At 44.8% G+C, this 142,725-nt stretch overlaps 5 protein-coding genes, 2 long non-coding RNA genes and 1 other non-coding gene across 8 annotated transcripts; 3 read left to right on the top strand and 5 right to left on the bottom strand.

Annotated features, from left to right (window-relative positions):
• Nucleotides 1–16,165: 16,165 nt before the first annotated feature.
• On the bottom strand, nucleotides 16,166–21,163 carry LOC116631358. The gene is made up of 3 exons (XR_004299168.1): nucleotides 20,984–21,163; nucleotides 16,390–16,752; nucleotides 16,166–16,248 (listed from the first exon to the last, which is right to left on the bottom strand). It is a non-coding gene; the product is annotated as an uncharacterized LOC116631358 (long non-coding RNA).
• A 2,912-nt stretch (nucleotides 21,164–24,075) lies between these two features.
• On the top strand, nucleotides 24,076–31,797 carry LOC116631357 (cryptic protein-like). Its single transcript, XM_032402513.1, has 6 exons — nucleotides 24,076–24,098; nucleotides 24,406–24,458; nucleotides 24,546–24,716; nucleotides 25,476–25,590; nucleotides 25,907–26,016; nucleotides 31,455–31,797. Exons 1-6 carry the CDS (start codon nucleotides 24,076–24,078, stop codon nucleotides 31,574–31,576), a joined length of 594 nt encoding a protein of 197 aa, XP_032258404.1. The 3' UTR covers nucleotides 31,577–31,797.
• Nucleotides 31,798–43,517: 11,720 nt separating this feature from the next.
• LOC116631267 (ral guanine nucleotide dissociation stimulator-like) lies at nucleotides 43,518–46,196 on the bottom strand. Its single transcript, XM_032402453.1, has 4 exons — nucleotides 45,959–46,196; nucleotides 45,296–45,355; nucleotides 44,227–44,420; nucleotides 43,518–43,963 (listed from the first exon to the last, which is right to left on the bottom strand). The coding sequence occupies exons 1-4, from the start codon at nucleotides 46,075–46,077 to the stop codon at nucleotides 43,518–43,520; spliced, it is 819 nt and encodes a 272-aa protein (XP_032258344.1). The 5' UTR covers nucleotides 46,078–46,196.
• An 18,329-nt stretch (nucleotides 46,197–64,525) lies between these two features.
• On the bottom strand, nucleotides 64,526–86,099 carry LOC116631356. The gene is made up of 4 exons (XR_004299167.1): nucleotides 86,038–86,099; nucleotides 84,863–84,978; nucleotides 64,668–64,780; nucleotides 64,526–64,565 (listed from the first exon to the last, which is right to left on the bottom strand). It is a non-coding gene; the product is annotated as an uncharacterized LOC116631356 (long non-coding RNA).
• Nucleotides 85,924–85,995, bottom strand: TRNAE-UUC. The gene has a single exon. It is a non-coding gene; the product is annotated as a tRNA-Glu (tRNA).
• Nucleotides 86,100–87,469: 1,370 nt separating the features above from the next.
• CCDC115 (coiled-coil domain containing 115) lies at nucleotides 87,470–91,196 on the bottom strand. Its single transcript, XM_032403417.1, has 5 exons — nucleotides 90,942–91,196; nucleotides 90,763–90,866; nucleotides 90,593–90,675; nucleotides 89,795–89,926; nucleotides 87,470–88,009 (listed from the first exon to the last, which is right to left on the bottom strand). The coding sequence occupies exons 1-5, from the start codon at nucleotides 91,113–91,115 to the stop codon at nucleotides 87,897–87,899; spliced, it is 606 nt and encodes a 201-aa protein (XP_032259308.1). The 5' UTR covers nucleotides 91,116–91,196; the 3' UTR covers nucleotides 87,470–87,896.
• A 61-nt stretch (nucleotides 91,197–91,257) lies between these two features.
• Nucleotides 91,258–98,864, top strand: IMP4 (IMP U3 small nucleolar ribonucleoprotein 4). Its single transcript, XM_032403416.1, has 9 exons — nucleotides 91,258–91,871; nucleotides 92,023–92,131; nucleotides 94,278–94,361; nucleotides 95,075–95,184; nucleotides 95,259–95,391; nucleotides 95,479–95,633; nucleotides 95,719–95,813; nucleotides 95,934–96,007; nucleotides 96,091–98,864. The coding sequence occupies exons 1-9, from the start codon at nucleotides 91,869–91,871 to the stop codon at nucleotides 96,201–96,203; spliced, it is 876 nt and encodes a 291-aa protein (XP_032259307.1). The 5' UTR covers nucleotides 91,258–91,868; the 3' UTR covers nucleotides 96,204–98,864.
• Nucleotides 98,865–106,926: 8,062 nt separating this feature from the next.
• Nucleotides 106,927–127,565, top strand: PTPN18 (protein tyrosine phosphatase non-receptor type 18). The gene is made up of 15 exons (XM_032403415.1): nucleotides 106,927–107,099; nucleotides 108,468–108,576; nucleotides 108,843–108,919; nucleotides 108,999–109,094; nucleotides 109,208–109,246; nucleotides 119,072–119,140; nucleotides 119,734–119,796; nucleotides 120,007–120,149; nucleotides 120,548–120,614; nucleotides 120,698–120,775; nucleotides 120,860–120,949; nucleotides 121,237–121,325; nucleotides 122,034–122,236; nucleotides 122,722–122,796; nucleotides 122,998–127,565. Exons 1-15 carry the CDS (start codon nucleotides 107,007–107,009, stop codon nucleotides 123,063–123,065), a joined length of 1,359 nt encoding a protein of 452 aa, XP_032259306.1. The 5' UTR covers nucleotides 106,927–107,006; the 3' UTR covers nucleotides 123,066–127,565.
• The last annotated feature ends 15,160 nt before the right edge of the window (nucleotides 127,566–142,725 follow it).

Below are 142,725 nucleotides of genomic sequence, written 5' to 3'. Positions count from 1 at the left end.
GTCTCCCCACATCCCTGTCCAGCACTCCTCCCACTTCCCTTCTTTCCTTCTCTGCACTCTCCGGGGCTGCACAGCCTCTTCATTACAGGAAGTAACCTTCTAAGCGTGGTGCCATCAAGACCAAGGCAGTCACATATTACTCTGTAAATGTTCATCAGATGTCTCCTATGCAAAGCTTATCACCCAAGGCTGAGTGCACAGGAGAAGCCCCCTCTCAAAGAGTTAAATAAGTGGTGAGGGAGCGGGACCCAAAGGCCAGACATTAGAACAGCGACACGGTGATGAGTGCGAAAGCCCTTTATTTTCTATAAAGGACTGAATGTTACGAATAGATTCCTGACCTGACAGGCAGAGGAAAACCAACAGGGAGATACTGAGATACTGGCCAGGAATGTCTGGAAGGATCTGGAAGCTCAGGGACATAAGAAGGACAAACACCAGGTTCTGAGAGACATAGAAGAGGAGAGATTGGAAAACTAGAAGCCAGGGAACTGGAAGGGGAACACAGGATTTTTCTTTTTTTTTTTTTTTTTTAATTTTATTTATTTTTGACAGAGAGAGAGAGAGCACAAGCAGAGGAAGCAGCAGGTAGAGGCAGAGGGAGAAGCAGGCTCCCCGCTGAGCAGGGAACCTGATGCGGGGCTGGATCCCAGGACCCTGAGATCATGACCCGAGCCAAAGGCAGACGCTTAACCGTCTGAGCCACCCAGGCGCCCCGAACACAGGATTTTTCTACTTGGAAGGTGAGGTTTCCCAGATGTCAGGAGAATTTGAGCAAAGACTCCAAGTAAAATGGGGAGTAGAGGACCTTCGAACTTGGGAGAACGGCCGGTGGGGATCTAAGGAGCAGGCCTACTGGAGGGGCCTCACTATAGAGACAGGGGCAGGGTCCAAGCTGCCCCCAGCAGTCTGTCTCAGAGACACAGGACACTGGTGGCTGAAGGCCATGAGCAAGCTAGGTGGCAGTCAGCCTTGGTGTGGACTAGCCCGAAGGGACAGTGGTCTGACTTACCCATGGCCATCCTAATATGCCAGAGACAGAATGTGTAATCTGGGGGCGGGGGTGTCAGGAGGCCTGTGGTCAGGAGTCCAGATCCAGAAATCTCCATGGAAGAGCATCTGGGAGTCCTGGGCTGAGATGGAGGGGAGGAGGACAGGGAAGACGGAGGGAGGGAGGTGTGCAGGAAGAGGCAGCAGGGGGTGTGGCCAGGAAGGGGTTTGGCCCAGGAGCCATCTGCCCTGTGGGAGAGGGAGCCTGACCTCTCTTGCTGGGGGAGCTGCAGGTAAATGGGGTGGAGGGTGTGGGGGGAGGGAGCAGACAGGGCCCTGGAGCCCCGAGGCATGTGGTATTGGGGCAACCCCAACCCCCTCCAGGCTCCAGCCAAGCCTGGAGGCAGCCCTAGAAATGACTAATGGCCAGCAAGTCTAGCCTCCTCACTTAGTGAAGAAAAGGGACATAGCCGATGAATGTAGGGGAAAGGAAGGAAAAATGAAATCAGGTGAAAATGAGAGGGAGGCAAACCATCAGAGAGGCTGACTTCTAGGACACAAACTGAGGGTTGCTGGAGGGGAGATAGGGGGGGAAGGATAACTGGACGATGGGCATTAAGGAGGGCACTTGGTGTCATGAGCACTGGCTGTTACATGCAACTGATCAATGGCTAATTCTTCCCGTGAAACTCAGGGGGAAAAAAAAGAAAAGGAAAGTAAAGGGAGTCCTGGCCAGTAGGATGAATGACTACCCCGAAGGCCACGCAGAGAGTCTGGCAGAGCTAGGGCTGGGACCCAGTTCCTAGCTCCCCCTTCTGCCATGACCTTTCCCCCAGGGTCCCACAGGCGAAAAGAGGCAGGGCCTGAAGAGGTCCCACTGTGTGCCTGGGGTCCCCACCCGTCCTTTACACATCAACTTGGAAGGGGTGAGCTTCCCTGGGGGCCCACAGCAGGACAGCTGCGCAGAGGGGCAGAGACAGCCCCAGTCTTGGTCCTGGGCATGGGGGAAGGAGGACAGGGACAGGACGAGGGCCGCAGGAGCCGCTGTCTGCTCACCTGTTTGCCCATTTGCTTGAACACAGCTAAGGAGACCGCACCCACGTCTCCCAGGGACAACCTCCAGGGATCCTGTGCAGACCAGGAAATCTCCCCAGTTCATTGTAGAGGCCAAGGACAGGCTGCCCCCAAAATGTGCCATTTTGGTATACTGATTATTTATGTATTTCTGATTTTAGTTTTAAGCAATCCCTACACCCTACCTGGGTCTCAAACTCATGACCTCAAGATGCAGAGTCCCACACTCCACTGACTGAGCCAGCCAGGTGCCCCTGGCGTACTGAATATTTTCCGTACAAGTGACTTAGGACTCAGCCTGTGCAAGGACACTTAGACCTTCCCCTGAAAGCAGGAAATACATCTCGCATGGAACAGGTTACCCTCTCTGAAGCAGGACGTAAAGAGACTGCCTTATCCCCAGAGGTGGGGAATTTAGAGCCCAAAAGGCTTTAGAAACAACCCCTGTTACTTTTTACCATGTACTGCTCCAGCCCAAACTCTGTCTAGACTTCCTTACTAATCCAAGCTCCCAAAGCTCAGGGTTCTTTGTCCTGTCAATGCCTCACAGATTTATTGTCACTTTGTCTAAAATGGGTAAAACTGCCTGCCTTGGTCCCTTCTTTGGGTCTCAGTTGCATTAGTGGGCCCCCAATCACTGTCCTATTAATCTGACTCGTGCCATTTTAATTCTGAGTCCTGCTAAGATCTTGAGCGTAGAGAAGAACTTTCCCTCCCTTCATCAAGCTCTAGTAGTAAGCTCTGAGTCTCCGGAAGGAGAAGACCTTACTTCCCACCACCTGCATCCCAACCTCTGGCCTTGGGGAGCATTGAGGAGGTTGGGTGGGTGGCAGCCCCAACTGCGGGAGCCCAGAATAGGCTGCCTGGGTCAGGACCTGCACTGTGCAGCCCGGCCCTCCCTCGAGCCTGGGTGCGCCTGGGATCACGGGGCCCGCTATGGCCTTCTGACCTGCAAGAACCCACAGGCATCACGGGACCCCCCAGTGGGGACTCCCTTGTGTTTCAAAGCCTGTCTAGCCTCTCAGTCCTGCCAACTGCTGATCCTGTTCTCGCTGCCCCCAGGTCACTCTCGTCCTGATTGGACGCTACAGGGTCACAGTCAATAGCTCTGCAGAAGGTCACTGCGCAACAGACCAGCGCTCAGTGCACCCTCGCTCGTTCCTTCATTTATTCATGCACTCCCGCATTTATTCATTCAACATATGCTCCTTTCCTGCAACGCCTACTGAGCCAGTCCCTTGCTCCAACCTCGGACTGCAGAGGTGAGCCTTCCTGCCTGGAGGGGCCACGGCAGAGCAGTGGACACAGACCTGAAGGTCAAGAACTGCAGGGCCGAGCAGAGGTTACACACCGCCTACCTGCAGTCATGCTCTGCTTGGCATGGCTTCACTGTTAAGGCTTTTATTTGTCTCTAAAATTAGTTGACACATTTTAGAAGCAGGTGTTTTCACTGAGAATTCAGATTTCCAGGACCTTCGAGAGGGCCAGCCACAGCTGGTCCATTTTCCCACCGGCTGCCCTTGCCTGAGGCTGAGTCCCGGCCGTCCCCTGCGGCTGGGAACAATGCCAATCAGCAAGGTGTCCACCACTCCCTAGTGTCCCCAACCCCAAAGCCCCCCATCAGTTGCCACCGGTTGCCCACCTGCTGGTGCCATAGCTGTTCTCAGGCCAGCTAGCTTCAGCAGTGGCTCCCAGTCCCTGCCCTGGAAGTTTGTGTGTGGTGTTCCCTGCAGAGTGAGAAGTGCTTCCACAGAGGCAGCAGAGGGTGCAGGGGGAGCTCACAGGAGAAGTGCCCAGGGGCCTGCCCAGATGGCCTGCACCCACAGGAATTCCCTACCCGTGGTGAGGAGGGAGGACACCCAGGACCAGCCGCCTGCTGGGGTCGGCACGTCCTCCATTAATTGGCTCCAACAGTGGAGGGCTGACCCCAGCAGGGCGAGCACCCCAGGTTTCCACTCGTGTTCCTGGGCTGTCCCTGCACTGTTCACTCAGTCATAAGGGATTTACTCATTCGCTCAAGCACGCATTCAGCCAGCAGTTATTAAATACTTGCTGTGTGCTTGGCACTGTGCCCGCCCTGTCCCTACCCCCAAGAGTTCAACAGGTGATTAGGAATTCCGCATACAACATTATGTGGCCCCATGTCTTCTGGCTCACTCACCAAGTTCCCCCAGCATGTGCCATTAGTAGCTGGCACATAGTAGGTGCTCAACTGATACTTGTGGTGTGAATGCATAAAAGATAACCAATTATAATACCTCGTATTGACTGAGCTCTTTCAACTTTACAGGTAGTGTGTTAATGCTCAAGGTAGGTCCTGTAAGTATCCTACTTTACTGATAAAGTGAGGCACAGAGAGGTTAAGTAAATTGCCTAAGGTCACACAGCCAGTCGGAACTCTTAGCCACTACTCCCTGTGCCACCGCAACAGGGCAGGCAGGATGCACTCGGGGCCAAGGTGGAGCACACCAGGGGAGCCTTGAACTTTCGGAGGGCAGAGTGGTCAGGAGGCACCGGGGCAGAGAGGAAAGGCTTCATGAGGACTGGACAGAAGGGCCGGTAGAGGTGGAAGAGGAGGCCATCTTGCCTGATGGAAGGGGAGAGGTTAGAGGAAGCCAGGGGCTCAGGGAAGGTGCCCACAGTAGGTCCTCCATACAGGGTTCCTGGGTCGAGGGGCTGGGGTGCCAGCAAGGACACATCCTTCAGCAAATGTGAGGTCTCGCATATTTCAAGCCCCGGGCCGCGTGCTTGGGAGGACATGAACATGAACAAGAACTCCCCTCCAGGATGGACAGGAAGGCAAAGGCAAAACATGCAAAGGACTCTGCTCCCGGAGAGGAAGTGCTGAGAGGCAGAGTGCTGTGGGGGCAGTTTTCCGGGAGGAAGAGACTGGTTCCAGTTGGGAAGCACAGAGCAGGCCCCTGGATGAGGTGACATTTGAACTGAGCCATGAGCGGTGGTAGGACCGCACCCTGCAGTGGGGAAGGGCACCCTGGGATGAGAGCAGCAGAGACAAAGGCCCAGAGGGGATGGGGCAGGTGGGCCCCATGTGCCCCCGGGTGAGGGGCTGGAGGGGGCTGACAGGGCAGGGTGGGCCCACTCCCAGAGGGCTCTTGTGTGCTGTGCTGAGGGCTCAGCTTTCTCCCCTGGGTGACGGAGAGCCGGGGGAGTTTCGTAGGAGAGTGACAGGTGTTGCCTACCAAGAGGCGACAGAAAAATACTTGTCTTCTGGGGCACCCGGGTGGCTCAGTCAGGTAGGTGTCTGACTCTTTGTGTCAGCTCAGGTCAAGAGCTCATGGGTCCTGAGATCAAGGCCCTCCTAGGGCTCCACGCTCAGCAGGGAGTCGGCTTGAAGATTCCCTCCCTCTACCCCTCCCCCCACGTTCACTCTCTCTCTCAGGCTCTCTCTCGAAAGTAAATACATCAAGCTCTCTCTATCTCTCTCAAATAAATCAGTCTTTTAAAAAAAGTTCGTTGTCTCCTAAGCTCTAAGTTCCTTGGGGACATGGCTCTCACTCCGGGGACAGGGTTAGGAAGAGTAATGCTGAGGACTTGTAGAAAGCCATTCACCCCGAGGATTTCTCCTCAGACTCTGGGAGCTGTTGTGGGAATTGCCCTTAACCAGAAACCAGGAGGTCGGGGCCCAATTCCTGCTCCATCACTAACTCACTGCATAGCCTTGCTCAGGTCTCTCTAGGGGCGTCAAGTTCTTCATCTGTAATACCAGGGGGCTGATCCCCTCCGAGGGACCTTCTAACCTCATCGTCCTAAGAACACGTTGACAGATCCAGGCAGACCTGGGAAGGCTCAGCCATCCTTGCTGGGCTGACCACATGGGGGACAGAGGGGGACAGGTGCCCGTGGAGTCCTCAGCCCCCACCAGCCACTGGCTGACCCAGGTGGGAAGGCCCAACCTCCCGGGCGGGCGACCGGGAGAACCCCGAGGCGTGACGGGTGCCAGAGGAGAGAGGAAGGGCAGGGGGTGGGTGCAGGGGAAGGGAGCTAACCAAACCGCCTCCTCCCCAACCAGCTCCAGGCCCAGGGCTGCGGATTTCACTGAAGGACCAAGGAGCTCTGGGAACATTTCCCGCCCCACTGCAGCCCCCTCCTGCCAGTGACCGCTCAGCTCAGGGTTAACTCACCCTGGGCTCCTCAAGCAGTCTTCTCAGGAGAGCTGTGCGCCCAGGCCAGGGCCTGACTATAAACGCAGGCTCGGCACCACACCGCCAGCGCCCTTATGTGGCTCTCCAGCCTGGGCAAGGGAGCTGCAAGCTTCCCCGGCCAGAAGCCGACCCTCCAACTCTTCTTTCTCCATGCCCCTCCGCCCGCCAAACGTCTTTACAATCTTCCTCCTGGAGGCCCTCCTTGGTTGACTCGCCCACATTAAAACTGCCTTCACAATTCTTAGGTCAGGGTCTGCTACAGCCTCCTGCCTTCAAATGTTCTGCTTTCTGTCATTCTTCAGGGATTTTAAAAAGCATTTCTCCCATGTCTACGACAGGGTCTTCTTCCAGTTCAGTTGGGTCCCATGCTTTCTTTTTATTCTTTGTTGACTCCTTCAATCCTGAGGGCAGCCAGTAGGAGGTGTCAAGGAAGCTGGATGGCACTTTCTTCAAAGCCCCCTAACACCTGCTTCTCCACCATTCGGGGAGCGTCCCTGCTCCTGCAACCAGGGCTCCCAGGTGTTTCTTATTAGATGGCGCCCTGGCCAGCCCTCAGGACTGTCTCCAGCAGGGCCGACGAGTAAACTTGAACCCTACCTTCAGGGGGGGATTCTGCCCATTGGGTAGGCTACTGCTTGTCCCCCAAGAGCCCAGTTCTGGGACCCCTGGCCTGTTCCAGATCGCTGGCTACACTGCACTTCTTGGCCTGCATGTGGGCAGGATGCACCCATTTGGCCAACCAGGGCCTTACGGGGCCTGGCATGCCTGTGGAGCTGGAGCCCAGACCCAACCACTTGCACATTCACCCTGAGGTGGTAGATGCACCTTGGTGACAATCTGTCCCCTTTGGACTTGCCACCTATAGGGTCCCCCGCTTCTCCAACAGCCAGGGCACCGAGTGTCTCTGATTGGAGGTTACAACAGCCAACCCACCGGCCCCACCTTGGCAAGGCAGGTCAGTGTGCTCTCTCTCCGCCTTCAGGAGAAATATGCACATTTCTGTAGCTTAGGGTTTGGGATTATACAGATGCCTGGTTTCCCCAGGATCCTGCTCCTGTGTCCCAGTGTCTCCTGACCTCTGCCCAGTTCTAGGTTGTTGGCTCCCATGACCTTCACGGCCCAGACATGGGCAGCTCACCGTCATCACCAGGCCTTGGGTAGCTGGGAACCCACAGGCCCAAGAGAGGCAAGCCCAGTGCCAATCACTACACAGTCTCCAGCACGGAGGGGCGCACACACTTAAAGCCACCCTGAGGCAGCAGCGACAGACCGATGCCAGTCAGTCCTTATTGGGTCCAGTGCCCGAAGGGCCCCGTGGTTCTCTCTCAGGAAGAGTTCCCAGGTATCTTTTATGAGATGGTACCCCCCTCCCGGCCGTCAGGACCCACACAGGCAGGCAGTCAAGGAACCTCAAGCCCTGCATTCAGGAGAACTCTCCCCACGCTTGCCCTGTTCCACGTCACTGGCTACTCTGCCCCAAGCTGGCGCATGCGCAGCACTCTCCTCTCAGCTCACCCGAGGCACTGAGGGCACTGCAGGCCCCTGGAGCCGGGGCTGGTCCCTGGTCACCAGGGTAGTGGGGCCCACACACCAAAATTAACCATGAGATCGAGGGGGGTACTCGACATATGCCAACTTCCAAGCACTAAGCTACACAAATGCTCATCTTTTCCCCTACAGTAGAACCACGAGTATCTGCACTGCTTTGCCAGGACGGAGCAGGCAACTGACAAAAGCAGCCCCGGCCCCATATGAGAGACCTGGGAATACTGAGTGTGGGAAGCCTTGGACCCCATCAGGCTGACTGTCACCATTTAAAAGCTGCTTCCGAAAAATTTGGGGGGTTGACTCCCTCTACCCTGGAAGGTATGCAGGTGGTTGGGAAGCAGCCTGAGCTACCTAGGCCTGCCCAAGCCTGCCAGATGGGGTTCTTACTGCGCATGCACACGCTGCGCATCAACAGGGCAAGAAACGGGAGAGGCCGGTCACTGGAGCAGGCTTCTGGGGTCACAAGGCCACCTGCCTCATTCCAAACTCTAATTACACAGTTTTCCATTGAGGGCAGAGATGGAGAAACCAATCTTGCCAGGACAGAGCCAGACAGGCTGGGTAGGGCATCTTCCAGCAAGACACACTGGGGAGCCTTTACTGCTGGTCAAGCCCGGGACCCCATCCAGAGTGGGTCCAAACGGGTTCTGACTCTGGCCAGTTGAAAACTGCAGCCTCCATGGAGGTATCACATTGCCTGATTTCAAACTCTACTACGAAACTCTAATAATCAAAACAGTAGGGTACTCAGACATACAGGTGAATGGAATCGAACAGAGAGCCCAGGAGAAGCCATGCATATAAAGGTCCATCAACTGATGACAAAGGAGGCAAGTCCATACAAGGGGGAAAGGACAGTGTCTTCAATAAAGGGTGTTGGAAAGACTGGACATGCGTAAGAATGAAACTGGACTACTGTCTTCCGGCATACACAAAAATAAACTCAAAATCAATTACAAACTTGACTGTTAAGACGGAAACCATAACACTCCTAGAAGAAAACATAGTCAGGAAGCTCTTTGACATTGGTCTTAGCAATATACTTTTTGGACCAGTCCCCTCAGGCAAGGGCCACAGAAGCTAAAATAAACAAGTGCCGTAATAGCAAACTGAACAGCTTTTGCACAACAAAAGAAACCTACAACATAAGGAAAAGGCAACCCAGTGAATGGGAGAAAACATATGCAAAAGGTACATCCAGTGAGAGTTAATACTGAGAATATGTAAAGAATTAACTGAGCTCCTGGTTTCCTCCATCCCTGACTTCGTGGCAGGATCCATCCTTCCTGCAGCATTTCTAGGTGCCTGTTTGGAGACAGCCCTGCTCTGGCTGCAAGGTGAGCAAACCCCAGGTCCTTGCACCATGGAGCCTCCACTGGAGGCCCGAGCACAGTGCGGTGCGGGCACAGCCGGTGAGTTTCTTCCTACCATGGGGCCCAAGCAACCCAATGGAGAGGGACTTGTGGTGAACAAGAATGGATTAACTGAGAATATGTAAAGAATTCTCAGTTAATACTGAGAATTTGGCATGTACAACTTCATGCCAAAACCACAAATAACCTTATTTAAACATGGGTAGAAGACTTCATCGACTCTTTCCCAAAGAAAACACAGGTGGCCAACAGGCTTCCAAAAAGCTGTTCAACATCACTGATCATCAGGGAAATGCGTATCAAAACCACAATGAGATATGACTTCCTACCTGTCAGAGTGGCTATTACCAAAAAGACAAAAAATAACAAGTGTTGGCGAGGATGTGGAGAAAATGGAACCCTCGCACACTGTTGCTGGGAATGTGCATTGGTGCAGCCACTATGGAAGGTCCTCAAAAAATTAAACATAGAAATACTGTATGACCCAGCAATTCCACTTCTGGGTATATACATGAAGAAAACAAAAAAACACCCATCCGGAAAGATATACACATCCTTGTGTTTCTGGCAGCATTATTTACAAGGACCAAGATACTGATGCAACCCTAAGTGTCTGTTGATAAATGTATAAAAAAGATGAGGTATGTATACATAAGGAATATAACTCAGCCGGAAAAATGAATGCAATCTTAACATTTGCAACAACTTGAATGGACCTAAGAGTATTATGCTAAGTAAAATGAATCACAGAAAAACAAATCTACTAGGATTTCACTTATATGTGGAATCTAAAAAACAAAACAATGAAACAAAACAAAACAGAACCAGACTCATAGATGCAGGAAGCAAGCTGTTGGTTACCAGAGGGGGAAGAAGGGGTCAGGGGCAGATGATACAGGTGAGGGGATTAAGCAGTACAAACTTCGAGTTATAAAATAAACAGGTCATGGGGATGGAATATACACATAGGGAATATGGTCAATATAATTCCAGTCACTTTGTAAGATGACGGATGGTAACTAGATTTACCCTAAGGATCATTTCATAATGTATAAAACTACTGGATCACTCTGATGTTGATCCACCTCAAACTAGAAGATAATGTGTATCAATGATACTTCAATTTAGAAATTGATTAAACTGAAAAAATAAAAAATAAAACTGCTACCTCACAAAGATTCTGGGGCTGGGCTCCCCCTACCAAGCATACTGGGCAGTTGCTTGGGGCCAGGCCCCAGCTGCCCAAGACCTGCTGAAGGAGTGTGCCCTGCACATGCAGGGCTGCTCAGTGCAGGGCTCCCAGGGATCTGGAACAGGGCAAGGGTTTGCAGACGCTGGTTCCAGGAGCTGGCGCTCGGGGTACAAGGGGTTGGTACAGTCACATGCCTTCTATGCACAACACAGCCTAGGCTCACCTCAGGCACAGCTGGAGGATACTGGACTAGCCAGGGCAAGGAAGGGCCACTGGCTGGCAATAAGAGACAGCTGGGCTGTCTGGCAAGGGAGACACCTGGTCCCCAATCAGGCAACCGGTCCAGACGTACTGTGCATGGACTGTGCCTGTGGGCCTAGCGGTTCAGGGTTGCCTGGGATCTGGAACAAGGCGAGTGTCCAGGTCATAGGCTCCGTCTCTACAGGGATAAGGGGTATGTCTAACTTCAAGGCATAACCTGCAGAAATGAGCATAAGTTTCCCAAAGGCACAGCTGGAAGAGACTAGAATATATTCCCAGGGCGGCGCTAGTTGGCTGGAAGGTGATTCTTCCAAGGAGAGTCCTCTGGGTTCCCTGGTTCTGGAAGAGCCCTGGACCCGATTAGGCTACAAGTCCAAATAAGGATTTGCAGCTGCCGCCTCAGTGTGATTCTCAGGGAGTGAGCTGGGGACAGTGCTCCCCAAATCTGGGGCCGGAGGCCTTCCCACCTGCTCTGTGCTGCCCTGCAAGCAGGTGAGCTCCAGGGGAAGCTGGTGGCCTCTCAGGCTGAAGTCACACATTTCCCATTCTCGGGGGTCTTCATCCATTCTTGTTCACCACAAGTCCCTCTCCATTGGGTTGCTTGGGCCCCATGGTAGGAAGAAACTCACCGGCTGTGCCCGCACCGCACTGTGCTCGGGCCTCCAGTGGAGGCTCCATGGTGCAAGGACCTGGGGTTTGCTCACCTTGCAGCCAGAGCAGGGCTGTCTCCAAACAGGCACCTAGAAATGCTGCAGGAAGGATGGATCCTGCCACGAAGTCAGGGATGGAGGAAACCAGGAGCTCTACTGGGGTAGAAATCTTGTAGAGTCAAAAACTCCACCTCCCAGCCTGTGGGAGGAGTCTCCCACATGATCCAAGCAGCCTCTATTAGAGAGCACACCCCTGTCCCTCACAGCTACTCCAGCCCCGAGAGACCCTGTGGTATCTAATCCCAAAGCAACCTCAGGGCCCAGCACTGATGTGGGGAACAAACGCAGAAGAAAAATTATTAAATTTCCTTATACCTACAGCCCACTGATAAACCCTTGAAACAGGCAGAGGGACATTCCTCTAGGGACTCAACTGCCTCTATTGATACTTTGCTAAGGGGGAAAGGCAACCCTATCCTGAAAGCACCCCCAACCCCCAGATCCTGTAGGTCCAACTTTAGCATATAAAACTTCCTTCGGAAACTTCCTTTCTCTCTAAACCCCTCAAGATATGTGTTGGTAATCACACCCCAAGCAGATGGCCCACGGATATACATCTGAAGGTTCTCATGACTCAGGTTTTATTAGGTGGTAATAAATGACCTTTTCCCAACAATAGCTAGCCCCCTCAAGGTCCTGGAAACCTTGCTTCCAAAGTTCCTTAGAGACTTACCCTATCCCTAACCCCCTCCCAACTTGAAAGTATATAATGGGCCACTCCTCATGACCCCAGTGCAGTTCTTCCTGAGCTTTCATAAAACCACCTTTTTGCACCAAAGAGGTCTCAAGAATTCTTTCTTGGCCATTGGATTTGACCCCTAACGTTCTTTCCTACATCAGTCCCACCTCCCAGAACTTTCCCATCCTCCCACCTTGAGAGTGGACTTCCACTTTAATTAGGTGTTTGGTGCTTGCTACATCCCTGCTGACTGCCTCGATTCAAGCATGGATCGGATCCCTGCATGAATCTTCTCCTGGAGGATCCAGGAACTGAGACCTCCCTTCACACAATGCAGACTCAGGGGTAACAGCTTCAACTGATGCCTGAGCGCCACCAATTGGCACCTGCTGCCTCAGAATGATTGGGAGTGGGGGGCTCTCCCATCCTCTACACTATGCAAGCATTTGGGGACAAGCACTAACTCCCCAGGCCCAGAGGGCCCCAGTGCCCAAGGTCTGCAGAAGGACTACCTGCTGTGCATGTGCAGCTGTGCAGACCAGTATCGGGAGGGATCTGGAACTGGCAAGGGTCTTGGAGTCCTGATCACAGGATTCAGCTCTTGCAGGACCAAGTTTGTGCCTAACTGGAAGCTCCACTCGGCACAAGTGGGCATGGTCCCCCTGAAGGCCGAGATGGAGGAAATGGTAGTGCCCTGCCTGCATCAGCCCAGCCCCCTGGCTAGGGTCTCCTTCACTGAGAGACTTGCTTACCGGTCAGCCCAGGCCACTATCAGGCAGTCAGTCCAAACGGGGACTGGTAGTCCCCAGTTTAAAGCTGCCCTCAGGAAGATTCAGGGGGCATTGGGCACTGTCCCCTCTGGAGGCTATGCAGCTTTGGGGGACCAGCCTGAGCCTAACAGGTCCCAAGAGCCAAAGGCCAGCTGACAGAGTACATACTGCACATGTGTGGGAGACACAGGTCAGGGGAGCCTGGAATCTGAACCAGGGCATCTGTAGGGACAGGCTGAGTTCTAGTAGTGAGCTACTGGGGGACCAGGACACGGCCTAATTACAAGTGCTAGTCTGCACAGATGCGCCAATTCTTCCCCCTGAAGACACACCTAGAGGAATCTGGACTGCCCTGTCAGGCAAGGCAGTGCAGGATGGGTTGAGATTTCCTCCAGTGAGAGACACCCAAGAGCCTTGATTATGGTAGCCCGGGACCCCATCAGGCAGCCAGTCTAAGTGGGGAGTGACTGAGCCAGGTTGAAGCTGCCACCTCAGAAAGAGTTTTGGGGAGTGAGCTCTGTCCACCCCGGGAATGCTGCAGGTTCAGGGGACCTGACTAAGCCCAGCGGGCCTGGTAAACCGGGGCAGCCCAACACTGCTGGCCGACAGTGCAGACACTCTTGGCACACACTACTTGTCTCTCCTGGTTTAGCACCCCATATCCTCTCCTGTCTTTACCTGCTAGACCCAACCGGCTATCACCTGCATGTCTCCATACTGACTGTCTGCATCATATTATGCATACATCTTGGATTTCTTTCTTGTCCTTTCCTTTCCTTTGCTTCCCCTCCCTCCCTCCCTCTCTTCCTTCTTCTTTCCTTCATTCTTTCCTCCTTTCTTTCTTTCATTCTTTGTTTCTTTCTTCTTTCTTTTCTCTCTTTCTCCCTCTCTTCTCTCTCCTACCTCACACCCACGCCCCTCCCTCTCTTCCTTCCTCTTTCTTTCCTTCGTTCTTCCCTTCTTCCTTCCTTTCTTTCTCTCTCTTTCTCCCTCCCTTCTCTCTCTCCTACCTCCCACCCACGCCCCTTCCTTCCTTCCTTTCTTCCTTCCTTCCATTTGTTTATGCTAACTGGGAGACATTAATTTGTCAAAAGCTTTTATTCCCTTGCTTGGCACAGTATCCAAATAAGCTGTGGCCCTAAGGGTAGTTTTTCTAAGTATGTCACAGCCACACCTTTCAGGTGGTGAAATTCATGCAGCTCAAGACTGAAACCAGTTCCTGACGGTTAGCAGATGCTGTAGGACGTTGCTAACCATGCTGGAGAAGGTTATCCTTTGACATCTGCGCCACTATGGATGAGAGAGAGGGGAAATACTGGCCTTCCTCCTTCTCAAGGATGTGCCTGGAGGCGTGGATTGGATAGGAGAACGGCTGCCTCCCTTCTGTCACCCGCTCAGTGTCCACGTGCCCTGCACCCACCGGAAGTGGGACTGTCTGTTTGCCAGAGTTGCAGTGGCCTGAAAAGAGTCCTTTCATTTTCAGGGGAATGGACCACATTCTGGAGAAAAGGGAGCTTTTAATACGTTCTGCAGTTATGCTTAAGCACTACTCATTGGGGTCTCTCTTTATACGTCAAGTAAAAGGATCCCTCCCTGCAGTATGCAATGAGACAGAGGTCCTGTCTGGACAAGAACTTTGCGTCCTTACACAGAATTACATCCACGTGGGGAGCACGGTGCCTCGGCAGGAAGTCCGGAGCAGCACGGTGACTGCAGTGCAGTCAGACAGTCCTTCCGCTGCCTACCTTTATGGCCTCCCCCTGGCCTCCTGGAAGACAGGGGGCACTGCTGCCCCACCTCTGCCCTGTGCACCAGTTGCCCAGGTGCGAAAGCAAATGCAGCCTCACGAGTCTGGAGCCGCATTGGGCCGGCAGCTCCCTTTCCCCTACTAGTGGTACCCGGCATAGCCGGAGCTCTGCTTGTTGTAGAGCTAAAGACAATCAGCTCAAGGCCATCTGGGTTGGTTAGACTGCCACTGCCCAGTGTGAACGTGGGGCCTTGCGTTTCTGAACACAAAGGCAGTGATTGTGTTCGGTGGGTGCTGACCGGGTTCATGGTATTACAAGGAAGGGAAAGCTGTGTTGTATGATGTGAGACCCAGGGATTTAGAGTATAGGGCATCTTTACACTGTTGGCCCCAAATATAGTGAGCAAGTTCCCTTAGATTCCTTATATACAAGAAAAGTCACCTGCCTTTCTCATGTGGATTATAGCATTATAGTTCTCTTGGTTGAACTACTCAACAAAAGTCCTACTAGTAAGGGGGACTGGTTGGTTCAGTCTGTAGAGCATGTGACTCTTGATCTTGGGGTCCTGAGTTCAGCCCCATGTTAGGTGTAGATTTTCCTTTAAAAAAAAGAAAAGGGAGAGAGAGAGATTTTACTTAATACCTTAGAAAAAGGGTGGTGGACCTGAGTGGCTCAGTTGGTTAAGTGTCTGACTCTTGATCTCACCTCAGGTTTGATCTCAAGGTTGTGAGTTCAAACCCTGCTTTGGGCATGCAGCCTACCAAAAAAATAGTTTACTTAAAAAAAGAATTACTTCTCTTTTTTCACTATATATTCATTTTCTTATGTTTTCAATTTTCCCTGCTGTTATACATGCTTACTGACATAATTTTTATGAGTCTATGATAGTCCATTTAGAGGTTTGCACTATGTGAAATATTCCTCACATCCTATGTGAGAACTTGGTGGACCCAGGTCCTCTGGGGTCCTTGGTCTGCGTTCTCATCTCATTATGTCTTTTTCTCTTGTCTCTACTAAGGAAATCATAGGAAACAGAAATTTGCACCTACCCTAGTGCTATGGTTCTGAGGAGCAGGTGAGAAACCTGTGTTTCTCTCTAGCATGCTCCTCCTCAGGGTAACACATTTGCTGGCCAGCTCTCATCTCTTCTCAGTCTCTCATTTCCTGCCCCTCCCCATGGCCACCTGTGATTGTCAGCCTCTGACCTTTCTTTGCCCGAATGGTGGTTGCTAAGGGCTCCCTCAGAGCACTGTCAGCACGTAAACAAAAAGAGAAGGAAGGTCACCCATGAAATCCAAAAGGCTGGGTGCTTCTTCAGAAGGAAGATGTACAGCCCATCACCTGGCCCATCCCCCAGGGAGGCAGGAGGTATTTGGGGGGATGGGAGAGCAAACCAAGGCTGCCCTTTTCCATGTGGTTTCCCAGGCCTTGGACCACAGAGTTTTCTCTGTGTCCCTCCGTGTTGCTTTGTGCACATATCAGTAGCCTCGGCAATGGTGATGCCCACTGGCTGTGCTTACCAGACCTCGCTCCTCTGGGAGACTTCTGAGCCAAGTGACCTGCCAGTGCAATCTCCTAATGACCATTTTCATCTGCAGAGTGAGCTCTGCTGCAGAAGCTGTGTGGCCAACAGGAGAATGGGTGTCCCGGGGTAGCAGAGAAGTTTTGCTCATGGATCATTGCCATGGGTCTTCTACTTCCTTTCAGTGACCGCTTCCAAATGTCCAATCAAGTTCAGCTCTGTTGGGGTAAGAAAGAGAATTCACTTCAATCTATGAGGCAGGTTATAGTCAAAATAGCGACTGGGGTGCGTGGCTGCCCAGTCACTCGATAATTTAAAACCAACAGGTGATGCAGGCAATTCTCCCCTCAGCCACTCACCAGCTCAGTATGTCTGTGTGTCTGCTGTCTTTTGTGGCTAGGATATTTTTCAGTATATTTACCAAATCTCCTTTCTTAAGAGATGGCCCATCTTGACAGTTGTCTAGCCTGCTTTCATCAGTGATGATTTAATGTGGCTCTAAGCTTGTATTGTTGACTTTGCTGGTCATAGACATTCCTTCAGAAGCAGTACCTCAGGGCAAATGGTTTGTTCCCAGTGGGCTGCAGGGTTCCACCTGGCAGTTTTCCTCCACAGGGCAATCCAGAGACAGAATCACAGATGCAGTTGCGTCTTCATCTCATGAAGTTTGTGAAAGTCAGGGTGAGTCTCCATGACCCATCTGGTATCCACAGTAGACCAGCCTAGTAAAATGAACAATGGTTGGAATAACCCACTCTGCCTCTCTGCAGAGCTTCACAATCTTACTAATCTCTCCCATCCCTCCAAGGATGTTGCATGGCCTCTGATTTAGTCTGAGGAAGGGCATGGTTCCAAGGGCCTCTCTTTGGTCTCCTCTTTCCTAATAAACATCAGACCAAGGTTCAGAAACCAAAGTGGGAATTCCACCAGTGCTAATATGAGTATTTCCATTCCACATTCTTGACCTGGGGAAATGAGCACAGGATGACTCTCTGGTCTCAGTGAACAAACTGTTAAATGTAGGACGAGGCTTCTTCTATTTCCACACCTTCCAAAGCCCCTACTCCAACTGTTGGGCAGGTCATGTAACAGTCCTGGTCTTTGGGCATCAACATATGTTCGGAATCATTCTATAAAAGTTCCCAGAAAAGGTAGTGTTTCCCTTTTTTCCAGAGTTGGTCCCACCAGTGAATATCTGTGTCTTGGGGGACATTTGGGGAAAGTTGGGGGTGGGAGATGAGATGCATGGCACACATGTAGAAGGTTGTAGGGTCATTTCCCAAAGGGCTCCAGTCTCTCCCTCACTCTAGGGGCTCAGAGGCCCACACTGGCTTAGGGCTCATAGCTGGGGAAGAGACCATGATTCTTCACTATAGTAACTACTCAATCTAGATATTTATTTTTTCTGCTACATTGTCCAACAATTTCAATCTGGACAGACCTGATCTCAACTGTCCAACAGCACACACCCTTGAGGTTCCCGTCCTCTGGTTACCATTCTGGCTCCGTGGCTCCTGGGTGACTGCACACACCTTGACTCTGCTGGTTGAAGCATCCTCTCCTGCCACTCCTCACCTCCCATCTCCTCCTGCAGTGTAGGACAGCTCCCCCAGAGCTCCTCAAGGACACTGGTACCTCCCGTACCCATGCCTCTGTAAGTGTGTTGATGAAGGTAGTGCACAGATGGCTGTGTCTTTCAGCAAGCACGATTAGGGATGGCTGAGCACATGGCACATCACAGAACCATTTCAACATGCCTGACTCTTATGCTTCCTGACTTCTTCCTGCCTTCCTCAACGGTATACCCAAGGAAATCCCAACATTTGGCCCTTATTGACCCAATATAGCATCCAGAATATCAACACCATGTGCAAGTGGTCAGGGTCGTCCTTTAAATACCAACTCTTAACTGAGCATATTCCTATCAATGAATTCAGTCCAATCCATATCTTTATTTTGTCCCTTTGGTCTACCACTCTCACAACATATTCCAGCCCTGCCATTCAGGCTTTGGCCAGCACAGAAGGGCTAGGTTCTCTAAGCTGTCAGTGTATCGTCTCTCCTTCAGGAAAGGCCTCGGAACTTTCTAAATGGCTAATTTTCAAAATTTTTTCTTTTCTTTTTCTTTTTTTTTTTTTTTTTTGAGAGAGATAGAGAGTGACCATGAGCGGGGGCATGGGGGAAGGGTGGGGTGGGCGAGAATCCCAAGTCGGCTCCATGCTCAGCATGGAACCCAATGCAAGGCTCAATCTCACAAGCCTAAGTTCGTGATATGAGCCAAAATCAAGAGTCAGACACTCAACCAACTGAGCCACTCAGTCGCCCACAAAATTTATCTTTAGATCAACTTCTATTATGAGCTCCTATCAATACAGAGCAATGAAGTCAAGCAATTCTTTCATCCTATAGAAAAACTTCTCCCTGAGGAAAGAGTGACTCTGTAGGGACCAACAGAAATTACACATCAAGCTAATCGTGGACTATAAAACAAGGGGGAAAATCATTTTAGGGTGATGGATACATGTACATCACCTTCATTACAGTGATTGTTTTACTGGTATGTATATATATCAAGAGTCTTGAAATTATACACTTAGATCTATGGAAGTTTTGGTTACATAATTATACTTCAAAAGGCTATAAAAATATCCAAAGACTCACACACCTAGGAAGGTAAATACTCTGTACTTATTGATCTGAAATAGTTACAGAAATAGACAACTCATCTCAAAAAATCCAACCACATCATAATGAGGAATTCTGGTAGGTCAGAAGAATTGAATGGAATAGAATAAATTCACTAAGGTACTTGAACTATAGGAAGCTAGAAGGTAATATATTGATGTCCTATATGCTCTCCAATTTCCCTCTTGATATACACTTTCCTTCTTAAAAATTTTATCTATTTCTTTGAGAGAAAGAGCGGGAGCACACATAGAGGCAGGGGCGAGAGGGGCAGAGGGAGAGGCAGAAACAGACTCCCTGCTGAGCCCGATGTGGGGTTCCATCCCAGCACCCTGAGGTCATGACCTGACCTGAAGGCAGCCGCCCAACTGACTGAGCCAACCAGGTGCCCTAATATTCTCTTTTTTTGTTAGTTTCTACCTTCTTACCTATTTTATCCACTTCTTGCCCCTCACCTTGGCAAATCATGTATATGTTCTCTGTATCTATGAGTTCGAGTTACTGTGTTTTTTGTTTTCTGGTTTGCTTTAGATTCCACATATATGTGAACTCGTGGTATTTGTCTTTCTCTTTCTGATTTATTTCACTTAGTACGTCCCCTTGGCTGTTATGAATTATGTGGCAATGAATGCAGGTGCACACGTATCTTTATGAGTTAGCGATTTCAGTTTCCTTGATTTTAACACCTAGGAGGGGAATTGTTGGATGATATGGTTATCCTATTTTGAAATTAGTTTCCCTGAAGTAATCTGTATCCCCAAGGTGAGTCTTGAACTCACGACCCGCAATCAAGAGTCACACACTCTTCTGACTGAGCCAGCCAGGAGCCCCTCACATTGAATTTTTTGGGAAAACTTGATACCGTTTTCCATAGTGGCTGCACCCATGGACAATCCCAACAACAGAGCTTTCCTCCACATTTTGGTCGACCCGTGTTATTTCTGGTCTTTTTACTACTAGCATTTCTGACGGGTGTCAAGTGCCATCTCTTTGGGTTTTGATTTGCATTTCCCTGGTGACACATGGTGTTGAACCTCTCTTTATGTATTTGTTCGCCATCTGTGTGTTTTCTTTGGAAAAATGTCTATTCTGAACTCTGCCAATTTTGTAACTTCTATTTGTTTTTGTGTTATTGAGTTGTATGAGTCTCTAATAATTTGGATATTAAGCCTTTATCAGTTAGGCAGTTTGCAAATATTTTCTCCCATTCAGTATGTTGTCTTTTCACTGTGTTGATAATCGGTGACCCTCACAAGTGTCTGCAGTTGGCCCTGTCTGTTCTTCTAGGTCACAGTGCCCTACATGCTGAAAGGAGACCCCAACTACAAAACACATTCTTCTCTAGCCTGACCATACCCCACATCCGGGTCAGAGCACCTCGAAAACCTGTCACCTGCTGCTCTACCTGGCCAAGAATCAGCCCCTCCCCTCACCCCCATGGGCGCGGCTGCAACCCTCTCACGTCCTTCAACACCCCTCAAAAGGCCCAGCCTGACAGAAACTCGGGGCTCACATGTCTCTTGGTGTCTGGCCCCTCTCTTCCCTTGGAGAGTGAACCCACTCTGTCCTGCTTGTGGCTCTACTCTTTGTGCAATTCTTTTTTTTAAATTTATTTTTATTTATTTTTTTTAATTTTTTTAAAAATATTTTAATTTTTATTTGGCAGAGAGTGAGATAGTGAGAGCAGGAACACAAGCAGGGGGAGTGGGAGAGGGGGAAGCAGGCTTCCCGCTGAGCAGGGAGCCCGAAGCGGGGCTCGATCCCAGGACCCTGGGATCATGACCTGAGCCGAAGGCAGACACTTAATGACTGAGCCACCCAGGTGCCCCTCTTTGTGCAATTCTTTGCCGCCCGCGGCACCGGCCACCCTAACCCTAACATCAGAATACATTACATCTTCCAAAATTAGAGAAAAATGATACTGGTCGTTAAATCTGTTTAGAGTTTATTCTTTTCTCTTAATCCCCACTTGATCCCTATCGGGGTCTTCATGACTTCCTGCGTAAGCATCCAAGAGCTTCCCCAGGGTCTGGCCTTTCTATGCTGTAGTTCCTCCTGCATCACCTGGCTCCACCCACGGCTCCTCCTCCTGCCCTTCCACCCCTCCTAAGGACCCTGGGGGTCCTGCTTGTCATTCCCACAAGACCTCCCTCCCTCTAGCAGGCAGTGCTCTCAACACTGCCCCCCAGAGCCCACGTCCTGTAACTGCCCTGTAACTGCCCCGTGGGGGTAAATCAATACTTCCTGCTCTAGAAAGCCCTGCCTTACCTGCAGAACTGGGGCAGTGACTCTCCATCCAGTCTTTTCCACTGTGTCCACGCAGAAGCCCTGAGCCCCCAGCAGGGGTCCGCAGCACACTGTCATGGTTGCGAGGGGTAGCTCAGCTTTCACCGCCTGGGCCAAGGCTGTGAGGCACACTGTCCAAGCCCTCAACTCTTGAAACCTCACTTTTCTCACCTACAAAATGGAGACATTAATGTCTATGTCATAAGAACGGATGCCAATAAAATAGAACAATCTGTGTGACTCAGTGAGAATAGTATGCCTGGTCCACATTAAACAATAAAATAAAGCAACTTGAATCAAACCAGAGTGTAGATCAGATGAGCCTGGGTTCAAGCCTCCACACAGCCAATAGTCACATATCCCCAGGCCAGTTTCTTAACTTCGCACGTCTCAATTTCCTCACTGAGAAATGGGTGTAGGTGTGATAATCCATTTATTCCTTTATTCATAGGAACACCACCAGATTGTGTGGTACCATACATCAGGCCCTGGGCCACAAGGTAGGAATGCAAGGACAAGAAAGGAGCACTCCCAGCACTGGGGGCACAGAGCCACAGAGAACACAGACCGCAGAATCACAGTCCTGGCTAAATACTGGAGTCCCCTGAGCAGGGTAAACAATCCTGATGCTGGGCTCTGCCCAGGGATTCTGAGCAGGAGGCCTTGAGGTGTGGCTTTAGGAGGGATTCAGAGCTTCCCCTCAGACCCCAACAGGCAGTACACATCGAAAACTACTGCTTTCGCACTCTCAGAGAATTCCTTTACACCTGATTTGTTGCAGAACATTTCCCCCAGAGCTTGTTTGAAGTACTGAGGACACAGAGGTGGGGTGGTATTCAGTCCTGGGACAGGGTGTCCCACTTTCCCACACACGTTGTGTCAGCTCAAAGGGAGTCAGAAGCTCCACTGGAGGTCTGGTGGGTGGGTTGGCTCCCATCTTATCTGTTTACAGCTGATAACAAGAAAGAACCTTCCCCAGAGCCAGGGATCCGCTGCCCCTCACCAGGCTTCCAGCCCTTCTCAGGCAGCTGCTTCCAGCTGGGCCTTGCTCACCAAGGGAACCTGTGCTTCTCTGCCCTGAAATGCAAAGCACTCTTTTACAATACCTGTGGGTAAATGAGAGCACGTGACAGCCCTTTCCCTTCCTGGAGCTGCCTTAGGCAAACAGCCAGAGACAGGACTTTCCATCCCTCTTTCTGGCTTCTCAATCTTGTCTTGCTGGCAAGACATTTCCTTTGCTTTTCCTACAGGTTCCTTGTAAAGTGTATATTTTCAGAACCTTATTTGACACAGAAGTTATCATGATTTCTGAGATTTGGTTTCAAAGACTCCAGAAAAAAAAAAGGGGGGTGGGTGCTGAATAAATGAGATTGGCAAAGGTTGATACTTAATCTCTGAACCCCAGTTCAGTGAATCATTATCCTGCTTCTTGGTATATTCAAAAGCGACCACAAACAAAATATAATGAAAGGCAGTATGGGAGGAAATACAACTTTGGATACTACTCTTAGAACGTTAATGTCATAAGAATGGTTTGAATTTGTTCGATATTATCATGTAAACTGAAGTTTTAAAACTTCTTATTCAAAGAAATATAGCCCTTTAGATTATACATGGTTTTATTTTAGCGTACAACCCATTTTGCTCAAAAGAGTTTCTCTTGATTTAGAATCATATAATTTTATATATAACTAAACTATGCAGTGAACAAGTAATAAGCATTAAGTTCAAAGGTATTTGTCATGCCTGCAATCACAGATGCTTGTCCGAAGGTGTGAGGGGTCCTCCTCCAGAGAGTTTGCCCAGCCAGGTCTCCTGGTCCCCCCGGGGTCCTGGCAGCTCACAGAACTAGTCCTTGGGAGGCCCACGGGAGCCAGGCTCACCAATTCCCTTGGCTCTATTGCTGTATTTATTAGCCTCTGGAATAAACCTCACATTTAAAGATTATGAAAATTAAATCAGTATCAAAGACTATTTCATCTTTGGAGGAAGCAGGCTATTTCTAGAAAGCTGTTTTTATATTAAAATCACAGGACAATTTGCCCCAGAGTTGCAAAGCATCCTCTTCAGTGATGATAAAAGGGTCCCAAGGCCTTATTTTGGCAATCACTCCCTTCTTGGATCCAGAGCTTAACATCAGACAATGACTGGGGGAGTGCCCTCCCAACTCCGTGGTCTTCACACACTGAGCACCCTGTAGGCTTCTTCTCATAAAATTACCTATTGTTTGAAGATCTAACTGCCACAGGGACTTAAACTAAGCCTCCGTTGCCTCTCCTTTTACATGGAGGATAATAAAAACACTGCCCCAGAGGCATGCTGTATTAAATGGGTAATGTATATGACACAGTCACCACCGTGCTGGGCAGAGAGAAAAGGCTCAGTCTGTGGAAGGATCGATACATCCTCAGAAATCATTCGTGGGGAAATGTCTCCCTTTATATTCATGCTCCCCAGTCAAGACTTTTGGGACCCATGTCCCACCCAAGGGCTCCCTTCTCTAGCTGGGCCCTCACCACCATACAAGGGTATGCAGTATAAAATTTCCATTTTCCTGTGAAAACTTTTCTTGTTGAGATTTTAATTGTTTTTTGTGTTTTGTTTTGTTTTTTCGGTGAGGGAAAGGCTTGTTGCCTTAGCCACCAATGCTGACATCAGGGATTGACTACTCCTGTTGCTGTCAGCCCTGTTAACACCACTGAGGGGAGAATCAGCCCAAGTCTCCAGCCCTCACCCCACCCCCACCAGGTCTCACTGAGGGGACAGTCCTGGAGGCTCAGCATGGGCCCTGCCTGTCACAGCAGCTCACTGCCTAATGGGCTTCCACAGCAGAACGCAGAGATCTCACTGCTGTTTCTCACGGCCTAGAGAAGAAGAGGAAAGATCTGTTTCTTCTTTTCTTATCCGTCTTATGTCCTAACGCAGTTATTCTACGACCTGGAGTAAAGATCCCTTCAAATACAAAACCCGGTAAGACTCGACTTCCTTGGAAACAGATCTACACTTCCTTGGAAATTGATCTTCAATGTACTGAAGAGAGAAAGAGACGCTTACACCAGACCTGTCAGTGGGAAATGACCCGGAGACACCCTGTTAGGTAAGGACACACATCATCCAGATCTCAGGGCCAAGAGCGGCATCCAAAAGCCTCCAGAATAAACTGCAGTGCATGCACAAATGTTCCTTCTCATTAAGGGACATGCACACTTCCTTGGTCTCAAAATCTAAGTCACGACAACATTAATTAAGTTACATCTACAAGTTACAAAATGATGGCATAATATTTATTATACATTACATATTGAATATACTTACGTTTATATATGATTGCTTTACATTTTAAGCATATGTACATTTCTACTTTTAATATTTTAAACTTCAATAATTTTCTTTAAACATTCTAGGCTTCTGTTTTTTGTCAGTTTGGCATTACACATCATCCACTTGGGAGACAACAGTAAGAAACATTTTATTTATACTCCCTTTTTATTGTATATTTATTGTTTAGTCATCATCAGTCTCATACTTTCAATGTTTTCAAAAGGTTATCAAGGAGAGAAACATAAGGGTAACAGAGAAGAAATCAATGCTCCAGCCCAGAAGCTCCAGCAGAAAACACTCAACTGGACCCTGAATAACTCTGGGGAGGGGAATGGAAGCATGGATGGCTGGCGGCCCCAGGATTCAAGTCCCTACCTCAGGGCTTTCCAAGGTGGTAAGTCGCCTTGTCCCCCAAATAGCTTTGTGGTCATCTCCATCACTGGTCTCCCAGTTTAGGATCTGAGAACAACCTGGAATACATTAAGAATAAAATGAAAACCCCAAGAGAGTTCATTTTATCATCTTCACATGATGATATACTATAAAGCGAAAAATATGTCCGAGTGACGTGCTCCTTTGCTGTGAAAACAAGTTGTGCCCTTTCATTGGTACAATGTTGCATTTGCACAGGTCTAGAGGAGTGTGATAAACATATTCAAAACAACTATCCCACTCCAAGTGAAAAGCGCACCCTTGTTTGGCTTATTGCAGACTCTCTGGCTCCAGACCCCACGTCTCTCGCGGGGGGGGGGGGGGGGGGGGGGGCCCCTCGGGGGGGGACAAGGGGTTGGGAGGGTTTTCTGTAGTCATGAAAACCTGTGGGTGGTCCCCGCCCTGAAGGCCTGGTTTTAATCACTGTCCAGGCAAGTCACAGCCTGACTTTAACATATGAAAGGAAGGAAGAGAGAAAATGCTACTTGCTGGGGCCAGGGTTTCTCCTTGGGTCCTTGAGCCGGTTCCTGACCCTCCAGGACCCCTGGCAGTTAGTTTTGAATCCTTAAATTAACAAGCAGGGTTTACCTGAGCAAACACACATGGGCATGGAGGTAAAGTTTACTGCCTCTCCGGGGAGGCTCATGAGGCGCTCTCTGGGGGAGTCACCGCGAAGGGCCAGGGGGCAGCGGACGCCAACACCCAGGTGTCCCCCCAACAGGCGCGCCCCCTCCGCTGCGCTGCTGCAGGAATGGCGGCACCTGCGTCCTGGGCAGCTTCTGCGTATGCCCCGCCCACTTCACCGGCCGTTACTGCGAGCACGACCAGAGGCAGAGGTGTGTGCCTGCGGGAGCCGGCTGAGAGTTGGGCGGGGGGAGAACCGGGGCTTGACCTTGCGGAGGGGAGCGGGCGCGGGCGGAGGGCGCCGCGGTAGGGGTTGGGGGAGGGGAGTGGGGAGTGGATGGGCGCAGGCGCTGAACACGCGCGGGGTGTGGAGGGGCGTGGAGGGGCGCGGACACGAAGGGCGGGGGGCCGGGCGGGGCGGGGCGGGGCGTAGAGGGGAGCGGACACGAAGGGCGGGGCGTGGAGGGGCGTGGGCGTGGATAGCGCATGCGCGCCGACCCCGCTGATGCTGCCTCCCTGTCCACTCAGGGAATGCGGCGCCCTGATGCACGGAGCCTGGACCTTCCACCGCTGCCGCCTTTGCCGGTGTGTGTTCGCAGCTCTGCACTGTCTCCCCCAGCAGACGCCGGGCAGCTGCGGTAAGAGGATCGCGTCCTATGCACACAGTCCCCGCTCGCAGGGCATTGCTCCTTGGTACCCTCCAATCCGCAGAGCGGTAGCTGTGCCAGGCGACACAGAAACGAGAAACTGGGTTGATTGATCACTTAGGAAAGTCACATTGGTTGTGAATCACATAGCATATTATCATTATTATTTAAAGTGATTCCTAAGTTTACTCTGCCCCGATTGCTGGGTTTAAATGTGTTTTCCAAACAGTGTCCTTTGAGTGCGCAGACTTTGGGGAGCACAGCAGCTGGTAAGCAGAGCCAAGCCTGGCAGAGAGGTTGCCCACTCAATCTCCAGTGACTGCCCTACACCACGCCAACACCGTCTCCTTAACTTTGAAATGAGGAGGGCAGCGGAGCAGGACAGGGACAGGCGTGGATGGCCAGGCGCCGCCCTTTAGAGCCAACCAGGCAGTGCTCCCAGAGAAGGAAGGCACCTTGTAACCACCCTCAGACCTGCCAGGCATATGAAAAGCCAGGAGGGTGTGGAGAACACATGGGGTGAACACTCATTTGTGAGAATTCTGAGCAGGGAGCAAACTCAAGGCACATGTTTCCCTTGTTAAACTCAGGAACATGAATTTCCTGGGTCAGAAAACAGACTTAGGAAAAGGAGGCACAGCATTTCCATCCCACATCCTGCACCCTCTCCCGTCTTCGGCATGCTCTGCCTGGACTCCAGTGAGAAGCACAGTGAATGAAGGCACACCCCTTCAGCCTCTTCATCAGCCCTGAGGGCCTTGGCTGTGCAGTGAGCAGTCAAAGCTCCCAGACCCCCTTTTCTGTTCCTCCGTCCACCTTCTTCGACTCTGGCCAAATCCCACGGTTGAAGGGGATTTACTTCCTGATACCACAGCCCTTCAACAGCACTCCCCACCCCTTTGTCCACTGTCAGGACTGCAGGGGAGGGGCAGCACCACTGGGGGTGGACCCTCCAAACCAGCGTCCTGCCCCTGCCTTCCTGGTGGGCCCAGTAGTGGAGGAGCGCACTTAATGACTGCTCAGCTTCCAGCCCACCTTCCTGCCCCTCCCTCCCTGTGCTGCAACCTTGGGGAGGATGAGCTGTCAAGAGATGCTGAATGAAGGTACAGCCCATCAAGCCCCCTTCCTGCCCCTCCCTTCTCATCCAGCTGTGCATGGTGTGGCCAGTGCCAGTAGGGAGAGAGAGGTGATGGTACAGCATTGCACGATGTTGCGGGTTGTCCTCCCTCTCTCCTGCCCACCGGGTTTCCCAAAGCCCCCCGCCCCCCCCCTTCCATTTGCCGGGCTTATGCCCCTGATTCGCTGGCTGCTCCTTTTGTGGCCCAGAGAAAGAAGGACACAAGTTAGGGAACAGGCATCGGAATGGCAAGTGGCACCTGTGTGGTCCTACAGGTGAAGTCATTTCCTACATGCCCTTGGCGCTCCCAGCAGGAGTGTGGGGACGGGGCTAGCTGCGGGCATTTGCAGTCTCCTATGCAAGGCCAGCTTGGGTTCAGAAGCAACAGGGCAGGGACCAGATTCCAGACCCTCTGCTTACTGTTTTCTATCCTTGGAGACCTCCAAGGCTGGGAATGCTGTCTGCCAAGGACTGGGGCAGTGGCTCCTCCATGTGACTTCTGCTCATCACAGTTAAACAAAATAGCCATGTTTCACAGTAATTTGTCAGGTGCCGAAAGGACAGGAGCACTTTTGTACTGTTGGACCTTCCTCCCTCAGGGCGGATGACCGTGCTGGCTTGCTGACGGAGGTTATGATGACAGGAGGGATGGTGATGAGAATGATGATGGCTCTTAGCATAGTTCAGGCACTGTCTCCACTTTATCCCGTTTGATTCTCTTAAGTCCATGAAATAGGTATTATTGTACTTTTTATATTTGAGGAAGCCGAGGCTTCGAGGAGTTAATTCCTACAGCTAATAAACATGATCTGATATTTCTTTCTTAAGAGATAATCACAAAAGGCTAATTGTCAATTTAGAAAAAATACATTTTATAACATTTAATTATTTAAAAATAGTGCAAAAAAACATACCATAGCATATTGATGTAATTATTATTCTATGAATAGTAAGAATATTACTCTATGAATAAAATGGCTACCCTTTATGGACTACATAAGGACATCCCTGAAGTATGTCAAACACTTTTTTAAATTGTGATATAATTTGCAGTTAAGAGTATATTAGTTTCAGGTGTACAACATAATGATTCGCTATTTCTGTATGTTGTGAAATGATCACCACACTAAGTCTAGTTAACATCCATCGCCTCCCATAGTTATGGTTTTCTTTCTTGTGATGAGAATTTTTAAGATCTACCCTCTTAATAACTTTCAAATGTAGATTTATTAACTTTAGTCAACATGCTGTACATTACATCCCCGTGATTTATTTATTTTAAAACTGCAAATTTGTACCTTTTGATCTTTGGTCGTCACTCACTTTGCCCACCTCCCAGCCCTCACCTTTGGCAGTCACCAAACTTCTTGTATCTATGAGCTGTGTTGTTTTTATTTAAGATTCCACATGTGAGAGTTTATGGTATTTGTCTTTCTCTGTTCCATTTATTTAATTTAGCAGAACACCCTCAAGGTCCATCCGTGTTGTCACAAATGGCAAGATTTCCTTCTTTTATGTGGCTGACAAATACTCCATTGTGTGCGTTTGTGTTATCTATCATATATTTTCTTTTATCCACATTTATGTCACATTCATTTTATTTATATCATATATGTTCTTTGTCCATTCATCCATCAGTGTTCACTTAGGTTGCTTCCATGTTTTGGCTATTGTAAAAAATATGCAGTGAACACAAAGGTGCATATATATTTTTGAGTTAGTGTGTTTGTTTCCTTTGGATAGATGCCCAGAGAGGGAATTGCTGGATCATATGGAGTTCTATTATTAATTTTTTGAAAACCCCCATACCCGTTTCCGTAGTGGCTGCACCAGTTTACATTCCCACCAACGGTGCATAAGCGTTCAGGATGTGAATCTTAACTACTGTGCCATTTCTGTACTCTTCCTATAGGAATAATTATCAATATAAACTAAAGATATTTTTGATAGTGTTATTTTGAATATTGAAAATATAGCCATATTCTAAATCTATAGGTGTTTTAAATCCTTTACTGGGATGTTATGAGGATTTTGAAGAACATATGGAAGATAGAATGGAAAATTATGTTCCTAATATGATGAAAGAGATGTGAATCAAGGATACATCTGAATGGGTGAGTCGCCAGTAGATAACATCATACTACAAAATCATGACCCTCCAGCACCTCCAGGGACCTGAAGGACATAGGACCTCCTAGGGTCCTTCTTGCCCTGATGCTCTGTGGGTCCAAGAATGACAGGCTTTCTTAGTGCCAAATAGAATGTCTTTTCAAGAGCATGGTTTTCCATTCTGATTCAGAAGAACACTATTAGTTTCTCAACTTGCCCTCCACCTTCTCACATAGATGTTGAAGGATAAACTGAAAGTGAAATAATTGTGTTTGTTGCTGTGAGCTATTTTGTCATTTTCCTGTTACATGATGTAAATAGTGTTTTGTGAATAATATTCTCAATAAATATTGAATGGATGGTCTTTGACCAGTTAGTTCCAAATACAGCTCCAAAGAAGAAACACCATATAAGCCCTTACCTGTTATTAGATTGCATTCAAAAGAAACCATTTTGAGTATTCTAAAAACGATATGCTTGAGGCAGGCAACTCTCATTACCTCTACTATTTTCTTCATTTACATTTGTTAATTTTGCATTTAAAGAGACAGTGTAGCATAATAGAAAAAGCATTGGAAAATCCCTCCAAAATACTTGTTCAACTCCCCAAAAATAACTTGTTATAATGCTTACGATCTTTATGAAAGGTTGAATAATTTGCTTGTGTTTCAGTCTCTTCAACTACAAAATTAGAGCTGAATATTTACCCCATGGATTTGTTAAGATGAAAAGGACTTCACCTGTTATATATGATGCACAAAATAAATTATTATTTTATTCTCATCCCCATTAACAGTGTTCAAGTCAATATAGTGAGGTTTCAAAAATTATTTTATAATCTAGCATTTATATGCAAGTTTACTGAAATGTGTTTTTTAGTTTGTGAACAATATCCACTAATTGAGGGGCATTAAGTTAATTATGGTTAAAAAACAACAACAACAACAAAAAAACAGGCTTCCAGCAAACAGGAAGCTTAGTGTTGAGCCAGACCAAAAACTCATTATACCAAGGGGTGGTTCTTCCCCTACGTAGCCCCCAAAACTTAAGTATTTCATTAGCTTCAAGAACCAGTTTCGTGTTCCAAAATTTAGAGTCTTAAGTACTGACACGGTGAAGTAGCAAATTCAAGTGCCTTCAGGGGTAAACAGGGAATGTGAATGTCAGGTTGGGGTCAGGTCAAGCCTCACCTCATGCTTCCAACTCAGTTTTAAAAACGGTATTTCTGACACCAACCAACCCAAACAAGGAAACAACCATCATAGGGCCAGAACCAGCCTATTCGGCCTATGGGTGACATGGCCCTCCAGGGTCGTGGCCCCAGCCAGCAACAACATGCTGTGTGGGAGAGACAGAGACCCTTTGTCCTGCCCTCCGGGGACAGTCTCCCACGCTAGGTGCCATTGTAATGGGTAAGATTCTCTGGGTGTCATGGCAGGAGAGGAAGCCGTCTGGCTCCCAGAGGTATCTGCAAATTGGAGAGTTTTAGGAATGCTGCTTCTGGACCCCACATTGAAATATGACATTCTCCTCATTCAGGGTGGTCTTCAAACTTTTTTCTTTTTAATTTCCCACTCCCCTCCAGTAAAAACACTTGAGTATGTTCCCCATTCAGTGGTGTGAGACAGTGGTCATGCAGAGCAGGTGCAAACTTGATTTTACTTACATCTTCTTTCTCACATTTGCACAGGACTAATACACATGATAAAAATCTGTGCTGTGTCTGACCAAGTCTGAAAATGGCCTTTTGATAAGGATGTGATACGAATCCTAGGTCACAGTAAGTCATCCACTGGAGACAGAATTTCCTTTTTGGTAGGAGGTCAGTTAATGGCTGTAGAACAATTGATTCAGTCGATTCTAAGAAGTACAGTAAATATTGTAAGGCTTAGTTTTACATTTTCTGTAAATGTATAGTGGAAGTTCTAATATTGTCTCTCTGAGCTCAGTGGGTGACCGTGGGCCTCCCGAGAGGGACACCGTATGGTACTCACAGCCCCAATTTGCGTACCCCCATGGGCAGCGCTGACTTGGTCTAACCTCATTCCCAGAGCTGACTAAAGCAGGAGCCTGTGAGTTTGTATCCAAGAAATGACTGCCAACAGGGCCTTTCCTGTGGGCAGCCTGTTTCCTTCCAGCAGGGAGAGTCAACACTGAAGCTCAGTATGGGCTGACCCCGTTCTCACCTGGATTATTTTTTCAGACCTGGAAGATTTTGTCGCCGCGCGCTCCAATGGACTGAGTGCACAACGCATGCTGAGTGTCCTCTTCCTTCTTCCGTGCTTGCTCTTCCAAAGCCTCCTCAGGGAAGGGGGAGACTGCTGACCAGACCCTAGTTGACCGAACCAGACTGCTGACCGAACCCACAGTTCCACACCGGCAGAGCCTTGGCGTCCCCGCGCAGCCTGAGCCAGCATGGTCCTCCGTGGGAAGGCCGGGACTTGGGCAGCCTCTCATTTTCTGTGTTGTAGGGAATAGATCTGTTTCATCTCCTATCAAGTGAAGCATTCGATGAATGTTTTCATTGTTTAATAAATATTTTCATGAACGAGACTGTCTCGCTTCCCTAAGCCTTATTTCAAGGTCTGTGACTTAGACACCATGAGTAAACACTTGTGCTGGGGCCTATTCAACCCTAAATTCTCTCTGATGATTTCAGAGTAAACAGCACGTGGCCCCTCGCAGATGACAGCTCTTCCTCGAGCACCCCTTCATCCCCCCGACACAGATGCACCGTGGCTGTGGCAACACGTCCTGTCACGCATCTGGGCACTGTTCGTCTCCCGCACCGCTCTCTGAGTCCTCGGCCGGTAGACACGGCCCCACACGGGCTGTGCTCCGGGTCAAGCATAGCTGCAGCCTCAGAAAAGCTTCATGGATAAGGAAGGCAAGAGAGGGGAGGGAGGGTGGGAAGGAGGGAGCCAAGACGTGGGTCTGACAGCCAGTCAGCCCACCTCCTTTTCTGCGCTTCCTCTACTAACCAGGGCCCCTGTGACACCCTTTTCAGGGCAATTAGCACTGCCTGGGATTATCACCATCTCCTTAAAAGGGGAAGATCCTACACAGCAGAGCCCATTCTCAAGGCAAGGCAGAGGGAGAATTAGCACAAAGAGGTTACAGCCTCAGGCTCTAGGCTAGCCCTCCACTCTTGGAGTCCAGCCATCTCCTAGCCCGCCAGGCAAGCACAGCTTCCTTGCAGTAGGCCAGTCCCCGAATCTTGTTCCAGACTCAAACCTGTCCATGCACATGATGCGCCTTGCTCTGTGTTCCCAAAGCTGCCTTGCTCTGTTGGATCTGGGAACTGTATATATCTAGTGACTGGGGAAGGAGAGGAATACATGAGCGGAGGCTAATGGGCCTCTTGAAGCCTTGGGTGGGGGGAGCCTTGACACAACCCAAAGGTATGTATTCTTCCAAACACTGCGGTGCCATCCAGGATCTGCTATGCTGGCGTGCGTCGGTTAATTTCGAGACAGGTGTTACCATCTGGTCTCCATCAGGGTTCTATGATCAATGTGCAAACAAGGAGTAGAGAGTGGAAAACACGGGGTTAATGATTAATCATACCTGGGGCTGACAGGAGCATAAACCATAAGTAAGGAACATAACCAACAACAACATGAAGCTGGGTTAATAATGTAACTCATACAACTCTAGTACTGCTTATGCTTTCAAGACAGTCTAGGAAGCAAGCATCCAGCCTCAGTCTGAACCCCAAGGTGAAATCAATCTGAATTTGCAAAACATAAAGGGACTGAAGGCCCATCTTCCTATCAGTTGCACAGTACTCGGGAGTCAGGCGTTCTAAGCTGGATCTACCAACGATACTAGCTCTCTGATAATTTTCACAGCCCTGTTTGAACCATTCCTACAATGAGAAATCGGAGTGAAAACAAGAAGAATATTACCAGTTATTCAGGTAAACAAGAATAAAATGGGAGCAAGGAAAGGACTCGGGAATAGATAATACAGCCTGTGTTAAAATATTAATTGATCAAGATATTGATATTTTATAAGGCTTATGCAATTTCATTTAAAATGTTCCCAGCTGAACTCAATGGAAAGGCCATCCCATGACATCATATTGCCCTTGTGATGATGTAACACCGCACGTACTGGAGTACTTTTGGGGACAGAAAGGTGCCCTGCCCCCAGACAGTTACCACAATGCTCCACTGTCAAATACTGCACTGGAGGGTGGTTTTGACTCCCCCTCGATGAGAGAACACTACACCTCGAGGGGAACAGAGTGATCGATGTGAGCTCTGAAGTGGGAAGTCCCGCTGAGTTCCCTAGGCTGCTACCGAAGTGCTCCACGTAGTATGCACACATGTGGAAGTACACATATCTCCAGTCATCCGCTGACAGATACTTAGGTTGTCTCCGTTTCTTGGCCATTGTGAGTAATGCCACGGTGATCAAGGGATTGCAGGTATCTCTTCAAGACCCTGTTTTTATTTCCTTCACATACATACCCAGAAGAGGAATTGCTAGATCATAAGGCAGTTTCATTCTTCATTTTTTGAGGAACTTCATCCTGTTTTCCACGATGGTTGTACCAACAGTGTACAAGTGTTCCCCTTTGTTCACATCCTCATGAATACTCATTAGCTCTTGTCTTTGGTATAAGAGCCATCCTAACAGGTTGCATATGTCATTGTGGTTTTGATTTATATTTCCCTGATGAGTAGTGACATTGAGTCCCCCTATTCAGATACCCATAGATCATTTCATGTCTTCTTGGGGAGAAAGTCAGGTCAGGTCAGTAAAGGGTTGATTTGGACTATGGTTCCTGAAAAAGCAATTACTAACGTTGGGAGACATAAATATTTCTAGGCAATTGTGATTTTTGACAGCAAAGTTGTCTTTAAATGGTTTCCAGTGCATTCTGAGCTGTACCTTTTATATCAGCTCAATTATTCTAGAAACAAACAAGTGATAAACTTTGAAAACTGCTCCTCAGAACTTGATGAATATGTTTATACTATGTGTAGAATATTTACCAAATGCTTTTTACACTTTTATACCAATAGGAAGTATGCTGAAAAACATAGGCAGACAAAAGGACACATTGTCTTATTTTCGACGGCTGCACTTAGGAAATTGAACTGAGAGGACTGTCCCACATTTGAGAGGCTATAATTGTGGTCAAAAGGAAAAGCAAAATGTGTTCATTATTATTATTATGAATATGTAAGGTATAAACACTCATTTACCTTTTAAGCAGAAAATGTGTTCCTTCTAATAGAATAATTCCTGACTATAAATAAGAAAACCAAATTAACCATTTTTTATATCTATCATCTATCATCTATCTATCTATCTATCATCTATCTATCATCTGTCTATCTATAAATCATCTATCATTATCTATCTATCTATCTGTCATCTATCTATCATCAATCTCCCTCCCTCTCTCTCCCTCTAAGAAACATTTACCTAGGGGCACCTGGGTGGCTCAGTTGTTAAGCGTCTGCCTTCGGCTCAGGTCATGATCCCAGGGTCCTGGGATCGGGCCCCGCATCGGGCTCCCTGCTCCGTGGGAAGCCTGTTTCTCCCTCTTCCACTCCCCCTGCTTGTGTTCCCTCTCTCGCTGTGTCTCTCTGTCAAATAAATAAATAAAATCTTAAAAAAAAGAAAGAAAGAAAGAAAGAAACATTTACCTACCTAACTCAGAAAAGAACATAAATTACCATCCAGGAATTGTGAAAAGTAAGCCATCAGCTTCTTCATGGTGCATGGAGAATTTGAGGATAAAAGGTATTTTCCCTGTAAATAGCTCCCCAGGTGTCCAGAGAGATCATTAAAAAGCAGACACTTCCCAGGACACAAAAGAGGATCCAGGGCTCATGGTTGGAAACGTCACATAAATGTGTCACCTGTCTTATCTCCGTCCTGCCATTGAGGAAAGCACACAGAGACAGCTTCCTAGGCCAGGATCTCAGCGCTGCCCCATCCCAGGGATGAGCCTTCTCACAGCCCTGGTTTTGCTCACCATGACAGCTGATGCGGGGCCCTCCTCTGGAGACAGCACTTACAAGCTCTCTCCACTGTGGACTGTTTATAGAAGCGACTCTCTCCTTGTCACCTTCCCTTCTCACTCAGACTACCCTGGCACAGCTAGAAAAGTAGGATCTGTTCCCACAAGGCCATGTGGGCTCTTGCTAAGGGAGCCCCCTGAGGACACTGAGAGAAGGGACAGGGAGAGCCACAGGGGGTGATACAGTCACGGGGTGTCAATGTCCTGACCTTTCAGAGCCTTTAACCCACTTCTGCATTAGAGTTTACCGCAGAGTCAAAGCGAATGCCTGCCGGGCCAGGAGCCCTCTTGTACCTTCGGCCACATCACAGTCCCTGCACCCCGGCCTGGAAGCAATTGATTTCTTGGCTGGGAGCATTAAGCGGAGCTCTGAATGTATGTCCAATGCTTGAGGTCTGCAAAAGCCACCCTGGCACAAGTCACTTCGTATCACACGGGCAATAGGCCCTGTGACCGACCTTTCCATTGAATTTATCTTTGAATCCTTATCTTTAAGTTCTATAAGCTTTATAGGCACAGGCTTTGTCATTTCACCTGGACCCTCTGCCTTTGGAAAGGAAAACAAGGAGTGGTGTCTCCCCCAGTTAGAACGGCTGGGCCCCCCACTGATCCCCTGACCAGCAACTGGATCCCGACTAGACATTCTGAAAGTCTGTCGCGACAGCGATGGCTGAGTCCCCAGCAGTGAATCCTGGCAAGCTGGAAGGGAGCATGCTTGGAAATGTCTGCAGCACTTCCGCTGGTGTGTAGACACTGGCATGCAAGCAAAGATTCCATAGCCAGCTCTCCAGAACGAAATGGATCTATGAAAAATATGTGTCGTTACTTGTAATACTTGCTGTATATACTTACAAAGACGTTATACATTCGAAGGGGACAGACCTCTCAATTTATTAATAGTAAGGTAGATTCAGTTTGTTATACATAACATATAGATAGCTCAGAATTTATACATAATAATAATAGCAACATATATAATATTCTGTTGTAAATCCCATGTAGCCAATAAGCTGTTGTTGAGTTTTTACCCAATTTTGCATATGAATGCAACCTATGGTTCTGATTCAACCATAATCTGACAAATGGTGCTGCATCGTAATTCACTCTTTCTGCAATGAATGTATTGTCATTACATCTGTATGTGATCTACTGAGAAACGATTTCTAATGCTCATACAAATGAAGTCAATGAACTGAAACCCCTTTGAACTCTGTTACTACATGTGTGAGAACTTCACGGCTTGTTGACATGAGTGACTCCTTTGCTGTTTTAAAATGTACCTGGGATTAGTTTTAGTCGAGTCTGGTGAGACATACAGGCACAGAAAAGATTGTTATGAAGGAAGAAGTTTATACGTGCAGATCCCTAGAAATAGGAGGCATGGAACACCACACAGAGCCACATGGGGAAGCACCAGCCTCCTTCAGGAGACAGGGCTACAAGGGAAGATAGCAAACCTTGGTCGTCATTCTGAGTAGACATAAAATGAGACAAATTGCGGTTTGAGTTTTCCTTTCAGATCATGCATATGTATGAAACACGTTGCATCTGAATGGACTTTGTGTGCCCTGTCAGGGTCAGTATCTTCCTCCACAAAACAAAATCTGAGACTGCTGGATTGAAAAATGTCACTTACTCACCCCAGAAACTCCTAGAAATCCATCATCTCCAGAGTATAGTTTCCATGCCATCTGCAGGGAGGCTCTAAGGATTAAGAGTCACTACCTGGTGGGCTCCATGGGTGAATGCAGCACTCAGAGCCTAGGGCTGGACCTTATGAGGAAAGACTTCTGAGGGCAGAAGGAAGACACTAGGCGCATGAGACCATGGCACAGATGAAGGGGCTAAGGTTTCCAGATCAGAGACTCGGTAGAGTATCACCACCTGAGCCCGACCATGTCTGGCTGACGTCCCTTCCCCATTATTGGTGCTCCTCTGAGCGGGGATGAGGCCAGATATGAGGCTGCGGCTGGCATGAGCACCACCTGGGGGTCTCCCTACAAGACTGCAGTAGGCCTTCCTTCTCCTCTCTTGTCTTCTCCAACTACCCGTGTGCCAGGACAGGTACTTTCTTCCATGACTTCAGCAATTTCACCGACAGAAGCAGGCGAGAGGCAGAGAAGCGAAGTCAGGTCTCCAAAGATTGGCCCAGAAACGCATTCACCCTTTTTCAGTTAGGTAGTTTGCAAATATTTTCTCCCACTCAGTATGTTGTCTTTTCAATGTGTTGATGATCGGTGATTTCCTTTGCTGTGCAGAAGCTTTTTAGTTTGGTGTAGTCCCAGCTGTTAATTTTGCTTTGTAGCTTTTGCTTCTGGTGTTAAATCCAAAAATCAGTATCAAGAACGATATCAAGAAACACTCTTCCAAAAACATTGTGTGTTAAGGTGAACAAATGAATAGAGATATTCTGACACCTCTGTGCTCCATAGTTTTAATAGATTCTTGGCTGGCTCAGCAGGCACAGCATCTGACTCTTGATCTCAGAATCTTTAGTTCAAGCCCCGTTTTGGTCATGGAACCCATTAAAAAAAGGGGGGTTGTTAAGAGCATTCTGCCCCATTTTCATCTAGGCATTTTATGGGTGTAGCTCTTTTGTTGAAGTCTGCTACCTTTTGACGTCCTTTTTGTGGATGGGGTTGGACAGGCATCCAGTTGCATTCCTTTGCTTGCGGCTGCCCAGTGTTTCCAACACCACTTATTGTGCAGACTGTTGCTCCCCTATTTTATATTCTTGGAGTTTTGTTGTAAATTAATTGACGAATTAATTGTTGATTTCTTTCTGGGCTTTGCAGTCTGTTCCATTGATCTGTGTGTCTGTCTGTATGTCAATACCATACCGTTTTGATTTCTACAACTTTGTAATACACTTTGACATCAGAAAGCATGATGCTTCCAGTTTTGTTCTTTCACAAGATGGCTTTGGTTACTCAGGGCTTTCTGAGGTACTATTCACTTTGTAGGATTATTTGTTCTATTTCTGGAAATGCCATTACATGTTGGTAGGGTAAGCACTGAATGTTTAGATTGCTTTACGTAATGTGGACCTTTTGATTACATATATTCTTGGGATCCATTAGCGTGGGAAGCCTTCTGACTTAATTCTGTCTTCCTCAAATTCTTTCACTAATGATTTATGGTTTTCAGTATACAGGTCTTTCACCTCTTGATGAAAATAATTCCTAAGGATTTTATTCTTTTTCACTGATTATAAATTAAAAATGATTTTCATAATTTCTCTCTATGATAGCTTCTTATTGGTGTATAGAGATGAAACTCATTTTTATATGTTGAATCTGTGTCCTTAAGTTTTACTGAATTCATCTGTTAGTTCTATGAGTAATTTTATAGAGTCATTAGGGGTTCAATATATCATATCATGTTCCCCTAATAAGTGAAAAATTAACTGGGAATATAAGTTGATGCCATGTAACTTAGAAGAAAGGATACAGATATGCTCAGTGATAGTTTTCAATTTCTCTAAAATGTTTTGTGATTAATGTAATCAAAGGAATCCATAAATATGGCTTGTTTTAATGTACTGTTTTCTTTAAGCCGGATGTACAGAGCTGTGGCGTGGACCAATTATTCCCAATACTTTCCCAACCTACACCCTGTGCGCTTTGGGAGGCCTACACGGTTCTCTCTACTTTCTGCTCTGGAAACCAGTGTCTGACTCAGCTGCTCAGAAAATACTTCTCGAAATAGTGCACTTGGGAAGAAGCCTATTTCTTCATAGATCGCCTAGAAACGCTGAATTGTACAGAATTGTTTTTGATCTCTCCGGGAATCCTTGAAGATGTCCCAGGTGGAATGTGGCTTGTTTCACAGACAGATCAGGGAGCCCCGCTGCGCTCCTGCAGTGCCTCCTGTGGCCACCAGAGGGGGGTGTGTGCTCTCAACAAGGACCCTGCTCTGAGACTCCACAGAAGACACAAGTGAATCTCCTCTGGGACTTCCTTTACAATCAGGCAATTGCTTCCGGATGATTTATTCTAAAGTCTTTGGGATCTACTGACAACTCCGTACAAGTAACAACCTAAGGTACTACAGTGACTAAATCGTGTCCCTTCTTACACGTGCAGATACAGGAAATTATAAATGAATGAATGAAGGTGGACCTTCACCTCACGTGAGACAGAAAATGAACCCCAAATGGATCACAGACCTAAATTTAAGAGCTAAAGCTATAGACCTCAGAGAAGAAAGCATTAGAAGAACTGTCCCTCACCTTAGATTTGGCATCTGTTTCTCAAGGATGACCCCAGAATCAACAAGTGGAAGAACAGAGACATGGGTAAATTGGTCCCCAACAGGACTGTCTGTCCTCTTGGCTCCCCATGTGCTCCAGGCTCCAGGCAGGACCTGTACCAGTCATTTCTTTCTACAACCCATGTAGCAGTAGCCGTTACGTTCTCCGTTTTAGGGATGGGGTCTGTAGCTTCAGAGCCCCGCCTGGTGTCACCCAGCTACCAAGAGGCTGAACAGGGGCTAGAACTGCTGACTCTCTGCCATTGGACTCTGTGCTCCATCGAAACGGCTCCTCCCTGGAACTCAGGTGTGCAAACTCCACATCCAAACCCCGAGGCCTGGGGACCTCACTGAACTCAGGGGGCAGTGGTGCCCGCTCTGACTGGGGCTGGGCCTGGGCCTGTTGTCTGACGACGGCAGGCCTTGGCCCTGAGGCTCTCCCAGTACCAGCCAGCCTTCATCTGGGCAGGAGGAGGTTTCTCCCTGGCACCAGGCACAAAGGTTCATGTAACCTCAGACCTGAGAAGTCCCTTCTGAAGCATCTGGATGCAGCCTTCTTGTCAGGTGGGGCCCCCAGGGGTGGCAGGAACCTGGAGTCAAATCCTGCCTCGGCCTCACTGTGGAGCACGGAAGTCGGAAGTTCCTTAAAGCCTGGATTCCCTTATTAGTCAAAAGGGGACAGCATTTCTACCTTCCTCGTGGAATTGTTATTGGGATTGACTGACATGATTCATGTTCTCAAAAGACACTCAGTAATCCTTAGCTGTACCTGTTTAAGTTAGCCCACTGTGAGCCCGCTGGGGCCATGGGCTCTGGGCCTCGGCCTCACTCTGTCCCCTCTGCCCGGCAAGCCCAGCTCCCCCGGATTCAATTGTCCTTCCAGAAAGCCTTCATCACTTCCACTATGGGTGACAGGTCCCTCAGTTGGGATCCCACAACACTGGTGCTCACCCATCAGACCCAGGCGAGCCCTGGGACTGGACATCACCCAGAGCTTGTGTCCTGGGCATGGACAATCCCCAGTGTGGACACTGGCAGCCTGGAGCTCCCTGAACTGTCACCTGCTTTGGGAACAAATGTTGGGGTGCCTTGAGATGGGGCTCTGTCCCTCCATAGCAGACAAAATGAGCTGCCCTCAGCTCCATCATGCCTGTCCCCCATCTGCCCCCACCGTGTAATCATTGGTACATGGCAACTCGGGCCTCCTTGGCTGCCAGGATCCCAGAGGCTTTTGGTGGTTGGTATTGAAAGTATTTTCTGGAGGTGAATTTGGTTTTGATGGAAACCTGGCCACCCCCTACAAGCCCACACAGAGCCTGTGCCCCTGACCAATACGGCAGCGCCCCAGCCTGTGGCAGCCCTCCCCCTCGTGCTCAGAGCTCTCCTCTCTCTCCTGCTCCCCATCCAATGGTGTTTTTCTCTCTTCCTGCAGGGAGAGCCCCCAGTGTTCTCTCTCTGAGGATCTGTCTTCTGTGCCTGGGGAGCTCTATCTTGTGGCAGAGAGGACAGGGGTGACTGGCCATGGCCTCCCATACAGGTTCAGGTGAAGTGGACTCCCCCTCACCTGCTGCTGGGGGAGGACAGGGGTCTCCCCCTTCTCCTCACATGGTGTCTTGAGCAGGAAGTGCAGCCCCCTCTCTCGCACAAGCTGAACTTGAGGGACACCACGGTTGGGGCAGGCAGGGGCAGGGGGTCACTGCTGGAGGAGCCTGAGGGCTGTGGAGGGGCTATGCCCAGTGCCAAAGCCCCTGGCTGAGGCTCAGTCCATCCTGCAGCTCCCATAGGCACCCAGTGTGCTTTCTAAAGGTCTCTCGTGCTCACAGAGGTGCCAGTGGTTCTCGCTGTCGCCACTAACCCTACATCCGGATGAACGCATGTCTGTAACTCACAGACCCGCGCTGCCATCCGAGGTTCCTCCCTGAGACGATGGGCTCCAGCCAGGATGGCCAGGGCGCAAGCAGACAGGAGGGGCCTGACATGCAGCCCTCTGCTGCCTGGAGCACGGCCTGGTTGCTCGAGTTAGAAGCTGAGTTATGGCGCAGGAGGGGCTGGAGTGGCTGGGGCGCGTCCCGGGACGGGCCTGCGTGAGGTGTGTCCCAGGACTCGGGGCAGGGATGCTTGTGGGGGAGGACCCCTGAGGGGGGTGTGGGCAGGCTCTTCCCTGCTCTGTGGGTCACTGCCAGGGACCCTGATGGCCTCACTGCTGGCTTGTCCTCCTCATGATTTCAGGGCTCATCTCGAGTCTCCGGGGTCCCTCCTTTCCCAAACAAGGCGCCACCTTAATAAAGAGAGCATAGATAGAGGAGTCTGCGGCCAATACTCCAGAAATGTGGCTCAAGGGGGTTCCATTTGTTCCTCTAGGAATCAGTCCTAAAGAAACAGAGATTTATGGCACGGATGTACTTTTCAGTGTAATTCTGAGAGGCAAATCCGTATAAATGGCTCAACTGTTCAACAGCTGGGGCAGCTGAGGAAATGCTCTGTGGCCACTGAGAATGCCCCAGGGGACAGGAGTGACAGTGTCTGTCCACTGTGGGGACGTCAGGTAGATCAAGAGCCCAGCCCTGGAACCCCCCTGCCCCACCATGTCACACACACACACACACACACACACACACACACAGCACTCAGAGGGAAAGGACTAGAAGATGGACTCATGTGTTAAGGGTGATTATTTCTTGGGAGAAGGAATGTGTCTTCTTTTCTTCATATTCAAATGATTTTTTTTTTTTTTAAAGATTTTATTTATTTATTTGAGAGAGAGAGAATGAGAGACAGAGAGCATGAGAGGGAGGAGGGTCAGAGGGAGAAGCAGACTCCCTGCCGAGCAGGGAGCCCGATGCGGGACTCGATCCAGGGACTCCAGGATCATGACCTGAGCCGAAGGCAGTTGCTTAACCAACTGAGCCACCCAGGCGCCCTCAAATGATTATTTTACTAAATAAACATAATCTGGCTAATACCTAAAGAATTATTTACTTTAGTACCAAATATATTAGTAGTAAATGGGAAGATTTCATGTGAGATTTTAACATTTTTATAATATGCACATTACAATAGGATAAACGTGGTCTATCCAGGAAAATGAAAGAATTTAAAGGTGTCTCAAGGACCCAGACATTTCTCTTGTGGTTTCTGCCTTTCGAGGCATCCTTATAAATGGGAACCTATCCCACATAATGAAAAGACTTCATTTTGCGGCTTCCCAGAATCTTTGCATTGTCAGGAACATTCCTTTGTAATAAAAATGTTATTTTTATAAAAAATGGAAAAACATTATGAATCACTCTTCTGTTCTGTAACCAGACACAAAAGGCCATATTGTAGGATTCCAGGCACAGGAAAATCCCAGAACAGGTAAACAACAGAGACAGGGAGAAGAGCAGTGGTCTCTGTGATGGGAATGTTCTAGAAGTGAATGGTTGAGCAACACTCTGAGTGTACCTCATGGCACCTGGATATACAATTGAAAAGGATCAGAGGGGCACCTGGGTGGCTCCAGTCCTTAAGCTTCTGCCTTCTGCTCAGGTCATGATCCCAGGATCCTGGGACTGAGCCCCCATCAGGCTCCCTGCTCAGCGGGAAGCCTGCTTCTCCTGCTCCCTCTGCCCCTGCTTGTGTTCCCTCTCTCGCTGTGTCTCTCCCTGTCAAATAAATAAATAAAAACTTTATAAAAAAAAAAAAGAAAGAAAGAAAGAAAAGAAAAGGATCAGAGTAGGGGCGCCTGGGTGGCTCAGTTGTTAAGCTTCTGCCTTCGGCTCAGGTCATGATCCCAGGGTCCTGGGATTGAGCCCCGCATCAGGCTCCCTGCTCAGCGGGAAGCCTGCTTCTCCTCTCCCACTCCCCCTGCTTGTGTTCCTGCTGTCGCTCTCTCTCTCTCTCTCTCTGTCAAATCAATAAATAAAATCTTTATTAAAAAAAAGGAAAAGAAAAGGATCAGAGTAAAATTTTATGTAAACTCAGATTCTACTTTATTTAACGAACAAAGTACAGGAAGCCATTATACAGGTGCATACAGACCACAAACACTACAAAGAATGCAATGACAGGGGAGGGGAAGCCGTCCTTCGGGGCTGTAGCCAGCACGAGCTGCTGCTCGGGGGCCGGGGCTGGTTGCTCCACTGAGGCAGGGGGCTGCTCGGGCCCGGCGGCGACCCCAGGACCAGGGCCTGGACCCTGCTCGACCTCCGGGTCGGGCATCGGTGCGGGTGGCTCTTCCAGCGCAGGAGCGTGAACGAGCGCTCTGACTAGCACCTGCGCCGGCGCCCGCGGGGCAGGGGGCGCCCCTGCTCTCCCTAGTGGCTGAGCCCCCGCAGCAGGGACGGGCTCGGCCCGCGGGGGCTCTGAGGCGACAGCAGGGGCCACAGAGCGAGCTGGGCCCAGTTCTTGCGCTCCTTCCGGATCTCGCTCCGGGGCTGGTGCTGTAGCTCCAAGAAGAGAAAGTATCGTCGGCCTGATGGGCTTCCCACGTCCCTCCTAAGTGAAGGAAACTTTTCCCTCCGCTCAGTGCTGTCTGAGTCCAGGATCCGATCCCTGGGAGGTCTCCCCGGACGGCAGGCCATGGGGACAGGGACCTGGGACTACGCACTGCTCCCGGCCCAACCGCACTCTATGGAGGCTTGCTCTGCGTGGCCCGCCCGGTCCCCTCCACGGGCCCTCGCCAGGCACCCCCGGCCCTCCTCACCCCCAGCCTCTGGCTCCGGGGGCTCCAGGGCTTGCAGCTGTGACAGCAGACGCTGGGCACGGCGTTCCAGGTCCGAGCCTGGCATATGGAGGCCCATGTACGTGAGCAGCACGTTCAGGCGGGGAAATTCTGGGGGCTGGAAAAAATCCTGGGGATATTGGTCCAGCCATGTGCCCAGGATGGAGGAGATGGCCCTGGGGACAGACAGGTAGGCAGGGAGTCAGAGGACAAGGCACCCTCCCACACAGATGTCCCAGGGAACCCCTGAATGTCAGAGACCGGGCCTACTCCTTGTCCACCTGTGATCTGGAAGGACTGCCTGACACAGGCCTGGTCACAGAGGACAGGCTGCCAAAAGCCTTTGTGAGGGGGAGCCTTTGATCAATGGTGTGGCCATTTCTGTCCTTGTTGGGGGAGTCCGGGCACACTCCTCAGTCTGTGTCCTTGCCCACTTGCCACTTGGATTCAACTGCATGCGGCCAGGGAGGGGTGGTGTCGGGCCTTGTTCATTGCCCTCACTGCACACATCACTGCTCTGTGAATATCCAGCCAAGGAGGGAGCAAAGGGACTCTGTCTCGTGCCAGGCCTTCCCAGGACCCTCCCAATACCTCCAGCTTTACCTCCTGTGCCTAATGCTGCCTCATTCACTAGGTGCCATGAGTGGGTCTCTTTCCACTGACACTCCTCTCCCACAGGGTGGGGGACGTCTGTCCCTGAGCTCTCACTGGGTCTCCTGAGCACCTGCTGAGCACCCAGTGTCCAGGTTCCACCAGATCGCTGAGTGTGATGGCCCCACACTCCTTGTTCTGGGTCCCGGGATTGGGGTAGAGACAGGGCTGGGAGGGGGCAGGGATGGGCAATGACTCTCTCAGGGGCTGAAGCTGTCCTCCAGCCCCCTCTGCTCTCCCACAGTGCCCACAGCCCACCCACAGCTCCCCTTTTTCCCAGATTCCTAAAATAGGAGTCGCAGATGTGTGGGATGAGGGTCCAGCAGCCGCCCATCTCACAGTCCCCTCGCTGCCCTCATGGGGAGGGAATTCCCTCCCGTAGTAGCCGAAGCTCACTCACATGTTCCGCTGCTCCAGGGCTCCGCCGAGCTCATCAGAAGTAGAGAGAATGCACCCATATCTAGAGGAGGCCAGAGGGGCACCACATGAAATGTCCTGTGGATGCCACCTCTCATCATGTCTAGTGTCACTGTCTGACCCCCGACTAGTCTGGAGCCCTGGGAGGTGCTGTCTGCTCTGTGCAGGGGTCAGTCAGCTCCTAGGGAAGCACCTGCACTGAGTGGGGCTTCCTGAATGCTTGATGAATGGAAGGGCCCCAACCACCCCATCACAGATACCTGAGTGGGCCTGGGCCCCCTGCTCAGCCCCAGGGATCCCTGCTCTGGTTTCACCCAGGACACGGACCCCAGATGGAGTCTCAAATCTCCCTTTCAAATGGCAAAACAGCCCAGCTGGAGACCATAGTGACAGTGAGGGATGAGGCAGAGGATTCCTCGTGAGGAGCAGGACAATGATAAATGAGCACAACCACAGCCCCTCTAGCAGGCCTTTCTGCAGGCCCAGGCCCCCAGGTGTACTTTCCCTAAAACCACTGAGTCCCTATAATAACTCTGCCCCAGTCAGAGGAGCAAACCGAGGCTCGAGGAAGTTTGGTGACATTCCTGAGACTCACAACCAGGCGGTGGCCAGATCTCACTGGGCTGTGGAGGGGCAGGGTGCTCACGTTGTAAAGAAGAGGTCCAGCACCTCGGGGTGGTGGCAAAAGCTGTGTTCGTGCCCAGGAATGTGGAGATGTAGCTGAGGTCTCTGCCTAGGAAGGCGGGCACCAGGTGTTATTCGCATCTCCAGCAGGTCAGCCCGGTTGGTCCAGAGCACGCGGGTCTCATTCCTCTCTGTGGCTGAGCCATTTTTATCCTGAGGTGAAACGGAGGAGACATGCACTCAGCTCTGTAGCCACCAGGAGGGTTGGGGGTGGGAGCGCAGACCAAATCCCCAAGATCTCAATGACTTATGGCAACAGGTGGGACAGGAGGGCCCATGGTAGAAAAAACAATGAGGTGCCTGGGTGGTTCATTGGGTTAATCCTAAGACTCTTGGTTTTGGCTCAGTCACGATCTCAATGTCTTGAGATCGAGCTCCTCGTAGGGCTCCGTACTTAGGGCAGAGTCTGCTTGAGGATTCTGTCTCTCCTTCTGCTTCTCCCCACTCTCCCCCTGCCTCTCTCTCAAATCAATCAATCAATCAACCAATCAGTAAGTCTTTCAGGAAAAAGAAAAAAGGTCCTTGACATCCATACAAGGAATTGAAGTAGATGATGTCGGAACACGTTTTATGTCAGGTCAGGTTGTTAGCTGAGTATGGACACCACCTCCCCGCATGAACGGCACCGATCCCGTGATCTCTGACAACATACCCCATTCTTGAGATGAGAGCACAGACACGTTTTCTTAGGCGAGAGGGCTCAGGATAGTAGGGCATGTAGGATGTTTAGTGCAGCACTGTGAGTTGGCCACAGAGGGGAGTCCCATCAAAGCCCTCCATCAGTCAAGGCCTCAGTGGCTGTGGTAACTGACTGGCCTTCTGGAATGTTGTACAATGAGGCCCCTGCTCCTGACCCTGTAGGGGCCCCAGGGATGTGGACTTTCACAACCCAAGGGCAAAGCAGGAGACACAGTACCATGAGCCCCATGTCCCTTTGGGGAAAACTCTCCCAACTCACCATGATCATGTGCAAGATTGGAGAAGATGGGGAAGGACTGTCAGGCCAAAGGGGACACCTGGAGGACTAGTTAGGAAAATGCATAGCACAGTGCAAGACGATTCTAGATGAATGGGATGAGACATGGTTTAAGGTGTCTTTTCTGATGTTCCTACAAATACGTGGACAATGACGGTGCATCTGGCCCAGGCAGGGGCAGGGCCCCGAGGGCAAGTTTGGGGAGGAGATGGGGATGCAGATTCAGATGGAGCAGGACTGTGGGAGGGAGCCCAGGGCAGTAGCAGGCTGGCTTCTGGGACCTGAGGCCCTTTTGCTGCATCGGGGCCCTGGGGGGTGGGTCACCCCAGCACCTGCACTCACCCTGAGCCAGCGCTGGACTCTGTTGCCAGTGTGGGGCACCTTCCTGTCCTTCACGGAGGGAGCGCGGAGGCCCTCATCGTTCAGCTCCTGCCCCGTCTCCTGTGGGGAGCTCTGTAGAGACAGTGCCAGGCAGCCAGGCACGAGGCCTCAGAGCCCTGTGCGGCTACCTTCGCTGGGCCTCGGACCCAGGGACTCCATTCCACACACATACCACACCACAGGATGCACAGCCCTCCACCGCGGAGAGAAACGTGACACAGCCTCAGGGCCTTGGATTCACTCTGGCACAGGTGAGAGGCCCTCAGGGATCCTCATCTCCCCCCGCCCCCCACCCACCATGACGTCGGTGTGAACATGAAGGCACCGCCAGGGCATCCGCTGCCCTGCGACGTCCTCCAGCCCAGGGGCCCTCCCCACACATCCCTCCTTCCCGGAAACTCAAGAGGAGGGGATGGGGCTGCCCTGGGGTGGCTCAGGGAGGTGGCTTGGCCTGGCCCGGCCTTCTCTGTATTACCTTATGGCCCCTCCTGCCAAATGCCCTGAGGCAGCGGGGGCGAGCCTTGAGCCAATGTCTGCAGCAGGTGAAAAAGCCCTTACCCTGGGGTTTCTGGAAGCCAGAGCCCCGGGAAGTAGGCAAACAACAAGAGAACATCTTTCACGATCGGATGTCTCCAGTCAAGTGACCCTGATACGGGACTACAGTAGAATGTGGGTGCCTGGTCACGGGGGTTCCAAGTTCTGTTGGGGTCTGTGGTCAAGGAAGTGACTTCACTGCCTGGGATCCCCTACCTGAGTCCACTCCTGGATTGACGCCCCCACCAACAGTGCTCTGGGCTGCCGGCTGCTCATCCCCGGTCCGCATGCAAGGCCACATCTGTGCCCAGTGACACCAGCGTACCCCTCACCACAGCCCGCAGGGAAGGTCTGGGTGCAGCCAGGGCCCCAGCTCGGAAACACACCCGGCTTCAGACACAACTCTCCACTCTTACCTGGTCTGACCCTGCCTAAGCCACTGTGCTTGTCAGGGACGGTCTGTGTCTGGTCTGTCCAGTGCACAGTATTCCAGCATGGACTTCCTCCAGACGTCCCAGGCATATGTGGGATGATATCTATGAAACTGGAGGAGTGGTGTCTCATGTAGGAAATACCTCCAACCACATTTTCTTCCTCTTCTCACCTTCTCTGAGTCCGCTACTGGTCAGATTCCACCCCACAGTCCCTACTGGGGGGGGTGTGTGTGTGTGTGTGTGTGTGTGTGTGCGTGTGTGCGTGTGAGCATGTGGACGCTCACCATGTTGTGCACGTGTGTACACCAGGGCTCACACTCTGGAGACCCAGAAGATGGCAGCCCCTCCGACAGAGGGATGGGCAATAGCTTCCCAAGATCTTAGGCTTCCTAATTTCCAGAGCAAACCCTAAAGAAGGCGGTGGAGCCTTGGCCCTTGAAGGTCAGAATCCACCCTTACCCCTAGAGTCTGCCTGTCCTGTGCTGCGAGCCATTACCTCCTTTCCAATGGGTGTGATGTGGATGGGGGGCCACTCAGTGGGTTGCCAGGACCTGGTTCCTCCTCAGACAAGAATGTGCTGGAATGCCTCCTGTAGGATATCAATGCTCACCCTCACCCCCACACCATCTCCATGTCTGTAGCCACTTACTTCAACACGACCTTTTCCAGAGCCCCCACTGAATGGTTAGGTGCATCCAGGGCCCCAACTCTGAGGACATTCAAAGAGCTGGGTTCGTGCCTGGTCCAGCCTTCTTACCAGTCCTTGATTCTGGGCAAGGCACTGACCTGGCAGGGGTCTCCCCCTTCTCCCCTCAGTGGCTCCCGCCGATCCCCACCTCCTGTGTACACATCCTTGTGTAACCCCCTCCCCTGGAGTGTGATCTGGACGTAGTGGTTCACTTCCATTCCACAGAACGTGGCAACATGACCCAAAGCCCCTTCCGAGATTCGGTTATAAAACCTCCATGCCCTGACCCTGATCCGTGTTCTCGCTCAGATCCCCACACTGGGAAACAAGCCCCTATGTGGAACCATGACACAGGCATGTGCACATGGCCTAGCACCGAGGGCCAACAACAGACAGAAGAACTCAGGCCTTCGAGATGGACTGAATCCCGCCAACACCCCTAAGTGAGCTCGGGTTCTAAGTGAAGCAGGTCCTGCTGAGCACTGCTGGGGTCCTGATCCCCGGAGACTGTGACCCAGTGAGTGTTTGTGGGCGAAGCCACCGAATGTGGGGAGATGTGGTGTGACCCAGCACTAGGAGCAGGGCACTGAGACTGTCCACCTGCCCCAGGCCCTGCCCCTCCTCCTCTCCCTCTCTGCTCTCCTCCTCAGCTTCCTCCAGCCACCCTGGCCTCCTTTCTGACCTCCACTCTGGCAACATCAGCTTGGGCCTCCACTCCTCTGCAGCGTGGTGCCCTCTGCTGGCTGCATATACTTGGATTTGTGCTGGGGTGTCTCCTTGGCCTGCCTCAGGAAATCTCAATGTCACCTCAGCACGGCCTTGTCAGACCCCTCACCTGCCGGAGCTCGGGACCCAGTTGTCGCCCCTGCTCTCTTCCTATGGAGCAACTGCTCTTTTCATTCACGTTTTTCATTCATGTTTGTCCATCTTCCCTCTAGACCCTGAGCTCCTAGAGGGGGAACCCGGGTGGCTGAGAAGCACCTGCATCATCTGAGTGCTCAAGGCACAGCGGCTGATGAACAGGCCAGAGGATCCATCCCACCACCAACCAGCTCAATTGTTGGAGCCTAATTGATTTGGGTCCTTTGGAAGTGCTTTTGTTTTCTTTTGTTTTGTGTTTTAAGTAAACTCTGTGTTCAATGTGGGGCTCAAACTCACGACATCAGTAACCACATGCCCTACTAACCGAGGCAGCACGGTGTCACTTTGGTCATTTTTAAAGGTACTAGACTGGGGGAGAAGAGGCAAGATGGCGGAGGAGCAGGGGAGCCCGTTTCAACCAGTCCCTGAATTTAGCTGGATATCTACCAAACCATTCTGAACACCCACGAAATCAGCCTGAGATGTAAGAATATAATCTGGATCTCTACAAACAGAAAAGCCTGTTGCAAGGTAGGACATGTGGAGTCGTGAATCTGCGGGGAGATATTGGAAGATAAACAGAAGCGGGGGAACCTCCACAAGCTGCCTCCTGGAAAGTGATGTAACACCGGAGCGCAAAACCGTAACCCTTAGAAATCTGCTCTAGGGAGCGACATCCCTCTCTGAAAGGGGCTCAGGAAATGAAAAGGCAGAATTCTAGGTGGAACACTGTGGTCCCGGGACAGGAGGAGCCGCAGAGCTAAAGGGGCTTCCTGGCCCGGCCGAGTGCCCGAGCAGTGGAGCCAGGAAGCAGGTCATGGGCAGCGAGCCCAGGAAGGGTCTCTCTGCTCCGATCGCCATAAACCACAAGCCCGGCCAGTGGATAATCGCTATTCTCCCGGGCAGTGTGAAAAAATCTAGAACCTGCGCCGGGGACCAGGCAAAAACTGGCGGAGCGTTAGCGGCGGGGAAAGGGCTTTAGAGCAGCGCCCAGACATGATCCCGGAGCTGCAGGTGGGTGCGCGCACAAGCCCAGGACCGCTCGGGTTTTAGAAGCACAAAGGGCAGGGACAGGCCCCGGGGCCCTGGGCCGACCTCTCGGAGCGGTTTTCAGCGGCGCACACAGAAACGGAGACTGTTTGTCCTGGAAGGTTTAGTGAGGAGAGCAGACTGTGAATTTTCTGCTCTGGGCCAGAGGTTTGGCTGCGGCCATCTTTGCTCCGACCCTCGGGAGAGGCACCGAGAGCCGCCGGGGAGCAAAAGCCACACACACACCTGGTCTCCATGGAGCCCGTCCCCCTGACGGAGGGCGGGGCAACTCCGCGCAGGCGGGGCTGCCCGAGAAACCAGGCGGCAGGCCCCTCCCCCAGAAGCCGGGCTGGAAGAACAAGAGCACAACAAGTCTACGGACCCCATAAGACTGTAAAAGCCCAACACCAGGGGAAAATAGTATATTGAGCTCCAGGCATTGCCTCACGGCTTATTTTTCAGATACAACTCTCTTTTTCTTTTTATTCTTTCGCTTATGCTTCTTCTCTGTTTTTTCTTTTTACCTTTTTCTCATTTCAACTAGATGTTTAATATATCAACTTATATTTCATAGTAGCTTTTTAACTTGTACTTTTTCACACCTATATTTTTTTATAGATATATGCTTTATTGTAGTCCTTTTTTCCCTATTCAATTTTACCTTTATATATATATATATATATATATATATATATATATATATATATATATAAGTTTTACTTTCCCTGTAATTTTGGAAAGTAGTGTTCTCTAACAGACCAAAATACACCCAGGAACAACTGAAATGCCCTCCTTTTTCCACACTGAGAGATTATAGCCCCCCCTTCCCCTCACCCCTTTTAAAAATTTTTTAAATTTTATACATTTTATTCTTGTGTTTCATTCTGGCTTTGTTTTTTCGGTGGTGGCTTCCGACTGCTCCAGACCTTCCTAGAGTGCACCTTGCTTGGTTCGTGGTTGATATTTTGGACTCTGCTCATTCACTTAACCATCCCTCAACAGAATTATTAGGAGGAGGAACTCTCAACAAAGAAAAGAAACAGACAATGTCATCTGCCACAGAACTAATGGATATAAGCAAAATGTCAGAGATAGAATTCAGGATAGCAATCATGAAGTCAATAGCTAGGCTTGAAAGAAGCACTGGTGACAATATACAATCTCTAAGGACAGAAATGAGATCTAATCAGGCCAAACTTAAAAATGCTATGAATGCGATACAGTCTAAACTGGATACTCTAACAGCCAGGGTAAATGAGGCATAAGAACAAATTAGTGATCTAGAAGACAAGCTGATGGAAAAGAAGGAAGTGGAGGAAAACAGAGATAGGCTTCTGGTAACACATAAGAAAAGGATTGCAGAGATTAATGATGCCATGAAACTTTCCAATGTCAGAATTATTGGGATCCTCGAGGGGGTGGAGAGAGAGAGAGGGCTAAAAGGTATATTTGAGCAAATCATAGCTGAGCACTTCCCTAATCTGGGGAAGAAAACAAGCATTCAAGTCCAAGAGGCAGAGAGGACCTCTCCCAAAATCAATAAAAATAGATGAACACCCCAACATATAATAGTGAAGCTTGCAAATTTTACAGCCAAGGAAACAATCCTGACAATAGCCAGGGAGAGGACGTTCCTTACATATGGAGGGAGGAATATCAGAATAACATTAATCCTGTCCACAGAAACCTGGCAAGCCAGAAAGGGCTGGCAAGACATATTCAGAGTACTAAATGAAAAGAACATGCAGCCAAGAATACTTTATCCAGCAAGGATGTCATTCAGAATGGACAGAGAGATAAAAAGCTTTCAGGACAGGCAGAAACAGAAAGAATATGCAACCACCAAGCCAGCCCTGCAAGAAATATTAAGGGGGGATGCTGTAAATGAAGAAAGACCCCAAGAGTCACATAGATCAGAAAGAAACAGAAAATCTATAGAAACAGGGACTTTAAAGGCAATACAATGGCACTAAATTCATATCTTTCAATAGTCACTCTAAATGTACATGGGCTAAATGCTCCCATCAAAAGAAAAACAGCAGCAGATTGGATAAAAAAGCAGGACCCATCCATATGCTGTCTACAAGAGACTCATTTTGAACCTAAAGACACCTCCAGATTGAAAGTGAGGGGATGGAGAACCATCTACCATGCTAATGGACCTCAAAAGAAAGCTGGGGTAGCAATCCTCATATCAGACAAATTAGATTTTAAACCAAACACCATAATAAGAGAAGTAGAGGGACATTATATCATACTTAAAGGGTCTACCCAACAAGAAGATCTAACAATTGTAAATATCTATGCCACCAACGTGGGAGCAGCCAATTATATAAACCAATTAATAACCAAAATAAAGAAACATATTGATAATATATTAATAGTAGGAGACTTCAACACTCCACTTTCAGCAATGAACAGATCATCTAAGCAGAAGATCAACAAAAAAACAAGAGCTTTGAATGACACACTGGACCAGAAGGACCTCATAGATATATACAGAACATTCCACCCTAGAACAACAGAATACTCACTCTTCTCGAGTGCACATGGAAATTTCTCCAGAATAGACCACATACTGGGTCACAAATCAGGTCTCAACCAATACCAATAGATTGAGATTATTCCCTGCATGTTATCAGACCACAATGACTTGAAACTGGAACTCAATCACAAGAAAAAATTTGGAAGGAATTCAAACACTTGGAAGTTAAAGAGCATCCTGCTAAAGAATGATTGTGTCAACCAGGAAATTAAAAAAGAACTTAAACAATTCATGGAAACCAATGAGAATGAAAACACATCGGTCCAAAACCTACGGGATACTGCAAAGGCGGTCCTAAGGGGGAAATACATAGCCATCCAAGCCACTCTCAAAAAAGTAGAAAAATCCCAAATGCACAAGCTAACCTTACACCTAAAGTTGCTGGAGAAAGAACAGCAAATAAAGCCTAAACCAATTAGGAGAAGAGAAATAATGAAGATTAGAGCAGAGATCAAGAAATAGAAATCAGAAAAAACAGTAGAACAGATCAACGAAACTAGAAGCTGGTTCTTTGAAAGAATTAATAAGATCGATAAACCTCTGGTCAGATTTATCCAAAAGAAAAGGGAAAGGACCCAAATCAATAAAATCATGAATGAAAGGGAAGAGATCACAACTAACACCAAGGAAACAGAAACAATTATTAGAAATTATTACCAGCAACTATATGCCAACAATTGAGCAACCTGGAAGTAATAGATGCCTTCCTGGAAGTTTATGAACTACCAAGACTGAAACACAAAGAAATAGACAATCTGACTAGACCAATAATTAGTAATGAAATTGAAGCAGTAATTAAAAACCTCCCAAAAAACAAGAGTCCAGAGCCAGAAGGCTTCCCAGGGGAATTCTACCAAACATTTAAAGAAGAAATCATACCTATTCTACTGAAGCTATCTCAAAAAATAGAAATAGAAGGAAAACTTCCAAACTTGTTCTATGAGGCCAGCATTACCTAGATCCCAAAACCAGACAAAGACCCCATCAAAAAGGAGAATTACAGACCAATATCCCTGATGAACACGGATGCCAAAATACTCAACAAGATCCTAGCTAATAGGATCCAACAGTATATTAAGAGGATTATCTACCATGACCAAGTGACAAGTGGGATTTATTCCTGGGATGCAAGGGTGGTTCAACATTTGGAAATCAATTAACGTGATAGAGCACATTAATAAAAAAAAAAGACAAGAACTATATGATCCTCTCAATTCGACAAAATACAGCATCCTTTCTTGATTAAAACTCTCCACAGTACAGGGATAGAGGGAACATAACTCAATATCATAAAAGCCATCTATGAAAAACCCATAGCACATATCCTTCTCAATGGGGTAAAACTGAGAGCTTTTCCCTTGAGGTCAGCAACACAACAGGGATGCCCACTCTCACCATTATTGTTCAACATAGTACTAGAAGTCCTAGCCTCAGCAATCAGACAACAACAACAACAAAAAAGAAAGGCATTCAAATTGGCAAAGAAGTCAAACTCTCTCTCTTTGCAGATGATATGATACTTTATGTAGAAAACCCAAAAGACTCCACTCCAAAATTGCTAGAACTCATACAGCAATTCAGCAACATGGCAGGATACAAAATCAATGCACAGAAATCAGTTGCATTTCCATACACTAACAACGACTGAAGAAAAAGAAATTAAGGAATTGATCCCATTTACAATAGCACCAAAAACCATAAGATACCTAGGAATAAACCTAACCAAAGAGGTAAAGGATCTGTACTCTAGAAACAGAACACTGATGAAAGAAATTGAGAAAAACACAAAAAGATGGAAAAACATTCCATTCTCATGGATTGGAAGAATAAACATTGTTAAAATGTCTATGCTGCCCAGAGCAATCTACACATTCAATGCAATCCCTATCAAAATGCCATTGACCTTTTTCACAGAGCTGGAACAAATAATCCTAAAATTTGTATGGAACCGGAAAAGACCCCAAATAACCAGGGGAATGTTGAAAATGAAAACCAAGGGTGGGGTGGGGGGGCATCACAATGCCTGACTTCAAGCTATAAAACAAAGCTGTAAACATCAAGACAGCATGATATTGGCACAAAAACAGACACATAGATCAATGGAACAGAATAGAGACCCCAGAAATGGACCCTCAACTCTATGGTCAACTAATCTTTAACAAAGCAGGAAAGAATATCCAATGGAAAAAAGACAGTCTCTTCAATAAATGGTGCTGGGAAAATTGGACAGCCACATGCAGAAGAAACTGGACCATTCTCTTACACCATACCCAAAGATAAACTCAAAATGGATGAAAGACTTAAATGTGAGACAGGAATCCATCAAAATCCTAGTGGAGAACATAGGCAGTAACCTCTTCAACCTCAGCCTCAGTAACTTCTTTCAAGACACGTCTCTAAAGGCAAGGGAAACAAAAGCAAAAATGAACTATTGGGACTTCATCAAGATAAAAAGTTTCTGCACAGCAAAGGAAACAGTCAACAAAACTAAGAGGCAACCCACGGAATGGGAGAATATATTTGCAAATGACATAACAGATACAGGGCTGGTATCCAAGATGTATAAAGAACTTAAACTCAACACCCAGAAAACAAATAATCCAGTCAAGAAATGGGCAGAAGACATGAACAGACACTTCTCTGTAGAAGACATACAAATGGCTAACAGACACATGAAAAAATGTTCATCATCATTAGCCATCAGGGAAATTCAAATCAAAACCACACTGAGATACCACCTTCCACCAGTCAGAATGGCAAAAATTAGAAGACAGGAAACAACAAATGTCGGCAAGGATGTGGAGAAGGGGGAAGGAACCCTCTTACACTGTTGGTGGGAATGCAAGTTGGTACAGCCACTTTGGAAAACAGGGTGGAGGTGCCTCAAAAAACTAAAAATAGAGCTACCATATGACCCTGCAATTGCACTACTGGGTATTTACCCCAAAGATACAGATGTAATGAAAAGAAGGGGCACCTGCACCCCAATGTTCATAGCAACAATAGCCACAATAGCCAAACTGTGGAAGGAGCCGAGATGTCCTTCAACAGATGAATGGATGAAGAAGATGTGGTTCACATATACAATGAAAATTACACAGCCATCAGAAAAGATGAGTACCTTCCATTTGCATTGACATGGATGGAACTGGAGGGTACTACGCTAAGTGAAATAAATCAATCAGAGAAAGACAATTATCATATGGTTTCACTCATATGTGGAACATAAGGAATAGCGCAGAGGACCATACGGGATGGGAGGGAAAACTGAATGGGAAGAAATCAGAGAGGGAGACAAACCATGAGAGATGCTAGACTCTGGGAAACAAACTGAGGGTTACAGTATGGAGGGGGGTGAGGGGATGGGCATTAAGGAGGACACGTGTTGCGATGAGCACTGGGAGTTATATGCAACTAATGAATCATTGAACACTACATCAAAAACTAATGATGAACTATATGTTGGCTATTGAATTTAAATTAGAAAAGAATTTGATATTATAAAATGGAAACAAAACACACAAATAGACTGGACATTAGGATAAGTTTACAGCAATCATCCATATTGCCAATTTCAATTTCCTGTGTTCGTTAAAACTGTTTCATTCTTCTTACTAATTGGTTTAGTGTCACAAATCTGAATTTATAAAAAACTTGTACCAATAAAATGTCCTTTTTACATATATATAGTTAGCTTGAAGAGTACTATTAACCAGAGTTGGAAGAACACTATATTATATAAATTAATAGGAACACACATGAGATAAGTCTGAGTCTTCAAATATAGTAACTTATAAAAGGGATCTCAACCATTGTTTAATTGCTCTTTACAGAGATTTAAGCCATGTTAAAAAAAAAAAACAACCTACATTTCTCAGTTACGTTCACTATAAGAGCTAGCATCTTGTTTTTTATTTTATTAGTGTGTTTATGTATATACATATATATACATGCACACATGCATGTATATCCATATATATACATGCACACATACACCATTTGAAAGGAGAACAATAGCTTTTATCTAGAGTTAAATACATACTGAAAATAGTGTCAAATTTCCTACTACTTACATTCCCTGAGAGTAATCACAAAGTCAGAATGGGAGTTTTCTGTTTCTGAAGCATCTTTTTGGTGGGGGGTAGGGGTGGGGAAGTAATAGTATAAACACTGAAATGTATCATTTTCAGTTATGAGAACTAATATTTTCTCTATAAACCAGTTACCTTACTTCAAGAAATAAACCATTATATGAAAAGCACAATTATTTTAAGTAAAAAGTTCTGTCAAATGATTGATATAAAAAGGAATTTCAGATTTGAAATAGTAGCAAAAGAAACATATATAAAGCTTTAAGTTACATTAAAAATAACTGATTTAAATATTTCTATGCCTTTGCTTATGAAAATCAACCTGCAGGTATTAAAAGGCAGAAAACCAAGGATTCTAGCCTGATTTCGCCTCTTAATTAGCCATAAATTTGGGCAAATTTCTTACTTTCTCAGATCTCCTTTTCCATGTAAACCAGGGACTAGCCAGAAAATAAAGAATTTCATGATTAAAAGGGCCTTCCTGATAACACAGTCCAGCCCTCTCATTTTAAAAATGTAGAAACAGAGGCCTAGAGATTTTAAGGAACTATCCTAAATTCACACAGGCACAAAACCAAACCTAATGTCCAAATCCAGTATTTATGCCATGAAACTGCTGTAAGTTTAAGAAAGTAGTTATTCTTTATATGTAAGGATGGCTACTGATCCATTTCAACAATAGAATGATGAAAATGAAAGCTCTTATCATCTGGCCCTTTTGGGATCAGTAAACAGGCTGTCCAGATTGCTGGCCAGGTTAAATATAAATCTAAGAGTTTCTCTATGCACTGTGTGCTGTAATAACCAAGTTAATTATTATACAGAAATTATATTATTAGCACTCCTGTTAAACTTTGGGGTTTCACAGAAATATTAAATGTGAAAAGATTCATAGACTCCACTCCACACTCATCAGATCTAACTTTATTTAAAATAACTTCTGAAATTTCTACTGGTTCTTCAAGAATTCTAGTTTTAAAAACTAAGATCAATATCATAATACTATGAAAAATGTCAATGAGTACACTTTTAAAGTAATAGTAAGATATGCAAATTTTCATTCTATAGCCTGTTAAAGCAACACATGCAACTGAGACTATTCTAAGAATATAGATAATATATTTCTACCTGCATCAATTACTATACTTATAGTTTGGATATTCTTTTAAAAAGTCCAAATATTTTTGACTTTGAGACAAATAGCCACTTCTGAGAATGACTAAGCTTACTCCCTCCTAACAAGAGATGCTATCAAAGCCAAGCTGACCAGAAATTCTTACTATTCATGGAGAATGTATAATGAAGACCCCAAAGAAAAGGAAATCTAAGAAAATAAAATTTTGATAGTGTTTCCTCCCTTTGCTTTTCTTTTAGTTGTTATGATCAAAGATACCTGATCATAATTTACATATTTAAAAGTTTACATGAAAATATTTAAAAGCACTTTAATATAGCATCAACCTGCCCAGAAAGAAAGCTTAAAATGCTGTAACAACAAATACAAACAAAATACCACCCCATATCATCACCATTTAAAACTTTAAATGGTAAATTAGGGAGGTATCTAAGTCTATATTTCCAAGTAAAGCAACCTGTTAATTGCTCAGACTGATTACTATCAGTAATGCACTGTCATATCTAACTATCTGCTTCTCACTACATCCCTTAGGGTAGAAATTATTATTCCCATGTTACAGGCTCAGAGAGTATATGGTACCCATCCAAGTCTGCATGCTTTGTAACTGTAAGATTTAGAACAAAACCAGATTTCTGCAGAGGGGGATCAGGAGTAAAAGCATAGTAACAATAAGGGAGGACAGTACTTCCTAAGACAGCTGGTAGACTCAATGAAATGGCTACTTTATGTACTGTAGTTTAGATAAAATGTTTGGAAAGATTCAGGGCAGTTCAATTTTATAGGTTCTAAATACTAGCTCAGAAGGCTAAATTTTATTCAACAAATAGTGAGAAACACCCAGGGATTTAATAGGGTTCAATATGAGAAAAAAAGAAACCTGCAGCAGGAGGAAAATAAAACGTTTATTGAGGTCCCACTAGCACAGTTCCATGCAATTTATAATGTAGTATAAAAAGCTGGAGAGATGAGAGGCAAGGTGAGCAAAAAATAAGTTAATAAACATGGAGGAAAAGAAAAATTAATATTGAATACAAACAGAAACAATGGATCAAATTATATTTTATTTTTTTTAAAGATTTATTTATTAATTTATTTATTTGACAGAGAGAGAGAGAGAGAGAGAGATCACAAGTAGGCAGACAGGCAGGCAGAGGGAGAGGGAGAAGCGATGAGGGGCTCGATCTGGGATCGAGTCCCAGGGACGCTGGGATCATGACCTGAGCCAAAGGCAAATGCTTAACCGACTGAACCACCCAGGTGCCCCCAAATTATACTTTAAATGATTAATATAACCACTCTGAAGAAAACTTCTGAATATTTTGACTATATACCATCGGCCTGAGAAAAAAGAAAAAGAAAAAGAAAAAAAAGAATTCCAAAGAAATCTTGGATTCTATTTAATATGTTTGGTTTTTGTAATGGTAGGTGAAGTCTTAATTTTTATTCTGTGTGTATTTTAGGATTCAGCAAATGAGTACATATACTGAAGTTGTTGGGAACTAGGTTCTTAATATGGTAAAACAGAGATGCAATATGGAAAAAGGAAAGGGAAGTAGAAACCTGTGTATCAAATGTGAAGGAAAAGGAACATGATGACTGCATGATTAAAATTATACATAAGGCAACTTCATATTGAAATTGCTTGTTTCCTCCCAGCTCTGGGTACTGAAAAAGCTTAGAAACAATGATACTCCATCAGCAATGAGCATTAACTGGTGCCAAGATCTTGGTTTCTCATCATCATTTCTCACTAAAAGGCATCAAGATGCTTTCAAGAAATCCAGGGAGGGGTAGAAAAAGTACAAGATAAGCCTGGAACATCTGGTAAAGCTATAAAGTAAAAATCCTCAAAGAAATGATTGGGAAAAATCAAAAGGTCACAGGAGCCACTCTAAAGGAACAATTTGAGCAAGTCTGGAACAATTTGAGCATCAATATGAATTACAGTATATATAAGTCATATATACAGTTTATATACTACATATACAAATAAACCATATTTATAAGCCACAAACACACTCTCTCACACATAGAATAAAAATTAATGAGTCTAGTTGATAATAAATAAGTGGAGGAGGTGGGAAAGCTCATTTTTAAAGGAGAATGCCAACTAATTAATGTAAGAAAAATAACAGAGTTAGATAATCACTATTTTACAGCCATTACAGTAGTTACAGGAGAAAGCAAAAACCATCCATGGATACTAGAATTCCTGGGAGGTTTAAAAAGAACTGGGATATTTACAGTTTCCTCACGGATTATTTATTAAATACAAGGAGTAAAAATAGTAACTTTGCAAAGAACACCATCACAACTAAATGATTAAAGTTACCATCACTAATAATGGGGCAAAATGACATCGTGTACCTCCAGGCTGATGTACTGAGGACACAACATCACTTATGCAGGCTCCTGTCTGAAAAAGCAAAACCTGAATCCAATAAAGAGGAAACATTAGGCAAACTCAGATTAAGGGATGGTTTACAAAACAACTGGACTGTACTAATCAAAATTCAGAGTCAACAAATACAAAGAATGTCTGAGAAACTGTCTCAGATTAAAGAATAATGAGATAAAAGAGTTAATTGTAATGGATGAAGCCGTCAGAAGAGAGCTTTCAGTTGCTCCCATCAATATTATCTTACCCACCCCACTTCACTGTGTGTCCTGCCTTCTTTCTTATTACTATGAGTGAACTGTGCATCTCCTCTTTAAGGCTAACCATCCCCTTGCATATTATATCTTGTCCCTCTGACTTGCTTAAGGACATTGCTCTCACAAGTGTCCGTTCTTGCTTCTTGTATCATCAGTATCCCCTCTAGTAACTCATTATCCTAAGTATACAAACATGCTGTAATTTCTATCATTTTAGAAAAAACATTCTCTGGGGGCGCCTGGGTGGCTCAGTCATTAAGTGTCTGCCTTCGGCTCAGGTCGTGATCCCAGGGTTCTGGGATTGAATCCTGCATCTGGCTCCCTGCTCAGCAGGAAGCCTGCTTCTCCCTCTCCCACTCCCCCTGCTTGTGTTCCCTCTCACTGTGTCTCTCCTGTCAAATAAATAAAATCTTTAAAAAAAGAAATTCTCCTGACCCCACAGTTCCCTTCAGATATTGTTCTTTTTCTCTGCCCCCTCAAAAGAAAAAAATCCTCAAAAAAGTTGTCCATATTTTCTCATTCTAATTCCTCTCCTCCCGTTCTCTCTTGAATCCATTCCAAAAAGTCTTTTTTCAAACTTCACCTTGTACCACTAAAAATGATCCTGGTCAGGACCACCAGCAACATTTACATTTTAAGATCCAAAAGTTGGGGCACCTGGCTGGCTCAGTTGGTGGAGCATATGACTCTTGATCTTGGGGTTGTGAGTTTAAGTCCCATGTTGGGTGTAGAGATTACTTAAATGAAATCTTAAAAATAAATAAATAAACTCCAAAAGTCATTCTCAGTCCCCTTCTTGGCCAATCAGTATTATTTGGTAGTTAATTGTTCCTCTACTTTGAAACACATCTTTTTCAAGACATACACTGGGTGTTCTTCCTATGTCAGTAGTCATATGGATCTCCTCTTCCTTCTTCATCCTTATTTTTCTGACCTGGAAGGAAGCACCCGAAGGCTCTGTCCCTCTTACCACTTTTCTATCAATACTTACTCTTTTACAATCTAATTCAGTTTCACAACTTCATTTAAATACTACTTAAACACTGATCTCTCCCAAATTTCCATCCCCAGCCCATACCTTTCCCCTCTACTCCAGATCCATATATCCACTTCCTATGCAAATGTTCCACTTATAGGTCTAATAGACATCTCAATTTTATTATGTCCTAAACTGAACTCTTGGTCTTCTCCATCCAAAAAGCACTCCTCCTGCAGTCTCTTCCATCTCAGATGTAAAAGATCCTCACCATCTGCACCACAACCACTATGGTCCAAGTGATCTCTTCTTGCCTAAATAACTGTTAAACCTCCTAACTGGCCTCCCAGTTTCTGTCCCTAATCTCTCTGTAATCTGATCTTAATAAAGCAATTAAAACTTGAAAAATTTACAGTAGATTATTTTATCCCTCTGCACAAACTCTGACAGTGACACCCCATTTATTTCACTTACAAGAAAAGCCAAAGCCCTTATAATGGTACAATGCCCTGCATAATCTGGCCCAAGGTTTTTGTGTGTGTGTATGTATGTATGTGTTTTTAAAGGAGGAGGCAGGCAAAATAATAGAAAACCTGCTACTGATTTTTAAATAGTTTAATTAGCAAACATCTTAGAGTATTACCTATGTATGTGCTACTGTTCTAAAACACTTCACATAAATTAAGTCATTTAATATACATAACTACCTTGTGAGGAATGGATTATTATTACTATATTTTACAGATTAGTAAATGAAAGAACAAGATTAGGGGATGTGCTCAAGGACACACAGCTAGTAGAGATAGAGCCAGAATTCAAACCCCAGAAGTCTGATTCAGAGTCAAAGCTCTTCACAGCATTCTAAACTGCAGAACACGATAAACTCAATGAATGAAAGTGACCTCTTAAAATATGAAAAAAAGGAAGACTACATACTAAAAGGATCAGTATTACTCAGCTCTCATAACTTCTTAGCCAAACATTTTATGAAATTTCATTCAGTTTAAAAAAATATTTGGAAATGTCCATGACTAGTAATTGTTAGGATGAGAAGAGACAGTCAAAATCCAAGATAGCTTTGGGGTATTTAATTCTGGCTGAAAGTTTCAAGAATCTTTATCTTAGGGGGCGCCTGGGTGGCTCAGTTGGTTAAGCGACTGCCTTCAGCTCAGGTCATGATCCTGGAGTCCTGGGATCCAGTCCCGCATCGGGCTCCCTGCTCGGCAGGGAGTCTGCTTCTCCCTCTGACCCTCCTCCCTCTCATGCTCTCTGTCTCTCATTCTCTCTCTCAAATAAATAAATAAAATCTTTAAAAAATAAAAAAAAATAAAAAAAAAAAGAATCTTTATCTTAGGGCTAAACCACATGTTCCTATAAGGTCTCTTCCTGCATTTGTATATTATGAAATATAATCTCTTATAACAATTCAAAATTGCAGAATAACAAAACCAGGAAACCGTATAAAATAAATTTAATCAAGTAACACAAAAGGTAAATGATCTGGCTGAGAACTAGTAACAGTTGGGTTACTGACTTATTTCAGGCCCAGAGAAATAATTGATTTAAGTCATCTTTATCTAACTCAAAATTAAACTACTAATATCCCTGGTTTTAGCTTATCCTTTACAATTTTCCTGATAACAGGCTAGCCATTTCCCAGCACATCTGCCTCTTACAATTGGTACCTTGTGGAACTCAGTTAGGTATTATCAAAACAAACCAAAGAAAGAAAAGATAATGGTTTTAATCTGAAATATTGTCCAGGCTGAAATTTCTACAACCTCTTTTACTATAATTAGTAAAACACATTTAGGCCAATAGATCTAGACTTAGAAAGTCCAATAATTCTTTATGTAAGAATAATAATAAGCACAGAAAACAACAAGGCCATTGTTATCACCATCTCTCCTAAATGTAAGATTGTCTTTTTTATGTACATGTAACTATATACCATGCTTCATTTATTTGCTTACCTAGACTTTTTTTTTAATGGAAAGGCACCCAGAAGAGTTTTTCACAGAGAATTCATTTTTGTACTAAAACAACATGGAATGTTCCAGTTTTTTGGCAGAACATTTAGTGTTTTGGGCACCTGAGTGGCTCAGTTGGTTAAGTGACTGCCTTCGGCTCAGGTCATGATCCTGGAGTCCCGGAATCGAGTCCCGCATCGGGCTCCCTGCTCAGCGGGGAGTCTGCTTCTCCCTCTGACCCTCCTACCTCTCATGCTCTCTGTCTCTCATTCTTTCTCTCTCAAATAAAATCTAAAAAAAAAAAAAAGAACATTTAGTGTTTTTATACTTTATAGCACTAATACAAAATGAGGATACCAAAGCCTTCAATAAGTGGAGTTATAATTGTCTAACCTGCTTGGTGGGATTCCAGTCTTGAGGAACAAAGAAGGAGGAAAAGTAAACTCAGCTTTTGTAGATGGAAGTGCTGCTTCCTTCTCTGAATTTCCAGTTCTTCCCTGTTGTACCTTAAAAAAAAAGGGTTATTATAGCTTATTTAATAGATAATACACTAAAGGTGTTAAATAAATTTGTAACATCAGATTTGAAATTAAATATGAAGAATGCTTTTGAAGAATATTTAATAAAATTACCCTATTTTAGAACACCATTAGGTGAAAGGCACAAAGATGGATTTGGGGATCAAAATGTTCCCAACCATTAAAAAGTTCAGACTAATGTCCCTTAAAAGTCCAATAAGCTATAACTCTTCAGTCCTTTCAGAAATTCCCTTAAATCTCCACAAATAAGTCCAAGATACTTGGTTATGGCTCCAGGTTTCAGAGTTCAAAGACCTTGAAGAATTTTCCCCTTCTATGTTTACTGTCATTCTAAGAAAACCACCAATGGCCATTTTAGCCATTCTGACCATTTTCTATTCAGATTCAGATTAATAACCTGTTCCTGTACTTCCATACCATTTGTTTCCTCCTCGTCATCAACAGTATCACCATCCTGCCAGTTCAGTACACCTAGAAGCTTGAAGGAGTCATCTGTCTCTTTAATAACCTCTTTTCCCTCTTTATACTCACTTTCAAACCAGTTATCTACTTACTCCATAATTTCTCCCAGATTTAGCCACCCTTTCTGCTCCTAGCAGTTCTTTTAAGTATGGTCCAGTCATACTCCTTTATACTGGTGAAATTCTTCTTTATGTTCTTTTGCCTTTATACTCACCTTCCTATCTTAAATTATCATTAATTTATTAAATTTAAACTAAGTTGCCCTACACTTGAATAACATCACACCATATTTTATGTCCTACTTAAATTCCACTGTTCAGTCTAAATTCAGCATCATTCTCTTTCCCCATGAGGCAAAGGCCAAGAAAATCTCAGACACCTTGACTCTGATACATTCAAAACATTGATTCAATTCCAGAAACCACCTACCTCTCACATAATCATTGTGTGAGAAAAAGAATATATTTGAACCATTAAAGTCAGATCTCTTATTAATACTACTGAACCCAATCCCTAATAGGTGTCTTCATATAATTAGTGTTTAACATTGACAGTTTAGAATTCCACTCCTTGAAAAAATCCATTTAAAGGCCCAGATCCTAGTGAGGGATGACGGAGGATCAGCACTAAGAAAATGAGGATAGAAAGAAAGAAATGGGTTTGACAGACACTTGAAAGGTAAACTGACAGAATGTGGTGACAAGGGAAATATACATGGTTCATCCATCAAACATTAAATATCTATAATCTATTATCTAAAAATCTATTACCAGAGGCTGAGACTAGAAAGAGAAATACAACAAAATCTCAGACCATGGGCCCAGACACATGAACAATCAGAGCAATACAATAAATGCTACGAAAAAAGTATCTGTGTGAGAAAAAATGCTATGTGAACACAGAAAAAGAAATGCAGGGTGGTGGGATGGGTTAGCCCAGTGATGGGTATTAAGGAGGGCACGTATTGCATGGAGCACTGGGTGTTATACGCAAACAATGAATCATGGAACACTACATCAAAAACTAATGATGTACTGTATGGTGACTAACATAACATAATAAAAAATAATAAAATAAAATAAAATTAATTAATTAATGAAATTAAAAAGAGAAAAAAAGAAATGCAATATTCTTTCTGCAGATGTCAGGAATATTGAGAGTTGACAGTATGGTTTCAACTGTTCCCCTGAGCTCCAGTAATTTATATCCGATGTCTTACATATCTAATAAACAACTCAATCTTACCATGGCCAAAACAAAGCTACTGATTTCCCACTATCCCCTGATCTGATCCTCTCCAAGTCTTCCCCATAAGTAAATAGCACCATCATTTACTGAGTTGCTCAAGGAAAAAAAAAAAAGAAATCCTAGCAATTAGCCAATAGATATGACCATCCTATGTCAATTTTACCTTTATGATACATACCGAATTCAATCACTGATTATGTCTACCCCTAAAATCCAGGTTAAACCTACTACCACTTCTCAACTGTTCTGCTAAATTTTCTGTTTTAGTCTTACCTCTGTAAAATCCATCCTCTATATACAGGCAAGCAATCTTATTAAAAAGTGTAAATCAACTCATGTCTCTCCCTTGCTCAGAATTCTCCAATAGCTTCCCAATGCAAACAGAATAAAACCGAAATTTATCATGGTCTACAAGGATTTACACTGCATTTAGGTTTTATTCAAATCTGTATCCCAAATACCTAAAAACAGTGCCTGGCATGCAATAAGTGCTCAGTATATATTTTTACTTGATTGACTTTGGGACTCAGCTTAAATTCAAAGTCTTTCATAGGACATGGAGTTTATAACTACATAATTTTTGGCCCAATTATCTAATTAATCACTATTTTTCCCATTAAGTGAGAAAAACTCTAAGATCACAAAGTCTAGGTCTATAATGCTCCCCTCCCCTCCCTACTCAAGCCTGAAATGCTTCCTGGCATAGTCAACACTCAATTACACGCTGGGAAGGGGAAAGGGAGAAGAGTTGAAGAAGAGAAGTTGAAGAGAGGGAAAAAAAGAGAAAGAAGAGAGCACAGATGAAAGATTATTTACAATAAGGGGAAAAGCAAGAAAGGCATCAGGAAGACTCAGTACATTTTTAAACATGTAAAAATTATTTCTGTTTCCTCACTTAGTTTTCCTTTTCTCCTTAATTTCTTTGTAAAGTACTCATTAATTCTGAAAATCTTTGCCATTTTAGCAACTCCCCTAATCAACCAGCATCAACTTGTTTGTCTTCAGACGTTGCACACAGGATTACACAGCCTCAAAACTTGTTTAACCAGAATGGGACTACTTTTTTTTTTAACATGATCTAATATTTTGAGAAATGACTATAAGATACCATGACAGATTTCCTAAAAACAAAGTCATGTCAGGTCTTACATATCCATACAAAAGTTGAATGAAGCCTATAACCTTGAGAAGCTAAACATTTATCCAAATTATGTTACCAGTGTACCAAAACTTAAATTAGTTTGTGAAATTTCCTTCAGCTGGCCTTCATAACATTATTTATAATATCTAAAAAGACATTAGAAAGCAGAGAAAAAGTAAAAACATAACAGAAGAAAATATCCCAGAAATGAAGGATATACGCTTCCAGAGTAAGACGGTACAAATAAATGCTTGATACAATAAGTGATAATAGACCAAGACACATAGTTGTGAAATTTCAAAGCATGGTGACAAAGCTTATACTTATCCACAGAGGAAAACAAAATCATCTATGCATGTGTGTGCACGTACAGACATAAAAGTATTTTCAGAGAAGATTGTAGTCAATTTTTTCTTACACATATATGTCATCTGTTCCCACAAGTCACTCTTTCTTTGCCCCTCACTCCAAATTAAATAATTACACAATTGTTTTTGCACCCAATTAAGCGATTTTATTTTTTATACCTATTAAACTTTATCTCCTTTCATTTCACTAAAAACAAAAACCAAAAAAAAACAACAAAAATCTTATTTATATCAAAGTATATAAAAGATTGTAAGAATGTCAAAATTTAAGAATCAATGACGCATTATAAAAAACACATAGGGGTTCATTGGTACTACTTTATCTACTTGTTAGTATGTTTGAAAATTTACTTAACAAAAAGGAAAAAACGTTATTTAAAGAGGGGGGTAAGTTGCTTGTCTCTCAGTTGATTAAGGACTTAAAGAAGTGTCTTTGCTGTAGACATGAAAAGAACTTAAATTATGATTCTTAAATCTGTTCCTTTTTCCATTCACTAGTTTAAGATGGTTTCCTCATTCATTTCATCCTTACAGTACAGCAATAGCTCTTTACCTGGTCTCTGATTTCCTTTTCTCCTCCTCCTAAAGTCTACCCTTCTAAAGAACACTTGTCAGTTCTTTTCCTAAAAACTAGATTTGCTCAGGCTATTCTCCCACTCAAGAACTTTCAAATGGCTTCCTATTGCCTACACAAATGTCTGCAGGCTAGTTTAAGATTAAGGTCTTTCCCATCAAGGCCCACATCTACCATTTCCAGGCTTCTCTCCTATAATATCTCTCATCTACCCCAACTCTCCTTTCACACTATCTGGTTTTGCTCATATTGCTCTCTCTGCCTACAACGTTCTATATTCCCCTCTCTTCTACTAATGAAAACTTACTCATCTTTCAGTTATCATGTTTGAATCCTTCTAGACGCTCTGCACCGTAGGATAACCCACTCTATCCTCTGAACTCCCTAATGCACTTTGATAATACCACTAACATAACATTTCTCACAATATATCATGGTTCATATATACACGTCACTCAGATCATGAGCTCCTTGAATACAGAGACCCTGTCTTACTACAGTATCTAGCACAGTGCTGTGCACATTAGAGGTGCTCAGACATAACAGGAAAATTAGGGAAGTGCTTTTCTTTCTGTCTCACCGACCCTAATAATTGTAATTCAAATAGTGGACTAGTAAATAAGAGCTTAGACTTTCTTTTTGCTGTTGTTTAAGATTTTTTATTTATTTATTTGAGAGAGAGAGAGAGAGCACAAGACGGGGGAGGGTCAGAGGGAGAAGCAGACTCCTGGCTGAGCAGGGAACTTGATCCTGGGACTCAATCCTGGAACTCCAGGATCATGACCTGAGACGAAAGCAGTTGCTTAACCGACTGAGCCACCCAGGCACCCTGAGCTTAGACTTTCTTTTTCCAACTACACCTTACACAGCTGCCAGAATTGTTACTTATACATCACTTCCAGAATTATATTACTTATAAGGCACTTTCTTGCTCATAAATAGGCAATAATTCCTCCAACTTGTCCTTGTTTCTAGTCTTTCTAGAACTGAACCACACCCTACAAAGCCACCTCTCTTCTACTCCTTCCCAAAAAGAACTCATCCAAGAAGGCTAATTTCTTAAATAATACTCTCATCAACTATCTACTCAAGCTGAGTTTCTTTCTTTGCCCAAGCCATTTCCTAAACTATAATAATTTCTCTTCTGTTCTCCACACCCACAAGGTTCTGATTAAAATGGCATATACTTCTCTAATACTGCATCTTTAGACTTTAAAAAAATACAGAAATAGAAAGGAACTATATATAGCTTTCAATATTATTTCTAATCCCAGGGTACTTTCTCATCAACTCATTTCTCCAATTTCTATAGCATTTTGTCTAAAATAAACATTTTTGTACCTAATAATGCCTAAGAAATTTACCTCTGCATATTTGGGATACACATTACATTATTATAATATTTTTTTGTATTCTCCAGAGCTTCAGGATAGATAGTAAAAGACAACTCAGGCTTTTTTAAAGAATAATAGTCCTACAGAAATTTGAACAAGGATATTTCTTTATTTAAGGTGATAGAAATTTGTCTGAAATTTAATGTCAAATTGCAGCCTAAAAATGCCAAACATTCCCATACAACCAGTAGTTGAAGATATTGAGCAACATCAATAAAATATGTCCTACAGACCACAATATACATAAAAAGTGTGAGCCACACACATGATTAAAATACACACCCTAGGATGACTCAGTCGGATAAGCCTCATACTCATGATTTCTTCAGCTCAGGTCATGATCTCATGGGTCATGAGGGTGAGCAGCCCATTGGGCTCCCCGCTCAGCAGGAAATCTGCTTGAGATTCTCTCCCTCTGCCCCTCCCCCCACTCGTGCACGCTCTCTCTCTCTCAAATAAATATTTAAAAAATAATAATTAAAAAAATAAAATACATACGCTATTTCTACATCAGCATTTCTAACAGGTTAATAATATTTAATGCACATTATCAAGGCAAGAAAAACCATTAAACTATACCCATCATATTCAAATCTTTACTCATTCAGAACCAAACAAATCAGAATGGAACAATGACCTCCTCTCATATAACCAAAAGAAACATCAAAATAATTTTGGTAGACAGTATGTATATAAAAAAACTCATTCACGGTGACCACTTTTTTTTTTTAGAAGATTTTATTAAGTTATTTGAGAGAGAGCGAGAACACAGAGGGAGAAGCAGACCCCTGGGGAGCAGAAAACCCGTTGTAGGACTCGATTCCAGGACCCTGCGATCATGATCTGAGCCGAAAGCAGACGCTTAATGGACTGAGCCACCCACGCGCCCCACAGTGACCACTTTCAATAAGAGACCAGCACCTAGGAGTGTCTTTTTATTCTTTAGTTTCAGAGGTCTACTGCAAAAAGACAAAGTATACAGAACCGGGCAGTTTACAAAGGCACCTTGTTTTCATTTCTGTTAGAAAAAATAAAAAGGACCACTGCAAACGAACTATTTTATCATCAAGACAACTTTTCTACCTGTTCATTGTAAACAAGTGTAACGATATATTCAATCCTTAAACAAGATAGCACTGAAAAGAACCTGATGACTATTTAAAACAGAATAGACATCATTACACACTTTCAAAAGATTTACAGCAGAACAAGAACCAAATACTTACCCAAAGTAGGATGTAAATTAAAATTAAATTCTCTACCCAGAACTGTGTCCCGCAGAGCGGCTACATCTGCGGCTATAGCACACGTATTACATAAGCCAGTATTGTGGGGGACAGGGCTGCAGGCCCAAAAGGGTCACAGGAAAGTGCCTGCCCGCAGAAGTTCCCTGAGTATATAACTTGATCTAAAAGTCACTCCCAGTCTTCATTCCAGTCTTGTTCAAAACAAGAATTAAGAACTAAGAATTAATAAGGTAAAGGAAAAGGTACACAATCAGGTTTCGAAAAAAGTTTGTAGGTTGCTGTGTATCCTAGAAGAACGAAAATACGACATTATTCTTTGGATTGGGTCTGTGATCATATGGAATGGAGAAGTCAGAAGTCAGACTTGATACCCAAGTGGGAATATCGACCTGCAAGTCACTACCTAAGCCTAATCCTTTTAAGTTATTAATTTTAAAAATCAGTTTTATCCTATTCTGTTGAGTCTTTCTTAGAGACTCTCAAAAATGCCTAAGCTTCAGGATAAATACCCAGTAGTGCAATCGCTGGGTCGTAGGGTAGCTCTATTTTTTATGTCTTGAGGAACCTCCATACTGTTTTCCAGAGTTTCTGTACCAGCTTGCATTCCCACCAACAGTGCAAGAACCACAACCTCGCCAACACTTGTTTCCTGTCTTGTTAATTGTGGCCATTCTAGCTGGTGTAAGGTGGTATCTCTCATATGTGGAACATAAGGAATAGAGCAGAGGACAACAGGGGAAGGGAGGGAAAACTAAATGGGAAGGAATCAGAGAGGGAGACAAACCATGAGAGACTCTGGACTCTGGGAAACAAACTGAGGGTTACAGAAGGGAAAGGTTGGGGGGATGGGGTGACTGGGTGATGGGTAATAAGGAGAGCACCTATTGGGATGAGCACTGGGTGTTATATGCAACTAATGAATTGTTGAACACTACAACAAAAACTTAGGATGGCTGTATGTTGACTAACTGAACATAATGAAAAATTTTTAAAAAATGCCTAAGCTGCTTGAGACATCTTAAACTATGATACATTACACCAATAATTTTATTGTCATACAGATAATAAGCAGTATGCCATCTTTCTTACCATTTTTTAAAAGAAAATTGGGAAAAATAAGTCTCCAAGTCTGATAAAAATTATACCATGATCTAAAATGAGAGCTTAGCTTTTGGTATGAACTTTTATGTCCAACAAACATATGCTATAATGCAAAATAAAATCACAACATATAGCAAGAATAGTTTTACTTGGCATTTGTTAGCATAATAGGCTATAAATTCACATGCTTGCAAAAATGGAGATAAAAAACAACAATCAGCAAATTTGGAAGGAGGCTGAAGGTTTGGGAAAAAGGTAGCTATTTCCACTTTAATCTCATCCTTTGAGTAGTGGTATGGGAGCAGACTCAAGAACAAAAAATGAGAGCAACCAAGGATAATTTACTAAAATTCACCTTAAAAATTGAATCTGCCATCTTGGATCTCTGTACCTGGTATAACTTCCATAGTACAGTCTTCAGCCCAAGTTAAATAACATATTTCCCCATTAAGATACCACGTAATTTTTCATTGAGAGGCCATATAAAGACAGACTAGCTGTGACTAGTCTATGACTTGAAACTAAGAACATCGGATAATCATTAATATGAAACTGAAAGGGAAGGTAGGGAAAAAACAAACATGGTAAAGAGAATGAAAATTTTAAACTATCTTATACATTTAACCACCTTAATGGTGAAAAAGTTATTTATCTGGGGAGTAAGTTTGAGACTGTAGAAAAGGCTGGGGTATTCTGGAATAGTTACTTAATTACTGTAATTTTATTTGTAGTAGAGGTAACTGGTATAACTTCAAGTCCCATTCGTAACCTCTTTTGTTTTTCACAGTAAGCTTTCCAGGTATCTTCATTAAAATCATAATTTAAATAATAAGATCAGCATCTAAAGATATATCACAGTGTTAGTGTACAAATATCTCAATTCTATTTTTATGTAGCATATAAAATCTAATAAACTATAAAAATATAAATCTTGTGTAGGTTTTATCACCCCCTCTAATTTCCCCAATTCTCCCAATTGTGAACATAAAGCAACAGGACTATAAAAATTATTTTTATATAAAAATAAGTATTTTATATATAAATATTATTTATATAAAAAAAGTATTTCCTTTAAGCCAGAGAGTATTATGCTAAGCAATATAAGTCAGTCAGAGAAAGACAAACACTTTATGATTTCACTCATGTGGAATTTAAGAAAAAAATGAACAAAAAAGGGGAAAAAGTATTTCCTTTAGAAATGGCATTAAGGAGGGCATGTGATGTGATGAGCATTGGGTGTTATAATCATTGAACATTATATCAAAAACCAATGATGCACCATACTTTGGCTAATTGCATTTAAATTAAAAAAAAAAAGCACCATTGTAAAGTAAAAAAAAAAGAAATGGCATTATAATAAAAAATATGCGAGTCTACTTTGATATTATGCACGAAAGGGTGGCCTAAAAAAAAAATCCATTTAGGGTGACTGAATCTTAAAGTTCCAGTAGTCCAAGGCTTTGCCCCAGATGGTTGATAAGAGGGACTCTGTTATAAATAAGTTTTAAATCATGTGGCCTTGAGAGAGGGAAACTGAAGAACTCCATAAAAATCTTTTTGCTCCTTCCTGCTTCTATTCTTGCTAGGAACTGCACCCCCCACTTTATACATGCCCCATAGGGCAAATAGTGTATGTCTTCCTTGTAAGGGACAGAGTTAATAATTTCTTTAGAGTCTTCCAGCAAAATAGACAACATCTAAGGAAGGACCAGGTGAGAATGACCAGAAGAAATCATCATACACACATTCCAGACCATTGGTGCTAGACATTTCTATCCCAAAACTCCCTGGCTTGAAGGAATAATTGACTTATGAAGGACACTTGGGAACTTGTCCATGTTCTAACCAGTTCCTGGATGCCTGAGAGGACATATACACTGTACTACAATCCTCAGGAAAAACCCCAGACCCAGAGCAAAGACAAGGCTCTCTCCTTTCCTTTCTAAGTCTCCCAGATACTCTGCCAGTCCCTGCTCTCTCTATATACCTTCAGTAAACTCTGCTCTCATCTCCTGCTGGCTTGCATTTGATTTCTATCCTGTGTGTAGCCAAGGAACTTCTTGGCTGGTCCTGCAAGACACCCTCTCTAGGTCCTTGGACCCAGCCTGCCTGTATCAGCCTGGGAATTTGGGTGTTGTCAATAAGGGCATCAGGTTGTCCTTATTAAATATATGTGGCTGAGGTTGGAGCTCCAGCATTAACCTGTAGGCAGGCCCTCTAATAATGGCCAATTACTATAAGCCCTTTGCCTCAGTTGTTGGCTTGGTTGGTGATGGGCATGTTTCTTTGGCTTGTAGGGTTTACATTAGCCAAACAAATGGCATGCAGGCCTCAGCATTTGCCATGTTTAATTAAAACTATAGCTTCTTTGGGGCTCGTGGGTGACTCAGTTGGTTAAGTGTCTGCCTTCTGCTCAGGTCATGATCCCAGGGTCCTGGGATCGAGCCCCACACTGGGCTCCCTACTCAGCAGGAAGCCTACTTCTCCCTCTTCCTCTCCTACTCCCCCTACTTGTGCTCTCTCGCTCTGTCAAATAAATAAATAAAACCTTTAAAAAGAAAAAAAGAAAAAAAAGAAACATTGCTTATTTGGAGGGTTTGGGCCTATTACAGACCAATGGAAAGCACTTAATAATAATAAGACAACAGTCAAAAGAATGGTGTGCAGCTGCAGTCAACAAGCTTTTGTTGTCTGATACTGGTTTTCCTCTGGAATACATCATCATTACGGGGTATGGTGTTGATTTTATTATTATCTCTGTGATTTTTATTTAATAAGTGGAATTTTCTATCTACCTTTTTTGGTATTCCACATTGTCTATGGGAATGGCCCTGGAGAACTAATTTTAATTTCCTAAAGGGGATCAGAAGGAGAGCCCAGTTTAATTATGTACCTCTTATAACTAAATATTCAGGAAGACTTTTTTGTTGTTGGGGACGCCTGGGTGGCTCAGTCGGTTAAGCGTCTGCCTTCGGCTCAGGTCATGATCCCAGGGTCCTGGGATCGAGTCCTGCATCGGGCTCCCTGCTCTGCAGGGAGCCTGCTTCTCCCTCTGCCTCTGCCTCTCTCTCTTTCTGTCTCTCATGAATAAATATATAAAATCTTAAATAAAAAAAAAAGAAGACTTTGTTGTTGTTTTGGGGATTTAGGGTTTATTGAGTGGTAGAAGTTTAGACTCAAATGGGTCCCATATTAGATGACTACTACCTGGCCCATGGGGCAATCAATGGTTAATGAGTCCCAGGAGAGTATGCACCTTCAATCAGGACTCCAGGTCTTACGGGATGAAGATGAAATTAAAAGTTTAGAGAGATAGGGAGAGCCATATTAAAGGGGTCTTTGTATACATGGAAGTAAAACATAACCCCCTTAAAGTATAAGAAAGAATAATGGTAAAGTTTGGGGGGGCTTTTGTTTTGTTTTTTAATTAATTTTTTAATTAACATATAATGTATTATTTGTTTCAGGGCCACAAGTCTGTGATTCATCAGTCTTACAGAACACACAGCACTCACCACAACATATACCCTCCCCAATGTCCATCACTCAGCCACCTCATCCTCCCACCCCTCTCCCCTCCAGCAAACCTCAGTTTGTTTCCTAAGATTGAGTCTCTTATGGTTTGTCTCCCTCTCTGGTTTCATCTTGTTTCATTTTTCCCTCTCTTCCCCTATGATCCTCTGCCGTGTTTCTTAAATTCCACATATCAGTGAGATCATACGATAATTGTCTTTCTCTGATTCACTTATTTTGCTTAGCATAATACCCTCTAGTTCCATCCACGTCGTTGCAAATGGCAAGATCTTTCTTTCTTTTCTTTCTTTCTTTCTTTCTTTCTTTCTTTCTTTCTTTCTTTCATTCGTTCGTTCGTTCTTTTGATGGCTGCAATTGGAAAGTTTTTAAAGTTGGTTTATCAGTCAGGATTTTTCAGAGATGCAAGCCAGGAAATCCAAAATCTGCCTGATGAGCTAGTAGGATGCAAACCAGGAGAATCATTGCTGCAGTTACAGTCTAAAGGCAGTGTGCTCTATAACCAGGAAGGACTGATATTACAGATGAAATTGGAAAGCAGTCTGCTGGAGAATTTTCTCTTGCTCAAGGGAGGCTAGTCTCTTTGTTCTACTCAGACCTTCAACTGATTTGATGAGGCCCACCCACACAAGAGAGGGCAATCTGCTTTACTCAAAGTCTACTGATTTAATTGTTAATCCCATCCAAAAATGCCCTTACAGAAACATCTAGAATAATGTTTGACCAAATATCTGGGCACTCTATGGCCCAGCCAAGTTGACACATAAAATTAATAATTATGGTTGTGAATTAGGTCTTAAGGCTTGGGGCAAGAAGAGATTCATTAGTCAGACTGGAATCTGAAAAAGTTGTTGTTTGAGGAGACCATATGTCTCTCATTTAAACTATCTGGGAACTATCAAGGACATAAAAGTTTTACTAAATACTTTTTTTTAAGAACCCAGCACTGTGTATTCTGAGAAGTAAAATTTGTACCTTGGGAAATGTCTGTAACTCTGAAGAGAATAAAGAACATCCTGGCAAGGCTTCCTATTGTGGTAGATTTTTATTTATATTTTGGTGTATGTGAGGCAGGAGATTCCAGAGTTCTTTACCCCCCTGAAGGGGACAACTCTCAGCAATGATCCAAAAGTTTGTAATGAATGTGCAGATGGGACCATTTGATGGCCAGAGGATCCAATCTAGTGCTAAGATGACTGCCTTAAGTTTGACCGATTGCACTGATCCCTAGTCCATCTATTATCAGAGATATCTTGGCTACAGGATGAAAGGCAGTAATATTCCACTGAGCTCCATTTGTGACGGTGGCAATGCTGTCCATAGAGTCTATATATTTCCATCTCTGCTCACTCAATTTATTTCAAGGGACTCACTGGGTAGCCAAGTGATCTTGAGGAGAGGTGACCTCCTCTGGCACTGTGGCATCTGACAATGGACTAAGAACAGGGAAGGCCTTCCCATCCTGTAGGTGGAATATGCCAGAGGGCCTAGGATTCCCTCCATCCTGTCTTCAGGAGACCTGTATAGCCATGTTGAGCTTGTGATATACTGTTTCCATGATCCAAAGCATAATGGGCAGCTGGGTATGGATGGTCACAGGTTCAGGGTCTGTGAGAGCCCTTATTTCCAGGACATCCCAGTATGTAGCCAGCAGTTTTCATCTTTTTTTATTTTTTTTATTTTTAAAGATTTTATTTATTTATTCATGAGAGAGAGAGAGAGAGGCAGAGGGAGAAGCAGGCTCCCAAGGAGCAGGGAGCCCGATGCGGGACTCGATCCCAGGACCCTGAGATCATGACCTGAGCCGAAGGCAGATGTTTAACCATCTGAGCCACCCAGGCGCCCAGCAGCAGTTTTCATCTTAATAGATTTTATTCCAGGCCCAAGAGGACCAACTTCTTGCACCAGAGGCTTTGGGGCAACTTATAACATTATATGTGATCCAGAGACCCCAAGGGGCATGAGAAAAGGAATCAAACCTCTCCACTGAAGGAGTCTCTGAGGGCACTAATGGAAGTAACTGTTGATTTTAATTTGGACAGATTCTAAAGTATTTGTTGGAGAAACCCACTTAAAATAGGTTGATTTGTAAGTAGCAGCACCAGTGAGATTAAGAAAAATTTGTAAATGAGGAGTATGTTGCCACCAGAACCCAAAAGAGATTTGTATGTCCTTAATTTTCCTTAATGAATGTGTCCAATGAGTATCCTTGGAGGACGGTCATCACTGTAATGTCATCCTGGCGTTGTGGAGAAAAGCAATGTAGTTAAGATCCTGTCTGTAAAGATTATGGATTATGTGTGATAGTAAAGCTGTGAGGAACCCCATGGGCAGCCTGGAAAGAGTATATTGTGTCCCTTTGGAGGTGAGGCAAACTGCAGCTGAGAAAAATTGGCACTGAACAGAATATATTAGATAAATCTGTAATAGTAAAATATTTACCGGTTGTTGATTGGATGGAGTCAGTAATTTTAATAATACTGGGCACTAGGTATAAAATAATTACTGGATGAGACCACAAAATTAGGGTTGCAGTAATCAATCCTGAGTCACCCATGCTTTTTTTGTTATTTAAAATCAGACAAAATTGAGCTGTTAAAGAATCAGTGGGGATAGTCACTCTTTTATCAATTAGGTCTTTTTTTTTTTTAAGATATTATTTATTTATTCGACAGATAGAGAGCACCAGTAGGCAGAGTGGCAGGCAGAGGAAGAGGGAGAAGCAGGCTCTTCGCTGAGCAGGGAGCCGGATGTGGGGCTCAATCCCAGGACCCCAGGATCATGATCTGAGCCAAAGGCAGCTGCTTAACCAACTGAGCCACCCAGGTGCCCCTATTAATTAGGTCTTTTACAATAGTTTTACTCCATAAAGGCCCTGTTCTAACCTACATTGGGCCATATTAACTGGAGGTCTATGGAGGTCTCACTATTATCCTGCCAGTTTGTAAATGTCAAAAACTTAATTTAATTTTAATTGATTCCTCATTGTGTTAGAGGATCTATGTCCAACCTGGGATATTTTAGAGCAATAAGTACTATGGTTATGGGAAATTTAGGCAAGGCTATGGTTAAAGTGACACATACTTATTTTTCTCTATTTTATATTTTGTGCCTTTCCTAAGATTATAGGGGGTACAATGTTTATACTTAGTGGGACCCCAGGTATAACTGTAATTTGAGCCCAAGCATTGATTAAGACCATGAAGCTTTGTCAGTTGGTGCATTTTAGCAGATGTTGAAGTTAATTTAGAACCTATATTGTTGAGGCACAAAAGCCCTTTTGTTTTTTGTCATATGAAGTCTTTTAGTAAATTTTCCACTTACAATTGAGTCAAATTAAATATATATACTTTATTTACTTTTTATTTTCCACCCTGCATCTACATTTCTTTGGGTGCTTTTTTTTTTTTTTTTTTCCTTTTTCTTTTCCTTTTTTTGGTTAGTTTATTTGTTCGTCTTAGTCTTTTAGTTGCCTGAATCCACAATTTCTAGTTTCTGTCTCTGGCTAATAACACTATGTATGTACCTTCTAAGTGGTTACAGCAAAAGCAGGGGAGAGGGAGGAGCCCCTAATAGGTGGCACTTCCTCCCTCCAAGCCATCCAAATACGCCTCCCAAAGATTGGGGGTTTGTACTTAGAGAGCTATAACAGCCTCTTCTTGGGATAGTGCAGTTAGCTCTTGGTCTGAAGTACCAATTCTTTTTCATTGTCTTTTTGGTAAAATCTTTAAAAATGACTTGTATGTCCAGGCAGGTAAAAATTTTAGTTTTTGTTTTAGTCTCCTGTTTGTCCCAAACTATTTTGACCTTTGAGTATTTACCAAAGGACTTGGTGGTCCCAAATGGTCCTATCTGTAGGGGGTGGCCGCCCTGTCTATGATGTCTAATTTGACCTCGGAGGGGTCCACATCCACTTCCAGGAGAGCAACAGTGGCCTTATCAGTACTTTGAGGATCCAGATTTTGAGCATAAGGCCCTTGGTGTGCTGGTGAGCAGCACTACTCAGAAAGGCCCATGAGTGTTGCCCAGAGTTTTACATTCCTGAAACAATGGCATGACTATCTCAGGGGTCTTAGATAGAGTAGGGATAGTGTCCCCCAAACTTTCCCTTTTCATTAAGCTTTGTGCTATTGGCTTCCATCCATGTGGCCTCTCCTACCCCGCTGAGTCATGCAGTTAGACAAGCAACAGCATAACAACCATTTCCTTTACCACAGGACCTGTGGGTGCCATGGTCACGAGGATACCTCATATTGACCCTATGAATGGCTTGAGAAGAGAGTAGTCTCCTACATAGTGTGGAACAGGCCAAATAAAATGATTCTGTTATAGGATATAATGACTTCACTGGCCCCACCACTTGCTGACCAGTAGGCTAATCAGACCCATCCCCTGCCACTTGGATGGGATCATACCTTACTCCCTTCAGAGGAACCTTTTAACAATCAGAAGTAGCCAATTAATTTGAGCTGCCCCCAGGTGCTCTGTCCTGGACACTTAACACCTTGACTCAGAGAGGACACAAGGGAGGGCTGTTCATAAATTTCACAATTTGTGGAGTAGATTCACAGCAACATCTGGTAGAGGCAACAAAAAGCAGCTATGGCCCACAGCACCAACATGCCAGCTGGTGGCACACCTGCTCAGGTAGCTACTGCTCTCTGAAAGAACCTGTAAGTCAGAAAAGTCTAGTGACATGTCATTTGGTCTGGAAGCAAACCATCCTGCTTTGCTGGGCCAATTGTTTTGGTAGGTTTTATTTATCATGATTATTTATTATTATTATTTAGGTATGGTAAGGCCAATAGATCAGGAGACAACTGACACTGAAAAGATAGTTTATTTTACTCAAAGTTCTCAAGAGAAGAAGTACACATCATGTGGGGGCAAGAGGGTGGCAGTGGGGGACAAAAAATGACCAATGGTGAGGTCAAGAGACAGAAAGGGCGAAGAGGAACGTGTACACAAAAGATTTTATGATGATTTCCTTGGGAATGAATGGATTAGGCAAGGTAACCAGGGTTAGGATTGGCTAGTTTGAATCATTTCAGCAGGCTCGTGGGCATAGGGGCTTCCCCTGTCTCGTATCTGGCCCTGGAGTGATTAGGATAGGTATATAGCAGCCCATAGTGTGAGAGCCTGATAAAGAAAGTGGTTGGGGTGTGGATTTAATTAGCTACTCAAGAAGGGGAATTGACTAGCCTCCAGCCAGAGCTTCAAAACTGAGTCAAGATAGCATTTATAAGAACTATATTACAAGAATCCACTGGTCTTGTAATTTGTTCCAACATGTGCTCAGTGGTGGGGTAAAGAGTGTCTTCCCCCAAATTCATGTCCACCTGCAACCTGTATGTGTATAATCTTATTTGGAAATAGGTTCTTTGAAGATGCAATTAAGTTAAGGTGATGTCATACTGGATTAGAATGGGCCCATATCCAATCACTGTTGGATTGGGCCCATAACTAATCTTCCTTATAGGAAAAGAAGAGGACACAGATAGACACATAGAGGGAAGAAGGCCATATGAAGATGGAGGCAGAAATTGAGCAATGCATCTGCAACCTAAGGAATGCCAAGGATTTCCAGGAGCCACCAGAAGCTAGGAGGAGGCAAAGGAGTTTTCCCTAGAGTCTTCAGAGGACATGTGGCCGTAGAAACAGCTTGATTTTAGACTTCTGGCCTCAGAACTGAGAGATAATAAATTACCAAGTCACTTATAATGGCAGCCCTAGGAAACTAATACAGATTTTGATACCAGGAAGTAGGGTGCTCCTGTAACAAATACTTGAAAATGTTGAATGTGGCTTTGGAATTGGGTAAGGGATAGAGCCAGAAGAATTTTGAGGCACAAGATAGAAAAAGCCTAGAATGCCTTGAAGAGAGGGTTAGTGGAAATACCTATGGACATTAAAGGTTATTCTGGTTAGAGCTAAAAGATAAGCAAGGAGCACTGTAGAGAACACTTCTATCCTCTTTAGAGAATACATATATTGACATGAACAGAATTTTAGTAGAAATATGAAAGTTAAAGGTGCTTCTGGGCAAGAACTTAGAAGGAAATGAGAAACATGTTATTGGACACTAGAAGAAAAGCAATTCTTGTTTTAAAGTGGTAGAGAACTTGGCTGAATTGTATTCTACTGTTTGACAGAAAGTAGAACTTAGAAGCAATGAACTTAGATATTTAGCTGAAGAGATTTCTAAGAAAAGTGTTGTAGGCACAGACTGCTTCTCCCTGATGCTTACAGTAAAAAGCAGAAGGAAAGAAGTAAATTAAGAAAAGGATAGTTAAGCAAAAAGGAGCCAGCTCTTGATGATTTGGGTGGTTCTCAGGCTATCCAGATTACAAAGGATTCAAATATTAAGAAATTCACTGTTGGGGGGGAAAGTGTGCTCTGAAAAAAGGGGCCAAGGGTGTGGCTGGACAATCTTTTGCTGAAGAGATTGGGCTTGTGACTCATGGATCCAACTGGCCATCTCAGCAGAAGCAAGAATAGAGATGGGGTTATCCAGGAAAGATCTATGGAGGACCCTCTTGTCTGAGGACTGAAACCCCATGAAATGCACAGGAAGCTGACAAGGGTTCTGAGAATGTTATACCAGGAAAACTACTGGAACCTGAACTCCAAGGAACAGAGATGGAAGAAAATGAAGGGAGGCTGTGGGACTTCCAAAATCCTAAAGTAGGACATGGGCTGACAGAGGTTCTCAACTATAGACATGCTTTATCCCCCAACTTTTAAGTTTTATTGAAAGGTAAACATGAGGGGTGCCCGGGTGGCTCAGTTGGTTAAGCATCTGCCTTCGGCTCAGGTCATGATCCCAGACAGGGTCCTGGGATTGAGCCCCACATCGGGCTCCCTGCTCAGTGGGAAACCTGCTTCTCCATCTCCCTCTGCTGCTCCCCCTGCTTGTGCTTTCTCTTTCTGTCAAATAAATAAAATCTTAAAAAAAAAAAAAGGTAGATATGATGTATCAGGTAAAAGGAACCAAGTTAAATAGGCTATTAGTGTGAGCTTTTATATTTATCTGGCTAAGAATCACTCTGTGTTTATTGTTTGCTGTGGCTGTAGGTATCAGAGGCTAAAATTTCCTCCAGTGTTCTTATTTTAGTCTCCTCTTCTGTGTTTGGGTTTCCCAGCAGATTTCTTACATAGATTCTGAGCCCTACAGTTCTTTAAGTTGTATTATATATATCATATATATATATGTGGTGTGGTGATAATATGTGGGAGGAGGGGAAGTACTGTATAATCCTATAGTCTTTTATTGAGCTTCCGCCCGAAGACTATAACCTTCAAAAGTGCTTCCCAGCTTTTTTCTCCCTTTATGTGACATAGGAAGGCTAGAGAGGGTTGGGTATTTCTCTTCCCCCAGATTGGGTGGGCTCTAGTAAAACAGTTTCCCTGAGGATAGGCCTTTGTTAAGGAGAACTGGGTGCGCTGGCATATTTCCAAGTGGTTACTTTTCCCTCCTTTTGCCAGAAGCACCAGGGGATTCTTCTCCAGTCTTGACCCTAAGAACCTGGTAGGGTTCCTGGAGGTAAAACCCACAAGAATGTGAGGGTTGTCAATGCAAAATGAATAAAACTTTAAGAAACTCTAAAAGAAAGAAAGTTTTATCCCAGCCCAAGTTAGGACAGCTGCCTGGGAAACACACTCTTCACAGGAAAGATAATGCTCCAGAGAACGAACGCTTTGTACAGGGTTATAGATTTTTTTTACGTCTTGTAAAAAGGTCAAAAGATTACAGATGAACATATAGGCAGATTACTTTGTACAAGGTTATAGATTTTTTTTTCCGTCTTGTAAAAGGTCAAAAGATTACAGATTAACATATAGGCAGGAATCATAAATTTTAATTTAACATTAATGCAATGTTAAATGCAAGGCGTAGGAGTATTCATTGATACCTTAAGGACAAGATGGTTTTCCTTTATGGCTTGGCGGGCCATAAATCAGGCTTTTGGTTTATATGAAGTTTATACAGTCATGCTAACTTAGAAATCTAAAATGGCTTCCCCTTGGGAAAAATTAAAGATGTTACTGCAGACAGAAATCTCTTCTTTTGCCTTTGACCAATGTCATACTCAAGGGCTTTATTCTTTCACAAAATCTGTACATGCTCTGGTTGGGGCCTCTTCATTTCCTTAGTTTATAAATAAGAATGCCCCAGTTCCTCTGGTGAATCTGCCTGTTTCTTTCTGTCGTGGCTGAGGAGTCAGGAGGAGAGGTGAGGTTGTGCTGATCACCCTGCAGCTGAGGTAGAAAACCTTTGATTTTGCCATCTCTAACGAATTTCTTCCAGTTTTCCTGAGGGCTCTGACTCTGAGTCTGATGGCCATTGGATCCATGCCTAGATCCCAAATGGAGTTGGAAACTGTTCTAACTGGCAAAATCTTTTGTTTGTTTTCAGTTTTCATTTGAGGAAAACCGACATTTACCTGACTGGCTATTTCTAGTCAGTTTGTAGATGTGTGAGTTGGGTCTGAACCTGCCCAGGGAGTGTTATGGGCTCCATGTTAAGGAGGGCCACAGTCACAGTGACTTTCTCACATTGAAAAACTTGAAAATTATATCAATAATTGTCTACATCAGAGCCAAGTTATATTTGCTTTATAGCAAACTGTGGAGAACTAAAAGTGCATTGTACAAAATGTTTATACTGTTCTCATATTTCACCTATGTCATATTCATGTAACTAGATCAGTACTTTCTAGAAAATGGTTCTGTTAATAATTTAGTGAGTCGCTGTTAAAATTGCTATGGTAATAAATTGATGCCTCTTAGCTATTTTTGTCTAAATTAAGCCACCATGGTAGCAACTACCTAGGATTCTTGTTCTGCAAAAGAACAATAAATATTAAACATGTCAAAATAAAATAAAATAAAGTAAAATAAAATAAAATAAACTTCCTTTATAGATTAGGCCTTTAGAGAGTTTTTCTCTCAACAGGGTCAATTAGCCTTTAAGTTTTCCTACCAGTTACTGGCTCCAGCAGCAGCTTCTGAGCCTGGTATACTATGACTCTCTGTAGTCAGTCTTCCCCCCAATTTTCAAGGCAGCAATTCAGCCGTGACTTCAATTTTCTCATGGATCTAAGAAGAGTTGTTAAATTTTAGTTTATTCAGCTTTTTTTTCTTGTGAGGACACAGTGATGACTTCCCAGCTCCACTGTATCCTATTTTAACCTATACACTTTAAATTAATATGATTACAGAAATAATTTCTCCCCCCCCCCCCCCCCCCACCAAATGTATGAGTGAATAAATGAGTGTAGTGGTCCACTTCTGAAGGTAGGACCTTAGCCCTGCACATAACCTCCCTGGGTTGACTAAGTGAACCAGACAAAGGGGGTGGAAAATTGACAAAGGCACTTAGTATCTCATGTTTGTATGTTTGGCTCTCCTTTTGACTGGAAGTGTGCAAGTGTTGGGGGTCAAGAGGGATTCTTAAGTTTTAAGTATTTCCATAAAGGGTTGGGGGCAAACTGGATTGCTTAAGAACTCTAACCACTGGACTAGAAGGCAAACAAAGCGGCCGGAAGACCAGAGAAAATTAAATTGCCAGAGACTTCTTCCAACTGGCCCTCTCCAGTCCATTCATACACTTCATCCTATGCTCCTCCAGAGACTCAGCTCCACTTGTTGCAGCCCAGCCTCTGGACTGGCTCTGGAGCAGAAGCTGCAAGTGTCTTGACTTCACCCATCCCTTCCTCCCTCCCGGAGGGTGCCCCCACCCAGAGATTGACAATAAATTTTGAGTATTTTAAATATTATTCAATATTTAAATATAATGGTAGTCAAATCTATAATGTATATGGTATCTTATATAATTAATAAATTACTGATCGAGAAAATAGTTTAATGATGTGATGAAAATTAATACTTCGTTCAAAACACAGAATGATAGGTCCCAGAGCTCCCCGGGCCCCAGTTTCTCCAGGCTTAATTGGAAAGAAACGCCGAATTCGACCTGAGGCATTCTAGTGGCGAAAATACAAAATTCTGGCCTGGCCAGTAGAAACGAAAAAGTTTGTCCTCTTCCCATACCGGGAGTCGAACCCGGGCCGCCTGGGTGAAAACCAGGAATCCTAACCGCTAGACCATATGGGAAGTGCTGAACGCACCTCTCTCGTTTCCGTAGACATCACTTACCTCAGCTTGCCGTCTGCCCCTTCACACAACGGCTTCTTACCCGTTGGGCTCGCTCCGCCCCCGGAAATTCTGACTGCGGCTGCGCGAGCCCCAGCTTCAAGGACCCCCCCTTCCCCCAAACTGGCGCCCCGCCCCCCCGGGCTGGAACATCCGGGCCTCTCTAGGGGGCGGGAACTCCTGCTCCCGGAGATCTCCCAAAGGACTGGAGCCAGGGCAGATTGCAGAGCGTTTGTGATTTTCTCAGTCCCTATTTGCCTACCATGCTGGGCATTCAAACAGTAAAATGAAGGCTATTGCTTGACCTTCGACATCAACTTACATCTAAAATAAAGGACCCCATCCGGGACGGAGTTCCTCATGAATATCTTTTCTGTGAAAAACAAAAACGTATTGTGTTTTTACTTATTTTGACTTCAAAATCTCACTGGGTTGACACTTCCTAGCAGGATTTTGTTCTGAAATTCAACCTGTGTGAGAAGGGATGTACTTTTTTTCTCTAGTTTCCTTTTGAGTGCTTCCATAGGCTTTTCACTGACAACTCAAGCTCAATGTGGCAAAAACAAAATAAACAATTCCTCCCAGTCCAACCACAAATAACGACCTACTGTGATTAAAGTAAATGTTAAAGACTCAAGGATTAAAACAGTGTGGTACCTGTGTATTAACTGACAGTAAAATCAATGAAACAATGGAAGCTCCAAAATACGGTGCGGGTTTATGTGAAAGAAAAAAAGGTGACATCTCAAATCAATGGTTCAACATACAGTATGTAGACCTATGGTAGAAAAAACAAGCTGGATGCAGGATTCACCCCATACCTCACTGAAACCACAAAAGTTCTTAAGGAAAATACTGGAGAATTCCTTTATCATATCATTTACAACCCCAAATCCAGAAATGATAAAACAGCTGATTGATAAAGTCAACTCTTAAATCAATAAAATTAATTTAAAAAATATGAGAGCTGGGTGGTGGTTACTATAGCTTTCACCTTATTCATTAAACTATTCAATTATTTTGTGCAGTTTAATGTGTTTTATTTTACAATAAAGGTTTAAAAAAAAACACCATAAGCAAAGTTACAAGAGAAATTGGGAAAAATATTTACATTCCATATTATGAACAAAGGATTAATTTTCCCGCAGCATAAAGATTACCTCCTAGAAACTACTAAAAATACCAACAACCCAGTAGGAAAATGAAGCAAGGACACAGATCCCAGCACATGAAACACATTTGGCCCTTCAAAAATTAAAAGCAGCTCAGTCTCCTATAAAGATAAAGGAAGAGTTCCTAGAGTTCCCTTGAAAATCTAAGTCAGATCTTTTTTACTTTCTGGCTTAAAACCTGCCAAGGACTACCTATCTACTTAGGTGTTCATGTTTTTTATTGATATGGAATCAAACTGTCCTGATTTGTTAGCCATGTTTGCTTTTTTTCCTACATCAAAATTAGTTTTGAGAATCTAGTGAAACTGAAGCACCTATTTGTTGTCCTTCCCTGCCACTAACTGTGCAGTATTTCATCCTGTAAAGAAGCCACAGCTGATATATCCATGAGGCTGTTCTAGTTATTTATGAACTAACCTAACAGCTTTGCCCCTGCCCCACATGAATGTGTCCTAGGAGAATACAAGCTTAGAAGTGGTTTCACAGTAGTGACTTTCAACATTATTCAGTTTGCCTCTTCAAACTTTCACACCTAACAAAGCTAGAAACATGCAAACCAGAGAAATTTTAAGGAGCAGGGATTAGTTGGGGTGGGAATAGGGGCAGGGGCACTCTGTGAGGGAAGAAGGCCTGAGATAAGGCAGCCACACCAAAGAACAGCTGTGCTCACTGCCCGCCTCTGGTCACAAGTCAGGCAGACTCAGGCTCCAGCTGCTTGAGTTTCTCCTGGAGCCCCCGGAGTTGGCTTCGACCCCAGTCGATCCGGATCTGAAGGCTGGCCATCTCTGCAGCCAGCTGCAGGCCTAGAGGAAGAGAGAAGATTGTCGCCATGGTATCCTCGATGTGACACATGACTCAGGGGGCTCTGAATATCTCCAGGTACTGGAAAGGCTCCAGAACTTTCTGGCCTCCACACTATTCCTAAAATATTTCAAGAAGAGCCTTGCATTGGCTGCTTCAGAACCTCACTAGACCCACACCCTCACCTCCTTCAGATCTTTACTAAAATGTCACCTCTTCAACAGACTTTCTTTACTCCCTTATATTACCCACCAGGGACTAAAAAACACTGTTGCATGCCCTCATTTCCTTCCTTCTTTCCTTCATTATAATAGTCCTTCACTGTTCTCACCCTCTCTCCTTCTGTTTTCTCTGCCCCCAGGAGTGTTCCACATTCTGGATCCACATCTAGGTGGCTTTTGCCTGATGCTTCTGCTTAACAGTCTTCTGGGCCCTCCATGCCCAGTCCACTCACCAGTTCAGTCTTCAGCCTACCTGCCTGACAGCAGAGCTGGCCACACATCTGCTCACCTCCCTCCAGGAAGCACTTTCTCCTCTTGGCTTCTGGGATCTCTCACCCTCTGGTTGTTGCTCCTGCCTCACCACTACTTCTCAGTCTCCTCGAGTGGTTTCTCCCCTTCCTCCTCCCACCTTCTGTCCACATTTTGAGGCCCTCTGCTGATCTCAGCTTAAATGCTGTGTATGTGTCAGCAACTTGGGAATTTAAACACGAGTGTTATGCAGTGGGCTCCCAAATCTCTCTTTTCAGCCCAGGTCTCTTCCAAACTCAGATGCATGTGCCCAGACACCCGAGCACAGTCTCCACCACACAGCACTAGGAACATACTCTCACCCAACTCCTGACTTACCCTTGGCTGCAGCTCTCTCACACCAGGTGAGGGCAACTTCATTCCCTCAGGTGTTCCTGCTGGAATCTGTGGGCTCAGGCTTCATTCCTCTCCTTCCCTTACTCTCAAATTGATCTGTCAGTAAATCTTGTGGCTTCTATTCTCAAAACATGCAGGTTCCCATCACTTACCCTCTCCTTCACTGCCTCCATCTGCATCTCAAGCCTGGCTGCTCCCCGTCACCTGCTTCCTCCCTCTGCTCTTGTCTGTTCCCACCCAGCACCACAGTCTTCCTATCACTCTGTGGGTCCAACTGTGCCCCCCTCTCTTCAGAGCCACCCATGACTCCCAAAGTCCTCATCAGGGCCTGTACCTCAAATCACCTGAGCCCAGCCACCTCTGACCTGAGCTCCTGGCACTCCCTGCTACATAAACTCCACTCCAACCCATTTGGCCTCCTCTCTGCCATCCTAAACATGATCTCACCTCAAAGCTTTTGCCCTGGCTGGTCCCTCTGCCTACAGCACTGATCCCCCAGATCAACCACAAAGTTCTCTCCATCTTTTCAGAGAGGACTTTCCAGGCCACCCTTCGTAAAATAGCTACCCTCACCCACTCCTGTCCCACTCCATCCACCATACCCTATCTTATTTTTCCGTAACAATTCTCACTACCTGGTATTATATATGGGCCTACTTATTTATTTGCATGTTTTCATTCTCCCCTCAATAGAATAAACATTCCATGAGGGGTGTTTATCTCTTTTGTTTCCTGCTGTATCTCCAGCACCTAACATGAGCCTGGAACACTGCCAACAGCCAGTAAATGCTTTTTGGAAAAAACAGCAGGTGTGCAACAAAAGCCTGCTATGGAGAAAACCTGGAAAACCCTTTGCAGATTAACCCCAGCCAGGCATGGCTTTAGTACTCAAGTTCTTCCTGCATTTAGAAGTCTACTCACCCTCCCGGAAGCTGGCTTGGGCATGACGCAGACTGTGAGGAACGAGGATTCCAAACCAGTTCAGAGGGTCCCGGGGGGCTGGGGAGGACTCCAGCTCTGGGGTTCTGGTGAGACCCTTGCGCCTGCGCAAAGCTGGAGAAAGACAGACTGGAGGTTGAGGGTCTCATTACCTGTCGCTTGTCTTCTCTGTGACAATGTTGAATTTGATCTGAGCTCATGATCCTGACAAACACTGAAGGCTGGAAAATCCCTCCAACCATTTATGTTCCAGAAAACAGCTTACCACAAAGAACAACCCTTCCCTTTGTGATTCAGATGAGATGCCCAGACCACTCCTCATGACTCTCACAAGATCAGCAGATGACCCCCTTGTTTACCACGAGGTAAACAAGGAGCCACACACTGACTTTTCCCATTTTGCCTGAACATGCTGAAAGGCCAGACAGACCCTCCAACTTCCCGTTCGTCTCATAAATGATTGAGATTAGAAGTTTGTCCCTCTGAAACCAGACATATAAACATTTTCTGTTCAACTGACTGAAGTTTCCCCCAATTGCAAAACTATCCCAACTGTAAAGGACATCACCTATAACTTGTCTATTTCTCCCTACAGAAGTCTAAAGCAAAAACAAAAACAAAAACAAAACAAAAACACAGCCTGCTGAGACACTGTGATCCTCCAATCTGGGCCGCTCTCTCCATCGCAACACTCTTAATAAAATCATCTCCTCAATTATCCTGTATATTTTGTTTTTGACATCGGGAGGACGCCCTGACGGGAAAAAAAGGGGGACTCACCTGCTTCACGGGGCCCCACCTCTTCTGGAGTCTGGGCGCTGGCTCTCACCACCCAGAACTTCTGGAGTCCGTCCTGGGCCTCGCTGAAGAACGAGAAGGTAGGATCGACATTTGGAGGCCCCAGCCTGGACCCTGCCCGCCCACCCGTTCCAACATGCACGGCTCCTCACCTGGTGTAGACGCAGACCTGAGGCTCCATGCGGGAGGCATACTGCAGAGGACCTACAGACTTGGCACCCATGGCATAGCGAGCTTTAGAGAGCGAGAGCCAGCCCTGGGATACGAGGAGAGCGATGAAACTCAGTTTACCTCCGCATGCCCGCCCATCCCTCCCTCCCCAAGATCCCACCTCTTCCACCCGAGCGTTCAATGCCGCCCGCTTCGCCTCCAGTTCTTCCAGGTCCCGGAGCAGTTGCAGAAGGAGCGAGTCCACCTGCGCCCTTACGTCCGGCGCAGCCATGGGCCCACGGTACTGAGGTCTGGTACCAGCCTCCTCACAGGTTACCCAATCGCCGCTCGCCATACCGCCATGACAACCAATAGGCTCACCTTCAAGGGGCGTTCCCAGCCGTGGGCCGAGTTGCCCAACGTTTCCAAAGGCAAGCGCTTTGGGGAGCAGCGACCCAGAATTGACTAGCTGTGTTCTCCGAAGAGTGTAAGGCAACGGAACAGTCGGCTAGAGCTGGCTAGAGCTGTGGGTGGTTCCGAGTCGCTTTTGGAAGAGGCCGCATTTTACACTTGAACTTGGCCAAAAGGCCGAGAAGCGATAAGAGGCCGCATTTTAATAGTAGGGCGATAGCTGTGGTGATGGAAGAGGTATAGCTGTATGGCAGCCATTTTAAGGGAGAAGATGCTTTAATTCCAGGAGCCGGTAGGCGAGCCTCCAGTCAACCGCTGTGCTTTTACAGTTGCTGGATCATTTCGAACCGCCAGTTATGATTACTCTAGCGGTTCATCATCTTAAAATTGGGCATCCTGCACAGCAGTCATAAGTAATGAAGCCATGCACCGACATCTTTAGTAAGGGCGATCCTTAGCGACGTGACAAAGTTTTGACGCCAGCCTATTGGCTGTTCCAATAAGCATGCGCCTCCAGATTGGCCAATCGCCTTGCGACTCCCAACCCACCCTCCGTCATCTTAACATTGGGCACTCCCGACAGTAGCAGAGTGTAGCGAAGCCTCCAGCGACCATCTTGGTTGAGGGCAGAATCAAGGGTGGCGTTGCTTACGCTGCCCCGGCATTCTCCTGGACCCACGTGGAAGTCGCGGTCAGGATGGTAGGAGGGATGTTTGAGCTCCTGTTTTTGATGTTGGGGACTCGCGCAGGGCTGGGGATGATTCCTAGGCTTGGGGTTGGTAAGGCTGGTGGCCCCCGGGGCCCGGCTGTGCGTGGCGAGAAAGAGGCTGATCCGACCCTCTGTTCCCTAGCTGCGTCGTGAGGCCCGCCTTCGCCGGGAGTACCTGTACCGCAAGGCCCGCGAGGAGTCGCTGCGAACCGCCCAGGAGAGGAAGGAGAAGGTTCGGCGCGCCCTGGAAGGTAGGCACGTCTCAGCCCCCCCAGCGCGGGGGGGTGGGGGGGGCTCTAGACCTGTAGTTATAAAAGAGTATTGGTTTGCGGGCGCCTGGGTGGCTCAGTCGTTAAGCGTCTGCCTTCGGCTCAGGTCATGATCCCGGGATCCTGGGGTTGAGCCCCGCATCGGGCTCCCTGCTCCGCGGGAAGCCTGCTTCTCCCTCTCCCACTCCCCCTGCTTGTGTTCCCTCTCTCGCTGTCCCCCTGTCAAAAAAGTAAAATAAAAAAAAAAAAAAAAAAAGACCATTTGTTTGCATTTTAAAATCTAATGGAGTAAAAGACCAAATGGTATAAAACGCGTTTATATTAGCATTTCTTAGTGTTTGTGTGGCTGAGCAACCTTTCAAGTATTTACTGGCCTTTTTCCTTGTCTTTTGGCTTTGCAAATGTCCCTTCCGTGATGCTATAAATTTCATATCTTGTCGTATATGCTGCGGTATCCAGATTTTACAGTTTGCCTATTAGTTTTGTTTATAGTGTGTTTAGTTCTTCCCAAATTTTAAATTTTTACGTTGTCCTATAGATGTTCTCCCTACCGCACCTACCCCCATTGTTTTTTTTTTTTTTTTTGCTACCTTCTTCAGTACAAAATAGCAAGAATATCTTACTGTCTTTTTAGCGTTATTATGATTCCGTTGTATTTTAAAAGCATTAAACCGTTGAGAATTTAATTTTATTCGACCTGTGAATTAGGATCTAACTTTGCAATATTTTCTCCACTTTTTATTTGTCATACTAATGAAGAGTGGTAGCATGCCTGAATGGAAATGTTATATTTATCCCTATTTTCTTGGTTCTTGTGTGGGTTCTTGTGTAGAACTTTGTTTCCTATCTGGATGGTACATCAGCTTACTACCTCTGATTATTTTAAATTCACTTTGGTTTTCTGTGTTTTAAACACATAAAGTGCATGTGGTATGTGAGTATATGTTTACCTTAAGCGTTATGTTAAATACCTGTGACCTATCTGCCCACATTATTAATAAAAAATGCTCAATATATTGAAATTCAAGAATATTTTCCCCAACTCAGATAACCACAATACAGGATACTGTTTAAAAATAAGCCATTTCCTTGCTTTTCTTTGTGCTTTGTATCGTACTTGTTTGTATCCCTAAATCATACGGGGTTGGTTTTCAGTTTTAAACGTAGTTATTAGGTTGTATGTATTCTTTCCCAGCTTTATGTTTTCATTCAGCATTGTTTCTAAGATCTATTGAGTGTAGTGGGGGCTCCCATTTCCCTGTGCTTGGTGTTGACCTCATTTTTTAGTCTGGGGCAGTTAGGAACAGCATTGGTGCTATGAACCTTCTCTTCCATGTGCAAGAATTTCTCCAGGGCATATTGGAAAGACCTGCTGATTCCAAGGGCATGTTCATATTGAGCTCTGTACTCCAAAGTGGGCATGCCCACAGCCCAGCCCTTTTTTAACCAAGTCTAGCTTTAGTTCACAGAGGAAACCTCTGACCCAAAGCATCAGGTTTAGCAGTTTTGTTGTCAGAGGGTTTCAGGGTTTCTGGTCCACCTTCATACAGAAAGAGCACTCTGTATTTGTTCTTTTAAAAATTAGTTTGTTAGTTTTTTTCTAATTACAAAAACAGTATATACTTGCAACTAAATATTTTAGAAAGCCCTAAAACCATGAGACTCAGGAACCATAAAAAATGAAATCTCCTGTAACCATTGTTTTTTTTTTTGTTTTTTTTTTTTTAAGATTTTATTTATTTATTTGACACAGAGAGAGAGAGCGAGAGAGGGAACACAAGCAGGGGGAGTGGCAGAGGGAGAAGCAGGCTTCCCGCGGAGCAGGGAGCCTGATGCGGGGCTCGATCCCAGGACCCTGGGATCATGACCTGAGCTGAAGGCAGACGCTTAACGACTGAGCCACCCAGGCGCCCCTCCTGTAACCATTGTTAACAGGTTGGCATGTAGACAAAAATAGTTTTGTCTCTGTCTTCCCCCTGCCAAAAAAGTCGTGTATCACCTTTCTGCACAGAAAGGAGTGAAAAGGGTACTTTATAGTAAAGTCTACAGTTTTTGTAAGCCACAGTGTTATATAAACTGAGGGCTCCATGCATGTGTCTTACTCAGCCCCTCTGTGTTCCCCCTGCAGAGAATCGCCTGATTCCCACCGAGTTACGCAGGGAGGCTCTGGCCTTACAGGGTTCCCTGGAGTTCGATGACGCCGGCGGTGAAGGTAAACTTTCCTGACACTGGGCCAGCTTCTCCCCCTGCACTTGAGCCTGCTGGCTTCCATCTCATTCCGCAGACACCTTGAAGGAAAGGCTGTGGAGCTCCTCCTTGCAAAACTGTCTCCCAGATGCCCTCATGACTCTGCACAGATGGCACCTCAGGAAAGCTCTTTCTTAGTGCTCCCAGTTTTGTTTATATAACATACAGTATTATCCCACTTACTCTGTTTTGTCTGTTAATTGCCCCCCTTACTAGAATGTGAACTCTGCTGAGGCAAGACCGTGTCCGTTTTGTTCACTGCCATGTCCCCAGGTCCCAGCACTTCATTAACACCCAAATGTTTCATTCATTGCATTATTCAACAAATATTAAAGGTATCACAGACTTTATGAATTTTTGTTATGAGGGAAAGGAGTCTGTTACCTTTGGCCTTAACAGAATCTAGACTTGCGCTTAGGTGGTAGCCATTAGCCCTCTGTGATAAAAAAATGAACTAAAATTAAATCAAATTTAAAAATTTAGTTTGTCAGTCATACTTGTGTTTATAGCCAATGTGGCTGGGGAGCCACCCTCTTGCTCTGTGCAGATGTAGAGCATTTTATGTTCATCATCGAAGGTGTTGTCAGACAGTGCTGCTCTAGACAGATTCAGCCACCCTCAAGTTAGCATTTTATTTCCCAAGACAGTGTCTCGTTGTTGCCCCTCATGCTCTGACAGGTGTGACCAACCACATGGATGATGAATATCGATGGGCAGGGGTCGAGGACCCTAAGGTCATGATCACGACCTCCCGAGACCCCAGTTCCCGCCTCAAGATGTTTGCAAAGGTACCAGTAGTGGGAAGTGAGTGGGAGGTGCTAAGGCACTAGTGGCCCCAGTCCTAACTCGAGTTCATGTACAGGAGCTGAAGTTGGTGTTCCCAGGTGCCCAACGCATGAACCGTGGCCGGCATGAGGTAGGGGCACTGGTGCGAGCCTGCAAAGCCAATGGTGTCACCGACCTGCTGGTTGTCCATGAGCATCGAGGCACACCTGGTAAGACTGTGGGTGGGAACAGGGTGTCTGCTGGGGTGGTTGTCTGAGAGCAGATAAGGTTTCTGACGGCCCGCCTGGCCCCACCAGTGGGGCTCATTGTCAGCCACCTGCCCTTCGGCCCTACTGCTTACTTCACACTGTGCAATGTGGTCATGCGGCACGACATCCCTGACCTGGGCACCGTGTCCGAGGCCAAGCCTCACCTCATCATACATGGCTTCTCCTCCCGACTAGGCAAGCGGGTGAGTCTGGGTCCACGGGGTGATGAGGGCTGGGGGCACGGAGTTGTCGGCTGGGCATTTGCCACTCTCCTTCCCTCTGACCCAGGTCTCCGACATACTCCGTTACCTGTTCCCTGTGCCCAAAGATGACAGCCACCGGGTCATCACCTTCGCGAACCAAGATGACTATATCTCCTTCCGGTAGGTCCATGGGCTGGCCTCAGAATAGTGTCCTGACCTTTGTGTCCCACTGCTGTTTGTTACTGACCCACATCTGCTCCCTGTCTTCCGTTACCCATGCCCTGCCTCCCCTTGCCTCAGGCACCATGTATATAGGAAGACCAGCCACCGCAGTGTGGAGCTGACCGAGGTCGGACCTCGCTTTGAACTGAAGTGTGAGTTTGGGGCTTCCCTGCCCTTCTGGTGGTGGGGGGGTGCTGGCGGCGTAGGTGGCAATGTGTCCATCTCCGCCCCCCAGTGTACACAATCCGCCTGGGCACGCTGGAGCAGGAGGCCACAGCCGATGTGGAGTGGCGCTGGCACCCATACACCAACACGGCACGCAAGAGGGTCTTTCTGAGTGCTGAGTGAACCCGCTCGCTGGTCAGGATGTGGGCCTGGACCCAGGACTCGGGGAGCGGTCAGAATAAAGTCTGTGTGCCACACCACCCCTTTGCCTCTGTGTGGTCAGGACAAGCCCACTGTCAGGCTGAGTGTGAGGGACAGTTTCCACTGGATCTTCTTAGGTGGGGAGCTGACAGCTCAGAGACATTTGCAGGTGTGCTGTTGATACTGTGCCTAGGACAAGGCAGGCCCAACCTGCTGGCTTGCCCCTTAGCCATAGCCAAGGTTTGGGAGATTTGGTGTTGCTGTCACTTGGGAGTCAGGGGCCCTGTGAGAGCCCATCTCAGACTGGGACTGGTATGTACCCAAAGACCTTGGTTTTACACAGAACATGTGTCAGGACCCTACAGCATGCCTCCAAGTTGACGTGGAGGGGGGTATAACATTAAGTAAGAAAGCGATCACAGCACTTGGGGCAGGCCTATTAAAAAAATACTCAGGCAGGGGGATGGTGAGTGGGGGAGACCTCTGCAGATGCCCTGAAAGCTACAGGATGGCATGAAGCAGCAGGGACCACCTGGATGACCCATGCAAAGACCCTGAGGTGGACGTGCTCATAAGGGTTCCAGGAGCAACAGTGGCCTAGTGAGAGGAGTCTTGATGGAGAACAGGCAATAGGACTTCACAGGGATGTCTGTGACTTCTGGCCCCACTCATGTGAATCTAGGGCCTTCCGGAGCCTCTCTCACCTTGACATAACCTCAGCTCACAAATGAAGGATATGCCACTAAAACTTTTATGCAAGTTATGGAAATTCCAAAATACATACAAAGTAGAAGTAGTATGATGTTTATATTAGTTTTCTGGGACTGCCAAAACAAACTGCCACAAACTGGGTGGCTTAAAACAACAGATTTATTCTCTTGCAATTCTGGAGGCCAGAAGTCAGATTAAGGTGTTGGCTCCACTCCCAACCCCTCCTCCATTACTTGCCTCTTCCAGCTTCTGGTGGCTACTGACAATCCTTAATATTCTTTGGCTTGTAGTTGCATTGTTGTGGTTTCTGTCTTTGTCTTCACGTGGTCTTTCTCTACTGTCAAGTTTCCTCTGTGTGTCTCTTATAAGGACACTTGTCCTTAGATTTATAGCGCATCAGAAAATCAAGGATGACTTCTTCATTTAAAGATTCTGAGCTTAATCACATCTGCAAAGACTTTTTTTTTTTCCCGAATAAGATCACGGGCTCCAGGAATTAGGCTGTGGACATATCTTTTGGGGCCACCATTCGTCTGACTACACGTCCTCATTCCTCACTTTCAGTAGCTGTGGGGCTCCTGCCCTTCCTGTTTACTGTATCCCCCTGTACCTCTTGCAGACATCACAGGCATGAGGATGATGCTCCCCTGCTTACTCTGAGCATCCTCATGGTGAGCACCATGAGGCCTGGGGCTGCATTCACTATTTCACAAGCCTAGAGCAGGCCCTTAGTCACTGGTGTTTTATTTTTTAATAACAGCACAGAAGTCTCAGAGCAGGCCTTTGTGCAAACTATTTATTATTCATTTTATTGTGGCTTCCACTGCTAAAGAAGTCTTTGAGTATAATTCTTTCAAGTTCCTCAGAGAAGTCAACACACTTGGCCTCATCAGTAGTGGGGGGCTTTATGAAAGACGGGTCCACGTTTTGCTCATCAGCTGTGTTTAGCCATTGGATGTGAATGGTATGTACTGTCAAATGATACTGGGGGAAACAGGACCCCTCATACTGTGCTGGTGGAAGAACCTGTAGGTAAAGGATTTTCAGATGGCAGTTTGGTAGAGTTTCTTAGCATTTAAAATGTTCTACTTCTTGAGTCACCGTCCTAGGGTCAGAAGTGGTCACTGTGATGCTGCTGGGGACAGCTTAGGCACAGCTTTGCCTGGATGTTTGAGCAGGGGAATTTGTAGAGTGAGTCAATAAAATAACAGTAATGAAAGCACGAAATAAGTTGTGGGAAATGTCCACTGTAGTGCCTTATGTATCGCACGGATAATATCCTGAGGACTCACAGGGAGCCTTGGATTTGAGGCTTGGTACAGTGCTTAAAGGGATATTTATGCATCTTTTATTTGACTTTTTTTGGAAGAAATCAGTTCTTTTATGGTTTTGAAATGTGAAGGACAAGGGAGGAGACGGGAGTGGGCGTGGGCTTTGGTGTGTACCATTTGGAGCATCTCCTCTGGCCAGAGAGCAGTGGCCCAGGGAGAGTAGAGGGACTTTGTGACCAGGAAAAGCCCTGTGTCATGTCTGCAACTGATTTTCGTGTTCTAGTATTCTCAATATTCAGAAATATTAACATGTGGGGAATCCAAGTTAAGGGCATGAGAGATCTGTGCCCTGTTTTTGCAACTTTTATATAAACATGACATTTCAAAAGAAAAGTTACAGAAGTTTTAAAAGAATTACTGCTAATCTATTGGGTAACAATATAACATTGGAGTTCCTTTAGAAAATGTTCTTAGTTTTTATATATAGTGAAGTATTTAGGGGTGAAATATCAGCCTGATACTTGTTTGAAAATGCTTCAGCGGAGGGGGAAAAACTGAAGCAAAATACTAATTGTCACATTTAGGTGATGCAGACGGGGGTTTGTTACAATATTCTTTCTACTTTGATATATGTTTTAAGTTTTTTACAGTAAAGGATTAAAAGGAAAATAATTACAAATGCCTGCTGTTGTTATTAAAGCATTTTTCATATTTTTAAGTTGTTAAAAATCTTCAATAAAAAGGTTGAGGTGTGAAAATAAAAGGGAACCTCCTTTACAATAAAATTGGAAAGCCAGCAGGGAGCGATCTCACGCCCTACCACTCCTAAACTCCTTAATTGCAGACCCAAATGGAAGAGAAACCTTGTAAGTCCCTGCTACTTTAGCTACTACTTTGGTATCCCAGCAGGAGAAAGAAAGGTTTTCTACTCCTCCGGCAACAGCCCCGCCAATGAGAGACTGTCACAACTCAGCCAATGAAAAGCCACTATACTTTGAACTCCCAGTTTACTCTAAGGGACTTTTTGTTTATAACACCCCTCCCTACTTCTCACTTTCCTCTGTAAAAGAGCATTCCTCTCTTTTGTTCTCTGGACTTGCCTATGGTTTTGCCTTACCAGGCTTGTCTTGGATTGCAATTCTCTGCTATTCCCAAATAAACCCATTTTTTGCTGGTAAAACAACTGCCGGTTTTATTTTTAACGTTGACAAAGGAGACGTGCCAACCATTAATGGTGGTTGAAAGCCATTGAGAGTTAGAGCCAAAGAGTGGTGGTAAAAAAAGAGGAAAGAGAATGTGTTTATGGTACAAAAAAGAAGTGAAAATTCAAGCACAATATAAGGTACATTTTAGGCATTGGTCCACCAAACTGGTTGCAGTGAATATCTTGCCCACTATCCCTTATTCTTTCCCTAGGGTACACTCCTAGAAGTGGAATTTCTGATCCAAGGAGATGCACAAGTCTAAACCTTTTGATACTTACTACCAGAAAGTTTATAGCAGGAGACCGTTTTTATCAGATTGGCAAAGATGAGGAAGGTTCAATATGGTTCATAAAGGTGTAGGGAGTTTTGTATAATAGATGTAAAACTGTGGGGAAATTTTATAATTTCTACTTTGATCCCATAGCCAGACCTAGGAATGTGCCCAACCTGCACACCATGTACACAGTGGTCACCGTGCAAGGATCTGTACCGTTGTCTGTAGCAGCAAAAGCAGGGAAACAGCCTGGATGTCCATCAGTAGCACTGAAGTTACATAAATTAGGATGTATCCACAGAGTGGAACACTGCAGCCACTGAGCACCTCAAGATAAAGTGTTGAATAAAAAGCATGGTGACACGCCATATATGATATGCTACCAGTGTGCAGAAGGAAGGGGGAGGGCCTTGTGCTGGTGTATGAACTGCATTATCTCCAGGAGGGTAAACATTCAACTGGTGCCTCGCAGGAGGGAATGGTGTGCCGAGGATCCAGGGAGGAGGGAGAATTTAGTGCTACCGTGGGTAGACATTTCATTTACTTGTTGACCACTTGCGTGAGCTGCCATCTGGGTTCTCTGCCCAGTTTTCTTTGGAGTGCAGGGAAGACACTTTGATTTTGTCTGATTGGCTTCAAGAGTTTGAAGATGTTGTAAATACTTCTCTAATACTGATACTTCTTCAAATTACAAAAGTAACACACCCTTAAGTTAAAAAAAAAAACAACAGAAATGCACAGTGAAAAATAAACCACCTTCCTCCTTCCTGTGCCCCCAACAATTCCACTGTACTCTCCAAAAGCTATGGACTATTGACTTAAAAAAATATATATATGGCCAGATGTTTTCTCTTCGTGGTATTTTTTAACCCAAAAATCATGCTGTATACACCATTCTGGAACTTCCTTTCTTTCCCTTCAATGATCTCTTTCAGCTGCCTCTAGGTTATCAAGGGTATCCAGTACACGTGGATCCACCTCCTATTTAATACCTGCACATTCAAGTTGTTTTCTATTTTTACTACCAGAAACCTTGGTTCAAGAACATCATTGAACATACCTTTGTGTATACTTATGCGAGTATATCTGATGAATAAATTCCTCTGAGCGGAATGTTGTCTTTAAAATGATCATAGATGCTGCTGAATTGTCCTCCGAGAGGCTGTCCTGGCCACTGTCAGTAGATCTGAGTGCCTGTTTCTGTGTCCTTGCTGGCACTGGGTACTATCAGACTTTTCATCTTGGCCAAGCTCTAGGTGCAAAATGGTTCCCCAGCTGAATTTGTATTTCTTTAATTATGATGGAGGTTGTGCATCTTTTCAAATACTATTGGCCATTTGTATGTGTGTGTGTTCTCTGACCTGTTTGCTCTCTTTCTCTATAGAAATGATTGTTCACCTCTATATTGATTGATTTAAATATTTTAATTGTGCAAAATTTCAAACATACAACAGCAGAGAGGACCATACAGTGAGTCCATGAGCCCACCTCAATGTTGACCAGTCTGGTTTCCTTCATAGCCCCACCTACTACTCCCTATATCCACTCACTTGTTTATTTTGAAGCAAATCCTTGACGTCATGTCATTTCATTCATGACTATTTCTGTATGTATCTCCAAAAGATAAGGACTCAACAAGAATAACAATACCATTATCACACCTAAAGAACCAATTATTCCAAATAGATATTTTATATATTCCAAATATATTATTTCAAATATCGTTAGTGTTGAGTTTTCCCAGATTACAGTATGTTAGTTTGAACTAGGATCCAAATGAGGTCCATTCATTGCAAATGATTGAAAAGTCACTTGTCATTCTTTTTAAATAGCTTTATTGAGATACAATTCACATATCACACAGTTCACCCATTTAAGGTATACAATTAAACTTTTTTATCATTGTCACAGAATTGTGCAACCATCGCTACAATCTAATTTTAGAACATTTTTGTCCCTTCTAAAAGGAACCCCGTACCCATTAGTCACTTCCCATTCCCCTCCAACCATCCCTCCAACCCTCAGGCCCTTGTAACCACTAATCTACTTTTGGTCCATAGAGTTGCCTATTCTGGACATTTCATACAAATGGAATCATACAATATGTGGTGTTTTTTAACTGCCTTCTTTTACTTAGCAGTGCATTTTTAAAATTTATCCCTGTGGTAGCATGCATCAGTACTTCATTTCTTTTTACTGCTGAGTAATAGTCCATTGTATGGATATACCATATTTTATTTATCTGTTTATCACTTTATGAAACTTGGGTTGTTTCTACATTGGGGCTATTATGAATAATGCTGCTGTAAGTATTTGTGTATACATCCTAAGTCTCTTTTAACCTATAGGATTCTCTCTCTTTTTTTATTTTTTCTTTGTAATTTATTCAATTAGGAAGCTGGTTTATTTGTTACAGAGTTTCCACAGTCTGGATGTCTCTGATCTTGTCCCTGTTGTGTCATTTAACATTTTTCTGTGCCCTTCTATTTCTTCTGAATTAACATTTAGATCTAAAGGCTCAATCAGGTACAGGTTTAAATTTTGTTGTTGGGAATACTTGGTGGAGTGTTGTGTTCTTTTACTAGGAGGATGATAATGTGTGGGGTGTCTTTTTTGTGATGGTAGCAGACATTAATATCATTGTTTAGCTCTATTAATTCAATAGGGGTTTGGAACTTGGTGCCTATTTTTCAAGAAATTAATAGGAGATTTTTTTTTTCATTACAGTTTCAAATTCATTTTTGCTGGTATATCAGAAAGTGATTTCTGTATGTATATGTGTGATGTGTGTGTGTGTATTATATTTCAACTGGATACCTTATTAAATTTTCTTATAAGCCTTTTTGGTTTTAGAACTCTCTAGCCTGATTATGCATGCCATGTGCCAGTTCCACAGTACTTTTGACAGACCCCCCACTCTTGCTTTCTCCTTGCCACAGTGCATTGGCTAGGACTTCAGAACACTGAGCAGCGGCAGCAGCGTAAGATGCCCCCTGCCCTTGCTCTTGGTCTCATTACAGGAATCCTTCCAGAGATGTGCATACTTGCCCAGACATAGATGTGCACTTAACTTCTCTCTGGTTTTATAATTGAGGGGCAGAAAGCGATGGAGAAGATCCATACCTCCCTTTGGTTGTGACGCCATGGGCTCTGCATTCAGCACCCACAGAAGAGCCCTTAGCTATGCAGAACTCCAGCCAGACTAAGCTTAAAAGAACGTGACTAGTTGGTCTTTTCCAAATAAAGTGCTGGCTGAGCTAAAGTTGGGTGTGGAAGCTGCAAGCCAAGGATGCAGGATGACCTGACCAGAGGCCCCAGGATGCTACCAGCATCACTGTCAGAGCATTTGTTTGCCTAAAGCTTACAGCAGTTGGAGCTGTTGGCACAGAGCCCAGGGCTGAGTTTATTTCCTCCAAAGGCATGTACTAGCATCTGGGGCTCACTCTGGGTGATGAAGATACCCAGGCTCTGCCCTGGAAGAGTGGGGCTGGTTGGTATGAACATTTTAAAGATGTAATTTTTTAAAGATGAGGAAGAGGGCTTTCCCCCTCCCTCTGTGAAGCAGAACAACAGGGCAGTTCCCAGTACTAGAAATCAGCCTCCACAGAGAGGTCATGTGGGTTGGCAGCAGGACTGAGAAATGGTAGGTAGGGTGGCTTTCTCCTTGGGCTGTGTTCCCCCAGTTCTAAGCTGCTGCTTTTTTTCCCAGAAAGGGACCAGGAGGGATCCTCAATTTCAGAACACTGAAATCCAGAACCCCTGAGGAGTTAGGGGAGAATAACAAAAGCCCTCCCAAAGGTAGTTAGCTGCAGTCACTGGTGGGCAGAAGCTGCCCCTATTGGAGTCAATGTCCTTTTTCCTGTTTGCTAAGCACCACATTTGTGGATGGACCCACAGGTCAGCCCACCCTGCCTGCAGGTTCTTAACAGAAGCAGTGGGAGAATTTTTTCAAATGTCTTCTGCCCTTTTTGGTCTATCAAAAAAGGAAGCCAGAGAAGAACTGCACAGTAATACTATCGATAGTCTCAAAGTATCTCCCAACAAGCTCCCTAGGTTAAGGTGGTATCTATGTTTCTCCATTATAAAGTTACAGTTTTTCCCTTTGCAACATCTGCTCAGCCTGGGTTCCTCACAGCATTAGGAAAGCTTACCCAAGCACCTTCCAGCACCCAGTTCACTTGCCTCTGTTGAGTGAGCACTATGAGCAGGCAATCAGGCAGATTGGCATGTGGCATGTGGGCATCGGGGTACTTAGGATCTTCAAGGGCAGTGCCCTCTGCTCCCACTTCATGGGATTGCCACCAATAGGGTGAACAAAAGAGCCCCTAGCAGCAGCAAATCCCATTGTAAGAACATGGCATGCAATTCTCTGGGAGAAGGGAGAGGTGGGACAGGCTGGGCTACTGGAGGAATTCCCATGGGTCTCCCCATCCCCCACACCAGCCTGAGCTGAGTAGATTGCAAGCCAGGAGCATTTGGATATCTGGAGAGACCTAGAGGGATAGTCAGCGGGGCACACAAATTAAAAATGAGAGGCAGGCATGGAGTTAGGGTGAACGTGCAACCAAAAATATAGCCAATCCAGCTGGAAGGATGACAGGTGGGCTACAGCCTCAGCCATTCTGTTCATAAGCCATAAGATTTTGAACCAGATAGAAAGGTCCCCAAATAGGCAGACACACAGACCCCTGGCTAGACAGACTTCTGGATGGACAAAACCCCAGGGAGACAGATAAGACTCCAGAGGGACAGACAGCCAGATAAATGGACAGATTCTTGAACAAATGGGAAGATACCCAGCCAGACATCCAGAAAGACCTGTGGTCAGACACATGGACACCTTCCTGGCGTCAGCCAATTAGGTGATCCCAGGCAACCAAAAGACAAAATCCCTCAAGGACAGACAGACATTACCCCAGCAAAGAGATACCCCACCTACCCAGTCAATTAGCCAGGCAGACCTCAGCTTGACAGGCTTAGCTCCTGCCAGTAAGACAGACCCCAGCCTATGAGAAAGCCAAGCCCTTAGCAAGATAAACATCACCCCGAAAAGCCAGGTGGACAGATAGGTACATCCCCCCACTGGACAAACAGACCCTCAGTCACTGGTCAGAAGATCCCCAGCTAGCCAGACCCCAGCTTCTGGGTCAGCCTTCCTGCCTCCCAGTCACCACCATAGATGACATGGATGGCCCAATGACCCTTCAATGTTGCATCTGCTCCCCAGGTACCACCAGTTTCCAGTGACCTTTGACCTCCAATGACATCCACTAACACCAGGGTCCACAAAGACATTTCATGATCCCACAGTGACTCTTCCTCATTTACTCTGGTATCCATTAGTCCCTAATGACTGCCATTAGTATCCATGAGTACTCAGACTAAAGAGTGTCCATGACTCCTCCATTGAACATCCATATCTTCTCAAAGTTCCCTGAGACTTCTGTATCCCACCTCCCCAAGTCTCCAAAAACCCATGACCATCCACAAAATCTCAGTGATTTCATTGACATATGCTATAGTGCACCGAGCAGGAGCCCTCAATGACCTTCCTTCTTTTGATCCCTCAGTTACTTAAACTACCACTCCAAATCCCAATAGCCCTTCAGCTACTTTCACAGTCTCTCACTGACCTCCAATGGCTGCCAATAACATCTGATGACAGTTGCCCATGAACATCCAAAGAACTCTCACTGACCTCCAATGAATTAACTATAAATGTCCATCCTCAGTGATCACTACTGACCATCTTTGAACTCTTAGAGATGAAACTAATAAACACTGAGGCCACGGTGACCCCACCCAACCCCTCAGTAAACAAAACCAGTGATCATCCACTTTGACTTCTGTCACTTAAACCTGGGTCAGTAAACCAGGTTACACAGCCTCAGGCCACACACACACAAATGTTTTGTGACACATGAAAATTACATGAAATTAAAATTTCAATGTCCACAAATAGTTTTATTGGAATATAGCCACACTCATTTCTTTACATGTGGCCTGTGGCTGCTTTCACACTGCCATGGTGGAGTTGAGTAGCTGGGACAGACACCAGAGACAGCAAAGCCAAAAACCAAAGTCCTTTGAAAAAAAAAAAAAAAAGTGTGCCCATCCCTAACTCAAACAACACTCTAATAATCCATAATTAATTAAATCCACAACCTGAACCAATGACCTTTTTGACCCCTCAATCACTTAAAGTACACCTCACCCCATTGGTTAACCTTTTACACCTCAACGACCTCAAACTGGACTCCACAGACACCCCCTCCAGTGACACCCCCAGAAATTCCTCCCATGACTCCTGGAGCCCTGCTGGGTGAGGGGTGGGCTGGCCCATCTACCCAGCCAGGACCCCTAGGCTCCTCTCCGCTTTCTCCAGCCTCCCCTTGGTGACCCGGGGAACTGGGTCACCAAGTGGTTCTCTTGGCCTTTTCCTGCGCATTTTCTGAAGTTGAGGGTGTGGAGACAGCAAAAAGAGAAGCTCTTTGAAACCCTTGAGAACATCTTTCCCCCTGGAACCCACTTTGACGGCCTCAGTTCTGTTTCCCTGCAGGTTTATGCGGGTTGAGATCCTTAAATTCAGAAAGGATCCTGGCGCCCCCAGCTCCTCCTAGCCCGACCCAGAAAAAGGAACCTCAGGAAATACAGAGATACAGAAAGAGACGCTTCCATTCGGTCTTTCTCACAACGGGGGTTCCCGGGTGTCAGCCCCCCCCCCCCCCCCCGGCAACCTCAGCAACCTCCCGTGACCTCCCTCGGGCCCCGCCGCCGGAGCTCACAGTGAGGGACGCCCCCAACCCAGGCTCCTCGAGGCAGGACTTGCAGCTGGATCTCCGCGACCATCTCCACTCACAGCTGCCGCGCGGCCTCTCTGGCTCGGAGCCCAGTCTATCTCTCAGGGAGACTGGACCTGGGAGGCCAGGCGAGAATGCAAGGCCATCTACCAACGCGGGCCCTTGGAGGAAGGGGCGCGGATCCTGGGAACAAGCAGGAGAAAGCGTCCAGGGGATTGTGCGGACTCAGCCAACATGCCCGGCGCGCATAAAAAGGGAAGCACCTGCGCTGGACTCAGTTCCCAGGCCCAGCGGGAGAGGACGTAGGGCTCCCGAGGCTGCCTGGGTCCCGGAGCCTGTGGGCGGTACCGGGGCGAGCTCCGAATGTCATTGGCCGAGGGGCGAGCCCTGCCGCCTGTTGCGCGCTTCCATTGGGTTGCAAGATAGGAGGCGGGGCCTCTGCAGCCCGCCTCCGCCTCCAGCTTTCTTGCTACTAGCTGAGCGGAGCGCAGCAGCTGGCCTGGACCTCTCTGGCCCAGGGCGTCATGAGCCATAACTTGGACGTTGCGCGGAGCTTCTTGGAGCAGTTGAAGGCGCGAGGCGGCCGGGAGAGGGCGATCCTTGCCGGCGAGTTCAGCGTGAGTGGGCGAGAGTGGACGGCCAAACCGCGCGCTCAGTCTCCTGGTCCTGGGCTGTCCGATGTCTGTCCTGTGCGCCCTGCCGCGCTTTGCGCCCCCCACCCCCTTTCTCTATGCGTCCAAGGGTGTCTCCTCGCTTCAAGGTCTATTTTTCTTCCCCCGGCACTTCTGTCGCTCTCTCCCCTGTCTCTGTCCTCATCCTCTGCCCACAGAACCCCAGAGGGCGAAGTCCACGGCCGGGTTGGGCGGTGCCGCACACGCCCTTGTGTCCCTGTGCCCTCATCCAGCTCCCGGAACAGTCCCGCTACTGGGTGGGGCTGGAGAAGCCGGCGCAGCAAGGGAAGGCAGGCGCGCACTTGCGCTTGACACCGGTCACCCGGGCCTCTCCAGGCACCCTGGTGATCACTTCTGTGATCATGTGGAAGAAGGGGTTAGGGGAAGAGGAACCAAGAAGCCCCACTGCGGGTGGGGGGGAAGTGGGGTGGTGGTGTGGATGCCGGACTCTAATAGGCACTGTGACCTAGGGTACTTTACCCGGGTGCTCTGGCGTCAGTTTCTCCTTGGGTAAAACGCGACCTCTAATGACCTGAGGAACTGGTGTGGGTAAAAAAGCGCCTAGCACATCTTGAGCGCTCAGTTTGTAGGATCCTTTGTCACTAGTTATAAATATTCTAAACATTACAATGCTGTGACGCAAGCCATGTGTAAGGAATGCTAATGCAGCGTCGTAGGCATTGGTAGGTGTTACTTATTATCGTCTGATTTTGAATAGCTGATATGATGGTAATACACTTCACGAATTATAATAATCTAACAGTAACAAAGTATCTGTAATATTTTGTTACATAAGTAATGTTATACATTATAATTCATATACATTGTATATTGTCACATATATCATACATCATCATGTTTGTTATATTAAATACATATTCCATTACAATTATTGTTTACGATACAATGTAACACAGTTTGAGCGTTTAGGGGGTAGATGCTGAGAGGTTTGAGTGCAACCCTCACTGTTCCACTTCCTGGGTGGGGCTTTTGGCAAGTCACTCAACCATGTGGTGCGTCAGCTTTCTTACCTACACCATGGGGACATTAATAATAGTACTAACTTCGGGGTGACCTTGTAATGATTCAATGTCATTAGCACAGAGCCTGGCATAGAGAAGGTGCTCTGAGTTGCTATTACTATTGTATCACTACAATTACCCAGGCACCATGCTATCTAAGAGTCTGCATTCACCTCTCACAGGCCATGTACCTTGTATCCCTACAAGTGCCTCTGTGCCCCAGAACTCTGACCTTGCTCCTCTCTTCCTCTCTCCTCCCTTTCCCGGGTCTGCTAATGGTGCCTTCCGCCAGGACATCCAGGCCCGCTCAGCTGCATGGAAGACTGACCGTGTGTGCTCCACTGAGGCTGGCAGTCTGCCAGGGAATGTGAGGAAGAACCGCTACAAAGATGTGCTGCCCTGTAAGTCGGGGGCTTCCAGAGGGAGTCAGTGAGGCTCTGCACACATCCTCCATCCCATGACAGTCCAGTCCATCCCCACTGTGCTTCCAGTGCACTCCCTCTCAGATCCTTGCAATGGCTGCATTTCTCCTGAGCAGCTCACAAGTGCACCCAGGTGGGATCCCTGCTGGGTGTGCAGTAACCCTGCTGGCTTTCATCCAGGAGGCCGTCAGGGCTTTGATGCTCCTATCACCCCAAAGCACTTTTCTCACCTCTCCCACTGGCAGATGATCAGACACGAGTGATCCTCTCCCTGCTCCAGGAGGAGGGACATGGCGACTACATCAATGGCAACTTCATCCGGGTCAGGCTGGGAGTCAGGGAAGGGGTGGACTTGGAGGGGGTGACAGCAAGATCTTGGTGATGAACTTAGCCTTTACCAGGGCACAGACGGAAGCCAGGCCTACATCGCCACACAAGGACCCCTGCCTCACACCTTGCTAGACTTCTGGCGCCTGGTCTGGGAGTTTGGGGTCAAGGTCAGCCTTAGAGGACGGTGAGGTGGGGCTAACATTCTGAGTCCTCCCTTGGCCTTGTTTCTCCAATTCCCTAACCCAAATCACTCCCCTCTTCCCTTACCCTTCTTGTCTAGGTGATCCTGATGGCATGTCGAGAAATGGAGAATGGGCGGGTAGGTGTCCTCAGCCCTCTAGAATACATTTCCTTGAGCAGGAAGGAGGCAGGAGAAATCTTGCTAGCACCTCCCTAATCCCAGGTCTGAAAGGCCCAATTCTTGAAGTGACTCCACTATTGCTCTCTTTAATTTTTTGTTGATCTTTTTCCTTTCATTCGTGGTGCTCATTCCTGCAGTGTTCACAAACCCTTTACTGCAGGTCTTCCCAACCCAAGTCTGCAATATAGACCATAAGGCCCTACACTGAGCTGTCCCTGGTACAGCTCTGATCTCTGTGTTTTTCTCTCTCTCCTTTATTCACTCCACTCTAGCCATTTTGGCCTTTGCTGTTCCTCAGATGTGCCAGGGATGGCACTGTCTCAGGACCTGTGCCTTGGCTGTTCCCTTTGCCTGGAACATTCTTGGCTTGCTCTACTACCACCTTCAGATCTTTGTTCAAACGCTACTTTCTCCATGAGACCTTCCTGGATCTTACACCATTTAAAACTCCCAGCACTCCCACTCTCCTTCCTGTGTCCTATTTTCCTTCACAGTTCTTACCATTTCTAGCATACAAGGTAATCTACACATTGTTTATTCTCCATCTCCTTGATTAGAAGATAAGTCCAGGAGTGCAGGGATCTTTGTTTTGCCTGTTAGCATAAATTAGTTACTCAATAAATGCATGTCAGCTTTGAAGGCACATGGTTTCTACATTCTGGCCTATTCAATAGACAGGGTTGGGAAGTGGGGTAAGTACTGCCCAGGGATGAATGGCTGATCATGGAATCTGTACAACCTGTAGTGATGCCCCTTTTTCATTCCTGATTTTGGTAATTTGTGGTCTATCTCTCCCATGTCAGTCTGGCTAGAGTAAAGATGAGCAAACTTTACCTATTGTACTAGGTCTGTCTTGCTGCCTTTTCTTGTAAATAAAATGTATTAAAATACAGCCACACTCATATGTTTAGATATTGTATATACCCACTTTCATGCTACAATGGCAGAATTCAGTAGTTGCAAGTTGGGTGGATTGAATGGCTCACAAAGTGTAAAATACTTATTATCTGGCCCTATTTTATAGAAAATGTTAGCCATCTCTGGGCTAGAGGTTTGTCAATTGTTGTTGTTGCTGTTGCTGTTGTTGTTGTTTTTTAAAGAACCAGCTTTGGGTTTTATTTTTCTCTATTTTTTTCTCTTATATTTCTCTATTTTTTTTCATTTCTTATTTCATTAATAACTTTTCATCTTTTTCATTTCCTTCCTAATGTTATTTAGGTTTAACACTCCTATTTTTCTAGTTTCTGAAACTTAGATCATTGATTTGAGATTTTTCTTTTTTCATATATAAGCATTTAATGTTATTCATTTTTCTCTAAGCACTGCTTTAGCTACATCTCACAAACTTGATAAATTGTATCTTCTTTTTCAATTAGTTCAAAATATTTTCTAATTTCCCTTGTGATTTCTTCTTTGACTCATGGTATTTGACCATGGTTGTACTTAGTTTCCAAATATTTGAGGACTCTCCCATATATCTTCCTGTTATTAATTTTTAGTTAATTCCACTATGGTCAAAGAACAACTTTATATGATTTTAATCCTTTTACATATACTGAGACTTGTTTTATGGCTATGAATATGGCCTATCTTGGTGAATAGTCTATGTACACTTGAAAAGAATGTGTATTCTGCTTTTGTTGAGTAGAGTGTTCTATAAATATCAATTCAGTCAAATTGTGTCTTTTTTGAAAGACACTTTAATATTTTTGTATCTTTACTGTATTTTATAAATCTTTACTAATTTATTTTCTCTAAATGTTCTATCAATTGCTGAGAGAGGAGTGATGAAATCTCCAAGTACTCTATAACTGCCAATTAGGACAAATATTATTCAAATCTTATTGTTCGTATGACTTTTTAGGGGGTCTACTTGCCCTATTATTTGCTGAAATAATGTTGAAATCTCTAATTTTAAAATTATCTGTCTTTTCAGTTCTGTCAGTTTCTGCTTCAGCTATTTTGAAACTCTGTAATTGAGTGCATATACAGTTAGGATTATGTCTTCCTGATTAATCAATCCCCTTTCCAATATGTAAGGTTCCTTTCTATCTCTGGTAATATTCCTTCTCTGAAGTGAACTGTGATATTAATATAGCCATTTAAATTGTGCTAGAGTGTACATATCTTTTTCCATTCTTTTACTTTTTATCTATGTTCATCTTTATTTTTAAAGTGTCTTGTAGGTGGCATATTGTAGGGGCTTACTTTTTAATTTAGTCTGACAATCTCTGCCTTTAATTGGAGTAAATCTACCATCTTTGTTTTCTGTTTGTTCCATCTGTTCTTTGCCCCTTTATTCTTTTCTGTCTTCTTCCAGATTGAGAATTATTTATTTATTTATTTATTTATTTATTTATTTGAGGGAGAGAGAGAGCACGAGTGGGGGAGAGAGGCAGAGGGAAAGGGAGAAGCAGACTCCCCACTGAGCAGGGGCCTGATGTGGGACTTGATCCCGGGACCCCAAGACCATGACCTGAGCCAAAGGCAGATGCTTAACTGACTGAGCCACCCAGGCGCCCCCAGATTGAGATTTTTATGAATCCATTTCATAGTCATTATTTACTTATTAGTTATACCTCTTTGTATTATGTGCTTAGTGTGGCTTTAGGGTTTATCAGTTATATCTTTAATTTATCACAGTCTACACTCAAATAATATTATACCATTTCATTTAAAACATAAGAACTTTATACTAGCATATTTCTAATTTCCCATTCCATGCTTTATGTTATTGTTGTCATAGGTTTTAATTCTAAATATGAAATATACTCCACAATGCACTGCTATAATATTTTTGCTTTAGATTGTCTTTTTCTTATTTTTTTAATTTTTTAAGTCCAGTATAGTTAACATATAGTGTTATATTAGTTTCAGTGTACAATATAGTAATTCAACAATTCTAAATATTACTCATTGACCATCATGATAAGTGTACTCTTAATCCCCTTCACCTATTTCACCCATTCCCCACCCCCACCTTCCCTCTGGTAACCACCTGTTTATTCTCTATAGTTAATAGACTGTTTTTTGGTTTCTCTCTCTTTTTTTTCTTCATTTGTTTGTCTTGTTTCTTAAGTTCCACATATGAGTGAAATCATATGGTACTTGTCTTTATCTGACTGATTTATTTCACTTAGTATTATACCCTCTAGATCCATCCATGTTGTTGCAAATGGCAAGATTTCATTCTATATTCCATTGTATATATATATACCACATCTTCTTTATCCATTCATCTATTGATGGACACTTGGGCTGCTTCTATAATTTGGCTATTGTAAATAATTCAGCAATAAACAGAGGGGTGCATATATCCTTCTGAATTAGTGTTTGAGTATTCTTTGGATAAATACCAAGTAGTGCAATTACTGGATCATAGGGTAGTTCCATTTTTAATTTTTTGAGGAATCTCCATACTGTTTTCCAGAGTGGCTGCACCAGTTTGCATTCCCACCAACAGTGCACAATGGTTCTTTTTTCTCCACAACCTTGCCAACCCTTGATGTTTCTTGTATTTTTGATTTTAGCCATTCTGACAGGTGTGAGGTGATATCTCATTGTGTTTTGATTTGCATTTCCCTGATGATGAGTGATGTTGAGTGAGTATCCTTTCATGTGTCTGTTGGCCATTTGGATGTCTTCTTTGGAGAAATGTCTGTTCATGTCTTTTGTCCTTTTTTTTTTTTAAGATTTTATTTATTTATTTGACAGAGAGAGACACAGTGAGAGAGGGAACACAAGCAGGGGGAGTGGGAGAGGGAGAAGCAGGCTTCCCGCTGAGCAGGGAGCCCGTTGTGGGACTCGATCCTAGGACCCTGGGATCATGACCTGAGCCGAAGGCAGACGCTTAACAGCTGAGCCACCCAGGCGCCCTCTTTTGTCCATTTTTTAATTGGATTATTTGGTGTTTGGCTGTTGAGTTGAATCAGTTCTTTATATATTTTGTATACTAACCCTTTATCAGATATGTCATTTGCAAACATCTCCCATTCAGTAGGTCGTTTTTTTTTTTTTAGTTTTATTGTTTGTTTCCTTTGTATGCAAAAGCTTTGTATTTTGCCACAGCAATCAGATAAGAAAAGAAAATACCATCCAGTGGTATTTTTTTTTCCACAGCAATCAGATAAGAAAAGGAAATTGGTAAGCAAGAAGTAAAACTTTCACTATTTGCAGATGACATGATGGTATATATAGAAAACCCTAAAGACTACCCCCAAAAATTATTAAAACTGATAAATGAATTGAATAAGGTCGCAGTATACAAAATCAATGTACAGAAATCTGTTGCATTTCTATACACTAATAATGAAGCAGCAGAAAGAGAATTTAAGGAAACAATCCAATTTACAATTGCACCAAAGATAATAAAATACCTAGGAATAAACTTAACCAAGGAAGTGAAAAACCTATACACTGAAAACTATAAAACACTGATGAAAAAAATTGAAGATGACACAAATAAATGGAAAGCTATTCCATGCTCATGGATTGGAAGAAGAAATATTGTTAAAATGTCCATACTATCCAAAGCAATCTACAGATTTAATGCAATTCCTAAAATACCAACAGCATTTTTCACAGAACTAGAACAAACAATCCTAAAATTTGTATGGAACCACAAAAGATCCTGAATAGCCAAAACATTCTTGAAAAAGAAATATAAAGCTGGAGATATCACAATTCCAGATTTTAAGTTATACTACAAAGCTGGCACAGTATGATACTGGCACAAAAATAGACACATAGATCAATGGAATAGGATAGAAAGCCCAGAAATAAACCCATTATTATATGGTCAGTTAATCTATTAATCTTCAACAAAAGAGGCAAAAATATGCCATGGGAAAAAGAGTCACTTCAATAAATAGTGCCCAGAAAACTGGATATCTACATGCAAAAAAAAAAAAAAAAAGAAAGAAAGAAAGAAAAGAAACTGGACCACTTTCTTACACCACACACAAAAATAAACTCATAATGCATTGAAGACCTAAATGTGAGACCCAAAACCATAAAAATCCTAGAAGAGAGTACAGGCAGTAATTTCTCTGGCATTGGTCATAGCAGCATCCTTCTCGATATGTTTCCTGAGGCAAAGGAAACAAAAGCAAAAATAAACTATTGGGACAGAATCAAAATAAACAATCTCTTTTAAAAAACAGCTTTATCAAGATGCAATTTATCCATTTAAAGTGTGCAATTCAATTATTTTTAGTATATTCCAAAATTTAGTATATATTTAGTATATTTAGTTATGCAACCATCCCTGCAATAAATTTTACAACATTTTCATTACCCCACAAAGAAATCCTGTATCCATTGGCAGTCACTCCCCATTTCTCCATCCTAGGTAATCCCTACTCTATTTTTGGTCTCTATAGGTTTGACTACTCTGGACTTTTCATGTAAACTGAATCATATGATATGTTGTCTTTGTGACTGGGTCCTTTCACTTAGCATGTTTTTAAAATTCATGCATATTATCGCATGTGTCAGTACTTAACTCCTTTTTATTGTTGAACAGTATTCCATTGAATGGATCTACCGCATTTTATTTATTCATTTATCAGTTTATAGAATGTGAGTTGCTTCCACTTTTTGGCTATTATGAATAATGCTGCTATGAACATTTGTGTGCAAGTTTTTGTGTAGAAGTATGTTTTCAATTCTCTTGGGTACATACCTAGAAGTGGAATTGCTACATCATATGATAACTCCATTCTTAATATTTTGAGGAACTGTCAAACTTTTCCACAGCTACATCATTTTACCTTCCAATCAGCAATGTATGAGGATTTGAATCCTTCACATCCTCACCAACACTTGTTGTTGTCTTTTTTTTCAACACTTGTTTTTTTTTCAGCACTTGTTATTTGTCTGTCTTTTCCCCATTGAATAGTCTTGTTATCCTTGTTGAAAATCAATTGACTATAAATGTAAGGGTTTATTTCTGGACTCTCAATTCTATTCCATTGATTGGTAGGTCTATCTTTGTACCAGTACTATACATTTTTTATTATTGTAACTTTATAGTAAGTTTTGAAATCAGGAAATGTGAGTCCACCAAATTTCTTCTTTTTTTCAAGATTGTTTTGACTTTTCTGGGTCACTTGCTGTGCAGAAAAGAGTAATATAGCAGGCTTATGATTAAAAAAAAGACCTTCCTACTAGGTTGGATCTTGCCTGGAAATTGGATTTCTAATAAAAGTGGCTCACTATGCTTGAACTGTTTATATAAACAGTATGGTTTATTTGAACACCTGCCTTCCTTCTGGGAGTCTGAAGTTGTGGTACATACTAGTCAGAGGGTGCCTGCATAACACATGGAGTGCCCCAGTGAATTCCCTGGGCACTGACTGCCTAATGAGCTTCACTGTGGACATTTCACACATGTCTCAAATCATTGCTGGGGAAATTAAGCACATTGTGTGCGACTTCACTTGGAGAAGACCCTTGGAAGCAGGAATCTTGTTTCCTTCATTTTGCCCTGTGCATCTTTTCCCTTTGCTGATTTTTTTCTGTATCATTTCATTGTAATAAATCATAGCCATGAGTACAACTGTATGCTGAGTCCTGTGAGTCCTCCTAGTGAATCATCAAACCTGAGGGTAGTCTTGGGTATCTATGACACACTCATTAATATTAACATATTAATGTTAAGATCACCTTGCCAATATCTTCAAAAAGCCTTCTGGGATTTTGATAAGGAATGCACTGAATCTATCAATTTGGGAGCTATTTCCATCTTAACCATATTGTCTTCCATTCCATGAACATGGATGTTTTTCCATTTATCTAGGTCTTCTTTAATTTCTCTTAGCAATGTTTTATAGTGTTTAATTTAGAAGTCTTGCACTTTTGTTAAATTTATTCCTAGTTTATACTTTTTGATGCTATTGTAAATGGAGTGATTTTCTTAATTTCATTTTCAGTTTCCTTATTGCAAACCAAATAGTTTTCACTATATCGAAATACAATTGATTTTTGTTTGATATTATGTCCTGCAACCTTGCTGAACTCATTTATTAGCTTTAATAGTGTGGGGGTGTGTGTGGTTATGTGGAAAACTTAGGGTTTTCCATATATAATATGATGTCATCTGCAAATTGAGATAATTTTGCTGCTTCTTTTCTAATCCAATATTCCTCCTTCTGTCCCTCCCTATTTTCCTTTCTCCCTTCCTCCCTCCCTCCTTTCTTCCATTTCTTTTTTCCTAACTGCACTGACTAGACCTTTCTGTACAAAGTTGAACAGAAGTGGCAAGTGCAACCTGATTTTAAGGGCAAAACATTCAGTCTTTCACCATAAGTCTAAGGATTGGTTGTGGGGTTTTTTTTGTAGATGTGTGTGTGTGTGTGTGTGTTGTTGTTGTTGTTTTAATCAGGCTAAGGAGTTTCCTTCCATTTCTAGTTTCCTTTGTATTTTTATCATGAAAGGGTGTTGGATTTTATCCAAAAATTTTTTTCTGCATCTATTCAGATTATCATGTGTTTTTGTTTTATTTTCTATTAATGTGGTATATGACATTGATTTTTTTTTATATATACAACCAATCTTGCATTCCTGAGATTAATCCAACTTGGTCATGGTGTATAACCCTTTGCTGGTATTTTGTTGAGGATTTTAATGTCTGTATTAATGAAACATTGGTTAGTAGTGTTCTTTTCTTGTGATATATATGTCTAGTTTTGGTATCAGATTAATATTGGCTTCATACAGTATGTTGGGAAATGGTCCTTCAATTTAAAAAAAAAAATTGTGAAGGATTGCTATTAATTCTTCCTTGTTTGTTTGATAAAATTCACTAGACTGTCTTTTTTAAATGTTAAAAATGAGAAATATTTTTTATATTTAGCCACATATTGGCTTTTTCTTTACTCTTCATTCTTTTGTGTAGATCCATATTTCATCTAGTATCATGTTCCTTTTGTATGAACAGCTTACTTTAATATTTCTCACAGTACGGGTTTGTGATAAATTCTCCCAGCTTTTATTTTTCTGAAAGTGTTTTTTTAAATTTCAGCCTTTTTAGAATGTCACAACTTTGACCTCTGACTTGCAGGGTTTCTGACAAAATTCTGTCATTCTTATCTTTGTTCCTTAATATGTAATGTGTCTTTTTGTGTGTGATGTTTTTAAGTTTCCTCTCTCTCTCCCTCTCTCTCTCTCTCTCTGGCAATTTGATCATGATCTGCCTTGGTTTGGCTTTCTTTATGTTTACTCTCCTTATAGTTGACTTTCTTGGACTTGTGGGTTTGCGGTTTTATCAAATTTGGAAAATTTTCCAGCGATTATTTTTTCAAATATAGTTTCTGTTCTCCCCTCTCTCCTCTCCTTCTTCTGGACTCCAGATACACATACATTAGACCACTTGGTATATTTCTACAGATAACGGATTCTTGGTTCATTTTTTCCCAGTAATTTTTGGTTTTTTTTTTCATTTAAAATAGATTCTATTGCTATGTCTTCATGTTCACTGATCTTTTCTTCTGTGTCTAATCTGCTATTAGACAGTGACTTTTTAAATTTCACGTATTTTATTTTTCCTCTCTAGAAGTTCCATTTCAGTATTTTCTCTATCTTTTGTTTCACTTTCATTATATTCATGTTTTCCTTTTCATCTTCAAGTATATTTAAAATATTTTTAAAAAGCTGTTTAAAGGTCTACTTCTTTCTTCATCCTTATTGGATCTTCTATTCACTTATTTTTCTCCTGGTTATGGGTCATGTTTTCTTGTTTCTTTGTATGTCTAGTAAATTTTTATTGGATGCTTGACATTTTTAATTTTGCAGGTAACTGTTAGATTTTATTGTCTTCCTTTAAAGAGTGAGGGACTTTTTCTGGAAGGCAGTTAAGTTATTTTTGGATGTTTGATCATTTTAAGGTTTGTTTTAAAGCTTTTGTAGGGCAGGTCTAGAGTAGCCTTTATTCTAGAACTAATTTCATTCACTTCTAACATGTGGTCCTTCTTGGTTCCCTATTGAATGCCCTTATAGTCAGTTGGGTCCCTCCACTCTGGCTGGAGGAATGTAAATTATTTCTATCCCATTATGAACATTATAGGAAATATTCATCTTATAGGTCCTTAGCTATTATTCTTTCGTAGGAAGTTATTCTTGCCTGGCTTCACAGAGTTTCATGATCCTCAGATTATTATTCAGCTAATAATACTCAAAGGAACCATATGCAGACTTCTGAAATCTTTAACTCTTGTTTGCATAGCTCTGTTCTTTCCAGGACTCCAGCTAATAATACTCAAGGGGACCATTTGCAGACTTCTGAAATTTTTAACTGTTTGCATAGCTCTATTCTTTCCAAGACTCTGCCCTTCAAATTCTAGCTGCTTTGGCCTCCCTGAGCCATGATCTCTGGCTCCTCAACTCAGTGGGATCATTGGACTCTCCATGTCCTGCAGTAAGCTGGGGCAGTCATAAGATTTGATCCATGTGTTTCCCTTTGTTCAGTGATCACAATCCTGCAATACCTGTGGTCCAATGTCTGAAAATAGTGGCTCATATGTTCTGTCCAATTTTTTAATTGCTTACAGTATGAGAATATTCTGGCCTGTCTTCCTCCTGCATGATCAGAAGCACAAGTCTCCACTGTGTCTGTGTGTTTAATCTGATAAGGCTCTGACAGCTGGCCTGCATGATAGCTACAGCTATCTGTGCTTCCACCAGCAATGCCTGAGGTATCCTGTGGGGGTGTGGATGTATTGAGCTGGAACTCTAAAGCAGACTACTGCTCTTCACTCCCTGCCCTTTCTCCCTTGCCTTTTGCAGAAAAAGTGTGAGTGTTACTGGGCCCAAGAACAGGAACCACTACAGATTGGACTTTTCTGCATCACCCTGGTGAGCTGGGGCAGAGGTGGGAATTGTGTTTTATGAAGTCTTGGATGTTGTGGGAGGTTTCATAGAAGATTCTCAGGGAAGCTTTCGGGCTGGGCCTGAAAGGATGAATAGTTTTCTCACAGTCCCCTCACACTGCAGGGAACCCTCTAGTATTAGCGTGCAATAGCCAGAACTCAACATATACATTGCTGTTGCATTTTAACTATGATCATGGTTATCTCTGTTATATAAATGTGCCTGGTTAGGTTCTTAAAATCCCTATTTCCCTTACCATTTCATAACTCAGGAAAATCTCTTACCTCAAGTCAAATATAGTTGGAACATAATAAGTACAATAAAACTCTTGTAGAACGAAAGAAATATTTTTTCTTTTTTCACTATAAATGAGCTTGTTGGGGTTTTTAATCATAGTTCTTTCTCCCCTCTATCAAATGTTTCCTTCAGGAAAGCCATGGGGGATGTTTGAGCTGAATGAATTTTTAAAAATATGTTGACTTTGATTTTTAATCAGAAATGCTTTGTTTTCTGCAAATATCTTTTGGCACCTGTGGTCTTTGCTCTCCTCTCTCTTCCCACCTGCCCCACATCCTCAGACAAGGGAGACATGGCTGAATGCAGACATCATGCTCAGGACCCTCCAGGTTACTTTTCAGAAGGTACTTAAAGGGAGGAGGAGGCTCCCATATGGGGAGAGCTATTTTCTGTCTCTGTTTTCTCATTTGTAAAATGTGCATTAGCAATAGTACCTATCTCCTCAGTTATTATCTGTTGGATTTAAATGGAAGATGTTTAGAACTGGGCCTGACAAGCAGTAAGTGCTCAATAAATGCTTTTTTATTATTTGCCACTCTTTTCCTGTGTTTCAGGAATGTCGTTCTGTGTACCAGCTGCAATATATGTCCTGGCCAGACAGAGGAGTCCCTAGCAATCCTGAACATGTGCTCACCATGGTGGAGGAAGCCCGTCGCCTCCAGGGATCTGGCCCCAGCCCCCTCTGTGTCCACTGCAGGTTTAAGAAATGGGTTTTATGGGGGTCTGGTGAGACAGAGATGACTGGTGGGGGAGTGCAGAAGGCAGGGAGGCCAGTGCAGGCCTTGAAGCCAGTGTCACAGTTTGAGTGCCTCTTTTGAAAAGCCTGAAGCCACACTAGCTCATGCTGTATCAACTGAAATTTAGCATTTATTGAGTGCAGACTGCCTGCTGGAGAGTAGTAAACACAGAGTTGATGCTCAACGAATGTAAGCAATTAAAAAGTTTTTTCTTCTAACTGTAATCTGGGGATTCTGAGAATCAAAAGGTGCTGCAGGGGATCCTCCATTAGGACCTTCACTCTCAAACCCAAACGCCCCACATAAAAGGGGTTGTGGGCAGGTCCTGACTAAGCTTATGCTTATTCTTGCTTGTCAGCGCAGGTTGTGGGCGAACAGGTGTCCTGTGCACTGTGGATTATGTGAGACAGTTGCTCCTGACCCAGGTATGAATAGGGCATATGTGTGCTTATGTGCAGTGCAGGTCCCATGCCCACCAGGTCCTGCTCATATGCCCTCTCTGCCCCAGACGATCCCACCTAACTTCAGCCTCTTCAACGTGGTCCTGGAGATAAGAAAGCAGCGGCCTGCAGCTGTGCAGACAGAGGTGAGAGCCTCAGTCTCCTCAATCCAAGGACACATCCCTCCTCCTCTTGTTTTCCCTTTCTGAGGATTCCTCTTCCCCCACCAGGAGCAGTACAGGTTCCTATACCACACAGTGGCTCAGATGTTCTTCTCAGCACTCCAAAACACCAGCCCCGTTTACCAGAATTTCAAGGAGGTACCAAGGCCCCCTTCCTACTCTCTTCCTGCCCACCATCAACACCCTTAGAGACCAGGACCCAGAGCAGAAGTCTTTGGCCACCATCACTGCAGCATCTAGCCCATGGACTCCTTCTGGGAGCAGAGACTGACTATGATATCCGCTTTTGTCCTCCTTGCTACCTTATCAGACTGTTCCTCTTAAGCTTCCCCACCCCAGCCCTGGCAGAGTCCATGGTCACCTCTGTCAGGAGTCTGGCCAGTTTCCTCCAAGTCTCATACCCTTTCCCTCCTGTCTTTCCCCAGGATTGTGCCCCAATCTACAACGATGCCCTCTCCTTCCAGACTTCCCAGACCCTTCCCACCACACCGCGCCCACCTGGCGAGGTCCTCAGGTACCCAGCTCCATCTCCTCATTCTTCCCTTTCCAATTTCTCATGCTCAGAGGCTAACCCTTTCCTCGCCCTTGAAACACCAGCTCTTCCTTGCTGTTCAGTTTACCAAATATTCACTGGCTCTTTGAACTGAGTCGGGGAACCTGCCCCAAGATGACACTTTGATCCCAGAGATCCCATTGCCTCTGCCTCTAAGGCTAGCCCCTATGTTAGGCCTTTCTTTGCTTCCCTAGACATTAATTTAGCAAATATTTCTTGAGGCCGCCCACTTGTCAGGCCTCATGTCAGGTGCTGGGGACACAGAGTCAACCTTCGTTTGCACCAGATTTCACCCCCACGGCCTTTAGACTAGCTCTCCATTTTGAGGCTATCCCTCCCTCTCCTTTAGATGCCACTTCCTCATTCTTTTATTCGGACATGTACACAGAAATGACCACCCCTCAGTACCAATATCCTGCCCCATTCACCTGCCAGGCTGTCCCCTTCCCTTCACCCACCTAACTTGCCAGGCACTCGAGACACAGAACCGAGATCCAGAGACCCCTCCCTCTCTCCCCTGAGACCTGCCCGCCCGCTTTCTCCGACCGGCGACCGGCGAGCAGCCTCTGGCGGGAAGGAAGCCGGCGGTTGACGAGCTAAGCGCACTCCCCACCCCCTCCCTCCCTTGGCTCCGTCGCTTCACTTCCTCCCCGCCCGCCCCACCCGCAGAAGCATCTCGGTGCCTGGGCCCCCGGCCCTCACCATGGCCGACACGTACGCGGTGGTGCAGAAGCGCGGGGCGCCCGCGGGCACCGGGGCAGGGGCGCGGGGGCGCTGCGCGGAGGAGGCACCGCTCTACAGCCAAGTGATGCCGCGCGCCCAGCGGCCGCAGGCGCACGCGGAGGACGCGCGTGGGTTGCTGCCCGGCCGCGGTGAGTCCGGGCCGGGCCGGGCCGGGGCGGGCCTGGGCGCGAAGCGGGAGGGCCGGCACCCACCTGAGCCTTCTCCAGACCCAGTCTTGCTGGGGTCCGGAAGGCCCTGGAGGCCTCAAGGAGCCCCCCCCCCCCCCCCCCCCACTCCGCCCCCAAGTCCGGCCTGGTCAGGGCCTAAGCTGACATCCGTACGTGCTCTCCCGGCCACGCCTCTGGGACTGTTGCCCAACTCCGGTCACGGCCAGAAAAGGGTGCCAGGCCTAGCCTTGAGCCCAAGGCTGGGTCCGTTTCTCTGGCGACGCTAGCTAGTCCAGGCGGACGCGTCCATTTCCGCTACGCCCCCTCCCGCTGCCCTCACCGCCCTGGCCCGCAGCCTGCCAGCTCAGGCCCCGGGAGCCTGGAGGATGCAGTTCTGCCCCGGGTGGGTTCCGGAGCTCCGTGGGGCTGCCTGAGTCAATCCTTAGGGGGTGGTTTTCTGCCCGCAGTTCCTGCTGACCAAAGCCCTGCTGGGCCTGACGCCTATGAGGATGTGGTGGATGGAGCTCAGAATGGTGGGCTAGGTGAGTCAAAGCCTGGGTTGCTGGGCCTCCGCAGCTTTGACCAGGATTTGGGGGTTTAGGGATGGTGGCATGGGGCTCACACTCTCCGAGTCCTGCGGATGTGGCTGCAGTAAACAACCAGGGCCTGGAGGCTTGAGGATGACCTTCCACACATCTCCGCGCCTCAGTTTCTCCACGAAACACATGGTGCCCTTCTTCCAGGCTTCAACCTGCGCATTGGAAGGCCTAAAGGGCCCCGGGACCCCCCTGCTGAGTGGACCCACGTGTGAATGCTGCACCCTGCCTGCCTGTTGCCTCACATGGGCACCTGGACGGCTGACGGCCATTCTCTGCTATGTGAAGTGTTGGAAATGGGAATGCTGGTCCTGGATCAAAATAAAAGTTTCTCAGGGTGGAAATGTAGGGGCTTTGCCCCAGTGATTATAGTATTCAAGGCTTGAAGCTGGGGGAGGTAGTTGAGAGATCATGGCTGGTGAGACTACAGTGAACAAATACAAGAATAAACATCAGGAATGGGCCCAACCCCAGGGGACTAGGCAGGTTCTCCCAGGTGTGAAGAAGAGGATGGGCAGATGGGCTTCTGGAGACTGCCGCCATCACCACATAATGGACTAGTTCATCTCAATATCTGAGCCTCCCTCACGTAGACACTCAGCTGGACACAGAAATGGGTAGGCCCTGAAAAAGACTGATAGACACTCCCCCACCCCCCAACCATCATTCAGACAGATTCAAGCCAGGTATAACAACCCAGCAAACTGATTTCAAACAGGTAAAAAAGATCCCCACATGGGTACACAGACAGATGGGCCCCCAACCAGGACAAGTAGATAGCCATACACCTAGATAGCCAGACCTTCAGAGAGACGGTCCACAGCTGGATGGATGGGAACCTCCCATCAGATAAATCAACTAACAGCCTGACAGACCACCCCCCGCAAGAAAGACCATCAAAAAGACCCCTCTCCCAGCTAGGCAGCCAGCCAGACACCAGCCAGATGGACCCCAAGGTGGACGGACTCCCAGACAGACATAAACAAATCCCTAGCTGAACAGATACAGACATCCTCTCAGCTAGACAGACCCAGCCCCAAGTGGGCAGACAGACTGACAGACCTAGTCAGACTCCTACCTAACTAGCCAGATGGACTCCCAGCCAGACAGAAAGACCCTTGATTGTACAGACACCTTCCCAGCAAGGCAGATAGGTGGGTAGTCCCCACCAACTCACCAATTCCAAAGGCCCACGTTTTAGCGGACAAATTGATGCACCACCTGCTGGGAAGACTGCCAGGTGGATCCCCAGGAAGTCAGCAGGCCAGATAAGAAGATAAACCCTCAGGTAGATAAGCATCCTAAGCCAGACAGATCTCCCACTGTCCAAACCATCTACCAGCTTGGCATACCTTGCAAATCAGCAGATCCTTCAAACAGGCTAGATCCCTGCTCACCAGATCGACCCTCCAATCTCTCAGATAGGGCCTCGGAGGATGAACCCCTAGTCAGACACATGACAGATGACCCCAGCCAGACAGTGAGGCACTATGCTCAGAGATAAAAGAACTCCAAGCCAACTGGCCAACTAGATTCTGAGCTGGACAGACAGAACCCAAACCAGATGAACAGGTGGACCCCCATCTGGAGAGATGAATGGACCCCCAACAGGTCAGACCCTATTTAGACAGATCCCCAACTAGATAGACCCAAATCTGACAGGAAGACCCCCAACCAGACTAACTGAGCTGTTCACATAGACCCCTGGCCAGACAAACCTTCAGTCTGAGCTGACAGCAGATGCACACAGATTGCTAGTTTGGCAGATAGATCTGCAGCTGGTAAGACAGACATCTAGCCTCACAGACAGATGGACTGACCTCAGACTGACAGATCGGTCTGTAGCCACACGGGCTGATAAATCTCCCAAGTAGATAGCTGGAAAAGTGAACTCCAGACAGACTGAATGCCAGCTTGGTAAGACCCTCAGAAAGACCTCTGGCTAGACAGATGTGCAGACCCCCAGCCAGAAGGACTGCAGCCAGACAGATCCCCAACTAGACAGGCAGAAAAATGGACCACCCAGCCAGAAAACAAACAGTCCTCCATCAAGATGGATCTTCAAACCAGACAACCCCAAGTGGACAGTAATACAAGAGTAGATTTACACTTGATGCTCCAAAACCCTGATCCTGCTCTGTGATCTTCTCTCCTGATGTGATCTCCTGACAATGTCTAGTTCATTCAGGTTCCCATCCATAACACAGAAAGCTGTCCTGTGTGATGAGCATGGACCAATGAGGCTTTCACCTGCCACCTGCCCAGCCAGGCCCACATCCCTCATACAGTTACTGTGAGAATTCAGTGAAAGAGAATATAAGATTTAGTTCAGGAGCTTATGCTTGATAATTGTTAGACCATAATCAGGTCTGATACAAGTCATTTGCTCTTTGAGTGTTTGTAAAAGGAAGGTAAAACCTGCCTTCCTTGATGAAACAGTGCTTGCTGGCATTGGACTTAATTTGTCAAGTGCTGTTAGGTCTGCACAAGAAGCAGTTCAACCAGCCAAAACCTGGAATTGCAGAGAAACCTAGGGATTCTCCAGCTTAATGGGGAACAGGAGGCCGGCATTACCTGGAGTCCAAACTCTTAGGCAAAAGTGAGAGCTGACCTTGGTGGAAAGAGGCAGGAAGGCAGGAAGGCTCCAAGGCTGCTGGTAACAGAGGAGAGTCAAGGTGTCATTTAGAGTGTAAACTGATCTCATAGCCAGAAATATTAAGTTCATTTGGCTCCAGAGACCAGAAAGGGAAAAGCAGTAGTATCTTGGAGGAGAGGCATCCCATGGCAGAAGGAAGAAGCATATTTCCCTCCTCAGGGGAGGGAAACCAAGGTCAATTAGAGCATTGGTCTCTGGGGTCTGTCCTGAAGCCAGCACCCACTCAGCCCAACTTCCTACCAGAAACCGTAACTGTGGGGTACCATAGACCCATTTAGGTAAGATTTTTTAACAGTTAGGTCTAAGGCTGAACTGTTTGCAATTCTTAGCTGCCCATTCCAGACTGAAGAGTTGTTCTGCTGAAAGTGAGAAGAACAGCACCCTTGTGACTATCTGAGCAGGTAGATGCCCAGCACCATAGAAAAACCTGTAGGCTTGCAAGGTAGAGCATTCAGAAGAATGCTGGACTGGGCTCTTCACATATTTTATCTCATTTAATCTGGAAAGCAATATTTGTAAGTAACTATTGCTACTGAGCCCATTTTGTAGATGCAAAGGAGACTCAGAGAGATAGTTGTTAGTTTGAGATTCACACCCAGATTTAGGTCTCAGTGTTTAGTGTTACAGAAATATATGGCTCTGAGCAAAAGAAGCCCTAAATCGTTAAATGAATATAAATAGCTAGCACTGACTAGGTCCTTGGTATGCACATGGACTGAATGATTAATCTTCAGAGCAACCCACACATAGAGGAAAGTTTGTTACCCCACTTTACAGATGCCAGGAATAACTGCAATGAACACAGCATCATTTAATATTTCTTTAAACTAAGTAGGCCTGTATCATAGTGATTAATAGCTTGGACTCAGTCACTTACTAGTGGTGTGATCTTGAGCAAGTTTTCAGTTTCTCTCGGGTTCGGTTAGTTTCCTAGTCTATAAATTGAGGACAATAAAGTTACTTTTATCATAGGGCTACCACATGAATGATTGTTCAGAGCAAGAGTGAATCTGGATTTTTACAACACACATAGAAAAGAAGATTTCTTATTTTTTCAGGGATTATTTCCAGAATAAAACAATTTACATAGTTCTAGTCTTGGTTAACAGTTACATTTTAAGTCAGTGGGCAAAAAAAAAAAAAAAAAAAAAAGGTTTATTCAACATATGGTATTGAGATAATTAAGTAGTCATTTAGGAAAAAAGAAGTTTGAGCCATACACCATACCCTACAGCAGGACAAATCCTAAATGTATCAGAGATTTAAATATAAAATAATAAACCATAGAAGCATTAGAAGAAATTATGGGAAATTTTCTTTATATTCTTGGACTGCAACAGTGCTTGCTAAATATGGAAAGGCATCAGAAGCCCAAAAGAAATATAGATAAATTTTAATGCATAAATATATTTCAACCTCACAAAAATCACCGTAAGCACAGTCAGAGAATTAATGACAAACTTGAAAAAAATTTACAACTGAGATCAAACAGAAAGCTAATTTTCTGAGATATAAAAAACTCTTAAGTATAAGTAAAGGCCAAAAACTCAAAATAAAAATGTGCAAAGATGCCCTATCTTACATGTAATAAAAACCATGAAAATCAAAATTTTATACTGAGATAGCTGATTCCACTTATGTTAGCAAAGATCAAAAAGTTTAATAACACAGTATGTTGTCTAAGATATAAGAAAACGTTCTCATATAGAGCCAGTGGGTGTTTAAATGCATACAACCTCTATGGAAAGCACTTTAACAACATCTATTTAAAAATGCACATACTCTTTGAGGCAGAAATTTCATTTGTAGGCATTTATCTTCTGTGGGTACTCACAGAACTCTAAAATGACTGTTACACTGAGTTATTCACTGTAACACTGTCTGTAGTAGCAAAAGACTGGAAATAAATGTTCTCGGTGGGGTTCTGGTTAAACAAATGCTATGATGGAATACTCTGCAGTGTAAAAAAGGGGAATGAGACCGCCTCTGCGCACTGGTGTGAACAAATTTCTAAATCACATTGTAAAATGAAAAAAAAAAGTATATTAACTTACCTTATAAAAAGAAAATATTTTATATGAACATATATAAATATGTTTTTCCTTATATACACATAAAGACTATTAGAAAAAATCACAAGAAATTTGGCAAAGGCCTGAATGTGCGGGGTGCTCTCCTGCAGCCGCATGCACCGTGCTGCAGCCACCCCGCCTTCTTTTCAGCTCCTCAAATCTTCCATGCTCAGGCATTTGTGTTGGTGGTCCTGGCTCCCCAGAGCCTCAGGTGACCATCTCTGACTCTTGTGCACACTGAGGTCCCTGCCAGTACTGCTATGGTGCCCTGGGGATCCACATCCAGCTCTGTCCAACCCACGTAAAAAGATATCAGGACTTTTACCCACAAAGAGTAGCTAGTGTTTATTATGCTTCTTATGTGGTAGGTACTATTCAAAGTGTGTTAAATGTATTAATTCATTTAATACTCCCAAAGAGATTAGTACTATTTGTATCCCTATTTCATAGATATAAAAAACTTAGATGGAGACGTTAAGCAATCCAAGGTTACACAGTTAGAAAATAGCAGAGATGTATTTCTAATCTAGAAATTCTGGTCCCCCACACCAAAAAAAGTGTAGTCATGCCTAAAAGCCTAAAGTTGAACTTTCTCCACCCTGACCTTCCTTAAATAGGTCAGTGTCTCCATGAGAACGTGAGATCAGAAGTTCTACAGCTACCAGGAAATGTTTCAAATTTACAGTCATGTATACAGTGGATGCTTTTAAATCAACATAAAAAATATCAATAGTGTGATACTGTGATTTATAATAAATATATGTTTTGGCCTTCATCTACCAGTTCCTAGCTTCCAGCTCCTAAAACCTTTGGAATTTCCTAAGCATTGAGAGCATCCTTTGTAATAATATCAGGCCTTTTGTCCTCTATTCCAGAAATTGTTTCAGAGCCATAAAGGTGAAATGGGTGTAATGTTATTCATAATAAGGCCCTTTCTACCATACTTGAGTTTATGTTAATGAAGTGACTTTTGAAAAGCCTCTAAATAACTAAGGTTAGAAGCTGTTTGCCAGGGAAACCAACCATATGATTAAAGGGTTGGAACACAGCCCCACCCGTGACCTGCGTGAGGGGGGTGGTACCTGGAGATTAAATTCAATCACCAATGGCCAGTGATTTAATCAACCATGCCTACATAATGAAGCCTCCATAAAAATCCCTGACTACCAGTTTGGACAGCTTCCAGGTTGGTGAACCAGCATGCATCCACATTCTGGGAGGGTGACACACCCTAAACTCCACAGGGACATAAGTACCTGTGTTTAGGATTATTCCTGACCTCACTCTATGTATCTCTTCATTTGGCTTTTCAATCATGTACTTTAATATCCTTTGTAATAAATCAATAATCTAGTAAGTAAGTTGTTATTCCTGAGTTCTAGAAAATTAATCAAACACAAGGAGGGGATTGTGGGAACCTCCAATTTATAGCCAGTCAGTCAGTAGCACAGGTAACAACCTGGACTTGCAGTTGGCCTCTGAAGTGCGGTCAGTCTATCTCTAGGTAGACATCAGAATTGAGTTAAATTTGTGGGAATTGGAGAATTGCTTGGTGGGGGGGGGGAAACGCCAGAAATAATTACTTTGAATATTTTAGTGGGCTCATTTCTCACTTTGGGTTTGTTCTGGAGAGTGGGGGAATGTCCATGATCAGGACATCCCAGCTTAGAGGAGAAGACTTAGCCATATTTCTGCTTTCCTGAAATATGACAAATGTATTTAAGAAAAGGGAAACCAACATGGGGGATATGCTGGGGAAACCTGTATAGTGTCCGTGGGACGGAGGGAGGAGAGGAGACAAAAGACAAGGAAACACTTTGTCCAGCTGGTATGAAAAGTACAATAAACAGTGCAGGGAAGCATGGGTGGGTGTCTCTTAGTCCAGCAAGAAGTGAGGAAGGAGAGCGATGGGTCAGGAAGGGCCTTCGAGAGGAAATGACACCTGGCTGAGCTGTATTTACTGAGTTCAGTTACTCGTGGGCTAATTTAACTGCTAGTGAAAGTTAACTTAATTTTTATGTATACTCCTGGTCAGGTCATTGATAGGGAACCACAGAGACCCCATAACATGTGAATTGGTGCCTTCCTATGTTGGCAGTGGGAAAATATATTGAGGTAACTGTTTTGAAGAATTATTTGGCAATGTCTACCTTTTAACAAACCAGTTCACTAGGAATCTACTCTCTGGATATATTCTCAGATTTCACTTTAAAAATGGTTGGCTAGGGGCGCCTGGGTGGCTCAGTCGTTAAGCGTCTGCCTTCCGCTCGGGTCATGATCCCAGAGTGCTGGGATCGAGCCCCGCATCAGGATCCCTGCTCCGTGGGAAGCCTGCTTCTCTCTCTCCTGCTCCCCCTGCTTGTGTTCCCTCTCTCGCTGTGTCTCTCTCTGTAAAATAAATAAATAAATAAAATCTTTAAAAAAAAAAAATGTTTAAAAATGGTTGGCTAATTTAACATAATAATAAAAAATGTTTTATATTGATTATATGTTGAAATTATACTTGACATAAATAAAATATTAAAATGAAATAAAATGTTTAATATATGTAATTTAATTAATGTATTAATTAATGTATTTAATTTAATTTAAAAAGTGGTTTTCTCTGGAGCTGGGAAGTAGTCTGAGAATGAAGGGCTGTCACCCTCTGGGACAGTGCTGTGTGATTGTTAAATGCAGCTGAATAAAACACTCCCCAGAAGAATCATGAAAAGGCAGATGTGTTCTGTGCAATTTGGTGGCATAGTGGAGGAGAATTAAATGTGTACACTTAATTAACCATCTCTCCATGCCCCCCTTTTCCTCTCATATTTCAGAGGAGAAGGTAAAATGTAAGGAGGGGCTCCTGCCTAGGGTTCTTCTATGACTGTGCCCTACGTTAGTGGGCAAAGTTGTGAACATGAAAGGGCACCAAGTGGGCAGGCAAGAAGGACAAGGAAAGGGTCGTTTGAAACATGGTTATATTCCCTTATTTATGTACACTATCTGCTTTTCCATTCAGAAGCCGTGAAGCTGTTTCCTGGGACACATGACTTCCCCAAAAATGTGCCCACTGTACATGCAGCAGCCCCAGGGCTGACATTTGGAAAACGAGGGCATCTCATGTGCTCCTCCCTGACCCCGGGACACGTATCTGGTAGCTTTCTCACCGAGGCTGAGCACAGCCCACTCCGTCCTTGCAATATCGAAATGCAGACTGTGGTGCTGAGTGTGCAGTGACAGAGAAGCTTGGGTGAGAAAAGTAAGCCTCTGGCTACTATTTGTTCAGAGGCCTTTGTGTGTGTGTGTGTGTGTTGCAAATGTGGTCTTAATCACATAAGCACACTCATTCCATCAAATCAATGTGCCTTACATACTCATGAACACATTAGGCACAGAATAAAATACCTAAGTCTCTAAGTGACTCTGAATTTTCCTGCTTCTCAGATGGTTTGATGATTGATGATTGGTGGGGACCTGACCAAGAGCATTTTGAGTTGAGGGTGATTTTGACTGCACTAATATAAACACTTCCTGAAATTTAGAATTAACACCAAGTGCATAGCTCTCATTAGCATCTGTCTTCCCATACAAGATTATCATTGAATTATATTTGTCTTTCTTGCCTTGGGAAGACAAGTTAAATGTCTAGGGAATTTCATGTCTGAAAAGTGCTTAATTTGAGGGTGCATTACAAAGAAATTTAGATTCCCTAGGACTAAGTGTCCTCTTGGAGAATAACGAATAGATTTCTAGAGGCTTTACTGTTTGTTAGAAGAGAAAATACGCTTCATAGCCATTCCTTACAGGTTTTTGGCTCCTTTCCTCCCATGTTCCCATACACGCATACACACGCACACACAATTTTTCCAACATCAGCTATTTCTGCGTTTTTCCAAATCCTGTTTCTTGACACTTTCAGTTTTTCAAAGAGACCCTCATTAAGCAATTGAGTTCTGTGGTTCTAAGATGAGTAGGTATTTTTAGTTCTAATGTGGAATGGAGGATGCGGGGTTTGGGTGAGGGACAGAGAAAAAAATCATGGCCTGTTGGAACTAGAAAGCACCATATCTTTGGAAGAGGGGAAAGGGCGAGAAGGAGGCAGAGAGAGGTGACATTTAGGAGCCAGGCATATGTGGATGTGAATGAGGATGAAGGCAAGAGAAATGGAGGTGCAAATGCAGAAGTGAAAAAAGACATGGATGACTTGCTCAGGAACGATCGCTTGTTGGCAACAGGTTAAAGAGTTGAGTCCTTGGCAGCTGACACTATGCAAATGGAATGTATTCGTTGCAGAGTATCTTTGTTCCTCAGGGTAGCAAAAGTCGGAGGCATTGCAAAGTGGACCTCGGACTCTAGCAGGACCGGCTGATCCCTTATGTCTTATTCATACCCTGCAATTCCTGTGAGTTCTGAGGACGACCAGGAAAAATGTAAGTGCCCATGAGAAGAAGGTAAGTGCTCATCTTGTGTGGCCTCTTGCCAAATCCTCAGTCGGGTTGCACCCGGGCCCTAGCTGAGGGAGCCAGAGCCATAGGGAGAGCAAAGCAGGGGCAGGGAGGCTTTGAGTGTTAGAGCCACCAGCCTTGTTTCTGATTCCAGAGAGTATGCTTCAGGGCCTTTGGCTACCCTAGGCCTCATTCCCATACTCACACCCACAGGGGCGATGCTTCAAATGCATGAAAGGAAGAGCAAGAGGCACCAGGGGATGGTGCATGGCGATGAGGGGCCATCAGCCCCTTGGAACTGCAAGAGTCGGGCACTGTGCTCAGCTGCTGCCCCCAGTCTAGTCTCTGGTCTGTAAAACAGGGTTGTTGGCATTAAAAGATATAAGGTATCAAGCACTAGGCACACTCCAGGAGCAAGGTGCTCTAGTGTCCCAGGGAGGTGTGGGAGGAGCGGGACACTGAGCAGGGCACTGGAGTGGAGGCCACACTTCAGCCCACTCCCACTGACCCCACTGGACAGATTGTGGCTAGGGCACTAACCTGCCATCTGTATGGCCAGATCAGATTAAGTTGGGTGGCCCGGTCAGGAGTTATTTGAATACCCAGACTTTAAAAACTAGCTGTGAAACTCCTGTGCTTATGTGTCTAGGTCCTCCTGGAAATAAGCATGCAAAATATAAACTATTCATTGTAGATGATGCATGGACACAGACCCAGGGTTGTGCTGCAACCTGAGCCACCCTGAGCCACTTTGCCCTGGAGAACCCAGCAAAACTATACCTAGATTCTCGACCCGGGGAAATTGAAGTAAGAAGTGTTATTGTCTAAGCTTTTAAGTTTGGGGATAATTTTTTTATACAGTAGAAATGAAATACAAAATGCTTTACCTGAAATGACATGCCTGTTTGGGCCCCCCCAAAGTGGATCAATTGGGAGCTCATCCAGGGGCCTTGGTCTTTCTCCCACTGAGGCCTGGGTAGCTCTCCTCTAAGACACTCCTGACCGGACTCCAGCTCCAGGTTCAGCCAGGTCTCTTTCAAGGCTGCATTAGGTGTTTTGGGACCAGAAAGTTCCTGAGGTATCACTAAGGTCTCTTCTCACTGGAAAAATCTGCTCCCACTGGCATTAAAGAAAGTGGGATTATAAAGTACACAAGCCATCTTGGTAATTATTGACTTATGAGTTTATTGTCATTATTTGGTCCTTAGAAGCCTGATCAATTTTGAGTATCTGGGGGAAAAAATCCAGTTTCTGTACCTGGGCAGCTGGTGGTAACCTTGTGAAGCCTGGTCCAGGAGCTTAGCCAAGCTCTCTCTAAGGGCAGTGTATGCCATCTTCCTTTAACATGACCATGAGTCACAGAAAAAATAGGGAGCAGGAGTGGGTTCCTCCCCTAGCGAGTCAGTACTCAAAAAGTATTTATTAAATGAATAAATAATTTCCTTTTACATCATTGATATGCTATATATATTTATATATTTATACTTAAAGTTTTGTGCCTTGTTTCTCTATTTGACATTATCTTTGAAATGTCCCCAGGCCATTGAAGTCTTTGTAGACATCACTATGAGGGCAGCATCACGCTTCATCTGATGGTGGCCACTCATAGCTGAGCACTACAATCCTTATCTGCACTCTGCCCTGCTCAGCATGGCTCGTGCATGGATTTGCTTTATAGAACTTCTTTACCATGCCTGTGTTTAGGGGGTATTTTCTCTGTTAATAATAATGCTGAGATGTACATATATTTTCACTTGCATGTGTGTCTTTGCCTATGATTGATCCCCGAAAGTGCTCCTTAGGTTAAAAGGCAGCAAGAAAGACCACAGCAGCCAGGATGTGCAGGAGCTGGCCTGGCATCACAGCCAGGCCCTTCTGTCCTCCTGTGGGACAGTAGCAATGTCACAGAAAATAACTTTCAGGCAAGGCTACTCTGGGACCATGATTGAGCAAGACAAGAACAAGTCCCCTCCAAGTTCGTGACTGGGCACAGACCGAGCACACACGTTGTCCAGGTTACAAAGACCAAACAGCCCTGTACTGGCTACTCTGAGCAACGCCTGCGGCTTTGCCAGTCACAGCTTTAGCCTAAATTCTTTCCTCCTGCCTTCTGGATAAAGATGTCCGATCACAATGTCCCCAATTCCTGACAGCATCCAGAGCAAGGCCTTGGGCCCTTCCTCCAACATAAGTCATCCAACATAAGTCCTAATCCTATCTTAAGTTCTTTTTAATACTCTCTTACTGAGTGAAATGAATGTGTCCTGGTGATCTCTGGAGGAACATGATTAAGACTACATGTTGTACAAAACTGCTTTCCCAAAAGGTTGTACCAATTTGCATTCCCACCAGCATTTGAATCTGCTTTGTCTTCCTTCTAGAATTGGTGAGATCAAATGAAATGAAATGATGTGTTGCTGACCAAAAAAGGTCTTTCTCCATGTGGAGAAAGTTGTTGCTCCACAATAGAGAACACCTTCTGAGGGTCTCCCACATGGAGGAGGTCAGCCCTAACTACCAAGAATGGCATTCAAATGTGGCGGCGAATTTCACATCCCAGACACCATCACTTCAAATTCATTCATTCATTCTACAAATATTGAGGTGCCTTGGGGATGGAGCAGAGAATAACAAAAATGAAGTCTCTGCTCTTTTTAACTAAGTTTTCATTACAGCAAGAGGAGACAGATAATAATAAATCAAAAAATATACATAAATAGTGTCCACATATTATTTGGTGTGAATAAGTTCTATGAAGAAAACTCGAGATGAGAGGGAGGAAGGCTCCTGGAATGAGCAGACAGAATGTGCTCTGTGAGGAGTGTTTTCTCTGCCAGTGACTTGTGATGTGTTACCCTCAGAGGGAGGCCACGTGGAAATGGTGGTTGGTATGGGCAGACAGGAGGAAAGATTCATAAAGGGTAACTTCTAACTTCCTACTATAATGGGTTTTTTTTTTTTTGTAGGCTTAAAAAATACTACATAACCAAGTTTAAAATTAAACTTGACAAACTGATTCTATTCATCTAGGAGAGGAAAAGTACAATGATAGCTAAAAAGAATTGAAAGCTAAAGAGAGAGCTAAAAAGAGAATTGAGAACTATAGCAATTAAAATGGCAGAGATAGACGGAACAATGGACAAAAAACCTTAGATCCAGAAAAAGCCCATGTACAGCCCATGTACGGCTCATATGGTAAATGTTGAAGGAAATGTCTTAAATGGGTGGGAAAAAGAGGAATAGAGAGCTGTGTAGAGAACTTATTACAAATGCATAAAAAATAATTTGGCAGCTCTTTTTTCCACCATTAACAAATATAAATTTCACAGGGATTAAAACACTGAACATTTAAAAACTATGAAGGTACATTAGAAAATATAGAAGAATATGATATACCCATGAGATAGAAAATGCCTATCTCAATATCTGTTTTATGACTATATTTGTAAGTTACACATGTGGCCAAATGAAACAAATGAAAAAAGAATGGATGATTTTTTTAAAGGTTAAAAAAGTATGCAAACCGAAATTGGCTTACAATTCTAACTCTCCAATAAATTGGAAAAGGTTAATCTCAAATGGGGTCCGTAGATGAATTCTCAGGTGTTTGCAAGAGTACTTGCCTTGAAAAGGGTCCCATTCATTGCTCATTTGGGGCACTACTGAGGCATTCCACAGATGGGACAGGAACCCCAGAGAGAAGAGCTGACTGGCAGCGTGGGTCATTCCTCTACCACCCCGATCATTGTTATTACAAACATCCCAACTTGACAATAGACTGGATCATGGAGAAATTAACTCATGCTCCATTTTGTAAAAATTCATTCCATGCACATCCAGATTTATAAGCCATCATTCAGCAGGTGATGACCCTTTTTACCAAACTATCCAATAACGTTTTCAGTTGCATATCTAAGTGCCAGAGAGTGTTGGATAGGCTGATCAGTTGCAAAGAAGAGAAATGCACTCCAGTTCTTACAGGTACTGATGGTCATGCTGAGAGGCAACAAAGATCCTTTCTGGTGACTGCACAGCCTGACTTCCTGCAGGCCTTGGGCACTGACCATGACCATTCAGATACAGCCGCAAACCCTGGAGGCCCTATCATTTTGCCATACTTCAAAAACAGGCACCTTCTCATTCCTCTTTCCTGTTTCTCCTATTTCTTTGTTTTCTTTTCTTTTTTTTTTTTAAGATTTTATTTATTTATTTGACAGAGAGAGAGTTAGCGAGAGCAGGAACACAAGCAGGGGGAGTGGGAGAGGGAGAAGCAGGCTTCCCGCCGAGCAGGGAGCCCGATGTGGGGCTCGATCCCAGGACCCTGGGAACATGACCTGAGCCGAAGGCAGACGCTTAGCGGCTGAGCCACCCAGGCACCCCTATTTCTTTGTTTTCTGTTCTTCCTTCTTGTATTGCACAGAAAGTTCCCCGAGAAGTAATTAACTTGGTCCAGCAAGCCGCAATCCTACATGGTATGCTCAGATTTGTCAGAGTTCTCAAAGCAGACTGCACTAAGTTTTCTACTTCTAGAGCTTCACCTGTCCAATATAGTAGCCATTAATTATGTGTGGCTATTTGAAGTTGTGTTTATTAAAAGTCGGTAAAATTAAAAATCCAGTCCCTCTGTTGCACCAGTCACATTTCAAATGCTCAATAAGCACCCATGGTTTGTGGCAGCCTGTTAAACACAGATCCAGAACCTTCCCAGTTCCACCATGGCAGGAAGTGCTACTGGCCAGCCAGTGCTGCTCTGGAGGTCATAGGTGTAGCAGTGGGTCCCAGGACCCGAGGCACAGCCATGTTTGCAGCTAACCTTTGTGGACTTGCATCTAATCTCTATAGACAGTGGCCAGAGCTATGTGGCTAGTGTGCAGGTCGAGTTGGGCTTAGAGCATGAGTCCTGTTTTCCTGCAGCAGAGAGAAAAGGGTGGAGGAGCCCTGGGCCCAGCAATGGCCTGCATTCTCCTGACTTCATCCACTGCGCCCTCTGGCAGCCATTTGTACTCTTTGTGCTTCCATTTTTCTCATGCATAAATGATAAGATTTTTTATTTCCCACCCAACTCCGAGCACAACATGGAGAAGCCAAGTGACTTATTCACTGAAAGCAGCAAAATGATAATTTTCTAATACCTAAACCAACATTTTGATCACTAGAGAACTCACTGGGAGAAAAAGAACATGCTCACTGGCAAGTTTTGATGAGAAAGAAAATACTGTGGCCCCTTCATCAGTAATTTTCTGAGTGGCTTTTTCTGAATACACTTTAAAAATATATGTGTTAATGTTTTATATTCCAAAAGAAACATGTTTTTTTGTACAAAATTCAGATAGTATAAAGGATATTAAGTGAACGATCATAGCTGTGTCCCAGTGTTGACACAAATGGATTCAACCATGCTCACATTATGAGCCAGCTGCTCACCCCGGGTGCCGGAGTCAGCAGACTTCCTCCCCCCCAGCCCCCGTCAGCAGTAGTACTCCAACATAAATGTATCATCATCTGTTCTACCAGGTCTCTCGTGGGCGGAGACTTAAAATCTTTCCAGTTCTCACTATTAAAAACTTCATGGATGTGAATACAATTTATCTTGTATACTGTGTAAGTAAGTCTGCAAGATCTAGTCTTAGAAGGAGCATGGCTGGGGCAGCAGGCATATACATTTAAAATTTGGCAGGGATTGCCAAATTATCCTCTCCTAAAACCTTGTCAATCGATGTGTCTGCAAAGATAAAATGAAAGTGGCTTTTCCCCTCAACCTTACCTCTGGGGAGTGTTATCAAACTTTTCAGACTTTGCTTATAAGATAGGTATCTTTTTTTGCTTGAATTTATAAATTTTTAATTGTCACTGAGGTTGAACATTTATCACATGCTTATGGCCACGTGTGTTTTTCTCTGAGATAACATTCATATCCTTTGTCATTTTGCCACTGGGTTTTTCATCCATTGCTCTGAAAAAGTTCTTTGCATATTCAGAAAAAAGGCAACCATTATTTTTTTATGGGCTAAAAGGCCTCAAGCTTAGTGGCTGTGCACAGATAAGAAGTGATGAAAATTTATATGCTTTGACCCATTTATCCCACTCATATGAATTTATTGGAGAATAAATTCAAATAACTAAAAGTTAATAGAAGACAAGACCTATGTATCCAAAGGTATTCATTTTTTTAAAAATGGAAACAACCAACCCTTAAAAATGAAAATGATATGCAACATGGAAAATGCTTCTGATATAATACTGAACGAAGTAAAGCAAATGGAAAAATATGCATGCAAATTACCTCATGCAAACAGCCTCTTCCTGGTCAGAGAGAGATAACTGCAGGCTGACTCTTCTAATGATAAACATTAAACAAATCAGGAGATAAAGTGTAGAAAGCTAGAGAGGGGTAGAAGCAGAGGTGCACCTGTTCATTGTGTGTTGTCCGATCTACTGGCCTGTGCAAATGTTGCAAAGGACCTCCCTCCACCCAGCCACACTTCCCAGCATCAGTCACTGGTGTACAACTTCATGATATTTGTCATGGCTAGCTATTTTTTATTCTGTTTTTCTTAATAATTTTCTCAGAATTGACTTTAAATCTAATCATTCTTTTTACTTGGTTGCATCTGTTCTTTAACGATTTATTTATTTATTTTAGAGAAAGAGAGAGAGAGAATGGGTGGGGGGAGGGACAAAGGGAGAGGGAGAGAAAGAATCTCAAGCAGACTCCATGTCCAGCACAGAGCCCGACACAGGGCTCAATCCCATGACCCTGAGATCATGACCTGAGCAGAAATCAAGTCAGCCACTTAACCAACTGAGCCACCCAGGCACTCCTTACTTGGTTGCATCTTAAATAATAGTAATATTTTGCTAGTTACATTTTAATGCATATTAAAATTAATATAAAACTATTAAAATAAAAAACTTTTCATTAGTGTCTCTGTAATCAACTCATCACCCTCAGGAACAGACACACCATAGTAGGGAATACAAGGGAGTAGAAGAACTACATCTTTGCTTGAAACATTTATTCTGTTTAATAAACTAAGTTTAGATGGCACTCCTATCAGCAGAGGTACTTCCAGGACTCAGCCTCTTCGTGGCTTTGCCTCTTATCCCAGAGCTGAGTCAGCAAGGCTGCAAGTGGCTAGGAGCCGCACTGAGCAGGCGCCGGCCCTCCGGCTCCCACGGGACTCTCAGCAACTGACACTAACCAGGAATAGCAGGGGTTAGAGACTAGAGGCTAGCAAAACTTAGGCACAAAAATGAAAGATTTTTTTTTTTCCTTAAAAAGTCACTTAGGCAAAATGAAATAGTGGGTAGGAGATAAATATTCTTAGGAATTAACCTCCTGGATCAAAACAGCAGTCCTGAGATAATTTAGCAAATGGTATAAGTGCTGATGATAATCACAAGATCCAAGCTTGGTTGCAGCTGCCCCAGAATCCAGAGCACATCTGCTTTATACCTAAGAAAAATTAAGAAATAATTACTGGAGGAGGAGTTTAGATGGCAGATGGCGGAGAAGTAGGGGACCCTACGTTTGTCTGGGCCCTCAAATCCAGCTAGTTCTCAAATCATTCTGAACACCTGAGAAATCAACTGGAGATCTGAGAAAAGAAATGCAATTCTACAAGTAGAAAAGTGACCACTTTTTGAAAGAGTTCTCAAAGCAGACTTCATCAGGAACAGACACACCAGGTAGGAGGTGCACATCCGGGGTGACATATCTGAGGCTATAGCACAGGGGAAGGAGCTTGCTTAAGGAGGCGACTGCAAAATATTATAGGCAGTGGAGCGCAAAATCAGAACTTTTAGAAGCCTGCTACAGTGGGATATGTCCCTAGCTTAAAGGTGCTCAGGTGGCGAAGTGGGGTAGAATCCCTGGAGTGACAGCATGGTCAGATCCTCGGGGTTGCAAGAAGAATGGATGGTGTCTGAGTATGACAGAATTCCCAGGCATAGGTGAAGCAGGGAAATCAGCTGAGAACTGGAGGGGATTATGCTAAGTGAAATAAGTCAAGGAGAGAAAGTCAATTATCATATGGTTTCACTTATTTGTGGAACATAAGGAACAGCATGGAGGACATTAGGAGAAGGAAGGGAAAAATGAAGGGGGGGAAATCGGAGGGGGAGACGAACCATGAGAGACTATGGACTCTGAGAAACAAACTGAGGGTTCTAGAGGGGAGGTGGGTGGGGGGATGGGTTAGCCTGGTGATGGGTATTAAGGAGGGCACTTACTGCATGGAGCACTGGGTGTTATACGAAAACAATGAATCATGGATCACTACATCAAAAACTAATGATGTAGGGGCGCCTGGGTGGCTCAGTCAGTTGGGTGTCTGCCTTCGGCTCGGGTCATGATCCCAGGGTCCTGGGATCGAGCCCCGCAGTGGGGTCCCTGCTCGGTGGGAAGCCTGCTTCTCCCTCTCCCTCTGCCTGCCGCTCTGCCTATCTGTGCTCGCTCTCTAGGTCTCTGTCAAATAAATAAATAAAATCTTTAAAAAAAAACAACTAATGATGTAGTGTATCGGTGACTAACATAACATAATAAAATAAAATTAAATTAAATTAAAAAAAAACAGTAAGTCTAGGTGCCAGCTAACTGCTCTATGTTGCCATAAACTGTGAACTGCTGCTCAGTTGTGTGACCACTTTCCTGGGAGGGGTCCAGCAAAAGCCAAAGCATAAGGGACCACCGTCCCTCCCCTGGGAGGAACAGCACAGGTCCCAGACTCGGGAATGTGTAAAATTTGGAGTTTTGAAACTCAGCTCTGGGCCTGAAATAAAAATGCTCGGTCACAGTCCAGGTGAACGCAGAGTTCTGAAACCATGGAGACAAGAGTGATTGACTGCTTTTCTGTAAGGGCTCACTGAAGAGTTGCGGGGAGCTAACTTTCAGCTCCGGAGAGCAGAGGGCCACCATATTCATCCCACCCATCCGCACTAAAAGCCTTCAGGAAGCAAAACAGTGCCACTTAGTGGAATCAGGAGCTACTTACACTGAGCCCTGCCTCTGCGGAAGGGAGGCACATTTGCAAAAGAGCAAGTACACCTGCGAATCAGGGGAGGGGGGCCCCTCCCCCAGGAGACCAATGCAAACAACTGGTTACCATCAAGTTTACTGATCATAGAGGACAGCAGAGTTCAGCTCTTGGGGAAAACAATATATTGCATTCATTGTCTTTTTATTCTTTAGTCTTTCAGTATTATTTCTTTCAACTATTTTCTTATTTTCTCAATTTTTAAAAATTCTTTTTTTTTGTTTTGAGAATTTTATTTATTTATTTTATAGAGAGGGCGAGAGAGAGAGAGAGAGAGAGCATGAGCAGGGGGGAAGGGCAGAGGGAGAGGGAGAAGCAGACTCACGGCTGAGCAGGGAGCCCGATGTGGGGCTCGATCCCAGGACCCTGGGATCATGACCTGAGCTGAAGGCAGACACTTAACCGACTGAGCCACCCAGGCGCCCCCAAAATTCTTATATATATATATATAAGTTTTTATTTCTGATTTGGGGATCTAGTTTCTTTTAACAAGCAGACCAAAACACACCCAGGATCTAGTATTTTCTTCTGTTTTCTTTTTTGTTGTTGTTGATTTTGTTCTGTTTTGTTTTGCTTGTTTCTTTGTGTGTTTTTTTAGCTTTTTTTAAATTAAATTCAATTAGCCAAAGTATAGTATAGTACATCATTACTTTTTGATATAGTGTTCAATTATTCATTAGTTGAGTATATCACCAAGTATTCATCGTATCACGTGCCTCTTAAATTCCTGTCACCCAATTACCCCATCCCCCCCACCCACTTTCCTTTCTGCAACCCTCAGTTTGTTTCCCGGAGTCAAGAGTCTCATATGGTTTGTCTCTCTCTCTCTGATTTCTTCCCATTCAATCCCCCACACACACCTATTGTCCTCTGCACTATTCCTTATGTTCCACATATGAGTGAAACCATATAATAATTGTGTTTCTCTGATTGACTTATTTCACTTAGCATATTACCCTCTAGTTCCATCCATGTCGATGCTAATGGTAGGTATTCATCCTTTGTGATGGCTGAGAAATATTCCATTGCATATATATATACCATATCTTCTTTATCCATTCATCTGTCAATGGAAATCTTGTCCTTTCCACAGTTTGGCTATTGTGGACATTGCTGCTATAAACACTGGGATGCAGGTGCCCCTTTGGATCCCTACATTTGTATTTTTGGAGTAAATACCTGGTAGTGAAATTGCTGGGTCATAGTGTAGATCTAGTTTTAACATTTTGAGGAACCTCCATACTGTTTTCCAGAGTGGCTATACCAGCTTGCATTCCCACCAGCAGTTAAGAGGTTCCCCTTTCTCCACATCCTTGCCCACATTTTTAAAAATTATTTATTTGAGAGAGAGAGAGAAAGAAAGATAGTAGAGAGAGCACTGAGCTGGGAGGAGAGGGAGAAGCAGAGAGAGAGAGTATAAGCAGGAGGAGTGGCAGGCAGAGGGAGAAGCAGGTTCCTGGTTGAGCAGGGAGCCTGACACAGGACTCGATCCCAGGACCCTGGGACCGTGACCGGAACCGAAGACAGAAGCCCAACTGACCAAGCCACCCAGGTGCCCCCTTGCCCACATTTTTTGTTCCTGACTTGTCAATGTTAGCCATTCTGACGGTGTGAAGTGGTATCTCACTGTGGTTTTGATTTGTATTTTCCTGATGGCAAGTGATGTGGAGCATTTTTTCATCATG

Source organism: Phoca vitulina, unplaced genomic scaffold (genome assembly GCF_004348235.1).
Source record: "Phoca vitulina isolate PV1807 unplaced genomic scaffold, GSC_HSeal_1.0 scaffold5, whole genome shotgun sequence".
In the NCBI taxonomy this organism is placed as follows: domain Eukaryota; kingdom Metazoa; phylum Chordata; class Mammalia; order Carnivora; family Phocidae; genus Phoca; species Phoca vitulina.
This window is presented reverse-complemented; position numbering and strand designations above follow the sequence as displayed.

What these genes read in the sequence shown, in the direction of transcription:
- PTPN18 (XM_032403415.1), top strand. Translation starts at nt 107,007, where the DNA reads ATGAGCCATAACTTGGACGTTGCGCGGAGCTTCTTGGAGCAGTTGAAG. An exon ending in TTTACCAGAATTTCAAGGAG is followed by an intron (nt 120,950 to 121,236) that starts GTACCAAGGCCC and finishes GTCTTTCCCCAG; the next exon opens with GATTGTGCCCCAATCTACAA. An exon ending in AGCTCAGAATGGTGGGCTAG is followed by an intron (nt 122,797 to 122,997) that starts GTGAGTCAAAGC and finishes CCCTTCTTCCAG; the next exon opens with GCTTCAACCTGCGCATTGGA.
- IMP4 (XM_032403416.1), top strand. An exon ending in GGTTCGGCGCGCCCTGGAAG is followed by an intron (nt 92,132 to 94,277) that starts GTAGGCACGTCT and finishes TTCCCCCTGCAG; the next exon opens with AGAATCGCCTGATTCCCACC. An exon ending in ACCTCGCTTTGAACTGAAGT is followed by an intron (nt 96,008 to 96,090) that starts GTGAGTTTGGGG and finishes TCCGCCCCCCAG; the next exon opens with TGTACACAATCCGCCTGGGC.
- CCDC115 (XM_032403417.1), bottom strand. Translation starts at nt 91,115, where the DNA reads ATGGCGAGCGGCGATTGGGTAACCTGTGAGGAGGCTGGTACCAGACCT. An exon ending in CAGGTCTGCGTCTACACCAG is followed by an intron (nt 90,676 to 90,762) that starts GTGAGGAGCCGT and finishes CTCGTTCTTCAG; the next exon opens with CGAGGCCCAGGACGGACTCC. An exon ending in GGTGGGGCCCCGTGAAGCAG is followed by an intron (nt 89,927 to 90,592) that starts GTGAGTCCCCCT and finishes GTCTTTCTCCAG; the next exon opens with CTTTGCGCAGGCGCAAGGGT.
- LOC116631267 (XM_032402453.1), bottom strand. Translation starts at nt 46,077, where the DNA reads ATGCGAATAACACCTGGTGCCCGCCTTCCTAGGCAGAGACCTCAGCTA. An exon ending in GCCCTGGAGCAGCGGAACAT is followed by an intron (nt 44,421 to 45,295) that starts GTGAGTGAGCTT and finishes GTCTGTCCCCAG; the next exon opens with GGCCATCTCCTCCATCCTGG. An exon ending in CCCGGAGCCAGAGGCTGGGG is followed by an intron (nt 43,964 to 44,226) that starts GTGAGGAGGGCC and finishes TTGGAGCTACAG; the next exon opens with CACCAGCCCCGGAGCGAGAT.
- LOC116631357 (XM_032402513.1), top strand. Translation starts at nt 24,076, where the DNA reads ATGACCCGGAGACACCCTGTTAG. An exon ending in CATCCACTTGGGAGACAACA is followed by an intron (nt 24,459 to 24,545) that starts GTAAGAAACATT and finishes TGTTTTCAAAAG; the next exon opens with GTTATCAAGGAGAGAAACAT. An exon ending in GAGCACGACCAGAGGCAGAG is followed by an intron (nt 25,591 to 25,906) that starts GTGTGTGCCTGC and finishes CTGTCCACTCAG; the next exon opens with GGAATGCGGCGCCCTGATGC.